Source organism: Accipiter gentilis, chromosome 25, assembly GCF_929443795.1.
Source record: "Accipiter gentilis chromosome 25, bAccGen1.1, whole genome shotgun sequence".
NCBI classification, from domain to species: domain Eukaryota; kingdom Metazoa; phylum Chordata; class Aves; order Accipitriformes; family Accipitridae; genus Astur; species Astur gentilis.
Window position 1 is genome coordinate 13,696,926 of NC_064904.1, and position 136,851 is coordinate 13,833,776.

The following is a 136,851-nucleotide window of genomic DNA, read 5'->3' on the forward strand; positions in this document are numbered from 1 at the left end:
CAATGGTAGTTAAATCCAGCCTGGATATGATCATTCCTCAGCAGGTATGTGTTTATAGAAAAACATTATTAGAGTCACTCTCTTGCTCTCACCTTATGTGTATACATATGAGTTTATGTGTCTGTGAAATTCTTTTGATTTTTCCCTTCATTCCATCACTGTCGTCCTTCCCTCCTGCAGTTCTGTCTGACCTTTGCATCCTTCCTGGCGCTTTTGAAATGACATTATTTCCTCCTTCCCCCCTGCACAGCCTTCAGGTGCCTGCAGCCTCCCCCACCCTGCTCAGTGCTGCATGGGACTCTGCCTCCACGTCCTCTGCGCTAGCACAGCTTCTGTAGCAAGTAGAACATCTGTAGCTTATAAAAACATTGCCGTGTTTGCCAGCAGTAACTAAAACACAAGGGGGAAAAAATAATAATATTAGTACCTAACCAGGATCAGTGGGAGACTTCCCTTGCATTAGATAGATGAACATGAGACCTTTTCTGCTTCAAGTCTTAGGGAGGGATTTTGTGTTTAAAAGAAAAAAATCTTCTGCCTCTCTTAAAAAGCTTTCTCAAGCTTAGTTTGTGTGTGCTGTGTCTGCAGAGAAAGCTCTCTGTCTACTCTAAAATACAGGGCTGGGTTACACACTAACTATATTGCTTCTCAGTGGGCTTCCCCAGCAGTACTGAGAGTGGTATTTGGGTTGGGATGCTATGTGAAGTGCCCTTTTGAAATCAACAGTGCATCCACTTCATTAATTTTTAGAAGTCCGACTGAATAAACAGAAGAGGTAGTGAAACTGTGGCCAAAACTATTTGCAATGTAATTAAAGCTGCTATCTGGCAGAATTTAAAAATAAAGGAGAGATGGCAAAAGTAACAATCTTCAATCTAACAATCTGTGCATCTTCCTGCTGAGCGTTCAGCTGTAATCCTGCCTGGCTCTTCGATGTCCTCATCTGCTTTGGGAAATGGAGCCTGGTTTTCCACACGTGTATAGAAGGGAACACCAGGAAGTGTTGCCTTGAGCAGGGTTTGCAGGATCCTTCCTTGGAGCAAAACTTTAAGTCATCGGAGACAGGTTCTCATTTTTCGACATTGTGTGAAGACCTACCAACGGACCCTCGTCTGCCGGGTCCTGCCCACGCGATGGTGTGGGAGGACCGTGCCTTTTGCAACGTGGGCATTTGTGGACTGTTGAAAGCCCTGCAGGTGTCAGCTTCTTCTGGTGAGATGGGGTTGGTGTGGGGCAGCAGTTGGCGGTTGGGCTGGGGGGTGAGTTGCTTTCCTTAGGAGGGGTACAACCAGTCGGCTGCAGCCCTGCGGAGGGAGCACACCTGCGCACAGGAGCACACCTGATGTGGTTATCCAGAAAGAGTGTTTTAATGGATTGGCTGCTTAGGTCTCTGAATGATGTGGGCTGAGCAGGGGAAGCCAAGAAAAGTGAACGTAAGAAAATAGTACTCATGAGGACTCTACTGTGGTGCTTAAGCTTTTTTTTTTCCTCTTCTGAACAGAAATTAATGAAAATGCTGTGCTTGCCAAAAGAATCGGTGCCAGAAAAGGCTTGTTCAACAGTAATGCTTCTGCCTCTGTCAACATCCAACTCATAGGAACCATAGGAAGGGAAAAAAAACCAAACCCGAAATGTGGCATCCAGCTGGCACCTGGGGGCACTTTGTGGACAAGGAAATACCCAGAGACACAGGTGAAATTTGGTTTCAGCAAGAGGACCTGGGGCTTTAGCACAGCAGTAACCTTAGTAGGTCACTTTTGGGTGGTACATTTCTCCCAGGGAATGGATCTCCCTCCTAGCTGCTGGTAGCCTGTGGGCTCAAAGAGGATGGATTATAACACAGCCCGTAATACGCCTTCACTACAGGCAAAGCAACCTCTGTGTAAGCAAGAAAAATGTTGGTTTATCTTCAGGTAGACGCGAGGATGACATTTGCATCAGGCCAGTGGTTTCCCACCTTGCCAGGTACTTGGCGAATCGAAGAGGAGGAGTGTAATTGTCGTAATACGAAGCCAGATGTAGTCAAGGCAGACAGCACAAGCTGAAGCTTTTCCTAATACTTGTAGGTCATCTTTCCTATGTGCAGCTGGAAGGTGAGTGCCACACGAGAGGAGTGACAAGACTGAGACAGCAAAAGTGACTCTGCAGTCACTTGAGCTATGCAAATCACTGATTTTTTTTTTTTTAATTGAAATATTTTTCCAATTAAAATACAGCTGACAGCATTTTATTTTAGGTTGAACAAAATGGTTCCAAACAAGTTAAGTATTTCAAGTTAAATGTTTGAAATCATGGTTAGACATTTTAGTGAATCTATTGAATTTTTTAAAAAGTGGAAATTGAGTAAATCTTTAAAAATATTTCCAAACAAAAGAATCACAATTTTATTTAGACTTTGAAATTTTCTCTAGGCTTGTTGGCTGAATCACTTCCTAATTCTTGGCCTGAAATGACTTCTCCCCCCCCCCCCCCCCAACTCATTTGAGTATACAATCTTTTGGCACAAAGTATAAATAGAGCATTTTTCTTTTCAAGTGAAAGGACCCTGGTTGTTCCTGCCTCCCATCCTTCTGTCAACTGTTAGTGTTCGGAGCCCAACCGCCTAGTCCTCGTGAAACGGAAAGTGTAGTTTTGTAGTAATCTCTGCAGTGGTAGCGACGTTTTTATCTATTATTAGTTCTCGGCGATGAGAACGTGTTAAACTGGCAGTTTCTTCTTAGCACACCTCCCACATAGACATTAAAAGATCTTTCACTGTATCTTTTAATGCACCCTTCTAACAAACTGGAGTCCAAGTCTGCTTTTTAGAGGGAGTACGTTAACCAAAGAGTGGTATCCAACTGTACAGTGACAGATATATTTACTCTATGTGTGGGATGGTGGCAAGTCAACCAGAGCAACTGGTAGAAGGGGCCTTGTCTGAGACATGCGGAAGGGGAGGAATAAAAAAGATTGCTTGTTTGCCCTGAAACTTGCCAGTCTTTTTTTCTTTTCTCCATCCAATTGCATGAGTTGATCAAATAATTCATATTCTCCCCACAAACCCACTTCCATCCTTAAACCCTCAAAGCTACAACACTGCTAGTAAGATCAGAAATGTGTAATTGCTGTTGGGCTGGTACGTGAGATCGGATAAGCAGAAGGAAGCCAGGCTTTTGCAAGCTGGAGAGGAGGAGGACAATGAGATTAATCAGTGCTGTAAGTGGTTAGAGAGCTGCCACGGAGAAGAAATACGGGTCCTTTTTCTAGAAGCTGTTCTTCCCAGCCTCTCCCAGTTTGAACTAAACTGGTGGTACTGGAGCAATAAATGATAAGTTCTGAACTTCATACAAATGTGCTGCTGCCTGTGTGGTACAATCCTGAACTCGCCGCAGTCAGTGGGAGCTTTTGTGATTTATGTCGGCATAGTTCGTGCCAGGATTTCAGTCCCGCACACAAACAGAGCAAGGCGGCTCGTTGCTAAGCGTGCTGACGTGTACAGCACACCCGCTGACCTGAACTCATGAGCCGCTTAGCCGAAATATTTGGTTTGGATGCTCAGCCTCTGAAGTCAGCGGAGGGACAGGGACACTTCCCGGGGGTGATTTGGACCTTTAGCATGATGGCTCGCTGGAGTTGCCTCTTTTCCTGCCTGCAGCTTTCTGGAAACCTGAGTCTAAAGGGGTGGCAGTAGCCTCTGCCTTGTTTTTAAGCCCTGCTTTAATAGAGATTTGGGATGGTGTCAGTGACAGGTGATCTGTGTACAGCAGAGGGCTGCCTGGTCAGACGATCATTGTATCTGCTCCACTATCTTCTTTTCTCTCACTTTTGGCCTTCTTTGAGTTACTGCTTGTGTTTTGGTCCCAGGGGAAGCAGTCGGTTCGTGACACTTCAGCTTCCCAGAGAAAGGCCTCTCTCTGCCGTACCTGACCTATCCTCTGGCTCCTTTTAGCTTTTCCATCTTCAGCAGCTTAATACAAGGTATGATAAAGCCTCGTGATCCTTGTTAGTCCTCAGCTGTCTCTCCATTGCCTCCCCCCTGCAGCAGCCTTCCTCAGGTACTGAGCTAGGGAGCTGCATCCTTCAGTTCAATAGGATCGAGAGTAACAGCAGCATTGCTAGACTGCCTTGCGTCGACTGGGGTGCAGCCTTTGGGTTTTTACAGAAGGCGTAATTTCTTAGAAACTGCCTCAAACTCAACGTTGCCTGTAACCTTCTCCCTCAACACCATCACTGCAAATTCAAAGTACCATTTGTTTAAGACCGAAGCTGCTCCCTTATGTTTGTCCAAGGATGACTGGGCAGGAGAGCGCTTGCAAGAACTGGGTAGAGAGGCAGTTTTGGAGGGTTTGCTCCTTGGTTTAAAACGAAGCTTCTGGTGGGTTAAGAATGAAGCAGTGAGAACGCTGCCGTGCCTGGGATGCAAACTGCGCTGAAGCCGAGCAGTCCTTTCAACCAGTGTCTCCTAGAGCTGATCTAGGCTCTGATCTTACACCGCTGAAGGCAGTGGGAACTCAGCCATTCAACAGAGTTTGAGCCAGGTCAGGCACTGCAGAAAGTTATGTCAAACAGGTGGAAATCGGGACCTGGAATCTAAGAACTGGATAGTAACAACTAGATGATAACTTGGGACTCTAACTGCCAGTGCGTGTTGTGAAACTCGGTGTTTAAGAGGAAGTAATCTGCAGCAGAAGGAGGAAAAAACCAGAAGAACCCGAAACAAATCTGCTGGCGAAAAGCATGTATACTGCCTCTTTTAAGTAGAGTTGGGAGTAACACCAGACTATAGTAGGACATCCACACAGGAGGAGGTCTTCCAGGATGGTAAGTACATTTGTCATCATCTTGAGAGCGCTGGGGGGTGGTCTTGGAGAGATGAATGCACTTTGTTCATCTGAGGAACTTCAAACAGCTTCCGGGGAGGATTGTGTATACTGAAAAATCTCATCCTTATGTTTGAAATCCAAAATCTGAAACAGTTTGATGCTGATGGAAAAAAGAAGTACCAAAAGTTATTTTGGGGGCAGGGAGAAAGCAGCCTAATGTTATAAACAACAGTGTCCTCTGTGTACTCAGCAGATTGTGGTATTAACTGATGTTCCAGTCTGTGAAGCAACACTAAGTAGCGCTTGTATTTATTGCTCTTGGATGAACTTTAGTCATTGAAACTGGCAGCTAGTAAAGCCCTGAAAGCTTAGAGGGAGCCATAGTTAATTACTGACCAGCTACAATATTATTAGTAAGAATTCTGGTTGAGTCTGTGATGTTTTCTTTTTTGAAAATTAAGCTGCATATTTTAGTGCAGTTCTCATGACTTCTGTATAGCAGCTGGGAATCTAACCCAACACCGGTCAAAGATACTAAGAAAGACTTCGTTTGAATCAAATGGAAGGTGACTCTATTATGGCACATATGAGATCTGTTCGCTTGCATATTTTAAGAGAAATGCTGCTTTTTGAAGCCATTTTGTAACTGTTGCTGAAAAAGAGAACTGAAACAAGTTGTTTCTCAGAAGCTCCATCCCTCTGAAGCCATCACAGGGCTGGCAGTGCACCTGCAGCTGCAGGTTCTTACCAAGACACTGCTTGGTCACCAAGTGTATCGTGGGGAGCGCTTTAGTTTTGGGGTCCAGAGGGACAAGACGACACCTCTCAGGCTCTGTTTCTGTAGTGAGATCCACCCGGGGCAGCCGGGGGAGCTGTTTCTTACCAGGTAGCCCAGCTGGTTGTGACAGCTACGGACAAAGCCGTGAGCTGCGGAGTGTGACCTGCAACCTCCCTGGGCCCTCCTGGCCTAGGCTGAAGGGCTGCTGCTGTTGTTTTTCAGCTGCCTTTCTCCTCCTCCTTCAAAATCCCTTCGCCTCAGTTTCCTACCAGATTCCTTAGCCTCTTCTCTCTTGCTCTCTCTTCCCTTTGTTCCCACTAAGTTTTCTGGGTTGGTATTTGACCACTTTCTCTCAAGGTGGGGGAATGCCGTGTGTTGCTGTCACACAGCCTTCTCTGCGTGGTGTGTTATACCTCCCCTCTCCGCTTGGGCTGCAAGCTCTTTGGGGTAAGACACCGTGTCTTTGTACTGTGCTTAAAATGTGAACTAGGATTTCAGCGGCACGGGGACCTGACATTCACCAGGGAACGGCCAACTGTCCTTCCCTGCTGGCAGCGGCTCGGTTTCTCCAGGGCTGGGAGAATGGGTGTTTTCCTGCCAGCATTTATAACTGTTTCTAGTGTAAAAGCTTGCATCTGAATCTGAGGGCAGCAAAAGAAAGTGCCAGTGAAAAGTGTGAGTAAAACTGCCTTGGAAAGTAGGCACTGCTGTAGAGATTACAGCTGATAATAACAAGTGGACCCTGAAACGGAAACTTAGCTTTCATCTCTGCAGCTCTAGCCTGCTTTTAAGCGTGGCTGTTCATGCCTTTTCTTCCCTCTCCACCTTTCTCATTCTCCCTTGTCTGCTCTTTTACCTTGGGTCCTCTCTTTTTGCATTCCCCTCCACATTCCCCAAGTCACTGTTTCAGACCCACCTCCCTTGTCTCCCAAGACATCCTCCACCTCTTTGGTTCAGCCCCACTAGTTCTTGGGAGTTGGGTCCCACAAGAAGCCTTTGGGGTTATGTCTGTGCTGTGTACAGCTCCTGCCTGTTCCATGCGGTCACAGCGTCCGTACAGAAAGGTGGAGTGGGCAGAAGTTGGACACAGCACGGCCATGCATGGCCACGCTGCCTTACTGGTGTGGGAGGGCAGACACAATGAGCCCACCCAGTTCAGGTGACAGTAGCTGTGAACGTATGGCAAGATGGATGGGACAAGCCTGGCAGGATCCTTCCTGCCTAAAACTTGTTCGAGTGTGGCCGCCCACAGAGCAACTGCATATCTGACACCATTAAACATGTTCATCCTCCAGGCCACAAACGCCCGATGGCTCAGGGGTAGGAAGCGGTAGTTTGGGGACTGGACAGGTGGCGATATCATCTGGTAGCACTTTTTGAAATCTACTAAACCCCAGGATGTACTACTTCTTGCTTCTGAGCATGAAAAATGACAGCTGACTTCTATGGGGTAAATTCACCTCTGCCAATGCAGGGATGATTCATGATTCATGACCCGTTGGGCATGTGTGAAGTTTTTGGTTTGACCTTTTCAGAGGGCAAAATAAGCAAGCAGCCAACTACCCCCGCCCTACCATCTGCTTTGAGTTTTGGCATATTTTGTTATTTGCCTGTGTGGTTGCCACTGCTAGTGATAACACAAGATTGGAGCAGTACTGCCTGAGGAGGAAAAGAAGTTAACTTACTTTCTAGGGTCATGGTTACAACAGGGGAGAAGAGGAGTTTATATTTCAGCCTGGTCCCTGTCCCATTAACAGAGTCCCTTCTGGAAAAGACACCATCGTTGAAGACAACTCACAGGCATAGAAAGAGAGCAGGAGGCTAACAGAGTCACACAGAGGATGACATTGATGCTGTATGCTACCACCCACACCTTCTGCATTTAATTATTACTTGCTAGCAAACGTGTTAGCTTGCAACAGGACAAAAGTGGGTGTTGAAGTATAACTTGAAGAGGCAGCGATGCAGTTGTTTACACAATAATTACTGGAGTGATTTTTGTGTGTAGACAGCGCCAGGGAAAACCTGCAGGGACCTGTCCCTCCCTCTCACTTTGCAATCCATTAATGTCACTCAAGACCCATCATACAGTGAGGATGTTGCACAGATCCGTACTTAAATCTCAGAGCACTATATGAAGCAATAGCAGTAACCTGCATTTTTAGTCTGTAACTGGCTTTATACAAATGTTGCCATAAAGTTTTATTTTTCCCCTTGCATACATTTCTGTTTTTCAGATTGTGAAAAAAGCATTAAAAACATCCCTGATGTTTAATGAGTCTTCCAACATGAAATTAAGCGTGAACAATCAAAAAGACGTCAAAACGGTAATTATTGGGATACACTACATTTGCTTAGAAGAGCTGAGATTACACTGACATTTCCGAAAAGAAATAACAGATTAAGAAGAATTATTTTATTGCCCGGTTTAGAAATCCGTATAGGTTTCGATCCTATTTGTAAACAAGTGAGTGACAAAACCCTCATTGATTTATCCAGTAGGCTGATCAAACCTTGCCGAGAGGGAGTAGTGTGGAGCCTAATCCTGCAGCCCTGGCTCAGGATAGTAAACCTTGCTCATACAAATACCCTCACTTTCACCATTAGCACAGCATTTATTTGTTTTTTCAGCATGCCTAGAGCACCTGGACATCACAGCATGGTGACAGCCAAGATGTGACTTCAAAATAGGCCTCTTACCTTAGAAATCTCTTCTAAAACCTGTGTGATGTTTAAGTCTTGCCAATGTGTTCACGGGATGAAACGCAGAACTGTTAAAAATTGGTGGGATTTTTTTGCCCTCAGTGGGAGGGAGAACAAACCAGAGGGCAAAAATTTAAGTAGATAGTAAGTTTAAAAATGTTTTTCTGATTCAAATCACTGCCTGAAATTGATGGCAACACTGTAGATCTTGAGAAAAGCAGAGAAAATGAAAAGTAAGAAACTTTATCCACACAGAAACTGAAATAGATGCTTTCAGAGGCAACTGGTTTCTGTGTAATTTTCATATGTACCCTTTCAGGAGCTCGCATTTATAGCTATAGCCTCACGACCACTCCCAGACTCGCTTCTCCTGCCCAGAGGTTCAAAAGCTCAACCCTGAAGTGCACATTGCTTATCACAGGGTGATGGATGGTCCCAGCTCCCAAGAATTGCCATCAGGAACCAGACATGATAATTGTTGGGGGGAAATGGATCTGCACTACTGGCTGTCTTTTCCTCCTCAATATAGGGCAACATATAGAGCCTGGTGCTATACGTTTCAGCATGTGAGTGGCTGGACTCCAGATCTGGATATACCAGGTGGCCAGGCTATTTTTTTTTTTCATCTACGTTCAGGAAAAAAAAGGAAGTACAGAAAAAGGGAAATGAAGCTAACTCACCACACTAGAACGACAAGGAAATACTGTTCACTCACCACATGGATAAATGAGATTTGCGTAATTTCACTTAAGTGAGGCTTAATTTAGAAGACAAAACCAGAACGTGTTCAGAAACCACAAAATGCCCCTCTGCTTCTGACATTTTCAGGCATGTTCTTTCTCCTCTGACTTCATGAACTTTCTCTTTGTGGTAGTGCTGGTCTTGATCCCACAGCTAATCTTGTGCTATGGATTTACTTGTTTTGATTTTGGAAGAAAATTTGTTGAACACCTCTTTGTCTTGTGCAAAAATAAAGCTAATCAACTTCAAACTAATCATAAGGTTGGGGAAAAAACAGATTTTTGATATGTTGGCGCAGGAGAAATTAAACCAAAACTAAAATCATGGTTCTCACATAAAACAACCCCTATGTAGCTTGTGGTCTTCACTTTCAGTGGTGTATCCAAGAATACTGTCTGCCAGTAGCTGAAAGCAGAACTACTATTCAAAGATTGTGATTTACTCAACTGCAACAAGTAATCATCTGTGAGTTGGTGTATCCATGACTTGGTGATCACTTAAATCTTCTCCTACTTGGATTCTGTTCTAGTTTCAAATCTTAGGGGCAATTTTGATACTTGGTGTTGTCCTGATCGCTGTTTACTTCATGAGAGTGGACAGCATAGTTGATTCTAATGGAGAAGAAGCAGCTGTCAGCATTTACAAAGAGATGGAGGAGGAAGAAGCACTCTATGGAGAACTCCCGGGAGCCACAATAATTGAGGAGGACACCAACAGACCCAATGACTCTTGCAGGTAAGCTAGGCCTGATGTGGCATATGGAGAAGTAATCACCAGGTGGAGAAATTTTTACGATGCTGACAATATCAGCATGGCTTTGGTTCTCTTCCCATTGTATAACAAGCGATAAAACACCACTAATTTGGGAAGAATGGGGGTGTTGTTTAGGCATTGGGTCGTTAGTAGTTGTCCATTATGAGGGGCAGTAGGGGCAGTATCACAGCTCCACTACCTGTCCTGCACAGCTCTGTTGCTACTCCACCACCTCCAGCCATCCTCCCTTTGTGGCAGTGGTGGAAGGCAGCAGAGTGACTGGTGGGCAAAGCAGCCTCTGCTGAGCTCACCTTCTTTCAGAGGCTGGAGGGGGCAGTGGATGTTTGTCCTGGCAGAGGGTGGAGGGGGTATCAAAGTGACATCCAGCCCCAGGTGGCTATTTTTCTCCTCGTCTTTAGGTTGGTAAAATAAAACACTCAGAACAGCTTCTGAGAATTCACTCTGCTGGATTTGGGAGGACGACGTATGATATATGCTTGGCTATAAAAACTGGGTATAGAGAGTACTCCCATCTTGTTTGTCCAGCTCAGGTTGTTTGCTGTTGAGGTTGATGTCCAAAACGGCTAACTCTATGGCCTGGCAGGTGCTTGGTTTTCTGCTTGGGTCACAGTCACTTGCTTCACAATATAAAATTGCCATTGCAGCTTTGAACTTGTGGAAAATGTTCCTTATGACTTAGCTTTTGAGATAAATAGCACTGCAGCCAAACCCTTGTACCAAGCCTGGATGAGACTCCTTGATGTAGCCCAAGAAAAAATTCACGTGGCGTCTTACTATTGGTCTCTTACTGGGAAGGATATCAATGTCAATGATTCATCTTCCAAGCAGGTAGGAGAAAATCAATAACAAGCACTTCTGTTGTTTGTCTCATACATGTGGCAGATTGACTGCGTGGTCTGTCTCCCAGAGACATTGCTTGACTCTTCCTGCAAACCCAGAAAGGTTTTCCATGCTGGTCTGAAAGAGCACACCAACTTTCCTCCTCCAGTCAAGTTAGACTCCATTTGGGCTCTGTCCATGTCTCCAAATATTTCTATGCTGTGTTTTAAGAGCAACCAGAGGTCAGCCTCCAAATCACACTCGCTTACCTTGCAGATGGTCAACCTGTGGTAGGGGCAGCCCAGTAGCATGGCTGAAGAGCCTACAGGATCCCATATACACAAGGGAATGTGCCAGTTCCCACTGGCTAGCTGGAAGAGTCAGAAAGCAAAGTCTGCTGGACTTCTGACTGCTTCAGAGTCTCCTTCTCCCCCGTGTACAGAGGTAGCATCTGCATTGACCCATTTTGCAGGTGTCCCTGAACCATGCCATTGGACAGCAGCTTAGGACATTCATTCTCCTTTGCAGGGTTGTCCTCCTGGGCACCTGTGCAGCCAGGCTTCCTGAGGGGCCTCTCTGGCTCCACCACCAAAAGTAAATGACAGAGGCCACGGCATAGGCTCACCTTGTGACCGTCCATCGTGTTTAATTGTCCCTTGGCTCTCTTTTGGCCTGTGGCAGCTGGCGACCTCGCGGGCAATCCTGAGCAGGGTCTGGGGGACTGTTCTGAAAAGCAGAAGGGACAAGGCCACCCTGTTTCAGGCAGGTACGGAGTTTAGCCACGTGTCAGGATTCGTGCTGTTTGCCGGCCTGTTTATTTCTGTGGGCCGAGCCTCTGCCTCCCTCCTGGAACACCTTCCTCCTTGTCCTCACGGGGTCTCTGGGACTGCTCTCCTTGTCTTCCTCCCCAGGTGGTTCTGGTGTTGTAAGGTGACTCATTTCCTCCACATAAGAAGAAGTAAAAGTGAGAGATGTAAGGCTGAGCCCCATCTCTGCTAAAGGGACAGCTCAGTGTAGGACAGTCTCCGTTACTTTTATCCTCAGGGAGAAATGACACAGCGTATCTGTTAGGCATCAGCATCCAGCAGTTGATCTTCGTTGGGGCATTCACCTGGGAAGTTTGGAATGTTTGTGGTCGTGCTTTTAAACCTTGTATCTAATAGTATTAAACAACAGAAAATAAACTTGGATGCATACATTGGATCAGAATCTTTGTTCCCTTTTTTCTCTACTTGAAACACTCCTGAAACAGGTGACGTTTCTGACCTTCCTTGTGTTGGGGTTCTTCAAAGGAAACATCCATTAGTAACACTGTACTTGCATAGATCTTGCTAAATGTTCTATAACAAAATATAAAACATAACAAACAATGTACCGCACAGGGTGAAGATATTCTGAAGAGGTTTGAGAAATTACTCGCAGAGAATATCTCTGTGTATGTTGCAGCAAGTATGCCAACTTTGGCTACAAATTCAACTGACCTTGAGCTTTTAGAGGAAAAAGGTAACTATCTCACTTCAGTGATGCACTCGGAACTTTAGTATTGCAAAAAGGCATCTGAGAGAAACTGGTTTCCAAGGCCTATTCTGACATGGTGCTTACATGGGTTCACAGGACAAGCACTATGTGTTCACTAGTTTATGATTTCCGGGTATGTTGTCATGCCCTTAAGGATTTTTCCAAAATCCTTTTTGGAAGTTACTGTATTCCCAGGAATAAGTGCTTGTGAAGTTTGGTGGTTATTACTGGCTGCAAGTATTAGACATCCAGACGTGTTCTGGCTGTCAGGGGAGCAGTATAGATTACCATCTCCATGCTCTATCTAAACTTTTTTTTCCCCCTCCCCATCTTTCTTCAGGAGCTCATGTAAAAAAGATTGATTTTGGACATTTGGCAGGAGGAGTGCTGCATAGCAAATTCTGGATTGTAGACATGAAACACATATATATTGGTAGTGCAAATATGGACTGGAGATCTTTATCTCAGGTAAGTTCTGCTGCTGCATATTCAAAAATCTGGGAGAAAATTCATGTTCTAGCACATAACAGAGAAGAATCATAATGATGTAAAATATTGACTGAGTGGGAGAAACAGCAAAGAAATCCCTGAGGGTGGAGGTGGCTCTTTCTGGAGCTGTGACATAGCTTGCTCTCTTTGCAGGTGAAAGAGTTTGGTGCTGTGATATACAACTGCAGCTGCTTGGCCAAAGACCTCTGGAAAACATTTAGTACTTACTGGGATCTTGGACATGCTAATGCTACCATTCCATTCCCTTGGCCTCTTAATTATTCTACCCACATTAACAAGCATCGGCCTCTGGAAGTAGAATTTAATGGAGTCTTGACAAAAGCCTATTTTTCTGTAAGTATGTTTCAAAATAACAAGATAAACTGTAAACTATGTTTAAGCATTGGCCAGAAAAGTTTCTTCAGCAGTTACTTGTGTTCCAGTTGGATAATAATTCATTCCACAGGTATCTCTGGAACTACTCAAGGAATAAGGGTGCAGGTCTCCTTTAATCACTTGTAGGCTCAATACATCAACAAGAATCTGACCTGTCAGGACATGGAAGGTGTGAGGAATGATAGTGGTCCACCACAAGTGCTTTGTGCTATTGTAATGAAAACTGAACAGATCTGAATATAAATGAATCACAGTCTGACAGAAAAAAGGATGAAATCACTGACCTGTATGTTTTCTTCTTTACAGGCTTCTCCTCCAGTGTTTTGTCCAGAAGGTCGCACCCATGACCTCTTTGCTATAATCAGTATTATCAGTGAGGCACAGAAATTTGTCTATGTTTCTGTTATGGAATATTTCCCTACCAGCCGTTTTGTTCATCCAGAAAGGTACAATTTTAATCCTGAGCATATCAGTTAACTGCACTATTTAAAGGAAAAATATACTATCCCCCCCTTTCTGCAATGAAAATATTCAGAGTGGAGAGGACTGAGGCTTTGCTTTGCATTCATGACCACCTTGTGGACTGTCAAATACTGATGCTCCAGGAAGGGTGGTATCCAATACTGCCCATGTGCTTCACTAGCATTTTAAAAAGCCTCCTGTGCTGTTCACACAGCAAGAAAACCATGAAGTGCCAGTCTAGGGACAGTCAGGTACAGCTCCATTCAAAATACAACAGACCAGCATTATGAACAGAGAGAGGAATGGGAACAGCAGAAGTATACCTGACATCAGACTTTTCAGAGAAAATATTGCTTTGCTTCTCTCTTCTGTTCCTGTTTCTCTCTTTCTGTCCTTTACTTCTGAAGACTCTTGACTTCTGGCTCTGCTGCCTGTTTGACATACTTGACCCATAGTTTAGAGGGTGATTCTTAACTGTCCTTGCTGACCTCTGCAATGATAGCTGAAGCAGTCTCTAAAAGAAACTTCAGGGCTTTTATATACCTTTTTTTTTTTAATAATTCCATCTAAGGACATCCAAGTTCTTGAAGCATGCTGGATGCAGGCAACAGCAGCTCTCAAAGAGAAGGTGGTAGTGGTGATCTGGAGTGATCAAATTGTGTGTGGTGGACCACTGCCACAGTCCCAGTGGGCTGCCCAAGGTCACAGCAGAATTATGCAGACTCTACACATCAACTCAAATCTGAGTAACACAGAAAGTTAGTCAGTCATGGGGCAACCACTAAGACACCAAATCCTCTTAGATATGCTTGAATTAGGATGTTTACATGCAACCAAGAGCTCTGAGTATTATCTGCTTATAACATTTCTGAGTCTTCCAATCATCTAAATAATCTGACTGAGAAAGAAGTTCAAGCAAAATAATTATGTACAACATGGCTTATAAAGTATAGGGTGAGCTCTAGGTTGCCATTTAGCCAGAATTATACCATGTATCATGTCCTGTGGCATGACTATGTAAAGCCTCTCTTGTTCAGCTGGGCGTGTGTGTGTTAGCAGGAAGAGTGTAGGATAATAGACAGACACAGATAATTCCACTGTCCTTGAAACAAAATCTCAAAGACTAGCTTCCACTTGGAAGATATTTTTTATAAATCTAACAGCTTAGAGAATTTTTGGTTTCTGTGTTGTATGGTTGAATCTCTGGGTTTCTCATCTCCTGCTTTTAGCTAAGAATAGGTTCACAGAAAGTCTCTTTTCCCCCTTAGGAATGAGTATGTTAATACTCCTCATTCTTCATCGGAAACCTTAATCTACCATTTGTGACATCTAGGGCCTGATCAGATGCAAACAAGAGTTTCAAAGGCCTAGGGAAAGCGGCGCAGGCTATCTCCACAGCAACCAGCTGTAGTGCAATGAATTGAGGCTGATTAGTTCAGGTTAGGTTCCTCCAGCAGCTGAGGCAGAGGGAACAAAGCTGCTGTCTTAACGCCTGAGTGTTAATCAACTAGAAACTGATATATTTAAAAAATGGAAACTGTTCAAAAATAGCATTTCTAAATAGCATGTTTTTCTGAGTTTTTCAGGATCTACACGTCAGCCTGAGCCTCAAAGCACATGGCTGGTCTGTTGATCACAACAGGATGATGTGTGAGGGAGGATTAGATAATTCAGGCCTTTGTACATAAGACCAAAAGGAATAAGTTAGGCAAATTAATTCATCATTGCTCATGGGACTGTGAGCGAGTGCCGGACCTGTCTCTGTATCAGTCCTCTAATCTATACTAAAAATGCTTGTCTTCCTCTGAGCATAGCCCTTGTTAGGATCTATAGAAAGAAAATGCAACAGGGGCATTTGGAGTTACTAGTTCGGGGTTGCACATTGTCCAGCTCTTAGTGTTGTGTAGTTGGGTGAAGGATGTTAAAAATTTGCTATTGCCAACACGAGTGCCAGGAAAATGGACAGCCCCGTGTTCCCGAGAGCACAGCTGTGTTTGTTACCTTGGGGGCACACAGCATACTAAAGAGGGCCAGGAGGGATGGGGAGGGATAGAGTCTGTCTGCGCTGGCTGATGGCACAGGACCATGGCAGACACTAGAAACAGTCTCCAGGATCCTGAAATGGCCATATCCTGCAAAATGGCTCTTAGGCTTTCCTCTGGGCTCTGCACTGTCCTTTTACTTTGTGCTGTATGATCTGGCTTTACATGGGAGTTGCTATTATTATTTTTAGTTTCCCAAGGAAATGAACATGATGGCACCACGCTGTGTGTGTATCTGTGTACACGTACTTTACTAAGCTTTAAACTTTTTGATCTACTTCAACCCAATTTGGCAGAGACTGGAGGTCTCAAAACACACTGTGAAAGGAACTGGCTGGGTAGAAGGCAGAAATCTTATTTATACCTCCAGTGAAGGCACAAGTGCTCCTCTTACTAGACATCAGAGATCCCATCTGTGCATGGCGTCACTTGTATTCTCAGTTTATTGTCACAGCTTTCTGCTGAACTGTTTCAAAAATATCCCTTTTTCCACCCACTTTCCTCTAGATACTGGCCAGCCATTGACAATGCTCTGAGACGTGCAGCTTTCAACTACAGAGTACAAATCCGACTTCTGGTCAGCTGCTGGACCCACTCTGACCCAGCCATGCTCTACTACCTGAGGTCCCTGCGTGCTCTCAACAACCCACAGGCCCATATCAGTGTTGACGTGGTATGATAAGAAACCTGATTTTGGAAACACAGCTTGAGGATATGGGCCCCACACTCATTTTTGAGTCTAAGCTGCCAGTCGCATGTACAAGTATCAGGTTTTAGAGAAGCAGATTGTTGTTGCTGTGACTGTTTCAGGTCATTGAGAAAATAATGCCCAAGAGATAATCTTTGAGGAAGCAGCTATTGCAAGCTACTAGTGATGTCAAGGGAAGTGCCTAGCTGCAGCACTTGAGATGTTATTTGTCAGGCATTGGAACAGGCTGCCCAGGGAAATGGTGGAGTCACCATCCCTGGAGGTGTTCAAAAAAACGCATAGATGTGGCACTTCAGGACATGGTTTAGTGGGCATGGTGGTGTTGGGTTGATGGTTGAACTTGATGATCTTAAAGGTCTTTTCCAACATAAACGATTCTATGATTATCCACGCAGTCGCTTTTGCTGAGCACCATGACAGTAGTAACAGTTTATATGACAACTTAGTGCTCTTCTAATAGACCTTTTCCTGTATGGAGTATCTTAAACGGGTCTAATTACTATCAGTTTTTTACAGTTAAGAGCTCTGCTGACTGCCTATACAAATGGACCCATTTCTGAACACTAAACATTACACACAGGCCATAGGCACTAGGCTGGAATGCATCAAGTGGAGTGGGGATGGTGTGGAAGCTCCCAACATGTTGCGGTTACCACAACAGAGAGAAGTCACAGAAGTAAGGAGGAATGGTTTTACGAAAAAAACCCACCAAACCCCCCAAAACCCAACAGAAATGTAGGTTTTAGTAAGAGTTTACACAAGAAGTTTGGCATTATTGTTGTCTGCAGTACCCCTCGTGTCTGTGATCAGCCCATTCTAGCACAAAATAAGAGCAGCAATCAGTGCTAAATGCGTATCTATTAAACAGCTGCCTAAAACTGCATTTAATTGTCTGCCCTGTAATGATAATAGCTGTGCCACTAATTGAACATTGTGAAGGAAACATTATCCTTATCTGATCTCAATTGCTTATCCAATTTTATGTACAGTGGAAGTACTATTTGTTAGTTTTCTTGGATAAGAGTAAAATCTCCTTTATGGTACATTTAATAACAGTGTGTGGAATATTCTCTTCTCTTCTTTCTGTACTATGCTAGTCTTTGAAAACATAGAAAATCTGCATTGTCCAATTATCCAGTCTGTTCCTCACTCTGGTATTTCTATTTATGTTCTTAATTTCTTTCCCTCCAGAAACTCTTCATTGTTCCAGTTCTGAATCACACAAATATTCCTCATGGGAGAGTGAATCACAACAAATATATGGTCACTGATAAAGTAGCCTATATTGGTACGTATTCCATTATTCCAAATACTTACAGTATCTTCAGATCTATAGGACTGAGGCTGAGATAGGACGGGCTGCAGTATCAAAATAATACCTCATTTTGCCATGTAGAGCAGATAAACATATCAAAGTATATGGCTTTATCAGAATGTCTGCCCTGGGTGAAGAAGTAGAGATGTGAAGGGGAGACAATAATGTAGGTCAAGTTCAGCAAGAGATTATTTCATATGGTTGTGAACCATTAACAACAGAACATGACAAGTCTGAGCTCACAGCCTGTGAGAAACACAGTAGGAATTTCACAGACTGTGTGCTCGGAATGATGCAGTGATAGCTGATGCTCTAGTATAGAACGTTATCGTGCTTTAATAAAAAGAAATTGCTGGGAGGAATTAATTCCACGCACTGTTTGTTGAACAGAACTCTAGGAACGGAAATGAGAAAACAGTAATGTCAATTGCTGCTCAATTCCTGAAAGTCGGGATGGTGTTTATTTTTCACTGTTTTATTAGGATCCCTCAAAAAAGGGAACATGAAAGGGTTCTGTCATTTCAGTCAGCTCATCCTCCAAGCAATGCAAACCAGCAAATAGCCTGATCTTCCAGCGGGCTGAGAACTTGCAGCTCCATTTGCCTTTAATAGAACTTGTTTCTTACTAAGTTGTCTTTTGAAGACAGATATGCAGGTAATTTGTTTTCATGCCTAAGCACCTTCTGGAACTGACAGTAGATTTTTCTGGCTAAGGCAAACACCAGAAGTGCTAAGTGATAAAATGTGGGTTTTTTCACAGTGTTTGATTTTCTGAATTGTCGTAGCTTTGGAGAGAGCCCTTGACAATGTCTACAGCTGGATTCCCAGCTTTGCCTGGCTTAAAAGCGGGCTTTGCATGCTGAGCTCAGAACAGCCCCTGAGGATTTATTGATCAAGGGTCCAGTTTCTCCTCTTGTTTTCCTTTAACAAGTAAAGCGAATTCAGTCCATTAAGGATTTTTTTTCTTTAAACAGAGAAACCCATATCAAACACTAATACCCAAATGTTGCACTCTGCTCCCATATTTATAACGAGTAGATTCATCCACCTCTGTCACAGGCTGTAAGGAATCAGAAGGTTATGAAGCTTCAGGGTTGCAGTTAATACTGACTTTCTGAAACCTGAGGCCTGGAATAAGAAGGAGGTGACCTGATTTTTGCTGCTCCATTGGTCCTAATGAGATTTGCAGTTGTACAGCAAATCAGCAAAGCCAGGCAATGTGGACTTAACAAGTATGGAGATCAAACAGAACACTGGGAAATGAATGTTTTCTAATTAGCTACTTTTCCATTGCATAGGGACTTCCAATTGGTCAGAAGATTATTTCGTTAATACAGCTGGCGTGGGACTAATTATCAAACAGAATTTGACCAACCTGCAAAGAAAGCAACTGCCTATCCAGGAACAATTAAAAAACCTTTTTGAGCGAGACTGGAATTCCGAATATGCAGTAAATCTGGAAGATGTGCAGGGACAGAAAGACTGTAACTGGAGAGGCAGGCTCTGAAGTGAATTGAAATATAAATTTAAAATAAAAACAAAAAATATATTTGAATCTTGTTCCCTGTGCAAAACAAGGAGCTTTCTTCTTTATGTCTTTGTGAGAGAAATTGCTTTCTCGTGGTGTCCACACTGTTTGATGACACGAGAACTTCTTATAGTTGACTCTACCTGCAAAACCATTAGTCAGTGTGTGACATTTCCTTTTTTGCATGATTACCTCATCCCAGAGTTAATGAAATGCATACAGTGTTATATGACAAGCTGTCTGATACCAAAGCAAACATGGAAGATACAACCAGATATTAATACATCAGAGATGCAGATTGCTATTGCTGTGCTATTTTGTCTGAGGAAGCTACGTATTTCAACCTTAATGTTCCATTAACAGTGTTTGTTTATATGTGTTTAAGCATATTTTTAATAAACTCCTGGCCACTTTAAGATTTGAGCCATCTAAGTAATCACCTACAATAGTGAGAGCAGATTTTTTAAAGCATTTAGGGATTAGAGGTGCTGGGAAATACCTGTATTGAAGTGTTGAGGCTAGTCGCCAGAATTAAATAACCGGGATTTAAATCTTGGGGCCAGCTTCCAGCTCAGCTGCCCTGGACCCCTTCGTGCCTGGGGGTGTTTGGATGTCTGTGTTGGCCTCCTGCAGCAAACAGGGTGGGGGGAGCGGGGCGAAGCCGCTGCATGAGTGCTGGTGTAGGAAAGGCATCCCACCTGCACTGTGGGCAGTGCTTGGAGAGCCTCCTTGCTCTTTTAGGGCTGTCCTGGTGCTGGCTCTGACCAGCGTTGCGTCTCTGGGCTGCCTTCTCTTCTGCAGTCACACAGGGACCATAAACCTGAACCATCTGGTGCCTTACATCCATATCCCCCGCTGCGTGGCGGCTCTGCCCTGGGTGACTCTCGGAAGGGATAGGAAAGGAAAGCGGGGCGTGTGCTCCAGCCGTGAAGCGGTGCAAGTGACGCTGGGCTGGGGATCCGAGAACCTCGCCAGGGCTGTGCACCTTTGCCTGACACTGGAAGCGGAGTTGCAAAGTGAACTTTTTTTGCTTTGGGACTGATGTACGGCAGAGGTGGGAGAGCTCAAGGTGAAAGCCCAGAGCACGGCTCCATAGAAGGGTCGGGCACACGTCTTGTCCCAGCACTGGGTCTCTCAGCTGTGAAAGCGCAGTGGACCTCTCCAGCCCCAAAAAGGCATGTGGCAGCTCGTGGCTTCAGTCCCATCCTGACAGGGCCTTGTTCAGTTGGATTTTGGCTCTGAGGCCATCCTCTCTTGCCGCAGACACAGCACTGGGTAGCAGGAGTACAGGCTTCCCCTTCATGGTGCAACCTCCCCTCTCCGGAGGAAGTGTTTTGGTGCTTTTGAATCCCTGCCCTGTGCAGGGAATGACAAAGGGACCTGCTGTGATCGTGCATGTGTGGACTGATTTATATCTTTGTGAATACACACAAATCCCCATACAAATAAGACCCCTTCCCCATGAGGTCTTTTGGAGATGATCCCAACCAATTTTCCATGTTTTGCTTTCCAGGCTGCTCCTTAGTTATCTCTTCCAGACACTTCCAAGATTCCTTGGATTGTTTTATCCATCATGACAAATCAATGCTAGTTGTTATTAAGGCAGATTTTTAAGACATGTAGTTACATTTACAGATAACACTGAAATGTCGTGAGTATTCACGTATGTGCAAACATATTGAGGAAGATGCAGGTGCTTTTAGTGCTCTCCTCCCCAATTTTCTTTCTAGAGGCTGCTCAATATTTTGAGATTTCCATTCACTAATTAACATTTCTGGCAAAGTAGAACCTCCCCAGCTGGTTTTCACTAGCTCCATTTCATGGGTTTATTATCCTGTACCAACAAATATATCCGACCATGGGCTGTATTAATACTTGCATGCAAGAACGACATCGGACAGACTTTTCCCCGTGCAATGAGCACATGTGAAAGGTGGGTCAGTTTGAAAATCTTTTTGAGAAATTGAATCTTTAACCAACAGAACCGTCTTCTGTAGAGGAGCGCACTCCTCTAGATGGCACTCGAAGCTACGTTTTCACTGGTTTGGGTGGGAGACATATTGCAGGAGTAAGAAGAAAAGTTCTTTCTCCTCTGCTGGCTCAAATCTGACCATGCTGGGTAAGTTGTTCAGCGGGACAGAGTTCCTGGGCAAGCTGGGAGACTTGTCTTCTGGTAATATAAGAATCGTGTGGAGTAAGGTTCACCTTGTAAAGGAAAAATTGATGCTTATGAGAGTGCTCTTTTATTTTCATCACTGGTACGATGTGTGTTGTTTTTCCTCCACATATGAAGGAGGGGTTTAGGATTAAGACAATGAACTGGACCTAAGAGGAACTTGAGTTTATTTCCCTGGTTTCTTGTGAGACTTTTTAGGCCCCTTCATGACCTGATTCTAATTTACTTGCTCTCTATTACAAAGGTAGAATATGGTATAAATTATAGCCAGGCTTTGAGTCTCTTAGTACTTTTCCATTTATGAAACGTGGTTAATAATAGTTCTTATCCACCCACCTGTTGCTTGCCTCTTTCATTTAGATTGTGATACACGTACTAAATGTAAGCTGGGGCTTCCAGTAGTATACATTAGCATCTATTTATTATTCTTGGATGGCTTTTCTAGTTTGGTTGCAGGCAGTTCAGTTTTTTCTCAGTATTGGTTTATTCATGTCTGAAAAAGTTGCTGGGTAGGATCTTCAGCATGGATACTGTCCTCCGATCAGCTCATGTCAGGTACCCGTGTTACGATGGAGTACAACTTAAGTGAACTGGCCCTGCTTTACCTGAGCGGCTTTCATGCAGATCTGCTGCACTGCTCTCCCAGCAGTCTCATTTCTGAGGGCACTTGGTTTGGTGCAGTGCCTTGTGGCTACAGCACTGCTGACACCAATGCAGATGACGGCAAGACAGAACCTAGCTGGCTCCATAGGTTTATGAGTTCTGACGGGACTACAAAGTCACTGGGTTTCACACATTAGACACCAGCTTGTTCCAAAAGCTTTAGTATTATCTGTTTTCAATTTTTTCCCCCATTACCCAGGATTTTCCTTTCCCAGTTGTTCCAGATAAATCATACCTTTGTTGCTTTCATCCAGGTACTGAAGAAAACTTTTCATCTACCATTTATGCTATATCAAAGTACACTTAATTTTTTGACAGTCATAAGTATCTCCATAATCCCTGGAATATACCTCTTCTGTCATAGGCACTGCCTCATGGACCTCTGCTCTCTGCAGCTTCCCAAGGAGGAGAAGTGGAGAGGGAGGTGCTGAGCTCTTCTCCCTGGTATCCCATGATGGGATGAGTGAAAGTGGTTCAAAGCTGCATCAGGTGAGGTTCAGACTTGACATTAAGAAACATTTATTTACCAAGAGGGTGGTCAGACGCTGGAACAGCCTTTATACAGAGGTGGTCGATGCCCCATGCCTATCAGTGTTTAAGAAGCATATGGACAATGCTGTTAATAACATGCTTTAACTTTTGGTCAGCCCCGAAGTGGTCAGGCAGTTGCATTTGACGATGGTTGTAGGTCCCTTCCAACTGAACTGTTCTGCTCTGTTCTGTTCTATTCTATTCTATTTCTATTCCATTCCATCCCATTCCATTCTTCTTCATATGTATTATCTCATTCAGGATTAGTTTTGGCTATCTTGCCTTTGGAATTCCTCGAGAGGAAATGGCCTCAAGTTGAGGCAAGGGAGATTTAGGTTAGATATTAGGAAAATTTTTTTTACTGAGAGGGTTGTCACACATTGGAATAGGCTGCCCAGGGAAGTGGTTGAGTCACCATTCCTGGAGGTATTAAAAAAGCGAGTAGACGGGGTACTTCAGGACATGGTTTAGTGGGCATGGTTGATGCTTGGACTCGATGATCTTGAAGGTCTTTTCCAACCTAAATGATTCTATGATTCTATGAATTTATGAGAGGTCCTGCTTCAAATGTAACAATAAAATAGCCAAACAATAGAGATGTATTCATGTCTTAACTATGCGAGATATTACTGAGGTGGGAATGTCTTTCTTTTTAATGCATGTATACCTTCTTTTGCATGTCAAATCACAGTTGTAGGCTTGTTTGGCTGGAGACTGTACATGTTTAGCTGAACAGCCCACTCTTTCAGATGTTAAAAAGTAAGTAGCAGTAACCAAGGAAACCTACCACAGTTAAAAAGAACAACCGGAGCATCTCAAACTAAGTATGCAGGTGGGGTCAGAATCAGCCTGTTCACAAAATGCCTATGTTCTGCAGGTTTGTGTCTGTGGGCATCTTAGCTATTCCTGCAGTCAGACCCTTGGGTAATACCTTGTTGACCTGGTTGCTTTTCTGCTAACCTTCACCTTTCCCAAAGCTGACAGTAGCCTATTTGGAGGAAGATTTTATTGCTGCTTCTTTTCTCTACTGCTCTTCCCTTAACTATTTCATTCATCTTTTAAAAATATCATAGTGATTATTGCTCTGTGGTCATTGCTTTCTCAGAGCTCGATTTTAATTGACTTGATTCTGTCATCTTTGCAACAGACTCCTACATTCAGTACTGTCTAGGTGGATTCCTACCTGTGGGCCTAAGTAAATGGACACTGCTTGAGAAACATTTTATGTGAAGGCTGCTTTGCAGGCAGATGTGAGCTGCTGTTAGAATGGGATGTCCTTTATTACATATATTACCTTTTTCTGGACTCCAATTTTTCCATCTTTTTCCTCAGTCCTGGTATATGCCATTGTTGTCTGATGTGATGATTTTAGGTCTATTGAACAATGACTTTTATACTTAGGGGAACTTCAGGAAAATGCTGCAAAATCCAAATAAATGATACGTGCCTAACACTTACGTGAACAGTCTCTTCAGAGATAATTAGCATTCTCTTTAGAATAACTGCCAGCAGTTCTCTTTAGAATATTTAAGCCTACTGCAAAGATATAGAAATGAAGAACATCTCAAGCTACAGATGGTTAGACAACCAAGTACACTTCCTTTACAACCCAGTTTCTAAATGTTTTTCTGTGTCTGCTTTCCCTGTACCAAGCAGAATACGGAGAAGGAAAATATAGGATGAGAAAACTACTATAACAAATCATGTCTGCACAGGCAAATCTATAAAACTCAGGGCTGTAATGAGTGAAATGTCTCCATTACCACTGTATTTAGAAACTGTGCTGTCATTAAGCAGCCACTTCAGCAAATAGTGGGGTATACTCAAACCTTTTACAAATTTAAGCAGGGATTTTCAGAATAAGAACATGCTAACAGCACTATCAGTAACTCGCAGTACTCGAGTTATTATTCATATGGTGAGTTTATTGTGGTTTAAGAATACAGACAGTGTTTTAATAATACATGTGAAGGCTGTCACATATGCACTCTAGTTTTTGTTATGCTCTTGAGAGAAGCATTAATGTAAACAGAGAAGCAAATAATTATATACATCTTCTTTCCCAGAAAATCTTCGAAGCAATTCCACCAGTGTGGCAGATCATTCTGTGCATTTAACTATCCAGTAAATATATACATTAAAATTTATTTATCCACATTTTAATAATTATTCTTTGTCAGCATGTTTTATTTTGGTATCTTAAAAATGAGAGTTAGTTGTATGGTTTTTGGTCTTGAATTTATTCTGTTGGTTTTTTAAAAATTCTTTTAAGGCTAAATATGACCCACCACAATAATCAAAAAATGAGAAGAGAGGAAGAGGTAAAGTGTTAGTCTCTCTACACTAGTATTTTGTTTTTATTTGGCATTTTAAAATGTTTGTGGAATATACATATCACCTTAGCTGAAATAAGAAAAATATTTTAATAAGAAAGCAAAAGTAGATCAGAAAGGTCCAAAATCTAAACAGGTAAGTATAGTTCTCATAGTACTAGTTTATACTCCATTCTGGAAATAATCTATAATCTAAACATAACTGGTGTGGTTTTGAGAAGCCTATTTAACAAGTCTTTTTGCTGTCATTGAGCCTTTCAATGGTTTACTTTCATGGTTCAGGTATCTTTTCAGACTTTGCTAAAACCATGGGCTCCTCTGTACGTGTAGTAATTGTTGCCTTTGGGGCAGATTTGAAGAAACTGGTATTTTTGTTAGTGCACAATATAGCACATCCATGTACCTGAAAATTAATGTGGTAAATTCTGTTCAACTGTTTTAATGAATATCAGCTTTGGGTTTTGTTTAATTTTCAGTTACTAGAAAATTAAGAAAACATTTTTTTCTGTACATGTAGATGATTTTATTTTCACTGAGGGTTGAGAAAAGACAATCTTCATTTGGTTGTCTCTCCAGGAATATTAGATTGACTATCTTTTTCCTCCTCCAACAAGATTAGTTCAGTTCTTGCTGAAGATGTCACGATAGTTCGAGAAACTGGAACATTAGATGAGGCCCCATCAATTTCAACTTTTTCACTCTCTGTTGTTTCTTTAGGTGATAAGCTTTCTTGTGCATCAAAAAATACATCAGGTTTATCTGATGGGCTATCTTCATCTGAGATTCTTCCCTCTTTATGAGTCATCTCTTCTTTGTCAACAGCCTTAGCCTTTTTGGAAGGAGATGTGAAACCAAGCTTGGGAAATCTAAACCATCCAGTTTTTTCAGTTTGCTTAGAAGAATCATTATCTGATGTGTCAGCAGGTTTCACATCTTCTGGAACTGATTTTTTTACTTCTGTTTTTGAATCTGTGCTTGTTTCATCACCAGAAGATGAAAAGCCAATACTTGGAAGCCAAAATTTGAATCTTCCAGGAGATCTTTTACTATCAGTCTTTTCTTTTTCACTGGTTATGTCTTTTTCTTCATCTTCTAGTGCTTCAGCTACATCCTCATCTTTAGAGAGAGGACCTGCAGTTTTTCCCTCTGGTGACTTATCAGGAAGACTTTCTTCAAGTTTACTGGAAGGCTTTACTTCAACAGCATATGGTTTTAACTTTGGCAAAGTTACTCCTCCACTAGATTCTTCAGTCTCGCTGTGTGGTTTGTCAGATAGTTTAAGCTCAGCACTGCCAGTTCTCTGTGCTGCTACTCCGAAGCTTTCATCAGCACATTTAGGTTTGCTCACTGATACACCTTCTGTGGAAGATGGCTGCTCGACTAGCACTTCTAAGTTGCTGTGTGATTCAGGCAACTTCACCTTGAGCAATGAGAATCCCAAAGTTGCAGTTTTGACTTCTGATGAGAGAATCTCTGATTCTTTCAGGATTTCAGTAGTGTAAATCTCACACCTTTCAATAGCAACATGTTCAGGTTCTACTTTCTCACTCACTTCTTGGCCCTCTACATACGACCAATGAATGTCTTGCCCTGCATTTGAAAAGGAGGACTCTACGGTAGTAGTCATCTGTGCTGTTTTAATGTCAGGTTCAGTCAGTGTTAGAATTTTGCTTTTTGCTTTTTGAATACCACCCTCTGGAGCCTCTGGTGTTTCTTCAGGGATAGCAGAGCTTGCTTGCAGTTGCACTACTTCAATATCAGTACTAGAGCCCTTTGGATCTGTTACCACTTTTGACACTGAAACATCAGCTTCAATTGGGAGAGCTCTGAAAGTGAATCTTGGTATTTTTAGTTTGGGAATTTTTATATTTACTTCTGGGCCACCTTGTGATTTGTCCACTGTTTCCACTGCTATTCTGGCAGGTGCTTCCATATGATCTGGAGCTGGACTTTTCAGGCCAATAGATTCTTCTGATTTTTGAAACTGCATTTCTGCTGTGCCTATTTCAGTTTTACATACTGAATCACCTTCTGACTTTGGCAAATTGATATCATCTTCAAAATCCTTCACTTCTGAATGCAAAACTCCAAACTTTGGAATCTTAAACTTGTATGTTTTAATTTTACTTGTTTCTGCTCTATCTTCTACTTGCACTTCCACCCCTGCAGACATGTCCTTTTCAACACTTTTCACTTGAAATTTCATTTCAGGATCTACTCTAGCAATTTTAACATCCATCTTCACTCTTGGAACTTCTACCTTTAGATCTTCCAGCTTAGCTGTAACATAAGCACCATCTTCTGATCTCTTTGTTGTTGACGATTCACATGTAGGCCTTTTAAATTGGCTTCCTTCAATGTCTTTTCCTATAGTTTTCATCTCATCTTTTTTCTTTCCTTTTTTAATTACTGCCTCTTGATTTTGGATATCTAGCTGTTCCTTTGGAAGACTAACATCTATTTTGTCCTGTGTTGCATCCAGAGTAATTTCAGCTAATGATGGTTTACATCCTACTCCTGAAGTCTCTAACTTAGTGGAACTTTCTACCTTTTGGACCTCTATATCCTGTGATTTGACTTTACACTCTTGAAGGGTCAGAGTAGGAAACCTCTTCATTAAACTGTTGTCTTGGTCAATTTCTGAAGCGCTTAGGAATTCTGTTGAAGATACTGTGAATTCTGAAGTATGCATTTTTTGTCCTTCAGCACCGCGCTTAACTATGTCTGCATAAGTTTCAGGTTTTGGAATATTCACTCTACTATCTGTTATTTCTGTGGATAATGAAATATCTCCTTCCATCTTTGACAAGCTAACATCAGAAGTCTTCACAGAATCTCCTAATTTTGGAATCCCTTCTTTTCCAATAGTAATCTCAGCAACTGCATGTGGTAATGAGAAGGTAGTTTCAGGAATACTTGTTTCAGTTTGTACTTTGACGGAGGGAATGCCTGCCTGAGCTTTTTCTGTACTTCTTTCAGTATCAGCATCACCTTTTTTTTCCTTTAAGGATGTACTGCCAAATGCAGGTATTCTGAATTTTGGCATTTTAAACCATCCCTGATGTTCTTCAGTCTGAATGTCTTCAGCTTTTATTTCATGTTCTTCTTTTAATTTGATTTCTTTCTCCTCAAGGCTCTCAATAGCTCCCTCTGTCATTGGTTTAGACACTGCCTGGGGGCTTATGTCTACCTTTGGAGCTTCAATGCCAGCTATCAGAACTTGGGGTGTTTTTATCTTACAAACACCTACTCCAGAATCCGACATATCAGATGTAAGTTCTGATGTTGGAACTCTCACAGCAATGTCAGCAATTTCATTTGTCATTTTTATCTGGGGTAGCTCAGCTTCTATTTTTGGAGAGCTGATCTCTGTCTCTGGGCCCTTCCCTTTTGTTAGGGAGATTCCGAACTTCGGCTTTTGGAATTTGGGCATTTTAATTTTCCCTTCAGGACCTTCCAATTTAATCTTTCTTCCATCCACCACTGAAGATCTTTCTATTACTGTTTCAGGGCTCCTCAGTTCAGTTGAAGCTTCTCCTCTGGGGAACTTAATACTTGTTTTCTGCATGGTATCTTCACTGATTGAACTCGATTTTAGGACAGCCTGTTGAAAACTCCCCTCTGAGGGAGGCAGAGCAGCATCGATCTTTGCTGAGCTGACTCCCATTTCAGTCTGGGAGGCTCCAGTTTCTGTTTTTGAAAACTCCAGAGCAGGGATCTTGACATCAGCCAGTTTTATGCTTATTTGTGCCCCCTCTTCTGTCCTTTTGGAATGACTTCTTTCTATGTCAGGTATCTGTATTGAATCATCACCCTCTCTTTCTGTGTTAGGAATAGTAGCATCAGCTTCAACTTTTGGTGAGTGAATCTGAGATTTGGGAACCTTTATCTTGGAGAGTGAAATTTTAGGCATGACAAATTGAGGCTTTTTAATTGGACTTTTTTGTTCAACTTTTCCCGCAGATATTTCCAGATCAAGGTCTGGCCCAGGACCTTGATCATCAGCTTCCGTTCCTCTCACTTCTGTGTCTATTCTGCTTGACACTACAGCAAGTTTATGATCTTCCAAATTGGCTCCAGAATCCGGCTTAACACTTGCTTCCTTCTTCGGTGACCAGCTGAAGGATGGAAGTTTGAATTTTGGCATTTTGAAATGACCTTCTTTCCCTTCGCCATCTCCATCTTGTTTTATTTCCCCTTTGATTTTTAGTGCTGCATCTGAATCCTGAATATCGCTGTCTGTTTTTGGAACAGAAATGTCAGCTGGTGGGAGATGAACATCAGCCTCTGATGCCTTATTGTCAGCTTTGGTCATTTTGACTTTAGGGCTGTAAGTTTCTGTTCCTGTACCACATTCTACCTCCAAATTTGGTGCTTCAACCGCAATGTCATCTATTTCTACCATTGCTTTTAGTTGGGGAACCTTGACTTCTGATTTGGTATGACTGACCTCCTTTTCTGACCCTTTCCCTTTAGAATGTGTAATTCCAAACTTTGGCATTTGGAATTTAGACATTTTTGTTTTCCCTTCAGGACCTTCAATTTTTATTTCTACATCACCCGCAACAATTTCACTTGATGTTCTTTCAACACTTGTGTCAGGACTCTTCATGTCAAGTGAGCCATCAGTTTTCATCTTAATATCTGAGGTGGAGAGGCTGGCATTAGCAGCAGCTGATTTCAATGTCAGGTCACCTTCTTCACCTGTAGGAAGTACGACCTCACCTGTAGGCATGCTAATATCCATCTCTATTTTGGGAGCTTTGACTTCTGGTTTGGAAAATTCCAAACTTGGGACTGTAACTTTGGGCATTTTTATACCCATTCCTGCCCCTTCTCCACTACTCCCTTTCTCAGATTTCTGGACAGAAACACCTTTTTCTTGTTTGGGACCACAAACATCAGTTTCCATTATGGGCAGAGAGACCTGGACTTTTTGACCCTTAATTTTAGGGAATGAGATCTTTGGCATGATAAATTGGGACTTCTTGTTTCTGCCCTTTTCACCATCTTTTTCTGTTGATGTATCAAAGTCCGCATGAAGGTATTGATTCTCAGGGGTAGGAAATGTTAATTCAGATGCTGTGTCTCCAGATAAAGTAGACAGAGTGGGTTCTTCCAGTTGTCCCTCAACATCAGAAGGAATAATAGCTTCCTTCTTTGGTGACCAACTAAATGAAGGCAGTTTGAATTTTGACGTTTTAAATTTGTTTTCTTTCTCCTCAGTGTCCCTCTCTCCTGAAACTACTTCCTGTTCTGCCTTGCACTCTGAATCTAGGCCATGGATTTCCACTTCTAATTTTGGCTTGGTAACTTCCATTGATGGGAGACTGACATCCAACATTGGTGCATCCAAAACAACTTCAGGTGAGGGCTTGTACAGCTTTACACCTAATTCGGCATCAGAGATCTGAGTTAGTTTTTCAATATCAATATCTGTCATATCAGATGTTATCCTTCCCCTGTAAATTTCAGGTTCCACTTTAGAACCAACATCACTTTCTGATGGTTTTCCCTTAGACCAAGATATTCCGAATTTTGGTTTTCGTAGTTTAGGAATTTTAACTGTAACCTCTGTGTCACACATAGATATTTCAGCAGCTGCTGTTTTCCCACCTGCCTTCAGACTTCTTTGCTCCAAAGAACCATCTTCATTTAACATTTCAAAATCTGTTACTAAAAGATTGTCATCAGCAAGTGATGATATTTTTGATTGGGGGTCTGAAATATTCATTTGATATTTAGTAAGAGTAATATCCGCTTTTGGTAATGGGGAATCCTGTTCAATTTTAGAAGACCCAATATCAATGCTGGAGAAACCCAAGCTAGGAATTCTGAATTTACTAATTTTAGAGCCAATATCTCCCTTGCTGTCAGGAAGATTAGATCCGACACTGCCTGAAAGAACAGCAGGAGGTTCCTCTGTTACAGAATGGGAAAGAGATTCTGACACAGAAATGTCACCTCTGGACTTACTCTGTGCCTGAGGTAGTGAACTTTTGGAAAGGGAAACCTTAGGCATTCTAAACAGAGAACTTCTAGCTTTACCCATATCATCTCCTTTTGCAGAGGAGGAATCTATGACAACATCAAAAGTGGGCGCTTGGATCTCGGCCCCGGGCAGGGTCACGTCGACTTCGGCGGTTGCCGAGGGCACCGTCACCTGGGGCTCCTTGAGGCTGACGTCCACATCAGCGGCCACGGTGCCCTTGGCTTCTCTGCTGCTGGACCAGCCAAAGGAAGGCATGCCGAACTTGGGCATCTTGAACTTGCCGTCCTTGGTCTTTGCGGCCTCCTTCTCTGGGCCTTTTGCTTCCCCTTCGAGGGCGAGGGCCGCCTCGGGCGCCTGCAGGTCGACGCTGGCCTTTGGAAGGGTGACGTCGACGGACGGCAGGCTGATGTCCACCTTGGGAGCTTTGATGTCGGCTTTGGGCATTTTGAGGGAGGGCTTCTCCAGCTTCCAGCCGGCCCCTTCGGTTTTGGCGCCGGGGACGTCGGCTTTGAGGCCCAGCGCGGGGCCCTCCCCTGTGGCCGTCACGGTGGCGGAGGGGAGGTCGACCTCTGCGGTGGGCAGGCTGACCTCGCCTTCCAGCCCTTCCGCCTTGGGGGGCGACACTCCGAATTTGGGCTTGTCGAACTTGGGCATCTTAAGCTTCCCTTTCAGGCCCGCGGCTTCCAGGTCGGCCCCGCCGAGCGAGGCTTCGGCAGAGGGCACTTTGAGGTCTACCTCGGGCGCCTGGATCTCGAGGGAGCCTTCGACGGAGGGCAGCTTGATGTCGGGGGCGGCGATGCTGACGTCGCCGGCGCCGGCCTTGAGGTCTGCCTCTGGGAGGCTGGCGTCGACTTTGTGCAGGCTGACGTCTGCGTCCAGTTTGGGGGCCTTGACGGTCGGCTTGGAGAAGACCACGCTGGGCACCTTGACTTTCGGCATGTGTATTTTCATGCCGCCGCCCTCGACTTTGCCGGCAGCCACCTCCAGGCCGCCTTCGGCGTCGGGGCCCTGCAGGGCGAGTTCGCCCTCCTGGACTTCAGCCTGGGCTTTGGGCAGCGAGACCTCGGCCTTTGGCAGGCCGACCTGCACGTGGGGAGCTTTGACTTTGGGCAGCTTGACGCTGGGCATCTTGACGTCGGGCATCCTGAAGCGAGCTTTCTCGCCGTCTCCTCCGGCGGCCGTCTCGACGGTCACCTCCACGCCGGGCGCTTGGATCTCGGCCCCGGGCAGGGTCACGTCGACTTCGGCGGTTGCCGAGGGCACCGTCACCTGGGGCTCCTTGAGGCTGACGTCCACATCAGCGGCCACGGTGCCCTTGGCTTCTCTGCTGCTGGACCAGCCAAAGGAAGGCATGCCGAACTTGGGCATCTTGAACTTGCCGTCCTTGGTCTTTGCGGCCTCCTTCTCTGGGCCTTTTGCTTCCCCTTCGAGGGCGAGGGCCGCCTCGGGCGCCTGCAGGTCGACGCTGGCCTTTGGAAGGGTGACGTCGACGGACGGCAGGCTGATGTCCACCTTGGGAGCTTTGATGTCGGCTTTGGGCATTTTGAGGGAGGGCTTCTCCAGCTTCCAGCCGGCCCCTTCGGTTTTGGCGCCGGGGACGTCGGCTTTGAGGCCCAGCGCGGGGCCCTCCCCTGTGGCCGTCACGGTGGCGGAGGGGAGGTCGACCTCTGCGGTGGGCAGGCTGACCTCGCCTTCCAGCCCTTCCGCCTTGGGGGGCGACACTCCGAATTTGGGCTTGTCGAACTTGGGCATCTTAAGCTTCCCTTTCAGGCCCGCGGCTTCCAGGTCGGCCCCGCCGAGCGAGGCTTCGGCAGAGGGCACTTTGAGGTCTACCTCGGGCGCCTGGATCTCGAGGGAGCCTTCGACGGAGGGCAGCTTGATGTCGGGGGCGGCGATGCTGACGTCGCCGGCGCCGGCCTTGAGGTCTGCCTCTGGGAGGCTGGCGTCGACTTTGTGCAGGCTGACGTCTGCGTCCAGTTTGGGGGCCTTGACGGTCGGCTTGGAGAAGACCACGCTGGGCACCTTGACTTTCGGCATGTGTATTTTCATGCCGCCGCCCTCGACTTTGCCGGCAGCCACCTCCAGGCCGCCTTCGGCGTCGGGGCCCTGCAGGGCGAGTTCGCCCTCCTGGACTTCAGCCTGGGCTTTGGGCAGCGAGACCTCGGCCTTTGGCAGGCCGACCTGCACGTGGGGAGCTTTGACTTTGGGCAGCTTGACGCTGGGCATCTTGACGTCGGGCATCCTGAAGCGAGCTTTCTCGCCGTCTCCTCCGGCGGCCGTCTCGACGGTCACCTCCACGCCGGGCGCTTGGATCTCGGCCCCGGGCAGGGTCACGTCGACTTCGGCGGTTGCCGAGGGCACCGTCACCTGGGGCTCCTTGAGGCTGACGTCCACATCAGCGGCCACGGTGCCCTTGGCTTCTCTGCTGCTGGACCAGCCAAAGGAAGGCATGCCGAACTTGGGCATCTTGAACTTGCCGTCCTTGGTCTTTGCGGCCTCCTTCTCTGGGCCTTTTGCTTCCCCTTCGAGGGCGAGGGCCGCCTCGGGCGCCTGCAGGTCGACGCTGGCCTTTGGAAGGGTGACGTCGACGGACGGCAGGCTGATGTCCACCTTGGGAGCTTTGATGTCGGCTTTGGGCATTTTGAGGGAGGGCTTCTCCAGCTTCCAGCCGGCCCCTTCGGTTTTGGCGCCGGGGACGTCGGCTTTGAGGCCCAGCGCGGGGCCCTCCCCTGTGGCCGTCACGGTGGCGGAGGGGAGGTCGACCTCTGCGGTGGGCAGGCTGACCTCGCCTTCCAGCCCTTCCGCCTTGGGGGGCGACACTCCGAATTTGGGCTTGTCGAACTTGGGCATCTTAAGCTTCCCTTTCAGGCCCGCGGCTTCCAGGTCGGCCCCGCCGAGCGAGGCTTCGGCAGAGGGCACTTTGAGGTCTACCTCGGGCGCCTGGATCTCGAGGGAGCCTTCGACGGAGGGCAGCTTGATGTCGGGGGCGGCGATGCTGACGTCGCCGGCGCCGGCCTTGAGGTCTGCCTCTGGGAGGCTGGCGTCGACTTTGTGCAGGCTGACGTCTGCGTCCAGTTTGGGGGCCTTGACGGTCGGCTTGGAGAAGACCACGCTGGGCACCTTGACTTTCGGCATGTGTATTTTCATGCCGCCGCCCTCGACTTTGCCGGCAGCCACCTCCAGGCCGCCTTCGGCGTCGGGGCCCTGCAGGGCGAGTTCGCCCTCCTGGACTTCAGCCTGGGCTTTGGGCAGCGAGACCTCGGCCTTTGGCAGGCCGACCTGCACGTGGGGAGCTTTGACTTTGGGCAGCTTGACGCTGGGCATCTTGACGTCGGGCATCCTGAAGCGAGCTTTCTCGCCGTCTCCTCCGGCGGCCGTCTCGACGGTCACCTCCACGCCGGGCGCTTGGATCTCGGCCCCGGGCAGGGTCACGTCGACTTCGGCGGTTGCCGAGGGCACCGTCACCTGGGGCTCCTTGAGGCTGACGTCCACATCAGCGGCCACGGTGCCCTTGGCTTCTCTGCTGCTGGACCAGCCAAAGGAAGGCATGCCGAACTTGGGCATCTTGAACTTGCCGTCCTTGGTCTTTGCGGCCTCCTTCTCTGGGCCTTTTGCTTCCCCTTCGAGGGCGAGGGCCGCCTCGGGCGCCTGCAGGTCGACGCTGGCCTTTGGAAGGGTGACGTCGACGGACGGCAGGCTGATGTCCACCTTGGGAGCTTTGATGTCGGCTTTGGGCATTTTGAGGGAGGGCTTCTCCAGCTTCCAGCCGGCCCCTTCGGTTTTGGCGCCGGGGACGTCGGCTTTGAGGCCCAGCGCGGGGCCCTCCCCTGTGGCCGTCACGGTGGCGGAGGGGAGGTCGACCTCTGCGGTGGGCAGGCTGACCTCGCCTTCCAGCCCTTCCGCCTTGGGGGGCGACACTCCGAATTTGGGCTTGTCGAACTTGGGCATCTTAAGCTTCCCTTTCAGGCCCGCGGCTTCCAGGTCGGCCCCGCCGAGCGAGGCTTCGGCAGAGGGCACTTTGAGGTCTACCTCGGGCGCCTGGATCTCGAGGGAGCCTTCGACGGAGGGCAGCTTGATGTCGGGGGCGGCGATGCTGACGTCGCCGGCGCCGGCCTTGAGGTCTGCCTCTGGGAGGCTGGCGTCGACTTTGTGCAGGCTGACGTCTGCGTCCAGTTTGGGGGCCTTGACGGTCGGCTTGGAGAAGACCACGCTGGGCACCTTGACTTTCGGCATGTGTATTTTCATGCCGCCGCCCTCGACTTTGCCGGCAGCCACCTCCAGGCCGCCTTCGGCGTCGGGGCCCTGCAGGGCGAGTTCGCCCTCCTGGACTTCAGCCTGGGCTTTGGGCAGCGAGACCTCGGCCTTTGGCAGGCCGACCTGCACGTGGGGAGCTTTGACTTTGGGCAGCTTGACGCTGGGCATCTTGACGTCGGGCATCCTGAAGCGAGCTTTCTCGCCGTCTCCTCCGGCGGCCGTCTCGACGGTCACCTCCACGCCGGGCGCTTGGATCTCGGCCCCGGGCAGGGTCACGTCGACTTCGGCGGTTGCCGAGGGCACCGTCACCTGGGGCTCCTTGAGGCTGACGTCCACATCAGCGGCCACGGTGCCCTTGGCTTCTCTGCTGCTGGACCAGCCAAAGGAAGGCATGCCGAACTTGGGCATCTTGAACTTGCCGTCCTTGGTCTTTGCGGCCTCCTTCTCTGGGCCTTTTGCTTCCCCTTCGAGGGCGAGGGCCGCCTCGGGCGCCTGCAGGTCGACGCTGGCCTTTGGAAGGGTGACGTCGACGGACGGCAGGCTGATGTCCACCTTGGGAGCTTTGATGTCGGCTTTGGGCATTTTGAGGGAGGGCTTCTCCAGCTTCCAGCCGGCCCCTTCGGTTTTGGCGCCGGGGACGTCGGCTTTGAGGCCCAGCGCGGGGCCCTCCCCTGTGGCCGTCACGGTGGCGGAGGGGAGGTCGACCTCTGCGGTGGGCAGGCTGACCTCGCCTTCCAGCCCTTCCGCCTTGGGGGGCGACACTCCGAATTTGGGCTTGTCGAACTTGGGCATCTTAAGCTTCCCTTTCAGGCCCGCGGCTTCCAGGTCGGCCCCGCCGAGCGAGGCTTCGGCAGAGGGCACTTTGAGGTCTACCTCGGGCGCCTGGATCTCGAGGGAGCCTTCGACGGAGGGCAGCTTGATGTCGGGGGCGGCGATGCTGACGTCGCCGGCGCCGGCCTTGAGGTCTGCCTCTGGGAGGCTGGCGTCGACTTTGTGCAGGCTGACGTCTGCGTCCAGTTTGGGGGCCTTGACGGTCGGCTTGGAGAAGACCACGCTGGGCACCTTGACTTTCGGCATGTGTATTTTCATGCCGCCGCCCTCGACTTTGCCGGCAGCCACCTCCAGGCCGCCTTCGGCGTCGGGGCCCTGCAGGGCGAGTTCGCCCTCCTGGACTTCAGCCTGGGCTTTGGGCAGCGAGACCTCGGCCTTTGGCAGGCCGACCTGCACGTGGGGAGCTTTGACTTTGGGCAGCTTGACGCTGGGCATCTTGACGTCGGGCATCCTGAAGCGAGCTTTCTCGCCGTCTCCTCCGGCGGCCGTCTCGACGGTCACCTCCACGCCGGGCGCTTGGATCTCGGCCCCGGGCAGGGTCACGTCGACTTCGGCGGTTGCCGAGGGCACCGTCACCTGGGGCTCCTTGAGGCTGACGTCCACATCAGCGGCCACGGTGCCCTTGGCTTCTCTGCTGCTGGACCAGCCAAAGGAAGGCATGCCGAACTTGGGCATCTTGAACTTGCCGTCCTTGGTCTTTGCGGCCTCCTTCTCTGGGCCTTTTGCTTCCCCTTCGAGGGCGAGGGCCGCCTCGGGCGCCTGCAGGTCGACGCTGGCCTTTGGAAGGGTGACGTCGACGGACGGCAGGCTGATGTCCACCTTGGGAGCTTTGATGTCGGCTTTGGGCATTTTGAGGGAGGGCTTCTCCAGCTTCCAGCCGGCCCCTTCGGTTTTGGCGCCGGGGACGTCGGCTTTGAGGCCCAGCGCGGGGCCCTCCCCTGTGGCCGTCACGGTGGCGGAGGGGAGGTCGACCTCTGCGGTGGGCAGGCTGACCTCGCCTTCCAGCCCTTCCGCCTTGGGGGGCGACACTCCGAATTTGGGCTTGTCGAACTTGGGCATCTTAAGCTTCCCTTTCAGGCCCGCGGCTTCCAGGTCGGCCCCGCCGAGCGAGGCTTCGGCAGAGGGCACTTTGAGGTCTACCTCGGGCGCCTGGATCTCGAGGGAGCCTTCGACGGAGGGCAGCTTGATGTCGGGGGCGGCGATGCTGACGTCGCCGGCGCCGGCCTTGAGGTCTGCCTCTGGGAGGCTGGCGTCGACTTTGTGCAGGCGGACGTCTGCGTCCAGTTTGGGGGCCTTGACGGTCGGCTTGGAGAAGACCACGCTGGGCACCTTGACTTTCGGCATGTGTATTTTCATGCCGCCGCCCTCGACTTTGCCGGCAGCCACCTCCAGGCCGCCTTCGGCGTCGGGGCCCTGCAGGGCGAGTTCGCCCTCCTGGACTTCAGCCTGGGCTTTGGGCAGCGAGACCTCGGCCTTTGGCAGGCCGACCTGCACGTGGGGAGCTTTGACTTTGGGCAGCTTGACGCTGGGCATCTTGACGTCGGGCATCTTGAAGCGAGCTTTCTCGCCGTCTCCTCCGGCGGCCGTCTCGACGGTCACCTCCACGCCGGGCGCTTGGATCTCGGCCCCGGGCAGGGTCACGTCGACTTCGGCGGTTGCCGAGGGCACCGTCACCTGGGGCTCCTTGAGGCTGACGTCCACATCAGCGGCCACGGTGCCCTTGGCTTCTCTGCTGCTGGACCAGCCAAAGGAAGGCATGCCGAACTTGGGCATCTTGAACTTGCCGTCCTTGGTCTTTGCGGCCTCCTTCTCTGGGCCTTTTGCTTCCCCTTCGAGGGCGAGGGCCGCCTCGGGCGCCTGCAGGTCGACGCTGGCCTTTGGAAGGGTGACGTCGACGGACGGCAGGCTGATGTCCACCTTGGGAGCTTTGATGTCGGCTTTGGGCATTTTGAGGGAGGGCTTCTCCAGCTTCCAGCCGGCCCCTTCGGTTTTGGCGCCGGGGACGTCGGCTTTGAGGCCCAGCGCGGGGCCCTCCCCTGTGGCCGTCACGGTGGCGGAGGGGAGGTCGACCTCTGCGGTGGGCAGGCTGACCTCGCCTTCCAGCCCTTCCGCCTTGGGGGGCGACACTCCGAATTTGGGCTTGTCGAACTTGGGCATCTTAAGCTTCCCTTTCAGGCCCGCGGCTTCCAGGTCGGCCCCGCCGAGCGAGGCTTCGGCAGAGGGCACTTTGAGGTCTACCTCGGGCGCCTGGATCTCGAGGGAGCCTTCGACGGAGGGCAGCTTGATGTCGGGGGCGGCGATGCTGACGTCGCCGGCGCCGGCCTTGAGGTCTGCCTCTGGGAGGCTGGCGTCGACTTTGTGCAGGCTGACGTCTGCGTCCAGTTTGGGGGCCTTGACGGTCGGCTTGGAGAAGACCACGCTGGGCACCTTGACTTTCGGCATGTGTATTTTCATGCCGCCGCCCTCGACTTTGCCGGCAGCCACCTCCAGGCCGCCTTCGGCGTCGGGGCCCTGCAGGGCGAGTTCGCCCTCCTGGACTTCAGCCTGGGCTTTGGGCAGCGAGACCTCGGCCTTTGGCAGGCCGACCTGCACGTGGGGAGCTTTGACTTTGGGCAGCTTGACGCTGGGCATCTTGACGTCGGGCATCCTGAAGCGAGCTTTCTCGCCGTCTCCTCCGGCGGCCGTCTCGACGGTCACCTCCACGCCGGGCGCTTGGATCTCGGCCCCGGGCAGGGTCACGTCGACTTCGGCGGTTGCCGAGGGCACCGTCACCTGGGGCTCCTTGAGGCTGACGTCCACATCAGCGGCCACGGTGCCCTTGGCTTCTCTGCTGCTGGACCAGCCAAAGGAAGGCATGCCGAACTTGGGCATCTTGAACTTGCCGTCCTTGGTCTTTGCGGCCTCCTTCTCTGGGCCTTTTGCTTCCCCTTCGAGGGCGAGGGCCGCCTCGGGCGCCTGCAGGTCGACGCTGGCCTTTGGAAGGGTGACGTCGACGGACGGCAGGCTGATGTCCACCTTGGGAGCTTTGATGTCGGCTTTGGGCATTTTGAGGGAGGGCTTCTCCAGCTTCCAGCCGGCCCCTTCGGTTTTGGCGCCGGGGACGTCGGCTTTGAGGCCCAGCGCGGGGCCCTCCCCTGTGGCCGTCACGGTGGCGGAGGGGAGGTCGACCTCTGCGGTGGGCAGGCTGACCTCGCCTTCCAGCCCTTCCGCCTTGGGGGGCGACACTCCGAATTTGGGCTTGTCGAACTTGGGCATCTTAAGCTTCCCTTTCAGGCCCGCGGCTTCCAGGTCGGCCCCGCCGAGCGAGGCTTCGGCAGAGGGCACTTTGAGGTCTACCTCGGGCGCCTGGATCTCGAGGGAGCCTTCGACGGAGGGCAGCTTGATGTCGGGGGCGGCGATGCTGACGTCGCCGGCGCCGGCCTTGAGGTCTGCCTCTGGGAGGCTGGCATCGACTTTGTGCAGGCTGACGTCTGCGTCCAGTTTGGGGGCCTTGACGGTCGGCTTGGAGAAGACCACGCTGGGCACCTTGACTTTCGGCATGTGTATTTTCATGCCGCCGCCCTCGACTTTGCCGGCAGCCACCTCCAGGCCGCCTTCGGCGTCGGGGCCCTGCAGGGCGAGTTCGCCCTCCTGGACTTCAGCCTGGGCTTTGGGCAGCGAGACCTCGGCCTTTGGCAGGCCGACCTGCACGTGGGGAGCTTTGACTTTGGGCAGCTTGACGCTGGGCATCTTGACGTCGGGCATCTTGAAGCGAGCTTTCTCGCCGTCTCCTCCGGCGGCCGTCTCGACGGTCACCTCCACGCCGGGCGCTTGGATCTCGGCCCCGGGCAGGGTCACGTCGACTTCGGCGGTTGCCGAGGGCACCGTCACCTGGGGCTCCTTGAGGCTGACGTCCACATCAGCGGCCACGGTGCCCTTGGCTTCTCTGCTGCTGGACCAGCCAAAGGAAGGCATGCCGAACTTGGGCATCTTGAACTTGCCGTCCTTGGTCTTTGCGGCCTCCTTCTCTGGGCCTTTTGCTTCCCCTTCGAGGGCGAGGGCCGCCTCGGGCGCCTGCAGGTCGACGCTGGCCTTTGGAAGGGTGACGTCGACGGACGGCAGGCTGATGTCCACCTTGGGAGCTTTGATGTCGGCTTTGGGCATTTTGAGGGAGGGCTTCTCCAGCTTCCAGCCGGCCCCTTCGGTTTTGGCGCCGGGGACGTCGGCTTTGAGGCCCAGCGCGGGGCCCTCCCCTGTGGCCGTCACGGTGGCGGAGGGGAGGTCGACCTCTGCGGTGGGCAGGCTGACCTCGCCTTCCAGCCCTTCCGCCTTGGGGGGCGACACTCCGAATTTGGGCTTGTCGAACTTGGGCATCTTAAGCTTCCCTTTCAGGCCCGCGGCTTCCAGGTCGGCCCCGCCGAGCGAGGCTTCGGCAGAGGGCACTTTGAGGTCTACCTCGGGCGCCTGGATCTCGAGGGAGCCTTCGACGGAGGGCAGCTTGATGTCGGGGGCGGCGATGCTGACGTCGCCGGCGCCGGCCTTGAGGTCTGCCTCTGGGAGGCTGGCGTCGACTTTGTGCAGGCGGACGTCTGCGTCCAGTTTGGGGGCCTTGACGGTCGGCTTGGAGAAGACCACGCTGGGCACCTTGACTTTCGGCATGTGTATTTTCATGCCGCCGCCCTCGACTTTGCCGGCAGCCACCTCCAGGCCGCCTTCGGCGTCGGGGCCCTGCAGGGCGAGTTCGCCCTCCTGGACTTCAGCCTGGGCTTTGGGCAGCGAGACCTCGGCCTTTGGCAGGCCGACCTGCACGTGGGGAGCTTTGACTTTGGGCAGCTTGACGCTGGGCATCTTGACGTCGGGCATCCTGAAGCGAGCTTTCTCGCCGTCTCCTCCGGCGGCCGTCTCGACGGTCACCTCCACGCCGGGCGCTTGGATCTCGGCCCCGGGCAGGGTCACGTCGACTTCGGCGGTTGCCGAGGGCACCGTCACCTGGGGCTCCTTGAGGCTGACGTCCACATCAGCGGCCACGGTGCCCTTGGCTTCTCTGCTGCTGGACCAGCCAAAGGAAGGCATGCCGAACTTGGGCATCTTGAACTTGCCGTCCTTGGTCTTTGCGGCCTCCTTCTCTGGGCCTTTTGCTTCCCCTTCGAGGGCGAGGGCCGCCTCGGGCGCCTGCAGGTCGACGCTGGCCTTTGGAAGGGTGACGTCGACGGACGGCAGGCTGATGTCCACCTTGGGAGCTTTGATGTCGGCTTTGGGCATTTTGAGGGAGGGCTTCTCCAGCTTCCAGCCGGCCCCTTCGGTTTTGGCGCCGGGGACGTCGGCTTTGAGGCCCAGCGCGGGGCCCTCCCCTGTGGCCGTCACGGTGGCGGAGGGGAGGTCGACCTCTGCGGTGGGCAGGCTGACCTCGCCTTCCAGCCCTTCCGCCTTGGGGGGCGACACTCCGAATTTGGGCTTGTCGAACTTGGGCATCTTAAGCTTCCCTTTCAGGCCCGCGGCTTCCAGGTCGGCCCCGCCGAGCGAGGCTTCGGCAGAGGGCACTTTGAGGTCTACCTCGGGCGCCTGGATCTCGAGGGAGCCTTCGACGGAGGGCAGCTTGATGTCGGGGGCGGCGATGCTGACGTCGCCGGCGCCGGCCTTGAGGTCTGCCTCTGGGAGGCTGGCGTCGACTTTGTGCAGGCTGACGTCTGCGTCCAGTTTGGGGGCCTTGACGGTCGGCTTGGAGAAGACCACGCTGGGCACCTTGACTTTCGGCATGTGTATTTTCATGCCGCCGCCCTCGACTTTGCCGGCAGCCACCTCCAGGCCGCCTTCGGCGTCGGGGCCCTGCAGGGCGAGTTCGCCCTCCTGGACTTCAGCCTGGGCTTTGGGCAGCGAGACCTCGGCCTTTGGCAGGCCGACCTGCACGTGGGGAGCTTTGACTTTGGGCAGCTTGACGCTGGGCATCTTGACGTCGGGCATCCTGAAGCGAGCTTTCTCGCCGTCTCCTCCGGCGGCCGTCTCGACGGTCACCTCCACGCCGGGCGCTTGGATCTCGGCCCCGGGCAGGGTCACGTCGACTTCGGCGGTTGCCGAGGGCACCGTCACCTGGGGCTCCTTGAGGCTGACGTCCACATCAGCGGCCACGGTGCCCTTGGCTTCTCTGCTGCTGGACCAGCCAAAGGAAGGCATGCCGAACTTGGGCATCTTGAACTTGCCGTCCTTGGTCTTTGCGGCCTCCTTCTCTGGGCCTTTTGCTTCCCCTTCGAGGGCGAGGGCCGCCTCGGGCGCCTGCAGGTCGACGCTGGCCTTTGGAAGGGTGACGTCGACGGACGGCAGGCTGATGTCCACCTTGGGAGCTTTGATGTCGGCTTTGGGCATTTTGAGGGAGGGCTTCTCCAGCTTCCAGCCGGCCCCTTCGGTTTTGGCGCCGGGGACGTCGGCTTTGAGGCCCAGCGCGGGGCCCTCCCCTGTGGCCGTCACGGTGGCGGAGGGGAGGTCGACCTCTGCGGTGGGCAGGCTGACCTCGCCTTCCAGCCCTTCCGCCTTGGGGGGCGACACTCCGAATTTGGGCTTGTCGAACTTGGGCATCTTAAGCTTCCCTTTCAGGCCCGCGGCTTCCAGGTCGGCCCCGCCGAGCGAGGCTTCGGCAGAGGGCACTTTGAGGTCTACCTCGGGCGCCTGGATCTCGAGGGAGCCTTCGACGGAGGGCAGCTTGATGTCGGGGGCGGCGATGCTGACGTCGCCGGCGCCGGCCTTGAGGTCTGCCTCTGGGAGGCTGGCGTCGACTTTGTGCAGGCTGACGTCTGCGTCCAGTTTGGGGGCCTTGACGGTCGGCTTGGAGAAGACCACGCTGGGCACCTTGACTTTCGGCATGTGTATTTTCATGCCGCCGCCCTCGACTTTGCCGGCAGCCACCTCCAGGCCGCCTTCGGCGTCGGGGCCCTGCAGGGCGAGTTCGCCCTCCTGGACTTCAGCCTGGGCTTTGGGCAGCGAGACCTCGGCCTTTGGCAGGCCGACCTGCACGTGGGGAGCTTTGACTTTGGGCAGCTTGACGCTGGGCATCTTGACGTCGGGCATCCTGAAGCGAGCTTTCTCGCCGTCTCCTCCGGCGGCCGTCTCGACGGTCACCTCCACGCCGGGCGCTTGGATCTCGGCCCCGGGCAGGGTCACGTCGACTTCGGCGGTTGCCGAGGGCACCGTCACCTGGGGCTCCTTGAGGCTGACGTCCACATCAGCGGCCACGGTGCCCTTGGCTTCTCTGCTGCTGGACCAGCCAAAGGAAGGCATGCCGAACTTGGGCATCTTGAACTTGCCGTCCTTGGTCTTTGCGGCCTCCTTCTCTGGGCCTTTTGCTTCCCCTTCGAGGGCGAGGGCCGCCTCGGGCGCCTGCAGGTCGACGCTGGCCTTTGGAAGGGTGACGTCGACGGACGGCAGGCTGATGTCCACCTTGGGAGCTTTGATGTCGGCTTTGGGCATTTTGAGGGAGGGCTTCTCCAGCTTCCAGCCGGCCCCTTCGGTTTTGGCGCCGGGGACGTCGGCTTTGAGGCCCAGCGCGGGGCCCTCCCCTGTGGCCGTCACGGTGGCGGAGGGGAGGTCGACCTCTGCGGTGGGCAGGCTGACCTCGCCTTCCAGCCCTTCCGCCTTGGGGGGCGACACTCCGAATTTGGGCTTGTCGAACTTGGGCATCTTAAGCTTCCCTTTCAGGCCCGCGGCTTCCAGGTCGGCCCCGCCGAGCGAGGCTTCGGCAGAGGGCACTTTGAGGTCTACCTCGGGCGCCTGGATCTCGAGGGAGCCTTCGACGGAGGGCAGCTTGATGTCGGGGGCGGCGATGCTGACGTCGCCGGCGCCGGCCTTGAGGTCTGCCTCTGGGAGGCTGGCGTCGACTTTGTGCAGGCTGACGTCTGCGTCCAGTTTGGGGGCCTTGACGGTCGGCTTGGAGAAGACCACGCTGGGCACCTTGACTTTCGGCATGTGTATTTTCATGCCGCCGCCCTCGACTTTGCCGGCAGCCACCTCCAGGCCGCCTTCGGCGTCGGGGCCCTGCAGGGCGAGTTCGCCCTCCTGGACTTCAGCCTGGGCTTTGGGCAGCGAGACCTCGGCCTTTGGCAGGCCGACCTGCACGTGGGGAGCTTTGACTTTGGGCAGCTTGACGCTGGGCATCTTGACGTCGGGCATCCTGAAGCGAGCTTTCTCGCCGTCTCCTCCGGCGGCCGTCTCGACGGTCACCTCCACGCCGGGCGCTTGGATCTCGGCCCCGGGCAGGGTCACGTCGACTTCGGCGGTTGCCGAGGGCACCGTCACCTGGGGCTCCTTGAGGCTGACGTCCACATCAGCGGCCACGGTGCCCTTGGCTTCTCTGCTGCTGGACCAGCCAAAGGAAGGCATGCCGAACTTGGGCATCTTGAACTTGCCGTCCTTGGTCTTTGCGGCCTCCTTCTCTGGGCCTTTTGCTTCCCCTTCGAGGGCGAGGGCCGCCTCGGGCGCCTGCAGGTCGACGCTGGCCTTTGGAAGGGTGACGTCGACGGACGGCAGGCTGATGTCCACCTTGGGAGCTTTGATGTCGGCTTTGGGCATTTTGAGGGAGGGCTTCTCCAGCTTCCAGCCGGCCCCTTCGGTTTTGGCGCTGGGGACGTCGGCTTTGAGGCCCAGCGCGGGGCCCTCCCCTGTGGCCGTCACGGTGGCGGAGGGGAGGTCGACCTCTGCGGTGGGCAGGCTGACCTCGCCTTCCAGCCCTTCCGCCTTGGGGGGCGACACTCCGAATTTGGGCTTGTCGAACTTGGGCATCTTAAGCTTCCCTTTCAGGCCCGCGGCTTCCAGGTCGGCCCCGCCGAGCGAGGCTTCGGCAGAGGGCACTTTGAGGTCTACCTCGGGCGCCTGGATCTCGAGGGAGCCTTCGACGGAGGGCAGCTTGATGTCGGGGGCGGCGATGCTGACGTCGCCGGCGCCGGCCTTGAGGTCTGCCTCTGGGAGGCTGGCGTCGACTTTGTGCAGGCTGACGTCTGCGTCCAGTTTGGGGGCCTTGACGGTCGGCTTGGAGAAGACCACGCTGGGCACCTTGACTTTCGGCATGTGTATTTTCATGCCGCCGCCCTCGACTTTGCCGGCAGCCACCTCCAGGCCGCCTTCGGCGTCGGGGCCCTGCAGGGCGAGTTCGCCCTCCTGGACTTCAGCCTGGGCTTTGGGCAGCGAGACCTCGGCCTTTGGCAGGCCGACCTGCACGTGGGGAGCTTTGACTTTGGGCAGCTTGACGCTGGGCATCTTGACGTCGGGCATCCTGAAGCGAGCTTTCTCGCCGTCTCCTCCGGCGGCCGTCTCGACGGTCACCTCCACGCCGGGCGCTTGGATCTCGGCCCCGGGCAGGGTCACGTCGACTTCGGCGGTTGCCGAGGGCACCGTCACCTGGGGCTCCTTGAGGCTGACGTCCACATCAGCGGCCACGGTGCCCTTGGCTTCTCTGCTGCTGGACCAGCCAAAGGAAGGCATGCCGAACTTGGGCATCTTGAACTTGCCGTCCTTGGTCTTTGCGGCCTCCTTCTCTGGGCCTTTTGCTTCCCCTTCGAGGGCGAGGGCCGCCTCGGGCGCCTGCAGGTCGACGCTGGCCTTTGGAAGGGTGACGTCGACGGACGGCAGGCTGATGTCCACCTTGGGAGCTTTGATGTCGGCTTTGGGCATTTTGAGGGAGGGCTTCTCCAGCTTCCAGCCGGCCCCTTCGGTTTTGGCGCCGGGGACGTCGGCTTTGAGGCCCAGCGCGGGGCCCTCCCCTGTGGCCGTCACGGTGGCGGAGGGGAGGTCGACCTCTGCGGTGGGCAGGCTGACCTCGCCTTCCAGCCCTTCCGCCTTGGGGGGCGACACTCCGAATTTGGGCTTGTCGAACTTGGGCATCTTAAGCTTCCCTTTCAGGCCCGCGGCTTCCAGGTCGGCCCCGCCGAGCGAGGCTTCGGCAGAGGGCACTTTGAGGTCTACCTCGGGCGCCTGGATCTCGAGGGAGCCTTCGACGGAGGGCAGCTTGATGTCGGGGGCGGCGATGCTGACGTCGCCGGCGCCGGCCTTGAGGTCTGCCTCTGGGAGGCTGGCGTCGACTTTGTGCAGGCGGACGTCTGCGTCCAGTTTGGGGGCCTTGACGGTCGGCTTGGAGAAGACCACGCTGGGCACCTTGACTTTCAGCATGTGTATTTTCATGCCGCCGCCCTCGACTTTGCCGGCAGCCACCTCCAGGCCGCCTTCGGCGTCGGGGCCCTGCAGGGCGAGTTCGCCCTCCTGGACTTCAGCCTGGGCTTTGGGCAGCGAGACCTCGGCCTTTGGCAGGCCGACCTGCACGTGGGGAGCTTTGACTTTGGGCAGCTTGACGCTGGGCATCTTGACGTCGGGCATCCTGAAGCGAGCTTTCTCGCCGTCTCCTCCGGCGGCCGTCTCGACGGTCACCTCCACGCCGGGCGCTTGGATCTCGGCCCCGGGCAGGGTCACGTCGACTTCGGCGGTTGCCGAGGGCACCGTCACCTGGGGCTCCTTGAGGCTGACGTCCACATCAGCGGCCACGGTGCCCTTGGCTTCTCTGCTGCTGGACCAGCCAAAGGAAGGCATGCCGAACTTGGGCATCTTGAACTTGCCGTCCTTGGTCTTTGCGGCCTCCTTCTCTGGGCCTTTTGCTTCCCCTTCGAGGGCGAGGGCCGCCTCGGGCGCCTGCAGGTCGACGCTGGCCTTTGGAAGGGTGACGTCGACGGACGGCAGGCTGATGTCCACCTTGGGAGCTTTGATGTCGGCTTTGGGCATTTTGAGGGAGGGCTTCTCCAGCTTCCAGCCGGCCCCTTCGGTTTTGGCGCCGGGGACGTCGGCTTTGAGGCCCAGCGCGGGGCCCTCCCCTGTGGCCGTCACGGTGGCGGAGGGGAGGTCGACCTCTGCGGTGGGCAGGCTGACCTCGCCTTCCAGCCCTTCCGCCTTGGGGGGCGACACTCCGAATTTGGGCTTGTCGAACTTGGGCATCTTAAGCTTCCCTTTCAGGCCCGCGGCTTCCAGGTCGGCCCCGCCGAGCGAGGCTTCGGCAGAGGGCACTTTGAGGTCTACCTCGGGCGCCTGGATCTCGAGGGAGCCTTCGACGGAGGGCAGCTTGATGTCGGGGGCGGCGATGCTGACGTCGCCGGCGCCGGCCTTGAGGTCTGCCTCTGGGAGGCTGGCATCGACTTTGTGCAGGCTGACGTCTGCGTCCAGTTTGGGGGCCTTGACGGTCGGCTTGGAGAAGACCACGCTGGGCACCTTGACTTTCGGCATGTGTATTTTCATGCCGCCGCCCTCGACTTTGCCGGCAGCCACCTCCAGGCCGCCTTCGGCGTCGGGGCCCTGCAGGGCGAGTTCGCCCTCCTGGACTTCAGCCTGGGCTTTGGGCAGCGAGACCTCGGCCTTTGGCAGGCCGACCTGCACGTGGGGAGCTTTGACTTTGGGCAGCTTGACGCTGGGCATCTTGACGTCGGGCATCTTGAAGCGAGCTTTCTCGCCGTCTCCTCCGGCGGCCGTCTCGACAGTCACCTCCACGCCGGGCGCTTGGATCTCGGCCCCGGGCAGGGTCACGTCGACTTCGGCGGTTGCCGAGGGCACCGTCACCTGGGGCTCCTTGAGGCTGACGTCCACATCAGCGGCCACGGTGCCCTTGGCTTCTCTGCTGCTGGACCAGCCAAAGGAAGGCATGCCGAACTTGGGCATCTTGAACTTGCCGTCCTTGGTCTTTGCGGCCTCCTTCTCTGGGCCTTTTGCTTCCCCTTCGAGGGCGAGGGCCGCCTCGGGCGCCTGCAGGTCGACGCTGGCCTTTGGAAGGGTGACGTCGACGGACGGCAGGCTGATGTCCACCTTGGGAGCTTTGATGTCGGCTTTGGGCATTTTGAGGGAGGGCTTCTCCAGCTTCCAGCCGGCCCCTTCGGTTTTGGCGCCGGGGACGTCGGCTTTGAGGCCCAGCGCGGGGCCCTCCCCTGTGGCCGTCACGGTGGCGGAGGGGAGGTCGACCTCTGCGGTGGGCAGGCTGACCTCGCCTTCCAGCCCTTCCGCCTTGGGGGGCGACACTCCGAATTTGGGCTTGTCGAACTTGGGCATCTTAAGCTTCCCTTTCAGGCCCGCGGCTTCCAGGTCGGCCCCGCCGAGCGAGGCTTCGGCAGAGGGCACTTTGAGGTCTACCTCGGGCGCCTGGATCTCGAGGGAGCCTTCGACGGAGGGCAGCTTGATGTCGGGGGCGGCGATGCTGACGTCGCCGGCGCCGGCCTTGAGGTCTGCCTCTGGGAGGCTGGCGTCGACTTTGTGCAGGCTGACGTCTGCGTCCAGTTTGGGGGCCTTGACGGTCGGCTTGGAGAAGACCACGCTGGGCACCTTGACTTTCGGCATGTGTATTTTCATGCCGCCGCCCTCGACTTTGCCGGCAGCCACCTCCAGGCCGCCTTCGGCGTCGGGGCCCTGCAGGGCGAGTTCGCCCTCCTGGACTTTAGCCTGGGCTTTGGGCAGCGAGACCTCGGCCTTTGGCAGGCCGACCTGCACGTGGGGAGCTTTGACTTTGGGCAGCTTGACGCTGGGCATCTTGACGTCAGGCATCTTGAAGCGAGCTTTCTCGCCGTCTCCTCCGGCAGCCGTCTCGACGGTCACCTCCACGCCGGGCGCTTGGATCTCGGCCCCGGGCAGGGTCACGTCGACTTCGGCGGTTGCCGAGGGCACCGTCACCTGGGGCTCCTTGAGGCTGATGTCCACATCAGCGGCCACGGTGCCCTTGGCTTCTCTGCTGCTGGACCAGCCAAAGGAAGGCATGCCGAACTTGGGCATCTTGAACTTGCCGTCCTTGGTCTTTGCGGCCTCCTTCTCTGGGCCTTTTGCTTCCCCTTCGAGGGCGAGGGCCGCCTCGGGCGCCTGCAGGTCGACGCTGGCCTTTGGAAGGGTGATGTCGACGGACGGCAGGCTGATGTCCACCTTGGGAGCTTTGATGTCGGCTTTGGGCATTTTGAGGGAGGGCTTCTCCAGCTTCCAGCCGGCCCCTTCGGTTTTGGCGCCGGGGACGTCGGCTTTGAGGCCCAGCGCGGGGCCCTCCCCTGTGGCCGTCACGGTGGCGGAGGGGAGGTCGACCTCTGCGGTGGGCAGGCTGACCTCGCCTTCCACACCTTCCACGTTTTTTGTACTTGCTTCTAAATTTGGCAGTTTTCCTTCCATTTCTCTTACCTGATCTTCAGTTTGCCCTGTTTCATCCCTTGTAGTTGCCCAGGTAAATGTAGGCAATTTAAACTTTGGGAGTCTGAATTTGCTTTCTTTTCCCTCTGTCTCTTTTTCTCCTGTCTTCATGCCAATGTCCATCTTTAAGGTTTTACCACTTGTCGACATGCCATCTTCTTCTATCTGTCCTTTTTTTACACTATCTACTGATTCAGCTGTGATTTCTTCTTTTGATATTTTCATGTCAGCTTTAGGTGTCTTGGCCATTTTGAATGTTGGCATTTGTATTTTCCAAGTAGATACTTCTGATTCTGCATCAGCCATGTGAGGTTTCACATCCAAATGCCTGCTGTCCTCTGAACTTGTATCAGCTGTTTTTTCTCGTACTGAATATGGAACATCACTTCCCATTTTGCTGTTTTCAGTCTCTGTCTCTTTTATTTTGGGCACTGACATCTCAAATTTTGTTTTCTGAATTGTTCGTATTTGTGTGTCATCTTCTGCTTGTTTTTCTCCTGTTTGCAGCGTGTCAGATGTTGTGTGTAATTCTGCTTTAGCAGTGCCTATTTCTAGACCTTTTACTTCTATAGATCCTTGTGCTTTGTGACCCATCATGTCTATGTTAATTCCACTTTCTCGTTCCTTTTTATCTGCTGTTCCTTTCTGTTTCTTTTTTCGGGATTTTGATGAGGCTTGCGGTGATTGTTTAGTTGGGCTTTCTTTCAGAACAGGTGTTTCTAAACTGGGCTTTGGTATCTGTGTTGTTATAGCTGGTACTTCAGGTACAATAAATTTTGATGTTGATTCCTTGTCTTTTTCTTTTTTAATGTTTATTTCAACTTCAGGGCTTTTTTTTGCATGAGATGGAATGCCATTTTTCATATCTTTTAAGTCTTTCGTTAAAGTTTCAGTTACCTCTCCTGTTTTAATTTCATAAGCAGGAGATGTGGTATATTCAACAGTTAGGATTTCGGGATTTTCCAGGCTGATATCTTCTTTATGTATTTTTTCTCTTTCAGATAACAGTGTAGTTTTTATTTCTTTTTTTTGCTTGTCTGCTGGTTCTGGTTTGGATCTGTGCATTTTGAATCCAATGCTAGGGAACTTCAGTTTCTTTTGGCTTCCTTTTTTTTCTTTGATATGGACTTCTTGTTGAAATTGAGACTCTGTGTCTGTGCTTGTAGGGGAAATATCCTGTATAGCAGGCTCATATGCATCTGATGTACTATGAGATCTTCTGTGCCCCAGTATCTTCTTATTTTTAATCGACTGGAATTTTGGCCACGACAGTCTATCTTTTTTAGGTCTCTTGCTCCTTCCTACCCTTTGGCTTACAATTAATGTTTCCCTGTCTTCTTCTGAAATGGCTTTTCCTGAAACATGCAGTGTTTCTTCAGGAATGCTCTCACTGAGTTCTTTTTCCTGAAAGAACAAATAGTAGTCAGAAGACTAAAAGTAAACTAAATACAGATGCAACACAAAATAAAATACATACTATAAAACATGTAGAAAAATGTGCTTTTTATTCAGACTATCTACTTGTTATATAAAAAATTCCTAAAAATGTTGTATATAATTCAGGCAGAAATTACATAAAACAAATGGATTATATGACTGTAATAAGTAGATTTCTGGAGATTTACATTCTTGGCAAAATACTGCAGTAAGTAGAGGTTTGTATCTGTATATCTCTACACATGTCTGTACAAATTTAAATATTTTTATATTCGTATATGAAAAGAAAAATAATTTTGAATGTGATGGAGACCTATGAGCAGATCATGTCTATGGAAATATCAGTGATTAAACACATATTTTTATGAGAAAATTTCATTGGTGATCTTTTGAGAAAAATATTTACTGATATTTTAATATATTACAGAGCTTATCTGGGCCTGCTCTATCAGTGGATACTTAACAACAACAAAAAAATGCTGACTCGCTAGAGTATGTTTTTCTACCCTAACGCAAGATTGTGACTTTATCCGAAACCTATAGTCTTGCCCAGGGTATTTAAAAAGCTGCAAATATTGTGTGGGGTTTTTTTGTTCTCATGAATATTCATGTTAGTAAGTTTAAACACATGCCTAAGTCTTAAGAAGAGACTAGTGTGTATTTTCTGGTCTATTTCCACACAGCACAATACTACAGTGTTATCCAAACTTTGTAAACAAATCAAATATCTACCTGGCTTATTCTTTCCTTTTTGTAGTGGGCTGTAGAGTGAATGTGTTCTAGCTCTTCTTTCCCAGCAATTTTTCTTTTGAGGCTGAATTGGACTCTGTATGGCTCGGAATATTGGAGAATCTTGAGTGCATCTTCATATTTGATATTATCGAAAAATATTGTAGCACTTAGAAGCTGATCACCTGCAAGTGGAATCAGACATCATTTTAATTAGTTTGTGTTTTCTTGCACTTTTTCAAATGCTGTTGAATTAATACCCACAAAAAAAATTTACCACATCCTATTTATTTAAAATATGAAATTCTGTTCACGTAACAGAATCATAGAATAGTTAAGGCTGGAAAGGACCTCTGGTGATCATCCAGTCTAAGTACCCTGCTCAGGGAAGGATCAGCTACAGCCAGTTGTTCAGGTCTATGTGCAGTCAGGTTTTGAATATCTCCAAGGATGGTGACTCCACAACCTCTCTGGAAAACCTGTTGCAGTGTCTGACCACCCTGACAGTAACAAAGGTTTTTTTCTTATATTTTTCAGTATTTAGACTCTGGACTTTTGTTCTTGTTTAAATCATTATTTATTGTAGTTTTGCAGCATAATCTTTTGTGAAAGAATCAAAGGCAGGTTCTTCATGAATGTTATGAGTTGGGTTTTGGTTATTTTTCATTTTATTTGTGTATACACTATTTTCTATGTATCTTTTTCACTGTTGCAGTGAAAATTAGAAATGTTTTTTATGGTATTAAAAAAAAATCAAATTTTGTTATTTTTAAAGAAACTGATCTTTGAAATTATTAATATGGAAAAGTTAAGCTCACACATAATATTAGTTGGTTTGGGATCTACTATTTCTGTTACCTAAAGAGATGACAGATCAGGTAGGTATCTATATGCACACACAGCTACATACCTGATTGTTTTATGATATATTAAAAAAAAACCCTAAACAACAAAACAACAGAAAATCAGACTGTACCTTCTCTCAGACTAAATATTTTTGAAGCAGGAGATTCCTTAAGTACTTTTTTAATAAATATTCCTTCATTTCCTCCACCCGTCACACTAAAACCACTAGCACCAGCTTCCACTTCTGTTTTCAGGGTCACTTCCATGGTCTCCTAGATATAGAAAAAAGTGTGAATTTACAATTTTTATTCAATTGTATCAAAGTGTTCTACATTATTCTACAATAAAAAGTTGAGTCTCCTCAGGTATATTTTCAGTAGCTCAAGAAAGATTATCTAAAATAGAGAATGTACTTGTTCAGTGGGGGTTTGATTCTGCTCTAAATAAGAATTAAGCACATGCATTAGGGTTATGTTGGATCAGGGCCATAGAGAAAATAGGTTATAATTTTAAAACATGAAGCATATGGAAACTTTTAGGGCTGAAATGTATTTTCTGTGAAGATGTTAAACACCTGAATTAGAGTCAATGGTCTGGAAAAGTCAAAGACCTATTGTTGTACTGTACTCAAACTGGAGAAGGCTAAAGAATGCTAAAAAAAATATGGAAGGACCCCAAATAGGACAGGTAAGTGTTCATGCCTGTGCCACAGCTAGGCAATTTGTGAAGTTTCTGGTCAAAACAAGTCTAAAGTGACTGTCTATTTGTCCTTCCCTCTGTCCACCCATCCATGTCTGTGTGTTGTAACAAACTTTACTATTTTGCAAACCTCATGCCTAAAACCACTGAGTGCTTTTAGACTGACCTGTGGATGACTCTGTTTTGATCTGTCTGTAGAATGTTTTTTGTTTTCTTCTTGAAGCTGAAAAATAATTTGCAATTATTTAGTGTTCAGAAGTCATGCTGTTGTAAAGTACAACAGAAGTCCTACACCAGTTAAAATGCCTGGTTTAGACTAAGAACTGAGGCTGTCTTTAATGGCAACAGAGCAAAATTGGGATCTACAAGTGCAATGTACAATGTGAATGATTTAACTATATTATTGCCAGTAGTAAATTAGATGCGAAGGCCTCCCTGCATTGTACCAAAATTTGCATGAAATGAACTCCAGAGACCAATTGTATTAAGACATTGGGAGCTTTTCTGTGTTACTTATGCAGCACATTTCTCATGCTTTCATCTTTGTGAATGTACCCTTTTTTCATTTATTTGACTTCAGCATGAATTTCAAACTATTGCCTGATTATCTTAACATGACTCTACTAATTAAATCTTTACCTTTGAATAACCAAGACGTACAGGCAATTTTGAAACATATATTAGTTAGATTCAAGCCAGCTAAATATTCTAACAGAAAATAATTGTGATTTCTTGACACTCTCTGCCCCAAGTCCTTTAAGGAATAAAGTCAAATGCATTTTTTGTGAAGAAACAAGAACATGGCCAACAACAAGTCCAGAACAATATAAAACCATCAGTGAATATGGCCTTGATTTTGGTGGGGACAGGAAGACAATATTGCTGCAACAACATCCTGTTATGTGACATATAAGTCTTGGCTAGTTGTAGGAGCTAAAGCCTCTTGAATGAACTTGCTAAAGCCATGCCTGCATCAAAACTCAGTGATGAAAACTCAGTGTCTTGCCTTTAAATATTCTTCTTCTATGGAATATTCATAAACTGGAGAGGATCCTTGTGGCCTTGGACGGATGTCTTCTACTGCCACTTCATTAACCTGTGGAAAAAAAATGAGTGGTGGAAAGGAACATCCACCATTAAACAATGACGCATATTTTTTAGGAGAGTTTTTCTACTTAGGCATAATCTTCTGTGTACAAATCTTTCATTAGTAATGGTGGATGTAGAATAACCAATAACTCTTTCCTTAAGTCAAGAACAAATGCAATTGTCATTTAAGGATATTACTCAAGAACACAAGGGACAGACTCCTGAGAGACAAAACCAATGGTATGCTGATTTTGGTTTTCTTTATATGTATTGTATGCATCTATGGGCTAAACAGACTGAGAATACTGACAGATCAATTAGTAATAATTGAAAAAGGCAATAAAAATTCATTCCCCTGCTTTATTTGCACACTTAACCTTTGCATCCTGCAGCTTCAAACTTTATTGCCCTCTCTAACCAAGCAAACCGTGGAAGAGTCCCAGCAGGAATTTCTGCTGACAAGTGCTTGGCATGCTTCCTTCTGGAGTCAAATGATAGGGAACCTAAACCGGCTAAAGCTTTAAGGGAAAGTTACTGTAGTCAACAGCCATGTAATAGTTTGCTAAGTCTTGGTATTAAACTTATGCTGGTGAATCGTGGCAAAGAGCAGATCACTTTATATTGAAGCATCATACCAGCTTTTCAGCTGGCAGGAGAATCCCAAGCAGAAATACAACATTTTTGATGGGGAAAAAAAGTTGCCAGCAAGACCCAGCTGTAAATGAAATATTTAGGATCCCATTTGAACAAGGTAACTGCCAAAACCCCATTCCAAAAAAAAATCCCACTCTAAAAAATACTCACAGAATCTTCGTCCTCTGCATCCACATCAGCATCAGCATCTCCTGGAGGCTCAGCCGGTCTCAGCTGTCGTCCAGAACCTGAAAGCAGCATACAGGTTGTTGATGTCTGTGGGAGCCACGCAGAGCACAGAGCAGTCAGCTTGCAAGCTGAAGCCCTCCAGAGCAGCACGCCTGGGGGACACGCACGGGCTGGCTGTAGAAAGGCTTGCTTTTGTTTAGATTCCTTATCTTGGATCTCATCAGGCCAATCTTTCCAAAGATACCAGAAATACTCATATCCAGAAATGTAAAGGCTTTTGTGAAGGAAAAAATCCCCAGATTGGAGAAAATGTACAACTAGAAGTTAGCCAGAGTTGGGTTGGTTGGTGGGGGTTTTTTTGATTACCAAGCGGGGCTTGAGGTGTGTATTGGGCAGGATTGCCAGGGTTTCGGCAGCGGTGTGGCTGTGGGGTGGTCTCTGTGGGAGGAGGCCATGAACCACCCTGTGCTGGACGCAGCCACTTGCAGCCAGCTCCACCTGCAATGCTGAACCGATCAGAGGAGTTTCTGTGAAAACGTGTTTAAGAAAGAGTGGTAAACACTGAGAAAAAGAGGCAACACCACTACAGGAGGAGGAGAAAGACAGAGAAGACCACACCAGAGCAGGAGGAGAGAGGAGAGATGTCAGAGCAGGAGAAATGCTGGAGCAACTTAGGATCTCAAGCTGGGGCTGGAGGAAGAAAAGCTGCCTGAGCAAGGGCAGAGAGGAGGAGGCTGGACTCTGATGAGTCGGAGGCTGGTGGAGGAACTTGTCCTGGGGCAACTGAGCATGAAGCAAGGAGTGGAAAAATAAAAGCACCCACCCATCTGCTGACCCCCCAGCTCCTGCACCAACCCTTACCTCCTCAAAGGGACTGAGTGTAGCCCACAGTGAGGGGATTGGAGACCAGAAAGAGGGGAGGTGTATGGAGGAGAACTGAGGTGTTTTTCCCTGAGTGGTTTCATTTTTTAAAAAATATCAGAATCAGTAATTAGAAGTTCACTGATTGGCAATAAATTAAATTGATTGAAATTCCCCATCTTGAAACTTTTCCTTGCTTCTGACAGAGGTCTTAAGAGCCAGAGAGTAAACATGAACATTTGATAGTCATAAAAACACTGTTTTCTTGGGTTTTTAATAGTATTGAGGGCAGAGAGAGATGAGTTGAAGGAGATGGGCTGTATGAAGGTATGATTCTGTTGGAATGCCTTAAATTGGGCACTGAAGAATGAAAACAGCATGAATACATCATCATTTTCAGAGAACCAGGCTTATCCAGTAGAGGACAGTGTGGCTGAATTACACATTCCCTGATACACAGGCTATTCTAATACATGCCCAAGTCCTTGTCCCGGTTAACTGTCTCTTTTCTGTCTCCATGCTCCATTTTTTTCAAGCCATCAGGCCGTCTGGCTCTCCCACAGCCAGTTCTGCAGCTGCCACTAGTATACATAGTTTTGGCTCTGCTAAACAGATCCTCTGGCTTAAAAATATGCTTGAACACTAGAGAAGACAACTACAAGCAGAACTGTGCAACTCATTAATTGTCGACATTAAGTGAAGAATCCATGGGATGGAACACAACATTTCTGGATGTGTATATTACATGCTGTGTGTGCAGACAAGCTGGCACGACTGATGCATGTGTGAAATCACTCTAACTTACACAAGTTACCAAGCTCTTGTTAAAATGGCTGTGATTTTGCTAGCCTTTCTTCATAGTTTTCTGATCTCTTACATTTATTTTTTGTTGACTTTTTTGAAGATGAAATTACTTAGTACAGGCAGGGTTTTGAAAGAGTTATGCCACATGATCAGTGATGGACCACTTCGTTAAGATGAATGGAAATAGCGTACTTCCAGTGGGAATATCCCATGTCAGTCTGTGGGCCAGGTTTCCAAACTTGATTGATAGACTAGAAGGCATCCTCATTAGTCATATGTACATCATCTTAATCAGCTCTCTTGTGGTATTTTAGCTCTAGAGAACTAGGATCAACTCAGAACACATCAGGGCTGCCAGACCATGCCTCCTTTAGCCTTCACAGGACTAGTCCCAATGCCTATGATGGACAATTCTAGAAAATGATCTCAATGCAGACCCTAATTCAGACTAAAGACCTGCATAAATTGGCTTGACTATTTTTAAAAAACTCTAGTATATGCAATTTTCAGAAGCTCAAGAAATGAGCATAACCTTGTTAAAAAATTTAGATGTGGATTTATGAATCTGATTTTAGGCATTTCTGCTTGAAAATTCTGGAATTCATTCATGAATCTCTTTACCACATATATTTTAATAAGCATCATATGAGGAGAAGAGCTGCAGGACTGAGACTTGATTGTTTAATTTGCTTAGTGCTTCTAAAAATTCAGGTGCCAACAGTGAATTTTATGGCTGTTACTAAATTTCCAAGAAATAGTAAGGACTTAGTCTTGTGGCATTGCTGTGTTTTTCACTTGGGAGAATCCCACCCACAAGCCCTGCAGTCCAGCAGAATGACTTAACAGAATACTGCTTGGATCGCTAGAGTATTTGCTCTTCAGTGCAGCACTTCAAGGCTAATGACAGCATTGATCCCTAGTGGCTGCCAATAATTTTACTACTGGAAAAGAAAAAGGAAAGAATTATCTGGGAGAATTCTTGGGCTGGCTCACTGCTGTTTCTCTTGTTTTACTCTGGTGTAACTTCACTGACATTTTAGTTGTCTAGAACAGAAGCAATGCAAGTATGGGGTGCTCCGTTCTCAGGAACTGAATGGTCCTGTATAGTCTGTGCTGTTGATTTTTCACCATCCAGTGGGGCATATCCTTTGAGTCTAGGGTACTGCAGCTATCCTACGGGTTCTAACAGAGGTGAAACTTTTAAGCCCAGATGTTTTAAACAAAGGATTCTTTGAATGGTTAGGTGACCAACACCTTCAAAAATCTTCCCGTTGCTAAGACCGGGCTACTCACAAAATCCAAGAGAATTAGATCACTTCCTGCAGTGAGTCCCAAACACCTATTTCCCATCGGGATGCCATTTTAAAGCAACAAGTGACCCAGTCAATTCTTGTTCAGCATGGACGTAGAGAGATAGACCTGGCCTGGATGACACCTCATCTGGGCCTGGGCCAGAAGTTTCGTATTTTTCACCAGCTGTTGATCAAGCAAAGCAGTGGTGTATGAGGCACAAGGGTGGCTTCACATCCTTGGCCAAGTATTGGCAGGCAATTGCTCTCCTTGTCCTTGCTAGAGGGGCTGCGGATCAAGGTTTGCCAAAATGTCACCAGAAAAATCCCCTGCTGTTAAAAGGAAAAACTGTCAGCATAAAAGGCCTCTTTCACCCACCTCCTGATGGGTAGGAAGGGACAGAGTCCTCCTGTGAAAGCCTTTAGTAAACTGTTACCTCTCCTAAATAGTGATAGTTGGACTCTTTCCTACAAAATGGAGCAACAGATTACTGTTCCCAGGGCTAACAGAGATGTGGCTGAGATTGCGTGAAGGGACGTCAGCTACACAAATGACCTTCCCTCCCAAAGCTCCACACCGAGACCTTTCCATCCGCCCTGATTTCCCCAAACTCTGCCTACTCTGCCCCTCTACCATAGCTAACCCATGTCATAAAAGCCTTCTTGTGCCCCTGATTCCTACTGTAGACTAAGATTTGCTTCAGATTTTTTCCCGATTCAGAGTACTTTAAAAGCAAATCTATAAGAGGGGAATTACAGTACATTGATGATTTCCATTTTCAGCAAAGCCTTCTTTCTGTGTATAAAAGACTGTGCCAATAAACTATGATTTATATGCATGTCATTCTCATGCCCCAAATAGCAGTGATGCCAACATTTTATAGGTTTTAACTTTTTTTATGAACCCTGGACAATCAATGCTTTGTTCAAAATGTTTTCATAAACAAGATGGAATTTACATCAGTGGCTACTTCTAATAGCCACTGAACTGACTTCAGAACAAGGGAATTTTTTGAAAGTACGCAGTAGGAGTTATATAGTCTGGAACATTTTCATATCATATGACTGAAAAGTGTATTTGCTTTTTTAAATGCAATTTTAAAAAAAATATTTTATCTTTAATCTAACAACTCAGCTGGACTGCTTTGGGTAAAACCACAAAAACATAAAACCAGGTTATTTTTTGGTATTCACATTTGGTGGGTAACAGTCTCCAAAACCACATTTGAGACATTATAATAAATTTCAGGTGTGGCAGTGTCATTGAATGCAAGTCAATTGTGCTTTAATTTGTTGTATAAACTGAAGATAAACCTAACTTTAATTGGGACACTGACTTATAAAATTACCATAATCTGTACACTTTAAAATCAAATAAAACAGCAAATGAGAATTCCAGAGATGCTGTTAAAAAAGAGACAATAACATCCTTTGCCAATCATCCTAGCTTCCTTGCTTACAAATTATATCACTTTCTCTACAATTCTTAGGTTTGGCCTTTCTGCTTTTTAAGATTTTATAGTAAAGTTATGTTTGCATATGGATGTAGTGAATTTAAGTAATCTGCTCTTATCTTTAAGCATATAACTTTTCCTTGCATCAACTTCTTAGGCATTATCTTTCCTGCTAGAAGTGGCTTTGTTCTGTTTGATTTTATTTAATTTTGTTCTGTTTTGTCAGAGAGAACTAAAATGCTGTTGTTGTGTTGTTTTCCCTGGGATTTTAACGTAGATCAGTTAAAACTGACAAGAGTAGCAATGGTTGCAATGCACATATTTCTTACAAAGATGCAGGTTAAATATTGCTCATTCTCAAGTAAAATCTTCACCAGGAGAAGAGGTTCCTACTTGCCATGTACTGACTGGTATGAATTATCTAACTTCACTTCAACAACTAGTTTCTCTTAACAGACAGAAACCTGATCTCTGGTAAACATCTGTCCACAGGTGAAAACATGCATGCTTTGCTCACTCATTTGTTATTATTTGTTAATATACGAAGGTCACAACCTGTGCCTTTTCTGTACTAGGATTTTGATGCTTCCTAGTTACCATTTCTTAGCTATGATAAGAAACAAGCAGTCCTGTTTGTGCAGTATTGTGGAAATAATAGCTTTGAGCCCATAGCCAGTTAGAAGACTCGTGCCTTGACGTGTGGGCAAGGCTGGGCCATCATTAGATCAGGTCTTGTCTGACAGCGCAAAGCACGCTCTGGGCACATAACCTGATTTGTATTATTAATAAGGAGAAGGAGGAGTGAATAGGTGCAAGGCAAACAACAACAATAATAATTTAGTACCGTTGTCATTGTTGGCACTGTGTTTGACCCAGCAAAGTATTCATACATGTAGGTCAGCAGTTTTCACAGTGCTCCCTCATGTGCTTATGCCTTGTTGCAAACAAGGATGTGCATCGCTGCTGTCACGGACAGCTTTAGCTGCCTTCTGTATCAGACCTCTCTTCTTGCAACCCTCAGTCCCTGTACCTGCCGATCTGTCTGTCCCTGTGCCCTCTGGCACCCTGTCCTCGGTCTGTTACTTCTCATGCGTGCATGGCTAGTCACTGCTAATGCACTGTCCCAGAATTCCTCCTGCTTTTTAAATTAAATCCCTTTCTCAAAACAGGTAGCGTGCCTGATATTTTTCCCACAGCTTGTTCTCCCTCTCTTGCAGGTATTGCAATTACTGGGATTCCTTTTCTTCCCTCAGAGCTCTCACAGCCTCCCGAGCAGTGCTGCTGCGAAGCCCCGCAGCCCCTTCTGATTCACTTCTTATATTTGAAATAGGGAATATTTAGAATAGTTAGAATATTTAAAATCGTGGGTCCCAGTTCAGGAAAGCACTTGATAATAGGAACGCTATGCATATGCTTGGCATTCATCTTGGCCTCTCAAGAGCACTTTTTCAGATAGGTAAGTTCACCTGACTTTAGTTTACTAAGAGAAATTTTTCACTTTGAGGTTATGGGCAAAAAGGCAGCAATTCAAACACTGTACTTTTTCTTTGGCAACCTCAGTGCTTCAGTTTCCATGTCTGCGTCTTTTTTATACCCATCCCAATCCACTGTCTCTATTGTTTTGATGAGTTATTAAATTAATGCACCTTGCAATGGGTTCTTTGGGTTTCCCAGGATATCCCAGAAGACTGGTGACTGACAAATAAATGCAGATCAACCAGCTAATTAAAACATCACTTCAGCTAGGCAGTGTCATCAAGCATATAAGCTATTGCATTCTTGGTTTGGTTTTCTTAAAGGTCCCATGACTGAAAAATGACCTAAATCAGATATTTTTTTTAAAAGCCGTTACAGACAAAGTTACAATGACAGCAAAAGGACCACCTTTTCTGTCTCAGCTACCATTTTCTGAATACGAACATGAATTTTTGGCACTTAATAGAACTATTTTCACCAGTTTCCAAAATCAGCTGTGCTACAGATCTCTCAATCCACAAGGAGATGTTTGTGTTCTGTTAACTGCATCAGTTAGCTTGACAGGACAGAATTTGCCGATCCCACTAAAAATGTTGTGCAAATGATATGTACAAGCACAAAAATAGCTACTTAGTATCAGCAGCGGCCGGAAATATTTCACTGTTTCTCTTTGTTTCCCCCCCCGAGTTTTTTTTCCTAGGCTCAAGTTACAAATGGAAGTGGTGACCTAATGCTACATTAAAGAGGACTAAAAGCCTAGCGATACCGCAATGCTTCAAGGTCTACTGTTAAAAAGAAACAAACCATGGCAGATTTGTTGTCCAGGACTGCTGTCTGGAGGCTACACAGCAAAGAGCATCTGTTCTAACACTGCACCTTGGGTTCCGCTGTGAATTTCCTTAAGTGTAAATGCCAGGTAACCAAGTGTAAAGGCCGTGAACAAGAACAACTAGGAACACACGAGCGTAGCAGGGTGAGGGGCTTGGCTGTGGCAGTTCTGAGCAATCGTCCTCACCACCCAAATCCTCCTGGGCAGTCTGGTGGAGGAGTCACGTCCTTCCAAACAAGCAATGCTGGAGGAAAACGATCTTGTGAGCATCAGTTGGCAAAATAAGAATCCGAAAGTGTCTGCAAGTACACTTTTTCACGCACGCGCTGTGTTCCTTGAGGAAGCTGCCACGAGGTTTAAAGCACAGCTCATGGCACAGACTCTTGCACAGTCTGTGTAGGCTTGACCATGAACTCCAGCACACCCGTGGCATTCCCAGTAAGCGGCTCCAACAATGCTGGGGAAAACCATCAGCGAAAAAATCAAGAGGTTCATCTTCTACAGAGATCTCCCTGCACATTCCAGAGACCTGGATTCATTCCATTGTCCTGCAAGATCCCACGGACTGAGTTACAACAACTGCTGGGCAGGGCTCTGGGGCACGGCAGGACCGCAGCGGGAATGCTGTGCCTGTCACTCTATCCGGGCAGGATCCACGGCAATGGGGAGATGCGGGTGGGATGACACACAGAAGGCTGCCTCTCCCAGCCCTCCATCTCAGGAATGTAATGTTACTTCACTTGAACCACTGCCAGCGGGACACTGGGGGCACCCAGTAGCTCCACCTAGACGAACCAGCTTGTCAGCTCCGAAATGAACGGCTGCCACAGCAGAAAAAGGAGCCTTTCTGCCTCAGAAAAAAAAGTGATAAAGTGAGGAATAGCACCTCTCCTTTAGCGTTTACACTCTGCCCTGTGCTGGGAGTAGGACCCTCCCCACCAAGCCCTGAAATTCTGGTCTCCCTAACTGTTTCTCTGGGATGAAGGCAAAGGGCTAGTCTGTGGCATGAAGATAAAGATTTCGCTGCTAAAGGGGTTTAACAGGCCTTGTTATCTGCAGGATGCTATCAGAACCAGCTAGGCCTGCGTTTAAGCCGTCCTCCCGCCTTTGTTTTGCGTTGGGTTTGGCAATGCCCCCTGGCTGCACTCTGTCCCTGAGCTGCATACTTGTACTGCCATGAATGTAGCTCAGGCTCCGGAGCCAAAAGCAGGGGCTTGTAGCACAGCAGAGCTCAAGGAGCAGCTACTCCCAAATAACCAATGCGTGAATAGTTTCCTTCCATTCAAGGCATGAACAAGATGTTTTGATTCAATGCCTTGGTATGTTAAGCTGCCCTTGTCAGCAGTTAGAGTACTCATTAACAGCCTTCAAATCATCTCTTCTCAAAACCTCCCGAAAAGAGAAAATATACGTAAGTTACAATCATCAGTCTCCTTGCCTGGCAGGAGACCTGTTTGTGAAGTTAGCTCCTACTTTTATCAAAAGGAACCGTACTCCGCTCTGCAGAGTACATCCAAGTGGAGAAATGTCTCGGGAATTTAGGTTTCTTGCAGACCATACTGAGCTCCATAGGATTTTATAGAGCATTTTCTACAGGTTGACTAATATCAAGGAGGATGTGGAAGAGCGCTAGCAACTAAGAACAGATATAAACACTACCATAAAAAGAGAAACTAACAGCCCCCAGATGCAAACAAGAGTGAATGGCTTTCCAGTGAGTGTGTATTTATTGATAAGCTCTGCCCACAGATTTAAAACCCTTAAAAGCATGCCTGCTCACACTTCACAATAGGAGCAAAACCTTTAGTGAGACTGATCAGAAAGGAGCTCTTTATTCTTACAGCAGTCCGTCTTTCCTCTGATGGTAAAGATAAACTTAATAGAATCCATAGGACCTTTCAGAGCATGAGCATAAATCACTCTGGTGGGGCTCTGCACAGACTTTCTCGGCTTGAGTCATATTTAAACATGAAAAGCACAGGGGACTATTTTTTTTTTTTTGCAATTGTCAAATTGAAATTTCCCAGATCCTGGGTTAATGAGTTTCATCCAGCTATCACCATTTTTTGGTTGCTTAGCTATATAGGAAATGTAGTTTGGCCAGATCCACATAACTCTTCTGGTACAAGAATAAAATATTTACTAAAATATTTTATTAGTCCAATATTTCACCTGTTGCTAAAAAAAGAATAATGTCTCATAGGAGTAACACAGTGTTTGAAAATAAGCTCTCGACCAAAGTTTGTTGCGAGAACATGATTAGAATGATGTCCAAAAGAGACAGCAAAAGCAGGCGGCAGTGGTTGATACCTGAATTTCTCTCTCCTGGTCCCTCCCCCCCTCTCACTAGTTAAAATACAGCTGCAAGTGGCAGGGTGGAAAAGGCGGCTGGAGAAATGCTCATGGCACCCACCAGAAGTTCAGTGCTGTTTCCCCTACTGAATGGTTCTCTCAGAAGCACAAGTTCTGCATTATCAATTGCCTGGGGGGTAGGTATAATGTCCTGCCCTGTGTCTGTGTGTTTGCTTGTCTTAGGCAGGAATTTTCCTCTCTGAGGTTTTACGTGACAGAATGGGTTTCCAATGTGTGTTTTACTTCCTGCATGAATTCCCATGGTGTTCTGGTGTATAATTATTGCGATGATGATGTGACCTTAAGACCCTCTCTGATAATTATCAATTACGATTTTTTCAGGACTGCAGGTCCTCTATTCTCACAAAGTCAGTAAGGGAAGGGAACCACTTTTAAGCAATTGTTGTTATGTATGTCCTAGCTCCCAGTCTGACCAAAAATCGCTTACCACCCTTTTGGATGGGGCAAAAGTGATTTAAAGATTCATAGCCAAATAAAGCCATAAAGACTGCTCTAATCTACTGTGGTCCTCAACAGTTTTATCTCCTGAGATACACTGTTTTTACTTGCAATCGAGTCTCTACCAGTGCTGTAAATAGTTGCATGGATACCCAGCTAAAATGTCGTAGGGTGTCACTGTCCGTCTGGATAGTCTGGATTTCAAGAAGGCCTTCAGGGGCATGTTGCAATTGAAGTGCTCTCACTTGCCTACCAGCTTCAGAAACCCCAGTAGAAACTACTCTGCGGTTATTTGGTTATCCAATACATTGATTAGGCACGTTGTAGCTTTTTTCCCTCTGAAAGAAATCCCTTCACCTACATAACAAACTAGACTCGGAAAGTGAATGCAAAGCTGCCTTCGTCTCAGAGCCAGGGGCAGTTGATTCCTGCTATCCTCCCTGTTAGATAGCTGTGAACTCAGCTCTTATCATGACTTGCCTAGAAGCAGAGGCAGGTGGGTGCCTATTGCAGATAAGGCCCACAAAGCTCATGAAAATTAACTTTCCCACATTCCTTCTCCTTGCTGATTCACCCCCGCAAGAATCCAGGCTTCTCCCAGAGCAGATTGCTTGTTCCACTGCCAAAGCACAGCCCTGCTCAGATTTAGAAATTAATCAAATGAATACATTTATTAAAAATGATTGTTCTGCCCATGTAAGCTTGATTGGCAGCCCTGGAAACTCAATTTCTCTGGCCGCAGAGTCTGTATTGCTTGAGAAGCAGTGGCCATAACCCCAAACTGTCTCTTAAGGGAGCCCAGTGCTGACCCGGAGAGGCAGCAAGGGAACCTGACTACTCTTTGTCCTCTCTCTGACACATTAAAGGAAGATGCTAATTCTTGGTGCTTTTAGTAGAGAGCACGTTTGTCCCCTAAGAGTAGGTCTTAAGATAAGAATAGAGGATCTACTAACATGATACAAAAAGCCCAAAGCAACTGATACAGGCTTTATAGAAATGGCACTTACCACTCCAAATCACAAACAGACTTTTCAGCCCAAACTGCTCTTCAAAACCACTGCTTAAAAATATCCCCATCAGAATCAATGCGCAGTAAAAATTTTTGTAATTATATATAAATACAAACATATACATATGTACATAGAGAGAGAGAGAGAGTTCACATTAAAGATCCTTATGGTCTAGGAAGACTTTCATTTCTCTTTACTCCATTGATAAAATTTAGTGCAAAATTAAATGCCCAGATGCAGCAATATTACTGGAGTGATGTTACTTTGGCCCTCTCTCTGGTATACTGGGCATAGCCCCTCTCAAAAGAGGAATGCAGCAAAAACCTTGTATTTTTTCCACAACCTTTTATGGGGGCTTTTATATAAACATCTGCCCTTGGAAACAGGTTTTCAGCTTGAGAGAAAATTCCCTGGGCAACTTGTTTGGATGTAAATCACCATAGAAGAAAATATCTTTTAAGCTTTTAAATTCCTTTATGTATACGTAATACAAGAGATATGGGAAAAAGGTGACAGAAAATTATTATGGGAAAATATTTTATGTCAAAGATAAAGTTAGCAGTTCCCTCACTTTGTTAAGATAAAAATATTTTCTGTCAATAAACAGTGGTGGTAGCAAAATAGTATTTGGCACAGCTCATTTTCTCTTTTGTTTGTGTGGTGTAAGAGAGTCCCTTTAAAATTAGAGAGAATTTCTGGATGCAGACTGAGTTTACAAAAGCATAAAAGCTCATTTACAGATAAATTAAGCCATTGAGTCAGATAAATAATTTAATTAGTACAGTTCTGTTCATAGCAATGTAATTCAAATCTGAATAAGTGGACTATAAACTTGGGTTTCAGTCCAAAAAAAGTCAGATTTCTAAAGAATTCAACAGATGACCTACCAAATTCTTTTCAAAAATGATGTCTCCTTAATTCGGTTCATTGGTTCTCACCTTTTTTGAACGTCTTTCCCTAGCAGATGTATACCTCATCCCAGCATTTTCTAAACTTGCCATTTGATAACTATCTTCTTTTACAAATGAAATCTGTGAACTTAATCTTTACTGTTTGAAATTAGAAATAATTAGATGTGTAAGACTGAAAAGCATTGGAATTTTAAGTGCATATTAAGTTATAGAAGGAAAAACTGAAGATGACAAAATTCTGTTGCATTATATTTTTGAAAACAAGAATATTTGAATCTTTGCATGTGGTTTTTAAATGTTTCAGTGCTCATTTTCCCTCTCTGCATCTTCTAGCCAGTTCTGAGGCACCCAAAAATAACAAACCAGCATGCTTGCCTAATAGATTAGAGGAAAACACAGTTTAGTTAAGGAAATATTTTTCAGTTTTATGTTTCACAGAGGCTAGCACAAATGATAGGGAGAAACCATTTTTCTGAAGACTCGTTACTGCAGTTCTGGATTTCTTTCTGATTAAACACTCAAGTGGGGAGAAAGTAACTACACTGCAGTTCGTCCATGTGGTAACTGGTGAATGAATTGATCTGGGTGGAGTTGTTTGAAAGCCCTAAGATGACTATTTCTTGGATTTGATTATCAACCCTAAGGCTGATTCATAACATTTCCAAACATTCAGAGCATCTCTGTAATAAGAAAATAATGATATCTTATGGAGATGAGTAACTGTTTCTTTATCATAATGGTCTATTCACACACAAGTTCAATATTCTTTAACTCAGTTAAAAGAGGATGCATTCTTTTTGAACGCACATGGTAATGTTTTTCTCGATGAACAGCTGCACTAGATTCAGGCTAATGTATAAGGGAGAGTAAATTACATTTTGACCTTTAGCTAGATCAAGGGCTCTACTGAAATCAACAGACTTGTACCACTACAAAGCTAGCATAAGGAAAAGGAAGAGCCCGGGGCTCCAGTTACAGTCTTTGAGATCCACTGCAAGTAGGTCAATCTGATTCTTCTCTCAGGTGGCTTCTTTAGAGTAATTTAAATCTGTGCAACAGGACGACAATCCAGTGGCTTGTCCCCACTTTGCAGAATGGCAACAACCACCTGATTTGCAGAGCTGTGGAGAGTTTAAGTGGAAGTGGATAGAATGGGAGGTACCTGGAGATGCCCCTCAGTCCATCTGTAGGTTCTTCTGCACATCCTTGCAAAGAGTATTTTAAAACCAACAGTGTTTTACTACTTATGCTCTCTTGTACCCTGCCTCATCCAACAGCCCCAGTGAGGACTCTGCTTTCTGTCTGTGCGCTGCAGTTCATCATGTGCAGCAGAGAGACTATTGCTCTCTGCTAAGGAAGGTGTGTTTGCGTTCCTTGCCCCACCACCACACACAGCTTACAGTCAATAAAGCCAGAAAAGGAGAACGATTGCTACCGTGAAATTATCCTGTCTGCTGTTTACGAGGTTGAATAATTTTCACTTTACCATCAACAAACAAAAAGCTCCACCACCACCTAACTGTGACATTTTAAATACTGAAGTCCCAAAGTCCTCCATGAACTGAGATGACAACAACGTTTTAGCAATGACTGAAATATTTGCTTTATATTGTGCTGTTGGGGTCAGCTTTGACAGCATTCTGCAACTACACTGGTTTTTCTTCATTGCAAATACTTTGAACACTACTTAATCACACTTTGAACACTTTTATGGGGAAGGTCTGTCCCCATTTGACCAACAGGGAGTAAAGGAAACAGAAAAGCACTGGGCCGATCTTTGAAAAAGACAAACAGCCAGAGCTCTGTTTTCAGAGACATTAAGTGTTTGACATGTTTCAATGCAGGGCTTGATGCAACTGGGCCCAGATAGGAAAAGGGCAAAGATAACCCACATGTAGCCAGAGTAAGTCCTACTTGAGCAGCTACTAACTGAAAACCAGGCCCTTTTACGCTTCCACACCAGGTAAACCTACCATGTTAAGGTTATCTCAAAAGGTTTTGAAAAGACTCCAGGGTCTCAAATACGTAGGACCCAGAACCAACAACACTAAGCAAAGCACAGTGAACAGAGCCAGAGCTAAAGCGTAGGATCTCCTGAGGCATGTTCTTCTGCTTACAGGTTCAGTTCGGGAAAAGAACTCTTTGGTTTTGGAACACAGCTTGGCCAATGCTTGGTGCTAGGACTTGGTTTTGATCCCTGGACTTCAAAAGCCCATTCTCAGAAGGCCTCTGCCCACATGTGCAAACTTCATGTTGCTGCGGGATTATCCTCTGCAGCTGGAACCACTGGCCCAGTTAAAAACTTCTGGACTGGTAGGTACAAGAAGGCTCTGAGGGTTTTGTTACTCTTATCACTTGGGCACATGTGTATATGACTTACACGTTACTCTGCACACCTCTGCAGCAGGGAAGGTCACAAACACTTCACAGCTATACATCTGAAGAGAGGGGGCTGAAAATGTATCTGAACAATTTCTAGGGAAGTTTAAGTTCTCCTCACTGAGCAGTGCCAGCTCAGGGATACTGGAAAACACATTTTTCATGTATGTGTTTTTTATTAAATGCAGCTGTCAAAAAAAAGGACGGCTCATGTTCCTGAAAAGGTGCAGTGAAGAGAAGACAAATGATTGGAATAAAACATTAACAGAAATGTGCCTACTCTGCCTAGGCAAAAATCACCGCTTCTGTAGCGCCTTCACAGCAACCTTTAAACTAGCTGGCTCGGGGACCAGTAGCTGTCTAGCTGTGGGATTTCAGTGAATGCTGTACAAACCCAACCAACTCCCCAGGAAAGTCAGTCCCTGCTGCACAAGCCACCCCTCCCCTTCCCCAGACAGGCTGGAAAGACACCAGCTCTGCACAAACTGCACCTTCCCAGTGCTGCACAGGCACAGCTGGAGAGAGACTATCTTTAACTAAGCCTCGCTCTCCCTGCCATGCTGCAGATAATGTTTTCCAAGTGTGTTGGCAGTGAACTTAAACCATCTACCGCAATCTGATAATGCTTACCTCTAATCATTTCGCTGCAGTAAAATTATGGAGGTGAAAACAGCAAAGGCAAAGTGAGTGTTTGTTTTCATGATGATAATTTTCCTGTTGTTCAATAGATATAGATTCAGATTTTGCCCTCTGATCTAAATGTGTATTCTGAAGGAGTTCAGCTGGATTTATACCAGTGCAATAGCAGAATTTGGCTTGTGATCTTCAGATGACAACATCAGTTAACAGACTTGCTTATTTCTCTGTAATATATTCTTCAGGTTTTCTATGAAGTTCCTATTCAACAAGCACAATAGTCCAACTACGATGCACTTTTGTGGCAACAGTGTACCACATAAATTAAGCTAACTCTGGGTAATATCACAAAAAAATATGTGTTTATAGCTTCATGCCAGTTTCTGACTAATGCTTTTGTTTGTTGCTATAGCAAACCACACATGAATCTGATAGCCAAAAGCATGTTTATGACTAACCTTAGCTCTCTGGGGATTAAAAATATGGAATAATAAAAAAAAAACTAAACCACAACATACAATGTGAGGAGAACATGATAGGAAACACCTTTTTTGGCACAAGTTACTATGAACATTAAAAGAGAAGAACATCATGAGTGGAAAACATTAGGAAATGGGAACTGTGGGAATAACCGGCTTTAACCCACGATGATTCAAGTACATCTTTTATTTCACATCTCAAAGTTGTCTGTGCAGGACTAGACTACATCGCAGGAAGTCCTGTCTGCATATTAAGGGATGGATTTAAGCCTCTGAAGTCTGAAGCTTTGGATCACACTTTAAAACATTCAGACCACTTTACTCGAGATTATTTTTACACTCTGCCTTGACACCTAGGACACTGGTATTCACTTAATTTATTTCTATTACAATTCATACTTTGGTAGTTTCCAAGAGCCTGTCCCAAGACTGACACCTCATTATGCTGTACAAATACACAATGGAGAACAATGTCGGCCCCAAAGAGCTTTCTGTCAAACTAACGGGGAGAGCCAAAGGGAGAGGAGGATGGACAGAGAGAGAGTGGGAGGCAAAGACAGAGAGGCGACGTGACTGCACCACCCACCAAATCAGAGGTTGAACCCAAGTGTCTTGCACCCAGTTCAGTTGACTGACTGAGGTTGCCAAATATGTTATGTGAGAAGAATACATTATGTACCCTGCAGAAGAGGGAAAATCAATACAGCTAAAGTGATTCCTAAACTAGGATAGCTTACAACAAAGCTACATTATGTCAGGCAAAATTTATACTGATGTTGCCCTGTTATTCTTAATAACCCCTTTCCTTCATGAGTTAAAAAAAATAAACGAGAGTATTGCTGTATAGTGTATAAATACAGATCAGTTTCCATCAATGTTTTCTATTGATATTAATTACTCCGGCTCTAGACTACATATTGCATCTTTATTCACAGATCTGTACCGTACATAAAGGCATATAATTATCACAATTCATGGCAAGTTCTTCCATCATCTATCCCAACACTCAGCAGAGAGTCTAGAGATCGTATACAGCTTTGTGGAGAGGTAGGTCTGCCCAAGCTCTAGAGTTCCAGTCATTTCCAAAGGGATGTTCATGAAAGGCATCTTGACCCATCAGTAGGATAAACAGGACAATGCCATAAATGGAAGCTTATAAAAATCTGTACGACTCAGATCTTACTTGCTGGTCATTTAGTGCCATGGGATCAAATCTTGAAGTATTGAGATTTCATTGTGTGCCTACTCAAGCAAGATATTTGTTGGCCTCAATGAAACTGATATATGGCATGCTACATTGCATTCATCTTGTAATTCAGACTGTGACATGGACTGAGATCAGCTTTGATTCCATCTTATAAAATCCAGCAGACCACACAGCACCACACACAGTAATCATGCCTGCATCCTTCTAAGAGAAAATACTTTTAGAAAAAAATGCAAGCATTTTGTAGATTAACCATGGATTCAGCTGATGTGTACTGCAAGTAGCATTATGATGTCAGTGTTGTATAAAGTGAAAAACAAAGGCAAATAAGATATAGAAAGAAGTTTTCCAGCTACAGCCTAAATATCACTTCTGAACTACAGAGCACTTGCTGGTGACACGCAGAAGGCCATATATGACTCTCTCTTTGCTTTCACATGCTTTTTCAGTTCTTCACATTTGGCAGAAAGTGCATCTTACAGAAAAGAAAAAAAAAAAGAGATGCCAGGCTTCTTTCCTCCACGTTGAGAGCCTGAAAAGAGCTCTGGGTACTGGGAGCACCATACAGAGACCATTTCAAAATAGCCACCTCATTCCCTGCGACTTAGGCCCAAAGCAACTGCTCTTTCCTGGGAGTTGTGTAGTAAATGAAATAAGAGATCGTAAGTATAGGGGAAAGAGGTTCCCAACCCAACTCCTGCTCTGAATGACTTTCTGATCTGCAGTAGCAGAAGGCACTTGTTACTGGTACTTATGGATACGTACTTATGCAGGCATAGTGCTCCTTAATGAGCATCTTTCTCTTTGGGCTCTCAAAGGGCATGGCTACCCCTTGTATCCTCTGGGGTATCTATCACTGAGACAGCACTGCTTGGAGCATATGAATATGCCAGCTTGGCAACTGCAGCATTTGGTCATGGTCACCAAGAAAGTCCCTGCACCTGCCCAGAGCACTACATGAAAGCAGGTGAGTTCTCTCTGCCTCACAGAAAGTAAGGTAGCAAAGCAAAAAAACGACTTGCTCAAAGTCACAAAGCAAGTTGGCAGCAGAGCCAGCAATAAATACAACCCAGATGTCCTGGATTCCACCTCCTCCCTGCACCACGCTGCCTCTCTTAGCTCAATGCTGGAAGGAAATGTTTTACATTTACTCATCCCTCCTTTTCCTTTGTCAATAGAAATTAAAGCAGGCATCTGACTGCCTAAGCCTTGAATACTCCGATGGTTTCCAAGGCTTGCGGTGAAGTCAGCCAACATTTCTATTGAATCCAGCCCTAATGGACAACTAAAAGCAATTTCTTTGCCAACTGGCCTATCAGTGCAAAACTCATCTAAGCACATGCTACTTTTATACAGATAGGCATTGTGTATGTATATATATATATATTTCATGAGTTTGCAAAGAACCACTAATTACAAAAATACTATTTTTGTAACTCAGCTGAGCAGAGAACAGACTGATCTACTACTATTAAAAAAAATAAATAATACTGCATCATGATTTTTCCAAGTATAGATTTAAAACAAGCCTCTATGCCTTTTTACTTTGGCAAAAGGTAGGTAGGTATGTCAGGATGGTTCTTGCTTTGAACCCACTCGGGTCTGCTTAAAGACTGATGGCTAATTAGCATTAATTTTCCCTTACTTTATTTTGTGACTACAATGTCCAAATATGTAAAATTTTCTCATTAAGCTATCTATGGTGTCTGTGTGGAGGGCCACTTCCATGTATTTTCCAAAAGCAATGTAAATCTCATTTCCATGGGAATACATCATGTCCTGTCAGCAGAATATCCTTACTGCTGTCAGCCCAAGGTCAGTCCATGTCTCTGAGTGGTTGAACACACTCTTACTTGCCTTTTTTTTTTTTTTCACCCTTGAAGTGAATGCCATTCCATTTTTCCTGCCTGTCATCATAAAAATCCAGCTGGGAGTTGTAGGTGTTGTGCTGCTGTTGCTATAACTCCACTGGCAATGTGTTTCTCTGGCTACCGAAGGGTACTTCAGGGGAGCTGGACAGAAGTTAAAAAGAAATGCAGCATTGCACATTGTACCCTTCTCTCCCCCAAACACCCGAGAGGCAAGACAGTGGGAACAAAAACTTTAGCAGCTGCAGGTTGCCTAAAATATTTATCTCCTCTTTGCAGAACTCCCTCATTTTTCTTGACTAGAAAACAAATCTACACAACATTTTGCATTCAGATCTCCAAGCAGAGGTCTCTGCCCCTCTGCAGGAGAGCAGCAGGAGATCCAACACATGGCAAGATCGCAGTGCTCATGCTCAGTCATACTATGTGCCTGCACCACGAGCGCTTTGCAGGAACCCATATGCTGGATAACTGCATCCACAGCTTTGCTCCAGGCAACAGGGATTTGTTATGACTGAGAATTTCAGAGATCTTCTAGACAATGAAATAAACCAAAATGCAGCCCCCAAAAGCCTTCCTTCTTTCTCTGTAAAACTGTTTCCACTCTTTCCTCAATACTGCCACCTCTGTTTTGCTCAACTTGCTTGATATAAAGCTTGTAAGTCCTCCAAGGCACGTCCGGGTATGTATATATATGGCTATATATCACTTAACGTGGTGGGAACCTTAATCTGCCATCAGACTGCAGCAGCAATAAACGACAAGAGTTAAGTCTTGACAAACGTGGCTGGGCTGTGCCATTTTTGTGCAACAATAGTAAGTTTGACAGATTCGAGTCTGCCTGCATGCCAGAGACATTGCCTTCTGCAGAGTCTCTGCAGAGCAGGAAATTCTCACTCCTTCTCCTCAAAGCTATTGCAGCCAGGTCAAGGACTTTGCTCCTTGCTGAAATTTTCAGTGCCAACTTAGCAAGTCCCAGCTCCCTTCCCCTGAGCTCGGAGGCTCTGGCTAGCCTTGCACGTAGTTCCAAGTGTGTCCAAGAGCCAAAACCTTATCACAGTCCATCTCTGTCTCCTCACAAGAACCGAGTTAGTGGAGGAGTTAGCATGGTCTGTTTGTGCTGATGTGACAGCCAGCTCCTGTTCTGGATTAGAGGATGATGATTTTCCCTCCCTCTCCACCCCTTACTGGGCATTTAAAAGAGAAGGATTTGTGGGAAAGAGAAAATGCTCATGGCTTCTTATACCTCTTTTGCCCTCCCTTTGCTCTGGTGCAAATGAAAGCCCCAGGCTCATGGGCTATCTCTGTGCGTGCTGCCCAGCGGCTTGACTTCTGTCAGCCCCGGCCATGAAATAACAGTGCGATAGTGGAGAGGTGTTCGTGCAGCACCTGAATTTACCTGCAGTTCCCCACACAGAGGACTGCTGGCAGAAGACCAGTTTTCAATGCATGTCAGAACTCGGCAGAGCATTGCAAAAGCGCTGCTTCCCTATCACGCGGCAGGGTGGAGATCTGCTGACTCCAATCCCCATTTTTCAAAGCAGGGCAGAGACTGGTCATGAAGCAGCAATGAGCCCCAAACACAAAGGAATGCAAATAAATTAATAAAACACAGCTGAGAATGGCTGGGGCAGCGGTCACCAGAAACACCCCGGACACCCTGACCGCTGTGAGGACTGCTTGCGCGTCTCGCTGCTTACGTGCCAATACAGCTCCGCAGCACCTGGGTCTGATGCAACACCTACAAGGTGTTTCCCCTGGGCTGGAAAGGCTGTGGTTGCCCACGATGGCAAGGAGGGGGTCTTGCTGCACGGGGTTGTCTCACCCACTCTGATTTTCGCTGTTTTGTGGCTGGACGCGTGCGTGTGTGGCCCTGCTGGTTGCTTTCTCAGTGCCCTCGGGAAATAATCCAAAATCATTGGTTTTCTTTCCCTGTCACTTGCTTCTGTCCGTGCTCTGGGGTCATCTTTGACCCCACCACTGCATCACGAGGGTTTGCAGGCACCTTTAGGCAGCCTTGCTGAGGCAGTGGGCTGTGGCAGCAGGGCGTGCTGTGGGGTCCCCTGCTCCCAAACCTGTCTTTATGCCAGGGTATCTTCTGTCAACGCTGCCTCTGCCAGCTGGACTGACCCCACAGATTCCAGCCTGTGAAAGGGCTTCAAGGTGGGCTTGTCACAAGCTTCTTTCATAGGTGCTATATGAATTTAAACTTTTCTTCAGAAAAATACCTCTAGAAACTGAAAATAGGAAATCAATTTTTTTTCCACGGGTTTTCCTACGCAAGCCTTGCCATCAGCTATGGTCCACATCCAACAAGTTAATCCGACTCAGCTACTTCAGCCCCTCTGTTTCAGAACACCTTGCGTCCCTCCAGCGATGAGTGCCCTGAATGCCCCTGGCATCACGCTGCTGGGCTGAGCACCATTTGCCTGCATGCAGACACCCCACCTGCTGAACCATCAACCCATCTGCTCTTCCATCTGCCTGCCACAGCCTTCCGGGCTGCTGCACTGCGCAGTTGTCTCCTGGGCAAGCCATGGTCTTATGCTGAAAGAGAGGGATTGCATCATTTCTTAACTCAAGAGAGAAAGACATTTCTGCATTTGTACGGCAACCTGCTCCAGAACCCATAGGTTGACTGGGATGTCGTCTTGCCAGGTACTGACTGGATATACAGTAAATGCTTGCTGACACATGCAGTTATGCGTGCTGGCCCCAAAACGACAAAACACTGCTGCCCTCCAAACAACATTTGTGCTACCAAATTCCCCCTGCCTACAGCTGCTGAGATCCTGCCGCTCTGGGACGTTGTATTTTCCAATACTCGCTGAGCAGCCTGGTCTCTGAATAGCCATACCCCATGCATCCAAGTACCAGCCCATGCTCTCAGTCCTGCTGTGCTCAGCAGCAGCAGAAGGGGAGCAATGGTCCAGGTCTCCAGGAGGACCCCCATGGACTAGGGCTGGCCACATGGTCGGGATGGGAGCGGTTCTGCAGGGGTGGGACTGTTCATCCACAGCAGCAAAGCAGAAAAAAGGGAGACAGGGAGAGAAGGAGGGGGAAGCACGGGGCAGAGCTCCCAGGAGAATGTGCTGTGGACAGTTTGCTTGGGCTCCTCGGAGACTCCTGACAGCTGCTCTGATCTCCTCACCATGAGACCCAGGGATGATTTGTTGTCACATGCACCGAGTACCCTGTTTTCTTTCTAAGAAACAAGCTGGTATATTTAGGAGAGATTGCGTTCATTCTTGAGCTTATCTGCAAGTGCTAGGCTTATTCTCTGGGCTTTAGGGTTTATTTAGAATAAATAAGGTTTATATACTTGGTTGGTGAAGCATGCAATGTATACATTATAATTAGGTAATTAATGCCCTAATCTCTGTGATGAGCTTTCCTGGCATAACACAGTGCAGTTTTCCAAAAGCTTCTTTTTAACCTCGGAGGAAGGATAATTTTAAAAAGAAAAATATTGTTTCTCCTGCTATCTCTATCCAAACCATTTCATTCACAGATTCCTCCTAGACTGACTGAAGCAGTTGTTAAATCCACTGTGGACATATAATCCAAATATAGATGTAAGATCACAGTGCCATTAATAAATGTATTCCTTTCATAAGAGTTCTGTGGGGGTCCTGCCTCCATCCAGCTCTGTAAATCACTGAAATGTCCCCTTATAAATACCTGGGTGTGAAATAACTTTCAAAAGTCTGTTTTACACCACTTTACACAGTCAATAATTCTCTAGTCCAACACATGCCCCAAGAGAAGAGAGTGATAGCAGAGCCTAAAACCGTATTACCCTTCATGACGGCTCTAGCACTGTCTGTTCATAGGAAGCCTGGTTAATAAGTTAGCATCACAACTGCACGCATCACTCGTTGTCTTTGTAGCCATCCATGACCACAAGTACAAATGCCACTTGTAGTCATCATTCTTATGTAAAAATGCCCAGTTTGCCTCCAAAATGGGCTCTGACTAACTGGTTACTTTAATTAGGCACTGAGTCGTCTGAGCTATTCATTGCACAAATCATTTTTTTCTCACAATCAAGCCCATTATGTGAAAAAGTCAACCTTAAGGAGTGCGAGGACACAGTTCATATAAAAATCAATGCAACCTTTCACTAAATCATAAATCTGATCAGCTCTGACACATAGGAAAATATTTGGGGAATGCTTAATGACATTTTTGTGTTCTTGTAAATTATTTGCTTTCAGCTGATTTTACAAGCAGGAATAGAGAAAGCTCGGCTCACACTAGGAAATATCAGCAATCGAAACCACTAGCTTTCTCATGATAGTTTCACAGATCTTTGGCTCATATACCTTCCAACAAACCCGCACACATTTCAAACAAAAAAAGCAGCCCAACCTTTTGGATGCTTATTCGATCTGAGGGAGAGCTGCTAACTTCTCTGAGGTTCACCAAAAGCTGATTTCTATCTATTTTTCAAAATAAAGATGCCTAGTCCCACTTAGACATTTTTTTTCCTTCAGAATATAATGCAAACATCAGTTAAAGCAGTTTTTGCTGTGTAGAAAAGTTATTATCCCATTTGCCACTACACTCTAATTTTTGCCCTGCCTGCATGTCCTTTGAGTTTCTTCTTCATGCCAAAATTTCCACTTTGGAATTCACTCCTCCAAGTAATTCTGCTAAGACTGGATCTTTGGATTAAAATAAGAATGACATGGAAATGACAAGGAAAACAAAAGCTCCTGCATGTACGTATTTTGAGGGAAAAGTAGAGTGTTTTGCCTGGCTGACAGTCAAAGGGCTGGGTGCTGGGGCAAACCACACAGCAAGTAAAGGAAGAGGTGACCTGTGGAAAGCTGAATGACATTAGCTTTCTACAGCTGGTACAGAGTATGGGATACTTAGGAAAAATAGGGACGGTTGGACTAATAAAACGTGAGCTTTCAGGAATCACTGCAAGGTGGAAGATTTTATATCTACAGTAGTTTATTAGACTATTTAGCTAGGACTTGTAGAAATGGGAAGAAATACATGCAGCTTGAAACCTCTGCTTTTCAGTGCTGGTTGGCTGAGGCTGCAAACACATTGCTCTTCAAGGAGGGAGAGCTGAGAGGTCAGTGGGCAGGTAGAAAGGTATTTAAAATCAGATGGCTGCATAGATAACAGCTGCTCCCCTGACTCGGCGAATGTCAGGCACGGTGCACTGCTATCAAAAGCAAGTGGTGTTTGTTCTCTTAACTACAGAGAAGAAATAACATTTGCCCAACAGTGAAGAACAGTTACTGTGTCTTTGGAGTCTCGAGCATTTATCAGCAGGCTTGGAAATCACATAAACCTTATCTCCTTGTTTGTGTTTTTTGAAAAACAGATAACTTTGCCCTCTGAAGACACTGCTATCTTTATTAGGCAGATGAAGTGGGCTCGGTGCCTGCTCTTCTTCAGGCACTTGCATTCCTGCTCCATGGAATTTCGCTGGGATTTGGGCTGTTTCCGTGGCCTGGGACTCGCTCCCTGCAGAGCTGCCGTCCCTATGCCATGGGAGCAGATGGGTCCCCTATCAGTTACCTTGGCTTATTTTTTACTCACATGCCATAATAACTGTAACATACTCTGGCTTGCTCCAGCCACTCTGGACTACGTGTTCGGTCAGATTTGAATGGTGAACCCACGGGTTCCCCTTCTCTGATAGAAAACTGTAGACCCATTCTCTGCAGTAAGTCAGCAGTTACTTCCAGATACTTGGCTACCTATAGCCTCCTTTCAGGAAGTAAACATGTTGGTAGGAAGTATTTAGTACATAAAAAGTCCTCTCCTAGCCTGAAGTTTTGTTTTCCAATATAAAATAATGAATTCCAGCCTTGACTTTAAAACCCGGAGTGAGACGAGGAAATGTGTGGATTTAGCAAGTTTTCCCTAGGTGCAGCTGTAATCCTCCTGCACTGGGGCTAGGCACAGCTGAGGGTCATCCAAAGGATCTTTCTTGCCACAAGAGTGTTGTCTTGATTTCTGTCGCATGTGGAGAGATGATGACCTAGTCTCGGTAGGGTTTCATCTCAGCCCCATCAGGAGCTGAATCCCCTACATCGCTCGGTGCTGCTCCACCACTTGGCTTTGGAGGGAAAGGCCTCCCGGGCAAATTGGAAGTTACAGCTAAAGGAAGCAGGAAAGGCAGTAGTTGTTAGATGATGTTGTCAGGAAAACAGTTTTTTAGCACACTAGGGCTCAGGGACGTGGCAAACTGCCTGAAAGCAAAAACTCGCCCTTGCTTGGTCTGCCTGGGTCGGTGCAGAAGGCCAGACCCCTCCTCGCTCAGAGCAGGGCTAATGTCGAGGCTTTTCAAAACCTTACTGGTTTAGATTGAACCTGCAACGTAGAGCCCAGGAACACAGTGAGATGTTTTCCCAGAGGTGGAAACCCTGATTTTTCCAGTGCATATTTTGCTGCTCCCTGATGTGAGAGACATTATGGAATGCAAAAATAGCCAGATGTAAATAATAGATTGAATCTATTTACTCAAATATTTACTCATAATGTAAGACAGTAGCTTTCACACCTTTCAAATACATTGCCTTATATTCTGATTATTTAGGTCTCCTGATGTGAGGAATCCTGGGAAAAAATCTCACTTAAAACCCTCAGTGTTTTATACTTGCATAGAATGCAACCAAAAAGCTCTATGCATCTTCAGAGGTTCAAACCATGGGAATATAAATTCCTGTGGCTACATACACGACACGACACTTCAGTAAGATCCCGATGCTGTACATCCTACTCCCTCCGCTCACAGTGACAACGTTAAATGAAGTGCCTGTGAAGTTCCTGGCATGGCTTCCCAGCGGAGGATGCCTCTGGGCACGGGGCACTGAACCCACTGAAGTCAACAGGAGGTTAACTCAGATCATAGCTATTCCCCTGACCATGTATTACAGACTGTTGGATTTTGTTTCACTGATGAGCTTCAAGTACAGCCAAAAGTGAATAGAGGCACGTTGACCTCATAGTTGTGAATACGGATTGAGCGTCCAAGACAATTAAAAGCAGAAAATACGTGCCATCTCCAAACCCCTGGCAAATCAGTGCTAGAAGTTACCGCTGCCCCGTCCGACTGAAAAGACGTTAACACTCACTGTAGAGGAGGTTGGAAGGCAGCCATCCTCGATGGATTGCTTACTAGCACTGACTAGAGTCAAACCAACTTCAGTCAGAGATTTACACAAGTCTTGTAATATAATAGTAGAGTTTACTTTACGAGAGTGCCACACCAAAGATAGTAAAATGCAATTTTAGCTAACAAATCTACATACTTCTACAGAAAAGCTACAGCCATCATGGAACATGTCAGCACTGCAGAGCGCCTGGCGCAGACTTATAGTTTTCAGTTTATTGCTGAAGGGTTATTGTTAACTCCATTGTTATAGAGTTACTGCAATTAAAAGTTCCAGTCACACTTATCATTTTTAAACATAGCTAATAAAACCCAATAAATTCTGAGATGTTATACGTTTTCCTGTGCTGTTAAACATCTGAAACTTTTTCATGCTAGATTTTAGACCTATGTTAGGACAGATTTTGGAAGTAAATTGGCTGTCGTAAACTGCTTTTCCTTTAATTTGCTTGGATCTGCAAAATTCCTTATACTTTTTCTTTATTATAGTAAGAGATATAGCAAGGCAATACTGAGAAGTTTTCTCTCGTGCATGCAACAGGTGATCATAAGCTAAGTACTGTATATCTTAAGAGTCAGCTTCCAACTTTCCGTGTTTATTGTTTCATAAATTATAAAGAAGAATGGTTATTTTTGTTGTAGAGAGGCAGACTTTGGGGGGGTTTCTCTCATGTGAGTAATGTTTTTTCTCTTTTCTATCAAAGCCTTAAGGACGTGTACTTTGCGTTCTCCCTGCAGGTGGCTACAGATGCAAGTCCTACTCCCGATCATCTGTATTCACGTGTTCAGAAACATATTAAGGTACATGGATGGGGCAAAGGACCTAGACAGGGGGAGAGAATAATTTTACCCAGCATATTTCCTAGCACTTTGTGAACTAGCCTCAGCAGCCTCGCAGGGAACACGCAGAGGATCCCACTTCTACTGACAAGGTTATGGACCTGTTTTTTAAATGCTTCAAGGTTAATCTTAGTCTCAAATGCCACTAACATACAGAGATCCTAGTGCCAAGTCAGTATATTGTGATATATATGTTGCAAACGGTATGTATTGGGATATAATATCCACACAAATAGAATTCCTCCTGTGTAGAAGCACAGATACTATAAAAGTCCAAACATATCTATGGGGCAAACAAATAACAGAAAACTCATATTCATCAGAAACCAACTTCGCTGTAAGTAAATCGCAGCTTGCACCTTGCAATTCATTGCAACAACCGGGACTGGCTCTTTGTACTACAAAAGAAAGTTTCACTATCTTTGAGATCGTACGGTGGGTTAAGTATACAGACAGAGGAAGTAAGAAAAACAACGTGCATGATCTGGAATAGAGATTACTGAATGGAGGGGTGTGTATAGGACTGAGAACCAACATCCCTCTGAAAGCTTTGGGAGGCTTAGTGCACAAGCTTGAAAGCCTCGCATTTAAAAATGTGGATCAGAAACTTTTAAGCAGGCTGAACTCGTTCGTTCACCCCTGATCTCACTTCTTCCCATACACAAGAAAGAGACAAAGCTTTACGCCAGGTGGGATGCACCTTGGCTGACGTTCTGGCCATACTTTTCCCTGGCGGTATCGCTTAACGCACATCATCTTCAGGTTTCGCTTATCAAGTACAGCAGCTGGCGACATTCTGTCTTTATAAACAGAATGTCCAGTTTCTGTATCAAAGGACGAAAAACACACACGCCCACATCTCTTTGCAATTTTAAAAGCCCATCATCTGCTGCAAACTTGTGCAATCTGCATCAGAGATTAAAAAGAAAGAAAGAAAGAGAGAAAAAGAGGAGGGTTTGGGTTTTTTTAATAAGAACTTACCAAAAATAACTGAAGTTCTCTAAAGTTGCCCTGAAGTTGAAATAGCCCAGAACACCAGTGCAGAGCCTGCCTTAAACTCTCTCTCTTTCTCACTCCCCCTCTCTCTCCAGCAATTGGAAGGAGGGCTGTGCAGAAATTCAGCAAACAATTTTCCTTCTATGTCGACCGGGGCGTTCCTCTACGGGCAGAAAGGGGATGGCTAAGCCTGGGTGAGGCTTGTTGCTATCCCCAAGCCAAAGAGCGCTGTCGCAGATTACACAGCCTGTGAAATCCAATCCCTTTCTCTACTAAGGCAACAGCTGTACGGCTTCAGCTCAGGCGGGAGCAGCGGATAGACCCCGGGCTTGTTGCTGCTCAGGCGTTCCATGCTGGGGGACGTGGAGGAACGGGGATACACGGGTTTCCGTAAGCTCCGTCTCTTCTCCCAGCTTACTGCCTACAGCTACGGGCACGAGCGTACACAGGGTGGAGATACGGGGCAATTTCCTCAGGACCAAAAGTATATGGGATGTGGGCGCCCGCACAAAACAAACATCTCTTTTCCTGAAATTCATTCCCAGCCTCGCTTCAGGACATAAGTGGGTAATTAACATTATATGTATTAGTAAATTCTCATGCAGGCATGCACACACAAGAGGATGCGGTCTGTCACAACAGCGTGGTTCAAATGGGTTTCAAGGCTGTTCTAGTGTCCCCTCTAAGTTCATTTTTCCTTTTCATTTTTAGTCAGCAGCTTAATTTTTTTCTGAAAAAAACCTTGAATGCTGAGCTAACAGACCTTACGCCAAATGAAGCATTATCATGGCTTGCAGCGTGGGAGTGCCGGTGTGCTTAGTGCTGCCTTTGCAGTGTGTCCTGATACTAACACATGAAGAAAGCCGCTTAGTGCCAGCAGAAATGAATTTTAATAAATTCCCAGCCCCTCCTCTCACCTGTTTCTATTTCTCTACCCCCTGCAAAGGAAAGAAATTTGTAATACAGCTGATTCCTCCCTTTCTGAGGAACTCCACTGATCCTCTGATTCCTCCACCCTGAAGCTTTAAAAAAAAAAAATCACAGCAACAGATTTCAGTCTGGGCTTCCTTGTTTCACAGAAGTATTTGGCCATTCATTTGCATGCTGTCAAATAGGTGTGAGGTGAGAGGGTGCAAAATGCAAACAACACACAAGCAGCTCTGGGAGTGTCCTGCAATCCCTCCGACTGCTTTGCCAACACACCAGAGCAGGATGCGAACAGGTAAAAAACACACCAGCCAAAGGAAAACCCCTGTGTTTACAGAGCAGCCTCATTTCATGTTGGGGCAGATGTTGTCCTGGGGATTTTTATGCTGTTGGCTCTGAATACGTTTCAGTACCTGCAATCTGTAGATGTCAGATTTCTGGACCCAAGGTTAGAATGGGTGCACAAGGTTTCTACACAGGGCATGTGGAAATCTGACAGTGAAAACCGAGTGTATTGCTCTGATTCCATCCTGTGCGGATATTTAACACAGGCATTTTGTGAAAGCTGGGTCCTAACAGAACAATAGTACTTATATTAAAGCAAATTCTGTAATGACTGTTGTGTGAGTAATGTAGACTATTATATCTAATTATACATTATATATTAATTATATAAGATCATGTTTATAGTTTAATTTAGAAATACTATGTATAATTTTATCTAATTAATATACACAGTTTGTCTGCATATGAACTGAATAGCCCCTCATAAAATGTCTTTTTATGATATGATTATATTGTGTATATATATAAAATATATAATAAATAATGTTTTATTAGATTATCTACTATATATATAATCATATATAATTAATATAAATATTATGTGAAGCACTATGCAGTTCATATGCAACCTCTACCTTGTGAGTGTGGCATCCGTATTGAGAAAGAAAAAATATGTTGGCCGTAGCCAGTGCAGGGAAGTGTGGTAGCAAAGGAGGGAGATGAGGTGGTGGGACTGCATCAGCACAGGGGATGCGAGACTCTTCAAGGCGAGGCATTTCAAGCAAGACCTGCCACAGCTGCCTCAAGAATGAGGGTGACCAGAAGCAATAAAGGCCTCCTGAGGCGTGGTCAGCAGCAGGAAAATAAACTGTGATGGCTGGGAAAGGGAACATCACCTCTCTAATAGCTAGTTTTTGGCTTGCTCTGCTGCCGTCCCTATTTCTGTGCTCAGTCCTTGGGACTATACCGAGGTCCAGCCTTTCTGAACCATCTTTCAACATCATCCTGGCAAACAACATATATTTTTAGAAACAGACATGCAAAACAAGAAGCCCAACCCGACACTGTGGTTGGATGCAGAGACAGCTCGTTTGGATGCAGAAAATTGGCTCCTACCTCCAGAGCCAGCGGTGCAAGCAGCAGCACTTCAGCAGGGCACAGACTGTGGTGTAACAGCAGCAGTGTGCTCGATCCCCATTCAACGCTTTATTTCAGCTGTCTTTGCTGACTATATCAATGGGTGTTGTTTCGATCTTTTAAGAATTTTTAAAGCCCACATGAGACAAAACCCTGGCTAAGTTGAGAGAAGCCAACTGTTTTTCCATAAACCTGGAAGAAATGACTATATTCTTTTTCAAGGTATTGGGAAATCTATGTTCATTGTCACCGGCTTTGTTCCAGTTTCATCTTGGAACTGAATGTGTAAGTCCTAATGCCTGAGCAGTGCCCTGCTGCTGTAACTCGTGAATGCAACTCCTATGTTGGAGTGTTATCCCCACATAACTTCAAGCCTAAAATCTTCCCTCTTGTCAGCCACTATGGTGGAGTTCTATGACTATCAAATTATTTTAACATTATTTGAATGACATGAATGCATAATACTCGCTTCACTTTTTTTAAAGTATTTATCGAGTCAACTGCTTGTCTACCAAGCTATTAAAAAAATACGACCAAGCTGATAATTTCCATTTCTCCAAATGATTCCAGCACAACAGAGATCACTTATTCAGTGGGCATACTCCAAATACCCTTTGTGTTTACTTTTCTTGATAGACGTCTAAATATTAAAAGAGAAATTCTGAATTATGCTGAGGCAATATTGAATGTTCCTCTCTGCTCTTATTGCCTTGCCAGGGAGCACCATTGTATCTCACATTTCTCTATCCCACCTCTAACCTCGTTTCCCAACTCCCTATATTACAACTTTGTTTTCTTTACTCGGTACACAGGTAAGGCTGAGAACACACAATCAAATGACACAAGCTTTCTTCTATTAGTGTTATTCACACCCTGACCTGTGAATGGACTGATGTTAGGCCTGCTCATTAGGGTGTGCTGCTTTACTAGTAACTGAGAAATGAGACAAAAAACAATGGGAATTTTCTTGTGTTTTCTTTGGTCCAAAGAAGAGAGACAAAACGTTCACTGCAATTATAGTAATGCATGATCTGAAACAGAAATTCCTGTAGGTTATTGTAGAGGATGCAAGGGTGATCTTTTCTGTTCTTTTTCCTTTTTAGCAATTATGAATCTTTAGACACTTTGGGGAAAAATATGAGGCCACAAACTTCTGCATGTAGACAAGACTCCACAGCAGAGAAGAACAGCTAAAGGAGTGAACTTGTCAGCACAATTCAGAAAGGAGTTAAAAAAAAAAAAAAAAAAAAAAAAAATCGAAGACCCCAGCTTAAAGAGAAATGGTTTGCCAAGAGAAGGACCCACAGAAGAGAGAAAAAGGAAGGGAAAGCAAAGATCAGTGTGAAGAGAAGATTTAGAAGAGTAGATGGAACTGAATGTCGGACTAGCAACGAGAGGAATGAATAGATGGCTGTGGAAGGATCTGGCCACCAACTCTCAGATCAAGCCCAGAGAAAGATAAATATAACATTAATCACCAATTTACAGACATCTCATATGCTTTGTCTCCCATGACTCCACATTTTGTTAAGACATGGAAATGTATATATTTATATATTTTGCAATCATTTAGTTTGAACTAAAAAGGTATGTCAGCCAGCCACACAAACTTCTTCTGAATTTCTTCTCTTTTGCAATACAGAAGCCATTAATTTGATTGATTTGCTTCAACATTTTTTTTTTGCATAGAACTCTTCCAGATGCAGGTAGGCATATAACTTCATAAACAGAAAGAGAGCCAGGTATGGAAATGAGGTTTCATCACTGCCTCTTTTAAGAAGCCTCAGTGCTGGACTCAAAGACCTCATTCTGAAGTTAGTCAATTCAGATGAATTCTCCCCCCCAGAAGTGAATGGGTGTCATTCACGTATCTTGTAACCTAACTGGAGCCTGTCCTCCAAATAGATTAGTCTTGGGTTCTTTATAATGTTTTCATCTGAGAATTTACTCAAAAGAGGCTCCAGTGTCTACCTGCTCTTGGTAGGTTCTACTAACACTACCTGCGTGCTGCACTGACAGCAAGCTGCAACTGCTAGTATTTCATGTAGTAACAGGTTTCTCCTTTGTGAAGATAAACAAATGTCAACTCCACAGTATCCAGGGGTGGAATAGTAAAAGCCAAACTCAAGGGAAAATAGCCCAAACAAACCCAGTGAAGAGTTGTGTGTTTTCAGAAAGTCAAATATTCTCTTCCAGGATTCCTAAATACATATTTTTTCACTTTAGTGGTTAATATTCTTGCTGATGAAAAAAAAAAGGAAGCTAAAAATGCTGATCCACAACCAGCATAAATAAAAACCCCCACCAACAACAGAGAAAGCATTATTTAGAAATTAAACAAAATGAGACATTTCCAAGACCAATCCTTTCACTAACAGGAGGACAAGAAAAAGGAAACTAATTCACTCTGGACAGTTTCTTTTACTTTGTCCTAGGGCGTATGCTCCATCTCCCTTTGTCCCCCACATGCATTTCCACTGACCCTGACAGTGCTGGCATTGACCTTCTGCAGCCAAAATAGCCCGGACAGAATGAGCCAGAAAAAAGGAGCCAGCCAGACCAAGGGGCAACGCAGCCATGGCCACAGACCTGGGGGAAAACTGCTATAATTAGCAAGGCCCATACAGGAGTTGCAGAAAACCATGGTCCTCGTGGAGTTGCTGCCTTCCTGCCCCATCAGCTGCGTATTAGCTCATTCAGAGCGGAGCGGAGCAGAGCCACCGCCCGCAGAACCACTCGCACGCCCTGGCCTGAAGGTCACCTAACCAGCATCCTCCTCCTCTGCTGGCGAAGATCCATCTCCAGACTGTGTGCTGTGGAGGGCTTTAATTAAAAGTTAATATTTACTCCATGTTCCCCCCAACCATCTCATTCCCTTCTCTCTGCTGTTTTTAACTCCCCGCTCAACTGGAGTTCAGAGCTGACTGACCCTGGACCTTTATTATTTTACTATTTCAAAACCTATGGTATTGGATAGAAAGCAGAACCAGGCTACTCCCTGAAAAGTGAGTATTAGTGACAAATAGCCAACACCATGAGAACAAAAGCATCTTTTCAAGCTGGAAAAGATAGGTGTTAATTACCCATGAATAACCTGCTTGTACTAGGTAGTAATGCTCAAGTATCTGAAAAATTAATGTTTTGAACCAAATTATTTCTCTTTCTGCAATGTCGTTATGCTGCCTTAAGTCCTTTTCTTGCCACAGTTTTGGTACTTCTAGTTATCATCAAGTTGGTCCTTTTTATTTAGTTTGGAAATCCAGGAAAAACAACCCTGAAGCCTCCCAAACTGCAAATACAATGTTCACAAGCACTGTATTTTCAAGTGACTGCCTACTGACTTGGATTTTTCTGAAGAGAATAGTACTTTTAAGAATCTTTGTGGGACATTTGTTGTATTTGATCAAGACACTTTTTTTCTATCAAATTGAAAGTTAAAGGACGTTGCCACTGATGTTTCTAGATCTCATATAAAAAGCTGATAAAAGGCAAGTATAAACATTTCATGTAGTAGCTCAGAAGCCATTGGAAAAAGCAAAAGTTTTCAGTTGTTATAACAAAGCACATTTTGGTTGCTTCACTATGATTTTTTTTGGCTCTTTTCCTTTTTCCCACTCACTGTACGGAGGGGTATAAACTTGCTTTTTTCTGGGGGCTTGTATGACCAGGGCTTATGACAAAGTCTATTTCCAGCTGTGGAAATGATTCTTAGTGAACCCTCCCTTGGTTTTTTTTTTTCCCAAAGCCTTAAAAACCATTCTTAAACAAAAATCCTAAAATAAAAAAAGTACTGGCAGATGATCTCACTATGTGCCCTGGGGTTTCCATGGCATTTAGCGAACCACCAGCGATTAGTACATTGGTTGAAGCAGAGCAGATAAAGGAGTAACTGGGAACTGCACTGAAATAATCCCTTTCCTCTGGCTCCGGGGTCCCAGTGAAACCCGTCCTCGGTAGTGGAAGGGGTGTAAATATCCACCTGGGGACCTGGCTGTACCCAGGCGTCTCGCTCAGGAAAGGGCTGTTTGCCAGCAGTGGCTCTGGGCACAGGAGCACATTTCTTACAATTACTTCTTTCTGAGGCTGCTTTAACCCAGGCCCTTGCACGCATCTTGCATACCACCTGTTATTGGATTACTTGTGGCAAATATTGGCCCCTGCTCCGTGGGCAGGAGCTGGCAGATGCTGCCGTCGAGCACAAGCAAGAAGCCCAGGTGAATGGGAAAAACAGGAGGGACTCCCTGAAGCTGGGAACAAGCAAACACCAGCTCCTGTCTTGCCAATAAAATAAACTGTCTACCTCCAGATCATGAATGATCACTCTGGTTTGCCCTTCCATTGCAGGGGATTAAAGGAGGGTATTTCACGCACACAGGGGTTTGCTGTGTGCCCGTGGCTGGCACACACCACCGTGGAAAAACAAGGTCAGTGCTGCTGCTGCGCCCGTGACTCGGTGCGCATCTTCAGGGCGTGTGGGCTGGGACAGAGAAAGGACTCAGCAGATGACAATGGGGCTCACTGTTTGCCATCGAGGTCAGCAACACAGCGGGGGTTTATTTCTTAATGAAGTGAGTCACTTGATCAGTATCAAGTATCTGTTAATTCGAGTGATGGGGTGGATCCAAATGTTAGAGGACCTTGTTTTAAATATACCATTCACCGCTCTGGACTGGCTCGCACTGTGTAAACAACATCCGTGAGAGATGAAAATACATTTGGTTAATTCCGTCTGGGGCCGTGAGGTCTCCTGCTTCCTTACAGAGCTGAGACTGATTTTCCAATGACACGTAATTCAACTCAAAGCCCTACATCCCATTACACATAAGCCTTCCCTTGGAAAGGGAAAAGCCAGAAGTAGAGGGTAAATAAAATCAGATAATCTGCATAGTTATCTGACTTCTGCACTTCAGTTTACTCGGCTGAACTGGCTCGCTGGTGCCCCAGAAAGGAAGCCTGTGGGAAACAGCAGCCAAGAGGGAGTAAGAAAAAGACTGCTCCTTCCACAGCGTGCTTGTGGTGCAACGTTGGCTTCATCCTGTGCCGTTCTCAGCATCCTCAAACTTGCAATGAAATCTCGGGGCGTTAAGGTGCACCTTAGCATCTCGGTGCTTTGTAGATTCAGGCCTTTTCATCCCCTGTTTGTTGTCACTAAAATCAGCTGGAGTTTTGCCTTCGACTTTAATGGGAGCAAGGCTGAGCCCTTTAATGCTTCATTCCTGACTTTCTCCATCTAAACAGGGCGGGGGGAACATCAGGAACTGACCTCAGTCAGGGGTGAGAAATACTTCACGTTGCCTTTCAGGAGGCCAGTGCCAGAGAAGAGTAAAATATTACCGATGGTTAGTACGGAAGCTGCCTGACTCCTCAATACACATCCAGAAACTGAATCTAAACTGTATTTGATGCTGCTGACAGAGAAAATCAGCTTGATGACTATGAATAGGATTTCTTCAGGTTCTGGTGAAGTACTTGGTAGCAAGGTAGCATTTGTGTGTGAAGTAGAGGGAAGGAAGGAGCCCTGGTACCAGTGACATACTGAAAAACAAAGACTTTCCTCACCACTGCGCTAATGTCTTTGAGTTCAGCTGCCAACTGATTGGTTGAACGAACAAACCCAATGCCTAATAATTAATTCCTCCTAATTTGTTAATGATGCTAATGCTAAACAAAGTTTCTGTTCAGTCTTGCAGAGTACAGGTGCTATGTTAGTTCTGGCTGCATTTGCCCATAGATAGGAATCAATGAAACGAGAGCAAATAACTCACATTTTTTTAAGAGGAGACATTATATATACTGTGGAGTTTTGACAGCAGAAGTGCTCCTCAGTTTCTGATGCAATCTCTGTGAACACAGGCTGAGAAGAAAGTCTGCAGAGCCCGAAATGGCTGGGGGGTCAGGAGTAGAGAAGAGAGCTTTCTCTGGGAGCACAGCAAACTGAACACTGTCAGCAGTGAGTCCTATTCTTCCATAATCTGTTATCTCACATGACTGCTTGTGTTTTCAGTCTTTCTTTGCTTGTAAAGAAAGAAAAATTAATTTTCCTTTTCCTAAAAAAGGCAGTTTTGGAAGTAGTTGGGGAGTAGGAAGAGAACTGAATTTTAAAGATTTTTGCACAATGTTCATTAAAGTATTGGGAAAGCTAAATCAAGAAGTAACAATAGTTTAGCTTTTTCTTTATCTTTTTTCAAATAGGAAGTCACCAAAAATTATGTTATTAATTAAAAGAATCCCAAGAAGTACCTAGATTGGCCAGTGAAAAAATACAACAGCAAAAAAGAAGGCAGAGGGGATGTAGCTTTGCTGTTTTCTACCTCATGCTTGGTCAGCTTAGTTATATGTTAGCTTTGTTTAAACGCCTTTCTTTTTTTTAAAAAGGGGGGAAAGTGTCCTTAAAAGTTGCTTATTTGAAATAAGTATGCCTATGGATAAACGGGCAAGACAGAAGTTACCGGGGAATTTTTTAAACGTAGTTTTTAGCTGCTGCTAAGTTCTTGCTCAAGCAACTAAAATGGGTGCCTGTAGTGCTCCTTATGGCATCACTCAGGCGATCCTTCCTGCTCACACGGTCCTGAGCTCCCTCCGAGCCCCACTGGCAGGTGCAGGATCCTGCACGGACCAGGCTCCTCCCCGGGGCAGGCCCGCCTGCCGCATCCCTGGGTTTCCGAGTAATGTAAGTGACTCGGGCAACAAACACATGTGACAGCTCGCAAGCAGCTCTGCGAAGGCTTCCCATTTCACACTACACAGACACATGGTTCGTCACCTTCTGCTGACTGCATCCTATGTATAGCGCGATTCAGTTAAGCAGCACCAACACTACAGGTTTCCAAACGCAAAACCCTGGCTTCAGGAAAGTATTCCTTTTCCAAATACTCAACATATACATGACAGAGGAAAAGGTGCGATAAGGAAATAGAAGAGCAGAACTGCAATTAGCATCTGTCACATGCTGTTAGTCCTTACTGAAGGTCTTTGGATGCGTGAAGAGAAGCATGTTACCCTTAAAGCAGTATCCATGGAAGACAAGGATGCTGAAAGCGCCAGTACCCAGTACAGGTCCTGCAGCGCCGTGGGAAAAGAGCACGGGCTCAGTCCTCAGGGCTGCCTGGACTGGACCCACTGGAGTCGTCCCAGCTACGTGTTGCAGGAGCAGGCTCAGCCCCTAATGCACCAGAATAAAGTTCGATTACACAGCCTTATTTAGTTGGACTTGAAGAACGTTTACCCAGGCATTTATTTACAGCAATAGAAGGGCTCAGCGTGTCTTACGATAAACTACTGCCTGAAGCCCATTTCCATCTGAAATTGTTAGCGCAGCTGATGATTGTCCCTGGGTTAAAGGAATCGCTCGTTATTCTGGGCTGCACTTCGTGACTCAGCTCCTGAGAGCTATTTCGAGTGGCAGAGGAGAGAAGCTGCCAGGCTGGCATCCCCTTCTGTTTTCTTTGTGCAAATAGGATGTGGCTTTGCACGACAGGCGTTCGTGCTCTGCGAACTGTCTGAAGGGATTACATGGACTGAAGCCATAATCGTATGCTCTGATATTGTTGATGTATTATAAATGGTCCATTATTCATCTGCATGAAGAAAGCCAGAGGAATGGAAAATTAAAATGTGAAACTAGCGAGCACAAAAAACGAGCAAGTGATTCATGCTGTGTGGAAAATGGGCCTCACTGGATGTAGGGTTGTAGTTCCGTAGAAATAAGTACAACTACAGGGGTTAATAATTTAGCTTATCAACAACAATATTTTTCTTTCCGTCCTGAAAAATGCATGGGCAAAAATGGCACGTGCACCCTGGGTGAGACTTCGTTCACCAGATCCGTTTCCCCAGGTGCCTTTCAGCTCTCGCTGATGGCGGAGGGAGGTGCAATTGTGTTCTACCCCGTGAACGCGGGGATAAGGTGGCAGAGCAGATTTTGCCTAGCACGTAAACGCAACAACATAACAACAACAATTAACCAGATTTGATCTGTCTCGTGTTCCCTCCTCCTCTCATCTTCAGTTACGCTGTGTTCAGAGGGTTTCTCCTTCACTCTCTTCTCGGTAAGAAACACGAATGTCACCACCTTGCCTCCTACTGAGCTGCAGGAGGGAGCTGGAGGGACTGAGCACCTCGCATCGGGCGCTCAGTGTTTCCAGCATGACCTCCTCAAACACAAGCTTTCTGCTTCCCTTGCTTTCAGAATTTTCAAGACTAATTCTGGAAAAACATCTGTAGTGCTGTGGCCTAGGACTATTCTTTCCCTGTTTTAGACTATTTCTATAGCCCATTTTGCCAAGGAACCACAGCAGAAAGGCTGAAGATTGTCTTTCCTGAGTATCCTTTCACTCCTTGCTGAAAAGGTTCTCTCGTCCCTCTGCTGAAGAGCAAAATTTCAACAGGGAAAAGCAAATGAAACACGGTTTATATTCAGATATAGAATTCTCACTCAAAGAGAAATGGAATTTTTTTCTCTGGGGAAAATAATGGATGTCCTCTCCTGGATTTTGAACTTTTTTCCTTCCTTAAAGATTCTTCAGCAAGAAATGAAGGACCCCTTAACCATCCCCATTTCCAAAGTGGTCATGCGCCACAGAAAATCAGAAGCCCTTGGAGGCAATGGGAAGTCCCCAAACAACAACCTGAAAGTTTAAAACTGGCAAAGGAATGGAGTGAAAGATCCCAACTGTGCAATTAGTCAGTTTTATTATCATATCATGTGTGGTCTCTGTGAAAATCTAGCCACATCTCACAAACTCCGAGACCATCAAAAAGATGTTGTATGTGCACACCCCATAATAAAGTTATTAGAAAACCATGAGGAGGTTTCTAATGTGAGTCATGCTATCCAGGAAGAGATGAGACAGGGCAGTCAATTCACTTTTAAACAGCAGCGTGAGCCTAGTGCAAAATCAGCAAATCCAGACGACCATGGATACTGCAGACAAGTTCGAACAATGTTTTATTTACAGCCTCACCAATGCCTAAATCTCAACCAAGCTGCAAATCTAACTCCCTGCACTGATTTGGAGGAAGAAGGGAGAGTGAGGATGCCAGCACCAGCTTTGAAGATTTATTTGCACCCTGTAGCACCCACCTAACTTTATAGTAAACTTGGAGAGAGGAGGACCAAGGGTTGTGAGACAGAGAGGCAAGGGCATGGATGAATTGGTCCTGGGTAACTGCATGGCAGAGAAGCCTTAGTGAGATCTTAAAGACAACTTGGAAAAGAGATTCATTTCAGGTACAGCATTAATATTTCATTTTCTTAGTTTACACTTTTTTTAATCTGGGGGAGTTTTGACTTTTAAGAAGGGAACAAGTTATAACAGAGCAGCGCTGCAGAACAGCCCTTGGGGTGCCTACGAACCAGAACAGGTTTGAGAATCAGCAGCTCAAGGTCATCATCCAGTGATCTGCAAAAAGGAAAAAGTCATCCTACCAGACGTCACCTAGAGCCTTACCAGCAAGACTGCCTATGAATTTTAAGAAACAGTCACTTTATGAAGACCAGACTGACCAGGCAATAGGCAGAGCAGAACAGGCCAGAGCCAGCATGGTGAGACCATTGGGAATGCGTCCTGAAAAAGCCAACATGAGACAGACAGGAGCCTGAAGCAGTCCTTCCTTCCCAACCACGGCAAGATTTTCTTAGCTACCTAACTTAGTTCAGTGGCCCTGTTTGTTCTGCCTTAAAACTTCCCTGTTTCTGGACAAAACACGTCCCTACTGAGTACATCCATCTCTTGGGGCAGGAGGGGTTGGCAGCATATCAGCCCCTGCTTGGGACCAATCCCACAGATTGTAGAGCTGGAGAGAGGACACAGCAGACAAGAACTATGGCAGACATGACTGCAATACCTGCTGGAGGGATTAGGCTCAGGTACAGGTTGGACCTAGTCAAGGCTTGGCCAAGGAGAGCACATCTTCACCTAGACTGAACAAGGAGCATGGTGGAAACCTCCTGAGCTCTTCGAGACAGATACCAGTAGTGCAGAAGAAGCTGGAATTTATTGTGTGGAGCAAGGAGGAAGGGAGTCTTGGAGAGATGGGTCTGGTAGGAAATAGTCTGCTCAGGTGTGTAGCTAGGATTTGCCCCTCATGCTTTTTCTGCCCATCACAACTGCATTTCACAAATCCTCTAGCACTCAAGTTCATAGGGAAGAGCCTAGAGGAAGACTTTGAGCATGTATTAATAGTAATGTAGAAATTGGACAGTAAAATTTCTCTAGCCAAGGTGTCTCTAGTGATGGCCAGAGAACACAATTCCCATTTTAGACCCCAAATGCTCACAGCAAAAGTTAACAAAGACCAACATACAGAAGACCCACAGCTGGAAATTTCAAAACTATTGTTATTCCCCTGGAAAGCTTGGAAATCTCTGGCAGCTCAGCAAATAATTTTCAATCACGAAAGATTTAAGCTTTTAAGTGGCACTTTGCCAGCAGAAAGAAAGGTGGTGCACATCAAAAATACTGGTTTTGACTGCACCTGTTGACCCTGACCTGGTAGCAGATGAAACACGTTAAATGTTTCATAATGCATAAATAGTGCACCACTCCAAGCAGGATGGACTCAGGACTTCCCATAGCATGATGCACTCAAAGTCCGCCCTTTCTTCTATACCTACTGGCAGCTAGCAAGGCAATTAAAAGCTGATTTCAAAGCCACTGCTCCTTCCTGGGGGTTCCACAGCCTTTGTAACCTTTTGTCTTTAATTTCAATGAGTGCCATTCTCTATTTAATCTGAAAATAGGAATATCCCCCAAGTTTAGGCATGTCCATGAATCTGCACATCTCATCAGTGATCACAAGCAACGAAGGACAGGAACAGTTGGTAAGAAATAAGGTTGTAGTTACAGGCTTTTGCACCAAGTCACACCTTCCCCCTTAACCTCTAGTCTGAGAAATCTGTGCATGCTCTGAGTCTGGAGGGGTGTCAGACGGTGTTTACTCAGAGCCAGCGTGGGTAGATGCCTGGTTTAGGACTTTTCCATGATCCTTTCAAGTATCCATACAAGATAGAGCAGCAAGAATTACTAGAAAATTGACACCCTCAAGCAAAGACAGGCTTTTATTCTGAAAAAACCTACTTAAATCCAATCTGCTGCTGTGTAACGTATATGCCAAAGGGACAAAATATGGTGTAAAATAAAATCTCAACAAGCTGAGATCCAGCTTACATATTTGGCCTGTTTAATCCAAGGATGAAAATAATTACACAAAGTCAGTCTAAGCAATCCCAGAAGGATTTGAACATATGAAATATAGTCATTGCGAGAAGCGGAAGGAAGGGAGAGCTACACCAGTTTCAGTTCCCCTTGGCTTTCTTAGACTTGTGTGTGAATTTGGCCCAGAAAACTGTCTGGCATTGGGGATGGTGATCATTCATCCCTTCTATTTGCACAAGAATGTGGGAAGGGCTTAGAAACAGCTCCTCTTCTCCCATCTGGGGGCCTGGGTGGGTGCCAGTTAAGTTCAATGATTCATAACCATTTCAAGAAGCTCCTTGCCACTCTATTTTGCAGGCGTTTGTAAAGAAAGCAAACGTACACATAGATTGCTCTGTCAGGACAGGGGGTACCCTACTTTCCTCTGTTTGTCACGACAGCAGTACCAGGAGAAGGGAAATAAAACCCGTTTATCACCTTAGCACACATCCAGCAAGATTTTCAAACCTCAGCAGCCGGGGAAAAGAGAGAGAAGAGACCTAACGCACAGGTAGAAGCTCTTGATGTGGTATGTGATCAGAGAAGCAAGAAGCTGCATCTTCCCGAGGGCACCAGCCACCTCTCCTCCTGCACGTCTGCAGCAACGACTGCAAGGCAGCACGAGGCGAGGCAACGAGAGCTGCGCTGCAAGAAGCAAGCTCCTACCTGGAAGCCATGAGCAGGTCTCGGTCTCCTGGCTGACGGCTGTCCCCACCGTGATGGATGAGGTGCTTTGGGTCATTCATGGGCCCAGGTCCCAGGGTGGGGCGGATGGGGCGGTTTCGGCTCCAAACCCCGCCTCGCATCATGTGAGCCCTTCACGGCTAGGTCTTCCCAAAGGCAACTCCCTTCACCCATGTTTCTGTAAGCCTTCATGAGCTTCTCTGTGTGTTGAGCGGCAAATTGCAACCAGTCTGCCTTGCCTTTGAATGCTGGCCAAGACTTTGTTTGTTTTCTCTTCTGTTTCAAACGTTCTTTGTCTTTCTGGCTCAGTTAATTAGCTACAATACTCAGTTTCTCCAGTTTTTAAGTGCTGCCCAAATAATAGCTGATCAGATGTAAAGAGACTTTAAAGCCTAGGCTGTAGCTATGCTGAAAAATGAAGGTGCTGCTCTGCCTATAGCAGATTCATCCAGCTGATGCGCATAACAACATCAGAGAAGAGAAGGTGGCTTGGGGTTAATGACCATAATAAGGTTCGTGCCTTGGTTTCTACAGTGCTCTGTGGCCAAAAGTACCACAACTTTGCTCCCAGTCCTGGCACGGGTCACTGAATTAAGGTAATAATGAGGTAACTAATAACACCTGCAGTTGCAGGAGGGATGGCTGGGGTATAGAGGATGACACTAAAAAAACTCACTGGCTGCAAGGGAACATCTCCAGGGGGTCCTCAGCAGCTAGAAAGGGTGGAAAGCCTGAGAAAGAGGCACGTAGGGAGTGGGAGGACCTGCTCCGAGACCTCTGAGGAGATGAGGTGAGAAGAGAGACAGAAAGGCCGTGCATACCCAAGAAGATCAGGAGAAAAAGTGGCCTCAGGTGTTTGCAGCAGTTCTCTCAGATGGATCCTCAAACTGTGTTTTAGAGGTTTGTCTGAGCTGGACTAATCTTACAACCCCATGACGTTGCTTATATTTATCTATCACAAGGCAGTCTGTCCAGGGGTTAAAACTGCAGTTTTCAGCCATGTGGCAGGCTGTTGTAATCCATCTCTATTACATAACCCAGCAAACATTTTGCTAAAGTTCAGTTAAACTGCAAGATTGATGGTGGTGAGGAGCATATTCTCCTTTATGAATTTTTCCCTTTCGGAAATCAGGGTAGTGGCACGCCAATGGCAGCTTTTCCCCTGCTTGACTAATTCAGTGGCCAAGCAAAGGCACCGTGCTCCCCCTCATAGCACTCATGCTCTTCTTATTGAGGAAAAGGTTGTCGTTTCTCCTTTCCCTACTCACTCCTGCTGTGGCACAGGACAGAGATCAGAGTGTAAGAGACAAACGGGGCACAAGTTAAGCAAAGAACTGGAAACAGGGTAGGGAGGAGGTAAATTATCCTTAGACCGAATTAGATGGAGCCCAACTATTCTCGTGCTGTTTTGCTAAGGGCACTCCGGATTAAGAGAGGACACAAAGGGGAAGGGAGGGAGGGAGGCAAGAAAAGTCTTGTTATTCAGCTTCTCCCTGAGACTGTTTATAGGTTGCTTGACATATTTCATGATCATTCATGGCAAAGCTTTCCTAAGCTGTTTCCTTCCTCCTCCCTTTAATGATGCTGCTGCCTTTCTGGTGATGCAGGATCTGTGTGGCTCTCCAAGTCTCATATTTTCTCCTGCTCCTCCTCGTCCGAGTAGGGACTGGAACCCAACCCTGCTTCTCCCTTCTCATCAGGTTGCTGGCCCTTCTCTGTAATGTAGAGAACAGCTGTTGAAGGCTCAGAAACTCTGACTGTTGGGCCAGATCACCAATTACTCTATACTTCACAGTTTGAGATCCGCTCCTTCACACTTTGCTGCTGAGATTCACCTTTTTCATCTTTTTCCATACCTTCTGTTTTAATCCTTCTTGTTTTCCTAATCATTGCTTTAACCCCCATTTACTAAAGCTTTTTGTGGTCCAACTACCTCTTCCAGTTATGCTAGTGTGAATCCAGAGTAAATCTGCTGGTGTAGTTGGGTTTATAAGATACGAGATGACTGTACGTTCCATCAGCTAGAGCCAAAACCAATGTCACCATCGTCAGCATCTTTCTCGCTGTTGTTTCCAATATCAAAGAGAGACTGTAGTCTGGGAATAGGTGATACTAATCATCAGACTTGGATTTAAGTTGCATAATTTGCCTACTTCAACCTTCTCCAGATGCTTTTCAGCCATTAATTAAATATAGGAGCCCAATAAAGACAAGGGTAATCATTTTCAGGGTGAGGCACCAATAAGGCAGCAATGTTCTCAAAGGCACATACCAAGGGTCCAGCCTGGCTTTGTGGTGAAATCTCCATTGATTTTATTACCTCACAGTCAGCAATAGGAGTCAACAGAAGAGTCCCCATCTCTTGTCCCTATCCTACCAGAACGTTGAGCCCACTGGAAAAAATGGGTGCCACAGAAGTGCTGAGTCTTCCATGGCACGGTTGTATCAAATTTGGGGTTAGTGGAAGAATCCTTTCTTGTTGTTTCATTAGAGGCAGAGGGAACTTGGATATGAATGTCTGGGAGAAACCACCCCATTCACTGGGGGCTATCCCATTTTCTCTTCCAGCCCATGGCAGCAGGCTTCCCAGTCCCTCGGGAGTCTGGGGCGGGTTTACCCCTTTCACGCTACTGCTGCATCCCAAAGGGATTTACTGCTGTTGATCATCAGTCCAAGCTGAGCACTGCTTTGGTACTGCCAGACCTCAAAAACAAAAGCGTGGGGAACCTGATCCGTTCCGTACTCATCCACATTCACAGCACCTCTCCTGAACAACATGTGATGCGACAGTAGCTTAAAGCATTCTGCTTCATGCTGTGTGTCATGAACTTTAAAAATAATAGAGAGTGAGTCTGGAAAACTTCCCAGATTATGCAGTTCATCTACCTTCTCTGCTCTAAGAAAAAGGTAAAGGTGATAGGGCTATTTCTTCTTCTTTTCTTGGTGCACAGGTGTGCATCATGTTCTAACACTGGGCTAATCTGCAGGTCCATCCCAGCTGTGTGTTCCATTACAAAAAGTTTGTGTTGAGGTGAGAGGGAAAGCCCTGTGGCAGTGAAGGACAGAGGAAACAGTTTTGTTTCTTGTTTCTTATGTATTCTATGAATGCAGCATTAAATGCAGGTAAAAGAGAGCCTGCTATAATTTACAGTTAATTTACTAGCATAAATTTACTAATATTTCTCCCACAGTCATTTTAACAACTGGACAGGTTTTTTTCAGCCTGTTCTGACAGAGGAACTCACACTGATAGAAATCTAATGGTGCAATTGTACTAAAGAAAACCCTGCAAGCCCAGCCAGGACTAATTACTTTAACCTCAGACCTGGCTGCTATCCCCACGGCAAGGCTCTGTGCAGGCACATGGGCTAGCAGGAAAAAACTAATGGAGAAACAGGAATGAAAGGTTACACTTGTGCAACCCTCATGGCCCCAAAGATACTTCGACACAAAATGAAGCTGTTACACCAGTAAGTTTTGGTACATAGATACTACTATTTAGTAGCAGTAGCTACTAGTAGTAAGCACATAGGGTTAAGCCTAGAAAAATCAGGATCCTGTGGGCATTTTCAAACTCATCTGTGTCTCATAACTGAATATAATTATGTAATTGTCTGTGTTGACATAAAGGCAGGGATGTATCCTTGGGAGATGGCTATTCCTTTGGTGTTTGATAGATTGGTGCCCTTCATTTCCTAGGATGAACGGGCTCTAGCATGGGCCGGCCAAGGTGGAGGAAGCTCCCTCGTGCAGAAGACCAGCTCCACGCGCCTTTTCTTTGACAGCAATACTGGCCCTAGGAGCTCCTCATTAACCCCTCCCCGGCACCTCCTCACTGCCACATCATCCCCAAAGGTGCGCTCGAAGTCAGACCAGGGTGAAAAGAACCCTCCTGCAACCCCACGGCCAACCCAAAACCCATGGGGATATCCCACTGCTAAATAACGCAGCCCCGAGCACCCCAGGGATTCAGGTTACCCGTGGCGGCTGCGCTGGCGGACACTACAGGAAAGACGGACAGGGGACGGGATTCTGACTGGGACAGGGGTGTGTGGAGCCATGCTCCCGGGAAACGCAAGGTCCGTCCGGGTGGGACGCCGGCACTGGGTGACCGTGCGTGCTGCAGGCTCAGATCCAGGCTTATTTTGCAGCCGCTCCTCTGTATGGACGAGCCCAGCCTGGCTGTTTGTTTGACTGTTTGTCTTGGCAGCAAGTCCCCACATCGAACCGGGGGTGTCATTTATCTCTGGCAGCAGCAGCCCTCATCAGAGCGAGTAGCAATAGCAGCAGCCCCGGAGGCCCTCGCTGGCGGGGGCTCTCGCTGGCCTTTGCTTTGCATTCCTCCACCTCTCATACAGAAACAAGGGCCCTGGAAAAGAGGCTGGAGCAGCCAGAGTGCCTTGGACAGAAACAGACGGCGCACAAACTGCTGGGCAAACGCATCACAAGTGCAAATTGCTAAGGGACAAGCGCTCTACCAAAGCTGACTTGAGATCTCTATTCATTCTTCCTCCCCCTTGAAGTTTTGCAATGCAGCAGTAAAGAAAACTCAACGTTTTTCAGCTGGTTTTGGTTTGCTCCTAGGGTATGTCCCTTCCTCACATGAATCAGAAGCTGTGGCAAACACAATGTGCTATGCCTCTAACGGGTACATACCATCCTCGTGTCTTGCAGTTAGACGGAGAACAGCAATACGCTTTATTGCACAGTGGATGGACAAAGAAAGCCTTGTTGCCTGTGGGACTCTGTCACGCTGATGTTTCTTTTCCACTTGGTGCTCATATGTCACCAAAGGGCCCGTGCGTACCCATTGGAAATAGAAGTGTGAAACTAATAACCAAAAATAAAAACTCTGGAGGCAAGGAGATGACTCTGGAGGGAGGGAGAAGAGAGAGAAGCCAGAGGGATGCAATTTACTGAGCCTGATTCACGGTGCTGGCAGGGAGCTCTCTGCCAGAGCAGATGAATCAGATTCCCTTTCGGTCTGTGCTGGCACCACAGTTATTTTGGTGTCACCACGGGCAGGACGAGCGTATATTTGGGAAGCATTGCTGGACAGACAGCGAGTGTCTGCTGAAACGGCTTGTGTCATTTTAACATCATACTCACTGAAAGAAGTAAAAAGAGGGAAAATGAAATATGCTGGCATGTCAGGTCAGAGCCTCCCCTGAGAGTCAGGGAGGGTGTTCCTCACCCGAGCTGGGAGTCTGGCTCCTACAGGTTTTGTTTATCTCTGTCTTGTAATGGGGCTGGAGTAGACACTGTTGCAACTCGTAGACAAACATCTTGAGAAAATATTTCTAAGAAAAAATGCAACTCAGCTGGCATTTTGTTTTGGATCCTCAAAATTTGTGGGACATATTCCGCAGCTCGTAAGACAGAATGGACACCCAGCCCTCGTCATGCCTTTGGCATCACAGATAAGAACAGAGGAGAAGGGATATCACCGTGCTTTTAGCGTTTTTTTTGGATGTCCCAGCTTGCAATGGAGTCCTGCCCAGGAACTTTCACTGCTCTGGCTGATCTCAGGAACCCACTTGTGTGCTGTTCTCACACAGCACAAAGATGAACCTGGCAGCTGAGAAGCAGCAACGTTGCATTTCAAGTGCCCGTTTGGCAAAGTCCTAAAATACGTTCTGCTTTGACCCTGTGCTCCAACCCCGTGGCAATCAGGAGGCCATGCAAACTTGCTCAAGTGTCTTACTGAATGGGGTCCTTTAAAGACTGCCATTAATTTCTGGGCATTTAGATCACTCCCCAAGCAAGGTAAAGAATAGGTTTAAAAAATGTATGTGTTAGAAAGACCTTTATATTTTGGGATTTGGCCAACGGCCACAGTTTGCTGAGGCAGACGTTCTCTTCTCCTACTTACTTGTTGTTCTGACTCAAAAATTATCCATGGAAAACATTGTCTTGGTGTTCACCAACAACTGCAAAATGCTCCCGGCATCCTCCAGATGTCAGATCTGAGTGCGTGCTTGTGCTTGCCTGGCTAATAAAGAAAACTGGCAAATTTTTGTTTATCTGTTTCTCACCTGTGTCATTATGACAGCCAGCTAAAGCAAGGGCAGATGAATATAGCCAGCAGAGACAGCAGCTTACGAAACGAGCCTATTTTTAACAAGCCTTCCTTCCATGCTGTGGAGGAAACAAGGGATTTAATATGTGCTTCTTGATGTGGGATTCATGGTGCGGTTTTCCCCACCCTTGTTCAGCTGAGCCTGCCTCATCACCATGCTAATATTACTTCTCTCTTTCTCCTGGGCTTGGCAGGCTTTCTCAAACGCGTATCACATGCCCCAGGCAGGCGGCCAGCCTACCTGTCTGAGAAAAACAGACCTGCTCTTCCCTGCCACACCCTGACCTCTGAGGATGATAACCCGTTGCCAAGAAACATCAGCAATAACTGTTTGGAAAATAGATGCCTGTCAAGTTTCACGTGGAACCGGCTTTCCCTGCCACGTCCTTTCCCAGCACGGACCTTGCTGTCGGTGCCGTGGCCCCGCTCCCGCTCTGCACCTCCCCGGGCCGGGCGCTGGGGTCCGGTCGGTGCCGTGGCATGACCCGGTGCAGAAGATGCTCCCCTTGTGTGTGACCCACCGCGGAATCCTTTCACACCACCAGAAAGCTGGTACCGCAGAGAGAACGACCCACGTTCGTGACATGGGAGAATTTTGTTTCCTTAGCAAAAAAAACCAAACTCAAACCTTTTTGCTAAGCAGTGGAGAAAGCCTGGAGGGTGGTTATTTGGAGGGCTCTGTTAGTGTTACGTTTTTATTTGTTTCTGTTAGGTAACACCTAGAAGTCCCAACAATGTCTCTGATGTGGAAAATAGGAAGAGCCACATAACTAGTTTGTTTGCTAAACAAGTAAATCTGTGCAGGCAGACAAACATTAAGAAAATGATACTACTGAAAAAGTCATATTTATGAAAGAAAATCTTTCCTCCAAAACTAATATCAAGTACATTTTGAGTAAATCATATTAAATTACTGTCTGGGCGTAGTCCTAAAATATTTGCTATAACCTTATACCAATGTATTTACTTAATCTAAACACCAGGTAATGAGCAGAGGGTTGGACTGTATCTTTTCATTGGGTGAAGTGACTTATTCCTTGAGTTGTCTCCTCGATTTCAACAAGGCAACTTAAGCAATAAGATGCTACTTTGTACGACTGGGAGCCTGACAAGCAATTTCTGACTTTCCATTGTTGTGGAAAATATAATCCTAAACTATTTACAGAAGAAAAGCAGAAATAATCAAGCATATTTAAAAAAAAAAAAAAAAGCTCTCCACTTTTAGGCTATCGAAGTGTTTACAGACCGTGTTTTGTAGATTATAACTTCTTCTACCAGAATAAATAGTGAGGAAATTTATTGCAGAATGTAGATAAACATAGGTTTTGTATATTTTAAGGAAAAAAAAGATACTGTAGAAATTTCAGATTCTTGGCATTTTTGTAGACACAACCTTAAGACTACGAGTTGCTTATTTTAAAACTGGCTAATCTGTACATAAACTAAAGAGCAGATTTGTAATTTATTGATACGCTTCTGCCAGCTAAGAACTGGTTTTCATTACTCTTTTGAGTCATTCCTCCAATCATCACTGTTCTGCTTCAGCAATATTTTATATTAAAATGTGTGTATTTTCCCCTTTAAAAAAGAGGTTAAATTGCTAATTTCCTTCTGCTCTGCAGTAGGGAAACACAGGAAAAAAAGCCCTTCTTCCAGACTGCTGTATTGTTCAGCCAACAGATTGAATACAGAGCATAGGACACCTTGAATTTGCAAACATACACTACACGGCGCAGCTTTTAGCTATTGTAAATGCCAGGTAGATTGTATCATGCACTGTATCCTGCTCGTCGCTTCCTAATCGCTATGAGAAATGAAGGGCAAGCATGTGAATTAAGGCATGCAACCCGAAACAGTTAATTTAGACACAACTGAATTTAATTTGTACACAAAGTCAAAGGCTTCCTAAAGCTTAGCTTCAACATTATGCAGCCACCGAGGAAAGTTTAGAGGAGGTAACGACAGGCTTTTCTTAACTCTATTTTTCCTTATCTGATTCATGCAGCATCAGAGAAAGCCACACCCTAGAAGCTGCAGGGTTTGCCTCGGAGGTTGATTCGCAGCTAGCAGAGCACAGAAAAGCAGAAGCAGAATACAGAAAAGTATAGAAAACGTAAGCCCACCACTGGCTGGAGATCCTGGCCAGTTAGGAAGAACTAGATGAAAGCAGTCACACATCTTGGTAGATTATGGTGGTACAGCAATAATAAGAGAGGAAAACTTTGTCTTTTCAGAGGATCCCAGTGCAGAATCAGTCCCAATCCAGAGGAGGAGACGGAGACTTTGTGATTCTGTGCTGCAGGAAAAGTGCAGCTAGACTGAAACTAAATGCTGACACACTCCTTAGCCTCTCGGTGAATATACATCCTCGGATGCCAACCAGATTATTCCGGGCTGCTCTGCATTGCATTATGCCTGACTGATCACTGCTTGCAGAGCTGGAGCTTCAGGTCATTGCGGAGGGAGAAAAGGAGTGATGTGAATGTTCCTTGCAGAGCCCGAAGACACTTAGGGAGATTGATGAAGGATACCCAGGCTGCCCGGCTGCCCGATTGGCTGCTGCGCTCCCTCAGCTCCAGTTGAGAGGGCAAGCTGACACGGAGAGCTCAGCAGCCTCCCAGTGATGGAGAGAGCCAGGAGAGCCCCGGGGGGAGCGGGATGGAGAAATGGCGAGGAACGTTTCTGCGTGCCGCCCTGGGAGAACGCAGAGAGGCGTGCAGGAAGGGGGAGCAGACCCCGGGATTTTCCCTTCCCTGAGAGGCAGGGATGATCCAAACCCTCCCTGAAGCCAGCAGAAGGATTCCTGCTCACCTGCCAGTCCTTAAAATCACACACTTAAACCCTGGTCACCCAACAAAGCAAGCGGCTCGAGACACATCCTAGGAGTGAACTTTAGTTTGTGGCCAGCTACTTGGCACCATCAAGGGTGAAAACCACCAAAATGTAAATTATACATAGATCTTCAGCATTGTACTTACGATAACGCTCAGACATTTATGCAATGCACATCAGACAAAAAAATCCCAAAGCCCCTCTATGCCTTTCATTAGTAATTTTTACAAAACGTGGAAATCATGCTGCCTGTTCCGCATGCAACCAGCGTGGGACCAAAACCAGCTGCTGTACAAGAATGTGCATTAGGTCTGATCCAGCGCTCACTGAGATCAATGGGATGAGTTTCCCTGATCCTAGTGGGACCTGAGGAGAAAATGGGAGCAACCAGTGTGAGCCAGGAGGTGAGTGCTGCTAAAGGCAGGGAATTTGGCCATACTGTCACCTCTGCTTTCTGATTATGAGTGTTGCAGTGGTATTGGTAAGGAGCACAGAGTAGGAAGGGACTTCAAGGCTTCATGCTAGAGTTGGCTTCCTTGGAATTTATGACAAGGAAGGTAACAAGTGTGGCTGTACTGCTTCTGGCATCCAGCTTAGACCATACCTAACCCTTACTTCATCTTACTGAGCATAACCTCCATGACACCAGTTAGCTGGACCAGGACTGTGGGGATTTGGTGCCTAGAAGAGCATAGGAGAGCCGACTCCCATCAGAAGTAGGGTCTGTGGACTTCTGAGGCTAGGGTTCAACTCCCATGGCTTCAGATGTCTATGGAATAAAAGCCTACACACTTGTGTCCCGCTGTAGTCATCCAACCGTATGTGGTTGTTAAGAGACTGTGCTCTTGACTTCACTGTCTGTATGGACCATGCAACCTACAGTCTTGACTCCATGACTGTAGACCCTTGACCCCTTGAAATGCCCTGGAAGACCAGATGCCAAGCTTAGGTGTAGAGACCTACCCTTCAGTTACCCACAGTTAGGTGAGAGGAATGCCACCGCAGGTGTCTGTGGGACTGTGGATGCCTGTGATGAGGTGACCTACTGCAGAGGATCAAGAGATGAGACCAAAGTTTGTGTTAAATACACTAGCCCACATTAACCAACTGCCGCAGTGCTGGGCCAGTGCCTGTGGCAGACACAGCCTTCACTATAGGGTGACAGTGTAAGGTCACAAGTGCTCTGCTTGTGTGACTCCCTTACACCCACCTGGAACTCAAAAGGACTTAAAAAGAGGATTTTCACCATCTCAGCGTGGTCTATTGAGACACCACTTGGGTAGGAGCAGCAGTGGCAGTTGATAAACATTTTGCTAGAGTACTGTATTCTTAAGCTTTATATTCTGCTACCTATGCCTGATGGCATAAATCCTTGAACAGCAGAGCCAGTCCAAGGCCCCCAGCTTGTCGCTGCTCAAACATGAAGATGAATCAGAAGATAGAGAGGTGACTCAGGGTTTCTCTGTGCGCATAGGATGTGGTTTATCTCTATTTGCAGGATGAGCTGATCAGGAGAGAGGTGTGGCATGTGACAAGCGAATTATTCTTAGTGCAGCAGAGAAATAAAACCCCATGTGTTGTTTCCTACTGTTGACAGCCCTTTAAAAATTATGCTTTTGAACATAGTAAAATATTTAGTGAAGATGACAACAGTACGAGTAAAAATGAAGATGCAAGCACACACACACAGAGGAGAACAGCTCAGCTGGAAGCTTCCCCTTATTTACTCATTTCAGCCACGTGTTTGCATCTACAAAGCCAAAATACTTCTTGTAACAGTTCTTTTTTTTTGTTAGCTTTGCTTTTGCTTCCGATATCGGTAATGAATTCCTGTAAAACACAGAAAGTGTGCACGATAAGGAATGCACCTATATGTCACCCTCCGGCACGGGAAGTAGCAGGGCAGGACCTGGAAGAGATCCATAGCTGGGGACTAGATTCAAAGGAGGTTTCAGAGCTTGAAGCATGACGTGTGCAGAAATTAGTCCAGCACTGTGCTGCCCAGTACCCCAGCTCTCTGCTTGGGCTGCTGTCTAGTATTGAACACAAATACACTCTGGAGGTCTCTCTTCTGTGTTGCTCAGGGATTGGATCTGCTTCCACATGTGCCCACAGCTGTCCTGTAGGAGAATTTCAGTCCACCTGGAATTCTGAGCCTGCTGAGCCACTGTATCTCCAGAAATGTTTTGTTAGGTGTCCTTGGAGCATACTTTATCCACACTAGCAAGTCAGGGTTTCTCCACCTGCAGTGGTGTAGGGTGGTAACCACTTTTATCATAACACTCCAGTCCATGGAGCACTCTCCTGGCATGCTGATGGTCCAGGTTCAGTCCTCAGTTGGTTTTGCGAGGGTGAGGGTTTGGATTCACATCTTCCTTATCTCAGAAGAACCAGAAACATGAATAAACAGCAGCATTGGGTCTGGAAAGCGTTTTCTCTCGAGGCCGTTATGAAAGCTCTGTGCCTCTTGCTTGCTGAATGCACTCCATGAGACAGAGTCTTCCTGAATGTAGATGAAGGGGAAGGGACAGCCCCTTCATGAAGGAAGTGGCGAGAAATCAGCAGCTCCTTGCCTTTGGACCAGGTGTCACCACAGTGCAGTCGCTGCTGAAACATGGGCTTGTCTGAGGTGGTGATGGAGGGGACCAGGACTTGGAAATGGCACAGCACACACACAGCTGCAATTAGTGGACTCCAGCATGTTTTGTTTGCACATGCCGGCTACGTGGAGCCAGGCTGCTGGTTTGTTGTAGCTGCACAACCACACAGAGAGACCTGCCGGTCAACCTCTGCAGGGACAAAGCTCAGGCTGTCCTAGGCTCTTGCCAGCCTTCCTGCTGCTCTCTGCAAGCATTTTCAACCTGTCAATACAGTTAATGCTACAGTTTTCTGAGCATGCCCTTTCTCTGTAAAATCCAAATGTCTCATCCTCTGAAAATGTCCTCTCTGCGTTGCTCGTTATGTTTAGCCAGGTGGAGGTGTCCTCAGGGCTGGCAGCTGGGTCTGGTGGCCTCAGGGCAAGCGTGTCATGGAAACATGGACAGATGACAGAAGAATAGGGAAAAGCAATCGCAATGTGCTGACGCTCCCTCGGGGCCTGCAAACAAGAATAAGATAAAAAAGACAATATTAGACCTTTCTCGTGACATTTCGTACCCCAGAAGGGTTGTGGCGGGGGAAGAGCAGCTGCTGGTGAAAGTGCCCCGGTGGGTTGTGGTTTGGGAAAACTGCCTGTCCGGGGGCCTTTTTCCATCTGCTGTGCAGCCACGCTGCTTTGTATCCCTTCTCTGCTTGTCGTGACTTTAGTCCCCTAGACCAGGCTGAGTTGGCCATGGTGTGGCAGAGCTGCAAGGCCTGACCAGGTCACAAACTGAGCAATGTCCCGGAGAGAGGCAAAGTCATTACCTATCAAAAGGAGGTTGGTGGTGTGATATTTCTGGACCCTTTGTTTCCCACTGAGTCTACAAAGACCCAAAAGTGAGATACTGAGGAGGAGTATGTTTGCGTGACTAAGGGAATAACCGAAGTGTCTTTAGTTTTCTAAGAGGGACAGGTACAGTGTAAGTTAATTTTCAAGGATCTTTTTACAGTGCCTGGAAAGGGAAATGCACCTCTGAGGGGAGATTCCTCCCCCATCTCCAGCGCTGGGAGCTGAAGACACAGCACACAACCTCTCCATTACTGCACAGGGAGCCTGCAGGGTGGGTTCAGTCCAGCTTCTCCATTTCCCTGCGTGTGCACGGGTGCATAGTGCCCACCCAGCCACCTTAGGGCCCCTAGACATCTGCATGGGGCTGGCAGATCTGACACAGGACCGGGATAAACTGTCTTCTTCCAGAGAGGCCAGCCAAGGCAAGGCAGGATACCCTGGTCGTCTCAGAGAGCACCACTTGCCTACATTCAGACAACTGAACCTGGCCAAAGAAGTTTCAGTTTTACACTGTTAAAGCTTGGTCAGCGCACCTGTTCTGGATCTTGACAATTTGAATAATGGGTAGATTGGAATTGTTCTGAGCTGCTTATTTATTTTTCTACATTCATTCCTACTTCTTTTGTCTGATTTCCTCTTTCCCTTGCAGTTCATCTTCTCCAAACACTGAAGCACCAGTGAAGACAGCTCCTCAAGAGCGCTTGTGTTTCTGTTCTCCCTGTACGTGCTTACTGAATAGCAACACTAATTGGGCTTCTTGCTAGAAACTTCCTTCTCTGGATGTGTGACCTAGTTCGTTTCACAGGTAAGGCTCTTCCAGTAGGATTTATGGCTCTGGCCCGGCACACCTCGTTCCCCCCGTGCTGTCGGAGGAGGGCAGCCCTGTGCAGGAGCACAACGGCAGGGTGAGAGCAGGGCACGGACCGGCTGCCGGCCGGTGTTGGCTGCGGCACACCTGATCTCCTCCCCCAGCCCGTCAATTTGCACAATAACAACATAGTCTTGCCAAAAATATAAATACTACCGGAGAGTAGGGGCTAGAAATCTACTTCCTGGAGGTATCCTGAGCAATTTCTCCAAGTGTCGGCTGGGTCAGCCCTCACCACATCGCCACACACTAGTGCATTCAGATGACTTTTCTATAGGTCAGCAACAGTATGTATGGGAGGAAGAATCCCAGCTGTCCTCTCGCTTTGCAGCTTTCATACCACTGAAAGGTTAATGGGGCTGAATGCCTCCCTGATCCTCAAATGCATGGGCAAAATGTGGGGAACATAGCTAGCGCCTTTGAAACTTCGAGCTGGAGGAAGGCTGGTCAGCCACCGGCATCTGTTCTCAGGGGGGCCGGCTGTGTGAGACTTGCGGTGTCTTCTCTAGCCCTCCAGCTGCTCTGCAACAGTGCATTTCTGAAGTGGGAGAAGCTCCTTCGTTTCCACGGGACTGGATGTCAATCTGCATTTTAACTTCCCAGGTTGCACAACTATCTCCAAACCTCGATTCCTACATTCCTCTCTGCGTTTGCACTCTAGCAGCCAAATTAATATCCTTGCTCTTGTGAAGGCCCTGATCCCTCTCTCCTTCTCATCTTCCTCCCCCTCAAAGTGAGAGTCCCTCTGTTCTTTAGTGTTGATCCTCAGTTCCTGATTATTCATCAGATGGTGCTGCCACTGCATGGGCAAACATGCAAAATGGGTGGTGGGAGATTTTTCCACTGAGGTCCGTTAGGGCCAGGGGGAAGCTGCATTGTCCTGGGAAACATGTTCATGCTGCCATGTCCAACAGGTCCAGCAAGTGCTTCCCCAGCCTCCCTGCTCCCCTTCAATGGCCTCCTGAAGTGTGCCCATTCTTATTTGAAGATGTCTTCTGCTTAGATTTATGCTCTGGCCAGTTCAGCTATTTGAGATTCTGCAAGATCCTGCAACTTCTCCTGAATTACCTCTTGTCTTATCAGTCATATCTGCCTCTGTGCTTTTTTTCTAGGACGTTTTACTTAACTTTCTAGATGATCAGGTGTTCTAGTCTATGTGGCATGGACAAGTTCCAGTGACTTCTCCCACTTGGCTTTTGTGATTTGGGATCTGCTGAGTTGTACAATCTCTGCTGGTAACATCCAGATAGTCACTTCCCCGAGGTAAAAATCTGCTTAGAGAGTTGCTTTCATCGCAGATGCACAGACCTTTTCTGGCACAAATGCAATGTGTAAGTAAGGCAACACAGCTCACTGGGGCCAAATGGGTGTCACTCATTTCTGCTATCCTGTAGTCTTGCTACTTTAAACAGTACTGCAAGAACAGAATGGAGAACTTAGAAGCAAGTTTAGAAGTTGCCTGAAACTGTTCCTACAGGCAGGCAAAGCTAATAAATGTGCATGGAAAAAATAGATAGAAAAAATAAAAATATTTTGCCTGAAATAAAAAAAGACCTTCTCAATTTTCGTCTTCCTGCCCCATCCCTCCTTTTAAAGTATGTCCATGATTTGTGCAGCTGTTGGAACTGTGCACATCCAAAGTGAAGATGCGAGACACCACGTGGTTTCTGCTGCAGCCTCTCTGATGCTGAAGGAGCCCAGGTGCACTGGCCTTTAGCCTGCACAGTCCAGATGCATGAAAATGGAACTGTTCTAAGAAAATTTAGGCCAGCTGTTTACACTGCTGTTTTTTCTCTAGCCTGAGATCTTTTCCAGGGGCCTTAGTTACTTGGGGCCACACCACTTTGCTGGACTGAGCAAAGACTCCAGAATATTGGTCTTGATTTTCAAGGATCTTGTTATTTGGTTTTTTTGTTTTTCAGTGTTGGGGTTTTTTTCTGTGCATGTATTTGGTGCTTACATGTGAGTATGTATTGGCACATCCATGGGGCAAGGGAGGAGGAAAATATGCAGTGTCCAGTGAGAGTCTGTAGGGTCAGGCTTTGATGTCCTGACTCAGCCATTCCTTATGCCAAGCTCCACTGACCAGCTGTTCAAAGCCATTTAGGTACTGGACTTTTCAGTATAGTTCAGCATCTGACTCAGGCTGACAGAGTAGAGACTGTAGAGGATGACCCTCTCCATGCTTATTATTTGTAAAGACATCAGCTTTTGCTGTTGATGTAACTGAGTCCTCTGTGCCTCAACTTTTTTTTTTTTGAGAATTTCTACTATTGCTCTTTGTGCCTTTTACAACAGTCCCCTCTCTCCTTTCTGTTTTAGCCTCCTCCTGATAAGCCTTTAGGCAGAGATCAAAGCTTGGGCAGAAGAGATTTCACTGCTGTAAACCATGGAAAAGCCTTAGGCCCAGTTTAGTCTCCTGCACTATCATCAAACTATAGTAATACAAAAGTGTAGTACAGATATTCCTAGTAAAATACATTCAGTTTCAGGCCTCTTTTTTAAGACAAACAGGTGTAATGGCTTAATTTTCCGAGAAAGACTCTTTTAGTTAGTGTTCTGTGAAAAAAACCTTGAAAGGTTCATTGAAATATATCTGAATGTTTCTGAGTGAAATATATCAACCTCAACTATATCAAAGCTTTCATTTTTTTATGAAACTACTTGCACACTCTGACTTGTCCAGTTTTAAAGATAGTTCATTTTTCTCCTTCTGTCTCAGCCATTTGAGTCCCAGAAAATCAATTACAGAAACTTCTTCTCTTTCACAAGGACACATTTTTCATTGTTATTTTCATTGGGCTATGAAGAGGTACTGCGAGCTTGGAAAAAAAGCCCACTGGTTATCTAAAACCTGTTAGTTTTCTGTAGCTCTGTTTTCCAATCTTCTCTTCCCAGCTGAAGAGAAAATATCAGTGCAGAAAGACTTCTTCCACAGTGGTCAGATCAGTGCCCCTCCATTAACCAGCCAAAAAAGTAATGATCTGTTAGCTACCCGGGTGACATGCGTTACCTAGATAGATATAGAGGTAGGACTGTAGGGTTCAATTACATGGAACTTAGTTATCGGGCCTGAAAGTAGCTCACGGTCACAAGAGTGTTCCAGACGCCTTTAGAAGGCTTTGAACAGACTAAACAAGAAGATAGAAGAAGAAAGATCCCAATTAGAAAAACACAGGTGCACATTCCACGATAAAGGGAACTTGGCACAAATAACCTCAATTCAGGGGCTTATCTTGACCAATTGGACTGAGACAAGTTTCGCGTGCTCTAGTTAACACAGCCAATTATGTCCTGTGTGTATGCGCGTGTACAGAGTGAGTATAACTAACTGTATCTGACGTTTATACGCGTGGACAGTATCGATGTAACCAATCACTGCTTATGCTTGTGCGCGTGGACACCAAATGCTTGCATGCAGGAGCCAATCAAAGCTTCTAAACAACTTAGAGAATTGTATAAGAATGATCAGCTAAGCTCAATAAAGTGGCGACTTTAATCATCATATTGGTGTTCTATCGTCCGGGCCCCGCATGGAATAACCCTAAACCCTACATAAGACCATGAGAGGACTTAGCTGCCACAGGGTTGAGTATTTCAGGGTTTTACCTCACATGTTTTCCTATCCAGCTCTGATCTGAGTCTCAGGAGAGCTGGGTACGTACAGGTCGGGTTCACCAAAGCCAACAAGGAACAATCACCTAAGTTAGCCTGCAGAAAATAACAAGGAGAGTAGCAGGGACCTGCAAATATGTATAGTCACTTAGCTCTGAGCTGTAAAGGTACCTACTCACACTTTGGATTTGTAACCATGGACTCTTTCCTGGAGATCATGTCCAAGCCACACTTTTGTCACAAAACACAGCTTGGGCTGTGCCCGTCCCCCTTTGCATACAATAGCTCAGTGTTTGGAGGAGTCCTCTGGTAGGTGAGAAGCTGAAGAGCAATTCCCTCCATTTGCTGGAGAAGGGTGTCTGACGGTGACCTCTCACTGTACAAGAGCCTTTTATAAGCATTGGCTACGCCATGGAGAACAGAGGCACTGTGCCCCACATGAAAACATCCTTCGGCCCAGCAGGGAAAGTGTTTGGACCGGGCTCTTGCATCTCTGGGAAAATGCTTTGGCTGGTGGGCACCTCTTCCTCCTGGGTATTGCCAGAGACCCTGCTCCAGAGCTTGCGGGCTTGGAGGGTGCCTGATTTGTAAAGTTCATCCATGACTCATCTCTGCAAAGTAATCTCCCACATGAGAAAGGCTTCTTAACCCCAGGGTCTCCACAGTGCTGAAATCCATCCAGTCCATCTTTGCTAATAGGTCTTCTCTATCTACTGCAGATTTATGCAGCATTTGTGTAATATCTGCCATTCCGTTAGCCTTTGTTGCATCTGCTCTCTCTTTCTCTCGGCTTCATCCATGCCAAGATCATTCCCCTGATTTCCCAAGGCTGGCTTCGTAAAGAAAAACCTTTTACTTTTTACAGAGATGAGTTCGTAACAATTGGATCACCATCCTTGTGGCCATCTCCCTTCCCTATCGGTTGGATTCCCAAAGGAATTGACAATGAATTAAGGCCCTTTTGAGTGTTAGCTGACTGCCATGCTCTTGTGCCGGCTCCCTGCATGCACAGTTTGTGCAGCCACGGTAATTCCTCAGTGACCAGGTAAGGAAGGCTGATGGGTTTGTTTTGCTATGTGTGCAATTTACGCTCAGCCTGTGCCTACCAGGTGGCAAGAAGCACCCAGTAAGCCAGAAGAAAAGTGCACTAAAGAACAAAAAGCTGTTGAAAGTTAACATCTGAGTTAATCAGAAGCCATCCTCTGTGACTGAGGATTATAGAAATATCTATAACACCTCAAGTAAATCTTTGTTACAGCTTAAGACAGTAGCTTCCAGGGCAAGTGCTAATGTAGGATAAAACTGTCTGATGGTTAAGGTATCAGGAAGAAAATTCATTCCTGCTCAGGACTCCTCTGCTGAGGTGACAAGAGGTCTCAGCACGGAACCTCAACCAATACAGACCTGGGGTCAGTCCTTCCCGCTGGGGATTCCCAGACACACACCATTACGGCAGTGGTGTCCCTCTGTGACTCCATGGGGGTGGCTCATGGTGCTGATACCAAATCCCCACCGGTGGCCAGGCTGGGACGGGCTCCCCCCAGCAGGGGTGGGAGTGGCAGAGGGGCAGGGGGCTGCTCTGTCCCACGGCCAGCTCCGGGATGCTGCTACTGCTGTGGTAGCTGCCGGATCACACACGCCGCTCACCCAGCGAGACCCAATGCGTGGCACGAGATTAGGAGCTGCTTGCGATTTCCACGCTTTGCCTTTGCCTCTGGAAGGGGGTCTCACGGCTTTCCAAGTGATGCAGCTTTGTAAACAAAAGCATTCGCTCGGTTCCTTTATCAATTTCCTGAGCAGGCGCATTTGTCTCCATCCTACCTGTGGCTGACAGCCAGTCCCTGGATCTATGCAGGAAATCTGCCTTGAACAACATGTAAGTGCTGCCAAGAAGTGCATTGCTGGTCCCCACAGGCACCAGCAGACAATGTTATAATTACTTATCCTCAGGAGATCGAGTTGCACATGGTGTTCTCCAAAAACCTGAGCACTTTCCTATTGCACAGTAGCTCTGCTTGGGGAGCGAGGAGGAGGGAAAATGGCCAGGGCTGTTATTAAACCCCAATACAGAGAAGCGCTGCAGGATCATTTTGGTGTTGCAACCTCTGCAGCATGCGGCTGAGCTGTTTGCTGTTGAGCTCGCCAGGCATTATGGCAGCGGGGAGAGCCGTGACTCACACTGGATCAGATATTCAGAGCACGGCGTGCGCTCAGCTTCCCAGAGGCCAGGGTCTGGTCTGCAGCGAGCGCTGCCGCCATTCCCCGTGTGCAAGGGATTTCACCTTTCTGCTCGCTCCTGCTGTAGACCAACCTCTGGTCCTCTCTGGGGCCGACATCTGCTGATCTCTCTGGGTGGGGCTGCCACATCTTGAGTGTTTGCAAAACCCTTCTCGCCCTGGGCGATATCCCAGGGACGAGGGGAGAGCATTTTTCTTCACGCTTAAAAGCACAGAGGCCAAAGTCTGAAGCCCTGAATGAGGTTTCACGCAGCCCTTGCTCTGCTTTTGCACCTCTCCCTGGCAGTGAGAGCTGTGCCCCTCCATGCCCAGGCATCCCCTCTCCCACCAGGATGGGGGCTGGCTGTGGCCGTGGGAATTTTGCCCCTCTTTGCTTACAGATGAGAGAAGGGATACAAAGCTTGGAGGAGGGAAAAGCTCAGAAAAGCTGATCCTGCTCCCCACCAGAGCTTGCATCTGGTCGCCGGTAAGGTAGGAGCCTGTCAGCAGGGCTGCTGCTATTTATTTATTTCAGACGTGCTGTACCTCTGCGAAGGGAAAGCATGAGAGTGACTCAGCTGCTGCTGCTGCTGCTGCTGCAAGGGATTTATGGCTTCAGCCAGGCACACAGGGAGGGACGGCCGTGCCACCAGCACACGACACGCCATCAGCTGCAGCCACTGCTTACTGCCTGCCATAAAAATTGGCATTCCTGCGCTGCCAGTAACAGGAGCCATCACCATGCACAGCACCGTCTCCGGCCGGGAGGACTCGCAGAGATGGCTTTTCTCCTCCTTGGTTCGCCTGATGCTGCCGGGAAGGCTGCGCTGTTTTCTGGAGAATAGGGATGAAAATCAAACTTGTGATGCTTTTGTACTGATCTCCCTAGGAAAATACTCTGCTTGTGAGCAAAAAGATGATCCCAAACACAAAAGTGGTCGCATAACTGAAATATGTATGTGGCTGGAAGAGGGATAAGCAGTTGGTGAGAGGGAAGGTACTCCTGTACCATCAGAAGTAATTGGACTCCCTAATAACGCCCCCCTACTCTGTAGAAAGTGAGGGCATCTCAGCACAGCACTGTGCCTTGCAGAGATTCGGAGCGTTCCAGCAGAGGCTCTGTAACTGTGTGCTTGAACAGAGCCCTCTCCAGCAGCTCGCGAGGTTCTGCTGGCCACCTGGCCTCTGCCCTTCTCCTGTTTTCCACCTGCAGTGGCCCATTAAACACACTGGTTTCTTCAGAGTGATTGTCAGTGGCTGACATCGTTGCCACAGGGGTGTTACCACCCAGCACAGGGTATACCTGAAAATCTGTCCCTCTGTGAGACCAGCATCTTTTTCAGGACTGTGAGGAGACACCTACACTGAGCTGGAATCCACCACCCAGGACCCTCTCCGGCAGGCAGGTGTAGACACAACACCTTTCACGGACCTCAGCAGAGCTGCTTCTTTTCTTTCCAAATGAATTGTTATTCCTCCTTTTCAGTGGTTATGCAGAGGCTGGAGCTGTGCTCCAAGAAGTGGGGGAGCCAGGTTTGGTGAGGGAAGGGATTCAAATCCATGCTTGATAACCAGTTAGTCCAATGGGGGCTGGTGGGACTTCCCATCACTCTTGCTGAAAACGGGTCTGCTGTGCAGCAAGGAACTTAGACTCTGATGAGATAGAGCGGGCACCACTGCAAATATGACTGTGACTTAATGGTCAGGGTATGTAGGTGGCTGCCAAAACTTGTTGTGCATTTTACATTAAATGTTTAGCAGATAAAATAAGGAAATGGTTTTCTGGAGTAGAGTGCCCCTTCTTCTAGGTGAGTGGCTTGACTACTAAACCATCAAAGTCATCATTTTTCCCCTGCTGCAGATGCACTGAGGTTTCTTTGCCTTCTGCAATCCAAAGGAAAAACTGAAAGTGAAGAGTGTCCTGTCAGAGGCAACTTGCAAAATATTTCACCAGAGAATACCAGAATAACATTATCCAAACACTGGGTTTTTTGTGAGGTTCCTCCTAGCTTCAGCTTGCAGGCTTTTGAGTTATTTTATGGTGCAAGACTACTCTAAGACAAATGGAGTGAAAAGCTCTTTCTTCTAAGGTGCCCCACCCCTATGAAAAAGGAAGGTGATAATATGGCTGGTTTCCCCTCCTTGCATCTACATGTCTACGTGCTTTAGCTGTGAACTCTGAGCAGCCAAAGGCACAAAGAGATCCCACAGCTCCATGGGAGAAGTGGGTACATCCAACTGCAGCACAGGGCAGTATTTAGCAGCGACTATAATTATCCAAAGGGGTTGCTGAGAGAGGTTGCTACTGCATTAAGCCCTCAAATGAAGATTGTTACCTTCAGGAAGTCTAAAGGTTGCCTAGCATCTATCACAGAGTGAGAGTCAGCACATGGGTATGAGGACAAGGAGACAGAGGGCACAGGGCTGGGGACCACTCAGGTGGCACGAAGGTGCAGAAGATGAGGGACCGCAGGGATGAAGCCATAGCTCAGCGAGGGAAGAGTACAGCCAACAGGCAGGGTCAGGGACAGGCTGTTAAGAGGGAGCCCTGCCTTGGAAAATAACATAATTTGGCTTTGTTTTAAAGAAAAATACAGTGTCCTCTGTGTAAGTCCATGCTGGGACACCCTGTCTGACCCTGCTCTGAACCTGGGTGTGTGACCAGCCATTATCCGGGGCCTTGTAGCGGTCTGTCATGTATAGTGTTTACGGGAGATATTCCTACCAGAGGAAGAAGAGTTGTGCCAGGAGCCAAGGTGGGGGCAAAGCCCCATCGACAGTGGATGGGGTAAGGGCAGCCAGCTCCTGTGCCTCGGGCCCACCCATGCAGCATGAACGCACCTTCCCAGTGCGCAGCCCGGTGCCGGCTGTTTCATCTGTAATTCGTTTTGCATGGTTAACTTCACATGATGTAACCCCTGTCCTTATGACTCAGCATGCCAAATATAAGCATCAAATGACTACAGAGTCATCTGATTTACAGGAGTCTCACTTACAACAGCTCATTACCGAGCCAGCAAAGTATCTGTGAGCCAGCCAGTGGAGGGCAGATTGCAGAGCTTATGAAAGCAGATTTTGGGAAGACTTTTCTAGTCAGGCCTGTGAAACCATCTACTTGCTGCTGATAAGCAAAACCATCCTGTCTTACTTTTTGGGTTTTCCCTTCTCATTTCACTTTCAGTCCCTGAGCGGGTGGCTCAGGAAGCCAAGCTGCACCAACCAAAGTCACCTTAAGGAATGGTCTAATGAGGCTGTTTAGAACCAAGTTGAAAAGAAACCTGCCTGAGAGCTAGGCACTGAAAGTAAAATTTTCCACCAACACAGTATGAGGGCAAAGAAAGCTTTAGGACCTGCGTCTCTGCCGATGGCAGAATTTGTATGCAGCATCTCTGCTGGCATGCCCTTTCATGAGTCAATCCGTGGTCACAAGCTCCTGTTGGGTGTGAAGTGTATTGTTCACACACAGGCTGTCTGTATTTATTTTATTACATAAGGAGAGCCAGACCCCCTACCGTTTTTCTTAAATCACCCTGGTGTGCTTTACAGCTCACTCTTAAAAATACTAGGTATGGTCAGTGCCTTGGGTAGGTAGTTCAAGCTAAGATGTTTTCTGAATTACTACAGCTAAAACTACTACCATGGGAATACCCCAGGCACTAAGCTCGTCTTATTTGACTGCAAAGCGCCTGTTTGACATCACCTGTCTTTAAGCTAGGTTGAAGGAAATGGAGACTCTTACATTCGAAAGTGTAATGCCACTGACATTCAGCTCTTGCCCAACCTGATCCCCACTGTCACATACATTTCTCTTTCTGGGTTTGTGCAGGACTGCCTGTGCCCTGAAAACAAGAACTTATTGGGATGGGGCTCCAGCTGCTCTCAGAGAGCTTGTACTTATGGATATAGAAGACACATGCCCAAGGCCCTTCTCCACATGGTACAATGCAAACATCCCTCTAGCAGGGTAGTTCCCTAACGTCCAGGCTATAGGATACTTGGGAGAAGGGTTTTCCAGGAGCAGAGATGGGCTTCCAGGTCTCCCCACAGCTAGATGCGTGTAACTCCAGTCCCTCACAGCCACAGAAGAAACAAAATGGTTTTATTTTAGATCTCTGGGCTATGCCCAGACTTACTTGCTTTGCTTGAATCACAGCTGCATCCATGTAATGGCCATGCACCCTACCTGCACACCTCTTGCTAGTCAACAGCACACAGCCATGATTTAGGAAATGCAAGTAAGGGACTCAGTTTTTAAGGAAAATCCAGAACGTTTGGGTGTATGGTAATCCACGGGCATTTTTCATATGCTCTCACCCTTTTTATGCAAAGCTGTCATGAGAGATGTGACAGTCAGAACGTCTCAGGTGTTGTCCATGTATGACCATTGTTTGTATTTAAAAAAATAATCCCGGAAATGCTGGGCCCAGTTCACATGATTTATTGCTTCAGGATCAGATTTTCCTGGAACTCTGTAAGATCCTCCAGGATCAAAGCAGCCTAGCAAAGGTAAGGTACTGTTATCATTATGTCTTCAGTCGCCTTATTTTTCCCATAGGGAGAAGTAATTGTGAATGCAGTTTGTGTCTAGAGGCAGTATATTCTCAGAAATGCCGCTTATTACTGTGTTGCTTTTCATCTGCAGAGGGGAAAAGCAATGTGAAAATGCCTGGAGGAGCAGAAAGGTGGTAATATGAATCTCATTTTACTATGCCTAGAAGAACCTCGTGCAGACAAGGACTTGATAAAAGAGAGTCAATGCTGAATAAAAACTCCTAATTAGAGCCCTATCAAAAGCAGCACTTACACAGTGAGATGTATTAGCTCTCACCGCTTTTACACAAGGCTGTGCTAGTGTGTGCTTGCTTTGCTTTTTTATAATCTGTCTATACATCTCCTGAATTGAAGTCGTTGATTTCTTTCCAGCTAGCTGCATACTGCTTCGAACAGTTGGATGGCCAAAGTGCCGGGTGTGCTGCTGGGTAATTGGGCAGAGGCCCTGCAAAGTCATTGCTCCAAGACAGACAGGGGACTGGAAATTCCCAATCCTAAAATGAAGAGTTTTTACCTGTGACCAGTGGATTACCATCATTCTAAATGGAAACACCCAGTTAGCCCTGAACCCAATAGAAACCAAGAGTGCTCAGCAGCTCAGCCCCCGCTTGTGTCAATCTGGGGACAGAAGTCTACTTTTCAGAGCTGGGTTTGGAAAGCAGCCTGTGGATGAAAGGAGGGCATGTGGCTGCTGTTGTGGGGCCCAGATTTTTGGGGGGGGTTGGAAGACCCCCATTTGTGAGGGTTGTCTGCACCCCATGGGTTGGGGCACAGCCCTGGTTTGCACCAACCAACAAAACCCTTGTACAGGGGCAGGTTTTTGAAGATGATCCTCAGCTGAGCAAGGGGCTCATCCCGGCATCTGGCAGCACTCCATTTGTACCAGCCACCGCTGGCACTTTGGTTGTTTTTCTCACTCCTTGCACCACTTAAGCCTGTGCGGCATTTGCTCAGGTAGGGACGTGATGTCGCAGGCTCACTTTCACCCTTTCTGCCCTGGATTTTGTCCCTGCAGCACTTTGCAGTGGGCTTCAAATTTATTTGCTTTGCTTTTTCCATCCCATAACATTTTGAGGGGGTAAAGCACAAACACCTTTTGCAAAGCCTTGCTCTGTGCATGTATCCCCCCGGATCAGGTGAATCTGTCCTCATTGCCTCCTTGAGACTGCCCCACACTGGGCTGCACCTTGCTCTCGTACCTCCCACGTGCTGCGAGTTCTCGAGGCGGCAGATATGCCCACGGTGCTCCTTGCAGCAATGACCATCTGTGTGGTGGGTCCCTGTTCACTCCCTGCCTGCCGTGATCACTGATGCTGCAAAACCTGGGTGCAGGAAAATCCTCTTGAAGCATGTTGCTGGCTAGAGGGATGCTGCCGAGCACCGTCAGCACTCTTGTCTGCTCTCAGCACTGAGCCTTATCAGTGGTAAGGCTAACTGATAAACCAGGGCAACGCCGTTCGTGCATCTTGGCCACGCACAGAGAAACACATGCGTGTGCACACACGCACACATTCCTGCCAAGCAGGAGGCAGCAGGGAAGCTGACAGCGAGTTGGGAGGGACCTGGAGGGCTCTCAGGGAAGAATTGGGCTTTTAGGAACTCCTTTGCATTCAGCCTCTTCCTCCAGGTAGGGGCTCTCTGCATTTAGCCTCTACCTCCACGCAGCAGCATGTTTCTAGCATCTGATTTTCCCCTCAGCAAAGCCACGTCACCTGCTCTGACTGAATTATTTCTGATTTCACCCAGCGTAAAACAGATTCTTCTGCTGGGCCATTTATAACTGACCTGTCACAGGGTGCCATATATCCTGCTGTCGGAGTGAGCACTCTTGATTTATTGGGTATGCCTCTGTTAAGAAATTACTCATTTTTATTTAAGGGAAAAAAAGTTATACTTTTCCTTCATTCTCTCAAATTTTATCAGAGCATCATCGAATATAAGGGCTGAAAGGGACTTCTGAAAGTCATCCAGCCCTGGGGCAGAGCCAGGACAGACCAAGCATCTAAATCCATTTGGGCTCGACTTGGCCCCGGTGTAAAGGCACAGCCTCACAGTCACAACATTGCAGCATAACAATTGCTCTTAGTAGGCAATTTGCAGGTTTTGCCTCACCTAGCATTTCAGGAGCTCCAGGGCAGACGTCTATCCTTTTGTACCAGCAAAAGTTTCCTTTTACTGTGCATCTGAGAGCAAACATGTCTCCCTCAAATATATTCTGATGGGGAGGTTTTCACTGGAAATGAGTATGTTGGCATGAGACAACACAAAAGAACCATCCATTTAAAGCACATGAGAGTCCTGGTGGTCACAGTGGTGCGGGAGCAGCAGGCGTAGCCAGTGTTTGGCCAACGGAGGTTGCTGGATGAGTGGACGCGGCACGAGGGAGGTCTCACTGGTGTGAAGGATGCTCCCAACCCTTCATCTCAATCAGCCCAGCGGGACCACTGTAATTACTGTTGATTACTGATTTTCAGTAATCGACGTGCTGCCGCATGGTTATACCACCAGCAAGATGTACCAAGTGAGTCCGTCAGGCATCCAGCAAACCTGCTGTGAGCAGCCGGGTGGTGGTTTCCCCCGTGGGAGCCTGTGTGGAGGGTTTGGTGCCCTTGATGCCGCTGCCTCCGATGCCAAAACATAAATCCATTTCTTCCCACAGTAGGATGAAGGTGTTTAAAGCAGGCCACTGTGCTCCTGGTCAGCTGCCCATCTTCTTTACAGTCACCAGGGTTCCAAGCAGATGTGTTTTGTAGTTTCTAAAACAGCCGGGTGGGAAGCCACGTGTTGCCAGAATTACTGCTATGCGAATTCCTTTTTCAGATGTTTATTTGTTTTGCCAGTGCCCTTAATGCATCCTTGCTATGGGTGTAGCGTAGTGCCAACAAAAACCTCCAGAAATTTCAGCAAGAGCATCTGATCCTATATTAGTTTGCAAGACCAGCGAGCGTTTTTCAGCTGGTACTTGAACTTAAAACCTAGCCATGATTTACAGACCCAGAGACCTCCTTCGCTAGCCCTGTACCTTTCCTCCTTCCCTGGGAGGGGTGGCACGGCTCTGCTGCGGCACTGCCGGCCCCCGGCTACAGTCGGCAGCATGGGGGGCATTAGGGGAGCGCGTCCAGGTGGTGCGTGTGTTGGTGATCCCAGGAATCTTTCCCGGGAATCCGTCCAGGGACAAGTCCTTTCCGAGCAGGGATTCACTCTTTTCCAAAGTCATGTCTCGCAAGAAGTGGAATCATGGGGAAGTTTGTGACATGTGGACAGGGGGCAAAGTTAAGGGGGGACAGTTGTTTGAGTCTTTTCACTCTTCATTAAATCCATGGAAACAAACAGTTCAGCCTCAGCCAAAAGGTGCTGTTGCTTTGCCTTGCTTCTGCAGTTTCAGGATCAAGAACACTTTTTTATTTGCAATTTAATACCTACACAGACTGCTCAGATCACACCGGTTGTTGTATTTAATGCTGGTAATGTGCTGCTGAGAGAGGAGGCTTTGCAATGTGAAGCACATTTAGCAAAGTATATAAATGTGAGGGGAGGGGGAGGGGAATCCCTAAAGACATCATTTGTGTAACTATGTACATAAAAATTTAAGCCACATCAATAAAGTACACACAAATAGTTTGCAGTCTGTCTTGAACGCTAGCTGTTCTACTGTGATTTCTAAATAGAATATGATTAATGTTAAAAATAATCCAATAGATGAATTCTGTCTTTTGGATTGTTTTTACCAGGTCAAAGGCCATTATTGCAGTAATTGAATAATCCCACAGACCTTTGCTCCAGACATTCACTATGGAAACTAAGCAATGAGGACTGGCTATTCTATTTTCCAATCATCCAGACAGCATTTTAATGGGAAAGAAAAGTCTGATGCAGTTAAAAGCCCCTCTAAAAGCAGATTATGGGGAAAAAATAGATGCTCAGATGAGATGCAGGCTGGTGATTCACTTCAAAATGCTGTAAATGTTAAAGACTTTGATAATCACTTTGGCAGGAACGCAAAGACATATAAATGTTTTTTCCCCCTTCATTCTCTAGACTGAGAGACGGGGCGGGGGGCTGTTTTCTTTCCATGAGATCAGTGAAAGGCACAGATTTTTAAAGTAGAAATCAGACTATTGTTTTGAAAGTGTTTTGAGACTATCAAAAGAAAATTATTCTGCTGTTAGAAGTTTTGCATGTCATATTTAAACAACAGTGAGCGCGGCCATGTTTATTAATTATCAGATAGGATCATCTCATGACTCCAGCTGAGATTGTGACATAGTGTGCCAAGTATTATATACACATCGTGCAGTGAGGTGTAAACACAGCCAGGGACACCTTAACTCTAAGCAGACTTGTAACCGATCACTATTATTTTACCTGTTTTTACATCCTTGCAAATCCATTGACTCCAGTTGAGATGCTCTTGACTTACCTCAACTTTGGATGGAGACAAATCATAGGCAAATTTTGTTATTATTTTATCTGTGAATGGGGCAAGGAAAAGATAAATTACTTGTCTGAAGTCACAGGAGTAATCTATGGAAAAGGTGGCATTGATTCCAGATAGTGTCTTAGATGCATAAGCCTTTTTTACTCCTATAAGAAACTGGCTAAGCTCATTTCAAGATGAGTGACAGTTTGCCAGAAACACTCAGGTATTGTTTGGTGGTGAGTCTCCAACACTTTTCCTCCACCCCCTTGGAGTTTTTGCTAGCATCCCTGCGGGTTCGCGTCCTCTGTGGTCCTTTCACAACCACCAAGAAAGATTCTGTACATCCTGGGAGACCCAGGGCAAGCAACTGCAAACTGAAATGCAGACATGAGGCATGACCCAAACCTTTGACCATGTGGGGCTGCCAATGCAGCACTCATCAGGCCGGTAACTGAGCCAGCCAGACGCGGATGATGTTGCTAAAAACATAATGGAATTTGGTTGCAGACTTTAATCTTTAGAAGTCCAGCAGCTGCTCTGCAGGTCCTCTGAGAGGCTAAGCAGTCAGCATTTAAGATCCCAGATTTGAAGCATTGCAGATTCATTTTTTTTGTGCATCTTCAATAACCTAAAAAAAGCTAGGTCTGCTGAATAGGTACAGCTGCATTACAGGGAGAGAACCATTTAAGATCTGGCACAGTGAAGAGCAAATGTTTAAAAGACAAGCCTATCAGTCTTTAATGAGGTTATATGGGGACTGAGTGGTCATCTCATTATTGAGTAATCCTTAATGCAATGTGCACTGAATCTATAATTAAAGCAGCTTCCACCTCTATCTCACATGCTAAATCTTGATTTCTCCTAGTTCTTGCAAGACCTCTCTCCACTTTAAAGGTACACCTGATGTATCCATGAGCCTTGAAAGCATTCATCTTGACTAACCTAGTGGCACTGTGAAGGGCTCACTTGGAGTTGTACAGGAGAATGAGAAACTGAGATCCAGAGTGGTGTGTCCAACTGACCGGGTTTCAGCAAGATAAACCAGGTTTCAACAGAATGAAGCCCCTTTATCAACTGTTGTTACCCACAGTCTCTTGCTGCAGTATGGCTCCTGCCTGCTCACACTCTTTCGCCATAGAGAAAGTCTTCTCTGCTCCTTCTTCAAAAACTCCTCTCTCAGCCCAGAGGCCCTTTAGATGTCCCAGGAGTCTCTTTGCCTTCTCCCCTATTGAAACCTCTCCCACCTGAGCCGTTGTCAGCACCTGTTGCTGACAAAAGCAACTCAAGGCAAAAATAATTACCTATATTTCTAGAAATTACAGCTTGGAAGCTCTTACTCAGGCTTAATGGCTGCCAAGATACCCACAGAGATAAGGGAAAGGAGGAACCCATAGGTCCCAAAGGGTAAATACTCAGGGCAAAACTGGCAGGAGCTGAGTTATGCCAGACCAAGCCCTCTGCCTGTCTTTCTTGGGCAACTGCATGATTGTTCTAAAAGCACAATAAAGAACATTATCAGATAATTTCCTTGTGGTCCAGGTGCTGACCAACAATTTGGCATTTTCCTTCAGTTCCTAACTGTATTCCAGGTTCCTTATGTGACCTTCTGCAAGTCCCTTAGACTAAACTTCCTCTCGAATATCCAGGTTCCTAATTCCCACTGAGGTAGGTCAGTATGCCCTAAGGACCTCTGCCTCAAGGCCCAGCCTGTACAGTCCTCCCTTTCTCCTGATGACTTTCTTGCTTATTTAGATATGTTGGGACTGGGTGGCAGAGCCTGTCTCCTCTGCAGCTTCCACCAAAGGAGAGTTCCAGTTTTGATTCGGGGCTCTAACATATCTTCAGTCACAACACAGTAGTCATAAACCACAGATGATGGCAAAGCTTTCATGTCTAAGCGAGAAGCGCACGGAGCACTTTATCTCCTTGCAGCAGATAGCCTAAATAAAGCCTTAGTTTTCCTCCAGATATTGAACTAGAAGTGTGCACCAGGCGTAGTTTCCTCAAAACAGCAATTTATCGAATCATGTAGCTGTAGAGCAGAGCCACGGTGATAGTGTCTCAGCACAAAGAGACAAACATGTCAAGAGTTTCTCCTGAAGTAGGAGCAACGCTTGGGCTGTGACTATGGGAACCATGTTGCCATCACTGAGAATTCAGGAGAACTGGCATGATTTCACAGCACCACTTGTATGCAAAATGAGAGGCTTTTGAAGGCAGGCGAGCTGAGGGCATCTTTCTAAACACGCCAAGTGTGTTACAAATAGCTCCTGAGAGCTGCGGCCAACTCCAGCTGAGCTCTCTCTGCTGCCTGCTGTTGGAGGCTTCATGTGCCCAGATCATTTAGGTAACATCCACCAGACGGGAAGGGCTCAGCCCTGGGGCCTGGGCGGTCCATGGTACAAACTAGAGACCCCAGATGTCAAAGCAAGATCACAACACGGTCATCCTCCTCCCATTCACTCTGCCCAATTTCTGCACAAATCCCTGGCTTGCAAGCTGGAGGTACGTCTTGGGACGGTCTGGGTGGGGAGGAGGAAGAAGGGCCACTGCTGAGGGGGTGTTTAGATGGTGACCTCGGAAGGGGAGTCCCACGATCTACCGACTGTGGTCCTCAGCCCTGTCCTTCACAGGCTTGGTGGGGAGCTGGGGAGCCCAGGGGGTCTGGAGGGCAGTCACCCACTCAGGGGGACTGCTGGGATGGGATTTGGTAGTTTTGCCACAGCAACGCAACAAAAGAGGTGTTGAACACTTTAAGCGAACGATTGCATTTTGTTCCTCATTCCTCTTAACATATAGAGCCATCACAGCTAAATGCAAAGGGACCCCACAGCGGTATTTTTGCACCCCACTCTTACTGAAATTAATGGGAATTGGGCATTAAGCAGCTAAATGCATTTCTGGCTCTAACCCTAATTCTATAATGCATCCAGTGCCCCATTAAGAAGACAAACTCATTAAATGTCACAGAGCCTCTGAAACAAAGGTGACTGATGTGTTGGTAAATTGGAAATGTAATTCACTCCATCTTCGGTTAGAGAACTCTGTCCTGCATCTGACATTGGTTGCATTATATTAATGTTTTTCTTTTTTGGAGATCATGCTCCCAGGGAATTTAAGTCATATATAAATCAACCTGGCTTACATTTCAATTTTTTTTTTATTAAATTGAACAACTACTGGAAGTTGGAGTTCTAGGAGAGAGCTTTCAAATTAATGCAAAGCTTGAAATATTCTTATACTGCAAACCAGTGGGAAGGAGTAAAGTTGCCTCTGACTGGCAGCCAACAGCCACTTAAATTAAGGAAGAGTCAAACCTTTTGCCAGTTTCAAAAAAGTCAACATGTCTGTCTGAATTACAAATTAGGGATGCTGAGCTTAGAACAAAAATATGGACAAAACCAGATCTGGATCTTCACTTTTGATGCAGAGGACTGAACTCTGTTACTCCTACTTTTATGTGTTTATCAAAACAATGTTGAAAAGCACCTCTGTTTAAATAACTTAACTGCTCATTAGAATACTAACAATCCTGGAATCCCTTGATACTTTTCTTTAATTTAGGTTTTCCTTTGTTGGTTTGCTTGCACTAAAACTCCAGCTTCAAGTTAATGGTAGTTTTGCTCTATACCAAAAGAAACTGTGACCTTCTGGCTTACTGGGAACTGTTGTGTATGTTGTCTCAAGTCATGAAAAAACTAAATTTTAATAGCAGTTTTAATTATAATTTAATTATGATGTATATACAAATTATATATATGATTTTATTATAATTTCATTATAATAGCCATTACCAGCCCTGTAGGTAACATTTGCTATGAGTAGGCTTCCAAGCATTTCACAAAGGGAGTAAACATATAATTGGCACTGTTTTACAAATGGGGAAACTGAGTCAGGAGCTGGCTTGGCCAGAAGGCGGCGAAAGGTTAGCACCAGGTACCGCACCTCAGTCCTCTGAGTCCAGCTCCATGCACGGGCCCCAGGGTCAGTTGGATGCTCTGGCATCTTTCTGACAGCGTAAGCTAAGCTGTGTATTTGGGAGCTGTAACTTCTTTTTCCAAACCCTCTTCTCCCTGTTTCTCCCTTCCAAAGTCCTAGACATTATCCACCTCCAAAAAAACCCATTAGGCAATACATGGTAATTATTATTGTGGCAAAACTTTCTGTCTTCGGCAATCAGTCAAACGAGACGTTGTCATGGAAGGCTTCTACACCTTTAGTCACCTCTCTGGCTGTTAAAAAAATACCTTTGAAGTGACTAACCCTGTTTAGACCTCTTGAGGCTTTACTTGTCCAAACCAATGTCCCACTTGCAAGCCTTTCGCTGTTGGGCCACCTCCCGTAATCCTTCCTGGCCATTTTGCTACAGCTGCTGCTTAGCCATACAGACAAACACACCAAGAGCTCATTGTATTTTTTGCCAGATCATCATACTAAACAGATATTGGATTGCTGCAAGAAATGTGTGGGCGAAGAATTAATCCTTGCTTAATTTGTTGCTAATAACCCCCTAGCTGTCGCTTAACTCCATACCAAGCATTAGACCGTACACAGTTTCAAACCCCAAGAAGGCAGAAATACATACCTACACCACAACATGATCCAGAAGGTATAGAAAAGGTGTGTTTATAAAGAACAGAAGGCTGTAAAAGGAAGGATTTATAAAAATAAATGAGGATATAAAAAAGAAACAGAAAAATAAGAGGTAAAGGGCTTGACTGTGGCAGTAACTGATCTTCCTGACTTGTGGGTTGTTGATGATGATTTCTGTCATCATAATACTCAAAAAAGAGATTGAAATATGATTTTTTTTCTTTACTTTTAAAAAATTCACATTTTTTCTCTGCAGTGGTGAAATGACAGTGCATTCTCTGGAAAAGGGGAGAGAGAGACACAATTCAAATAAAATAAATGAATAAATTGAAAAGGAATGGGAAAAGTATGCAGTAAAGATATGCCTGAATGAATAACGCATATACTTCCAGGAGAAATGAAGTTACACAGGAAAATTGGCATGTTTGTAAAATTTCCTGCCCAGATTGTGCCAGCAGAACTCACACATGGCTTTTGAACCTGCAATAACCCTTGTGTGTCCATGCCAGAGGCTTTTGTCCGTGGAGTAGTCTCTTGTGCTGCTTTGAACATCCTCCTGGTCCCAGTCCGGAGGGGAGGGTGGATGCAGACACATAGCAGGCAATGTGTGAAACGTGACCTGGGACTTCAAAGTAATTTTCCTTAGTCCAGAAAGGTGAGAATTGAGGGAGAGGTGTTTTGTGCCAGTTTGTTTAAAGACCTACGACACAGAGCATTGCGCTGAAGTGTAGCATCCCTAGATTTGAATCCTGGCTTGCCGGGTGACTTTGGACAAGACCCTTAACAGCCTCAGCTTCCTCTCATGCAAAGGAGACTGTCCAGGCATCTTTCATGGAGCACCCCAAGATCCACTGATGGAAAAGGCATATATGTTTTTATTACCTTTTTTTAGCACTTATGAGTATGTGCAATGGGTGGGTCATGTCCAGCAGACAGCAGGCTCTGATCCAAGAGGAGTATATTTAAGTTGTAAGTGTGGCAACATGACATGACATGACATGACTAGACTAGAATAGAACAGAACATTATCACAACTACTTATAGCCAAAGATGCCAGTGCCTGGAAGTGGGAGGATGAGTAAAGCGCACTATGCAGTCAAGTGAAATGCAGTAAGCCCCCCTGTTACACCACTCAGCCCCACTCTGACAAGGAACTGCTCTGTGGGTCCCTCAGCTTTTCCGGTACTCCTGCCCACGGGCACCCTGGCTCTCACCAAAGAGGTCCAGAGCTTTCTTCTCCCTGGAGCTCTGTTGTTGCCTAATTGTGGTGAAGAGTTCAAAGGAGTTGGCTTGTGCACTGACCTCATCCAAGGGCACAGGAAGGGAAATGGAGGGGGAAAAGTACAGGAGAAACACGGCACAAACCCGCGAGAGGAGTGAGGAATGGCATGGGGGTCTGTTGTGATGATGTTGCATGGAAGAACTACCAGCCCACCTTGGAGATGATGTTCCTGGTGGAGGGGATGGTGTGGAAGATGGCACAAAGCAAGGTCAGGGTGAAGGAGATAGGCAGTACACTTGTGCTCATATGAGAGAGTGTGGGACTAAAGGGAAAACATGACCTAGGGACAAGAGAAGAATCCAGAGAGAGGGTAAAGAACCATGGCAGGATAAGAGCAAGAGTGTTCAAGGGTCGATGGAAGAGAAAATCTCCCTGTGATAATATTAAATAGTAAAATAATTCTGAACATTACATCGCATTATAGCTGGTTTGCTTTCACTGTAGCAATTACTGAACGAATTCAACTTACTAAACACACACAGATACACAAATGAGCAGCCTATAAAGACTATGTCAGCTTGCAGCCCTGGGGCAACTCTCACTTGCCGTCATCCCTGGGTTAACGGGCTCTGGGGAGCCTTTCCTCCAAGCACGATTTTATCGTCACCCCTGGGACCAAGTGAACAGGTAACAGTGCTGTCCCACTCCCATCGCTGCTGTTAGATGCTGCTTTCATCCCAGGCTCCCAGTCTGAGTCACGGCAAAAGGCAAGAGAAGAAATAACACGGAAAACAAAGAGAACAAGTATGGGAGGGGTATTAGGAGCTGTTTAGGTCTCCTTCAGTATTTAGACAAAGCCTGTGACAGGAGTGGTGTTACCAGCTTGCCCACCCTAAGCAAATCCATAGCAAGACCAGAGAGGCCCAGGAGCTCTAAGGCATAACCCGGGGGCCACACAACTCCCATGAAAGTCAAAGAGCTAAATTCTCACCCAGGACAAACGAGAAAGCACTGTTAAAAGCAATGGAGAGACCCTGTTTTCCAGTGGCTGGAGGGCTGGCCAGGAAGCGCATCCAGGAGCTGGGCTGTGCCCTAAGGAAAGGGCTGAGTCCCGTGAAACTGGATGAGGGAAGACAGAGGCATCCCTGGGGTGTGGGGGGAGGCTCGGAGGCACCTTGTGGACACCTATTTGCTTGGTGCTGGGAAAAAGTAAGAAGAAAAAAAAAAAGAGAGAGAGAGAGAAACAAAATTAACACTTAGTTTTTCTTACACTAGGTGCAACTTTCAGGGTCAGGACAGGAGGTCAGAAACTCTTTGCTGTTGCCCAGCCCTTCCTCCACCCTCCCTGAGATCAACCCGCAGATCTCCTGAGGAAGACTCCACAGGTGTGAATGCCTTAACTCCCCTGGCTTTGGGTGGTGACGGGGATAGTGCTGATTTGAACCAGTTGAGGCTCTAGCTTCTCCAAGCCCAGAACGGTTTGACCTGAGAATAAAATACCATCCCAAACAGGAGTGTTCCTCGGTGGACTGGAAGGAGATGACCAGCCTAACAGGTGAATGCTGTCTTAAAAAATCTGATTTTCTGCAGTAGTTACGTCACTTACATTTGTTATTCTTTATCCATTCCTAAAATCTAGGTTCCAGGATGTCTCTGTGCTACTGCTAGCTAATGGGAAGCCTGTGTATCTCACTCAGATGTTATTAATTCCAAGCGAATACACTTGTTAGCTTTCCCTACTTACTGTCCTTGTGTTCTCACATAAAAATGACTCAAAAAAAAAATTATTTCCTGGAACAGCCCTTGACAGCCTGTTTACCATCTTAAATTGATCACTCATCACAGACCCTTTCTCTGCCATCACCACTCAATATTTCCGGGCCAGGCCAAGAACTCACATTAAGTAGAGAAGATTTGCACGGTGTGTCTCCGAGACAGAGGAGCCCTTTGAGAGGTTAAATGCTGGGGTCTGCAGCACTCTCCGTCTTGGCTGGAGGCTGAAATGCTGCAGGCAGGAGTGTAAGACAAGTGCTCTGCAGCAGCCCCCAGCAGGCACAGGGACTGCCTGCTCAGCAAGAGCTTTGGGAACTGGAAGCTGGTGGACATGGGAGCAGTCCTAGTCAGTAGATGATTAGAACAATTCATGTTTCTCTTTTTTTCTTTTCCCTATGGAATTTTTCCAATTTGCAGTAAAACTGTGTTTCTCATTTTGGCTCAATGTGATTTAACACACAAAAAAGGGAATGGTTTTCTTTTTTTCTTCCCCTCCTTTTCTCCAAGTTCTGTTATTGCCAGATAGGAGGATTCAGGATGGAAAAGCAGGGAAGGAGAAACAGCCACACAAAACCTAAATGAGTGAAAAATGTGACAGATCCTGAAACACCAGGAAATGTTTCATTCTACACCAAAACTAAATAAAGTTTTTCTTAAAATTGAGAGTGCTGAACAAGTAAATAAATAGCCAGAGCTCTTGTGCTATTTAAAAAGTAATCTCCTATCTCAAAAGCGCTGCTTACTGACAATATTTCAGGTTCTTACCAAAATTTGCTATCCAGATTTCTATAACACATGAGGTCCCTGGGGATGGGCTGAGTCACAGTCAGGGAGATGGGATATTTGGAGACACAAGACGTTCCCTGCTTTGCACTGCTGAAGCATTACCCATGGCTCCAGCCCCAGTCTGGACAGTGACCCCTCGGTGGCAATGGCTGGGCAGCAGGATGGCCTGGCTGAGGGTGTACATCCCAGAAACAAAGGGTCTGTGAACTGGATCCCCAGCCAGAGGCAAGGATGTGTCACTGCCATGTCCAGCCACGCAGGGCAGAGAGAGCCCTGGGAATTGTGCGAAGTCAGTCTGGAGCCGGAATGCGGTTGTTCGTGGCACGATATTTCATTAGCGTCGTTTACTTTCATTAAAACAGGTCAGTGAGCAGCAGGACTCTCTGATCAGTCCATTTCTGGGTAGGCTTGTGAAGTCCTTTGTTTCCATCGGCATTAATTATCCATGGCTAGCTGTGCGGGGGTGTTATCAAAGCAAACCTTTGGAGGTGGAGACCTGCACTGAGCCACTTTTGAAGAGGAGATTCAGGGCATTTTTGTACAGTGAAATGTGAGTGAGCCTGGCAGGCTGGTAGCATGATACAGCACAGCACGTACTGAGCAGAGAGAGGAGCAGGGAGACGTGAGACCCACGCATCCATCCTTTGGCCGGGAGCCCACCTTCGCTGGGAGATGCTCCCCTCGGGTACAGCAGTGCTACAACCCAGCTGTACGGCGTCTGATCCTATAGCCTGCAAAGCCTGTGCTCATTCAGGGTCTCTGCACAGTGTCTGTCACACAGATGGGTCCGCTCTTGGTCACCAGCATCATGCAGGTCTTGCAACGTTTTGCTGGGCAGCATACTTGGACGTTTAATACTTTTGTTTAATTTGATTCAGGCCTTGTCCAATCATGACATTGTTTTCAGAGAAAAGTCAGTGTAATGTAAAACATTTCCTAGCAAGGACAAGCTCCTACTGCTGATCCTGTGTACCCTGCTCCTGAGGACTGGTGTGTTCCAGATGTACAAGCAATATGAACATTTCACTGTGGGGTTAGCAGATCCCACCTGAAATCCCTATGGATCCATTGTAAAAGTGGAAGGGGATATCCTTTGATCCCTGTCTGAAGTTCCTTGCCATTCCCCTGCTTCCCTGGTTGCTAACCTGTCCCTCACCTGGCAGTCAAATGACCCCTTTATCAAAATTCCCGGGTGAGTTCATGAATGATTTAAATCCCCCTTACGCTGGGAACAAAGCGCACAACTGTCTGATCCAGCTCCTACTGGATTTAGCCTTAGTTTTGCCCATGGTTTCTCACGGAGCAGTCAGGCCATTCTGAGCATCAGACTAGTCACCCCAGCACTGCCCCTTAATCATCACCCAACAAAGCAAATTAATGACTCTCTCCCTTTCTCCCTCATCCACTCCGTACCTCCCCACATTAATAGCTTCTGAACAGCTGACTTTAGCATAATGCAGTGATCCAAACATAAGCAGACACAGCGGGATTTACTGGAAGACATCGTCTCTCACAATTCATTATTTATAACAGTGCTTTATGATTAAACCTGAAGCCATTAGGATGGCAAAAGCTCAGGCTGGGAAAATGTCAGCCTACTCAGATGCACGTGGGCATGGCCATACCAGAAAAAAACACGTTTCCCTGCACTGTCTGTGCAATATACAGGGAAAGGCTAAGCAAGCAAACAAGATGACAGTGCAAGGCTGAAGGGACTGATTCTGATCTTGTGGGAAAGCACCACAATTTGTGTGAGTAGCACCGGGGCTGCTTGCTGGGGCCAGCTTGTCTGCACAGACCTGGCCGGAGGTGCGGCAGCATCCTACTTCTCCGTGGCCTGGCCTGGATGCAGGTGCTGTCTGGGGAGGTGTACCAAGTCCCTCTGCCGCATCCACACCCTGGTGTCCCCCACAAACCTCAGTCCCAGCGGTGAGCTCTGCGACCCTCCATCCCTCCGACACTGCCAGTTACATATGGAGGGGTGCAAAATCCTAATGCTTAATTCTTCTGCTGCTCATGCATCTACAGAGAGCTCCTCACCACACGTGGGTCTGAGGAAGCCCCCCCATGAAGCTGTCAGTCATAGGTGGCAACTACAGCAAATATTCAGGTAGCACTGTTGGTAATATCCAGGAGGCATCTAAGTCCTGGCCAACACAACCCCGTGATGGTTTGGGTATAGCTGCCACTGAAAGGGAGTACAATGGGAACCCCTGGTCCCCTGGGAGATGCTGCCCGAGTGTGACCACAAAGCAAAACGTCCCTCTCGGAGCACCTATGCTTGGTCATCACCCTACCACCCCTCCATGCCACTGTCCAGATTACAGATAGGTCTGTGTACTTGTGGGGGTCTAAAAACCCTACTGGGCTGCTCTTCAGCTGAACAGCCGCCTGTGCTGACTGTTCAGGGCCCGTTTGTCAGAGCTTCCTCCTCCTGGAGAGCTGCTCTTCCCAGAGCACCATCAATAGGATTGCGCGGGTCATTGACTTTTCACGAGCGAAGAAAATACTCTTAGTGTAGACTGATGGAGGCTTTTCCATCCCATCTAGCACAGGGTCTCAGCTCCCAGGTGGAGCAGGGCTCTCAGCCAGCATTTGCTTTATTTAGGTGAGAGCAGTGAAGGTCCCAGAGGAGACTTAAAATTAAGCATCTCAAAGCCTTCTTCGTGTACGGCTGCTCTCAGCCCCAGCGAGTCGGAGGCGTGAGGTGCTTTATCCCACCCCACAGTGCTGCCAGGGGGACCTTCCTCCAGCAGCGAGATGGAGATGTCGGGACCTCCTGGAGGAGCTGGAAGGTGTGTGGGAGTGCAGGGGGAGGCAAAAGGAACTGCTGCTTTTCCCTCCGTCACCGTTTAACCCTGGCAGGCAGCAAGCATACCATCTACTATGAAGAATATTAACACTACGCCAGCCAAACCCAGTACGGCCTCTCTCTCCTCTCTCCAGCACACAATCTTGGTGAATGAGGACAGAGAGCCAAGGAGAGCAGAAAGGAGGAATAAAGGGAAAGGCCCTTTTTTCTTTGAGAGTAGAAGGGCTCACAGTTGTAGAGCAGCGTTATCTGACAGCTCCCTGCCGTACCCTTGGCTCTAACAGCAGACCTCATCTTCTTTGGCTCCGATGGCTCCACACCAGACATAACAAGAACAATTTTTCAGTGTCCTTCAAAAATGTTTGGAATGATGCTCTCCAGAGCCATCCTCCTGATATCCCTTGCTTTGACCCCTTCCTCACCTGGGAGCTGACCCTGAACTGCTCCATGTGCAGACAGGGGTCAAAGGCCAGAAACTTCCAAACTCAGAAAGGAGAAAAATTATTTTCCCCACCAAAGAAAGCAGAGAGGAGATAAAAACAACACACAAACCCAACAAAACCCCTTGCTGGCAGCAGTTTGCCAGAGCAGTGAAACAAGGGATCTCTCTATGGCAAGCATACAAGCATAACACCAACATGGCATCTTTCTCCATTGCTAAAGAGTAGGCGTTTTAAGTCCATCACAGATTTCTCATTGCCAGCCTCACAGCTCAAGCTGTGGAGCTGCAATTTATATCTCTGCCAGTTCTAGCTCAGTCCAGAGTAGGTGCTATTTCAGTCATCCTCGCTTCTGTTGGATATACCTTTACTTTATGGGCCTTAACTCTGCTCCATCTTCACCAGGAACAGGATCAGGGTCAATATGCTCAGTTCCCAGCACTGGGCAGAGTCTGTTCTTGCTTTTTGGAAAATCAAAGAAGTTCCTCTCCCTCTGCCCAGAGCCACAGGTTAACAGTGCATAGAAAGGCACAGAAAACCTGAGAAGGCTGGAGAGCAAAAAGTGTAGAAATAAATGCACTTCTGGGGACAGTCTCACCATCTTACAGAAGAAATCATCTGAGCTCTGCTTCTAGGTGCCTTTTCTGTCCCCACTCACTCTGTTTCCCTGAGTGAAGCAAGACAATGTGTTTTAATGTATTTTTTGCTGAGAATCTCCAGCTGACCCATCACTGCAGCAGCTGAACTCAGTTGGTTCCTTCCAGGAAGCCACAGGGGAAATCCCACCCTTGCCCAAGCACCCAGTCCATCATGAATGGGATCATTGCGTGCCTGCCTGGCCGCAGGTGCCAGGAACAGCTCTCCAGTGAGGATTTCATCCATGGCTTGCCAGGCAGGTAAAAAACCATCAGCAGGTTGTAGTTGTGGTATGGTGGTTGGCTCCTCAGAGACCAGGACGGAGCTCTGGGACCGGGGCTGTGCCCGGGCTGTGCTGTGGGTCGGTCTGTGGCTCATCACCATTTAAAACCCACGTTGTTTGGAGCAGGAGACCTATTTGGGCACCACAGATCCCTTCTGATCTTGTGCCTGACCTTCCCCGTGGGGAATCCCCAAGCTGACAGAAGAGATGCTCAGTGTTGGCATAGCTGGTGAAACACGTCACATTTTATTTACACAAGCACTCGCACAGCGGTGAACCCCTTCAGCTCACCTTTGCGATGATGCAAATTAGGAGTAGCAACAATGCGGGCCAGTGAGATAAACCTATGATGAGTAACAGATTCCTTTGTATTTCCTTATCTTACTGCTGTGACCTTGCTGCTGAAATGTAACCTCAATCCGTCACTTCTGGAGAATAAATTC

General features: G+C 47.0%; 2 protein-coding genes across 7 annotated transcripts; one reads left to right on the forward strand and one right to left on the reverse strand.

Moving 5' to 3' along the window:
• Positions 1–4,670: 4,670 nt before the first annotated feature.
• On the forward strand, positions 4,671–19,493 carry PLD4 (phospholipase D family member 4). 6 transcript variants are annotated; one of them, XR_007509572.1, is made up of 12 exons: positions 4,671–4,803; positions 7,821–7,910; positions 9,557–9,762; positions 10,446–10,629; positions 12,003–12,123; positions 12,479–12,606; positions 12,781–12,981; positions 13,330–13,469; positions 16,035–16,200; positions 16,817–16,971; positions 17,428–17,524; positions 18,850–18,989. XR_007509572.1 is itself a non-coding variant. In XM_049828464.1 (12 exons), exons 1-12 carry the CDS (start codon positions 4,801–4,803, stop codon positions 19,056–19,058), a joined length of 1,641 nt encoding a protein of 546 aa, XP_049684421.1. In that variant the 5' UTR covers positions 4,673–4,800; the 3' UTR covers positions 19,059–19,493. The 6 variants fall into 6 exon arrangements, 5 of the variants coding, with proteins under 5 accessions (XP_049684424.1, XP_049684425.1, XP_049684421.1 ...); XM_049828464.1 differs by having other exon boundaries at positions 4,673–4,803; positions 16,817–16,912; positions 18,850–19,493; XM_049828466.1 differs by lacking the exon at positions 16,817–16,971 and having other exon boundaries at positions 4,675–4,803; positions 18,850–19,493.
• A 4,807-nt stretch (positions 19,494–24,300) lies between these two features.
• Positions 24,301–95,974, reverse strand: AHNAK2 (AHNAK nucleoprotein 2). The gene is made up of 9 exons (XM_049828309.1): positions 95,835–95,974; positions 93,329–93,374; positions 54,616–54,720; positions 53,729–53,818; positions 52,889–52,945; positions 52,154–52,295; positions 51,181–51,362; positions 49,003–50,415; positions 24,301–44,874 (listed from the first exon to the last, which is right to left on the reverse strand). Exons 1-9 carry the CDS (start codon positions 95,972–95,974, stop codon positions 25,339–25,341), a joined length of 21,711 nt encoding a protein of 7,236 aa, XP_049684266.1. The 3' UTR covers positions 24,301–25,338.
• Between the last annotated feature and the right edge of the window lie 40,877 nt (positions 95,975–136,851).

What these genes read in the sequence shown, in the direction of transcription:
- AHNAK2 (XM_049828309.1), bottom strand. Translation starts at nt 95,974, where the DNA reads ATGCGAGGCGGGGTTTGGAGCCGAAACCGCCCCATCCGCCCCACCCTG. An exon ending in ATGCAGAGGACGAAGATTCT is followed by an intron (nt 53,819 to 54,615) that starts GTGAGTATTTTT and finishes TTTTTTCCACAG; the next exon opens with GTTAATGAAGTGGCAGTAGA. An exon ending in CAGGGCAAACTGAAGATCAG is followed by an intron (nt 44,875 to 49,002) that starts GTAAGAGAAATG and finishes CCGAAAGTCAAG; the next exon opens with GTGCCCAGCGTGGTCTTCTC.
- PLD4 (XM_049828464.1), top strand. An exon ending in ATGATTCATCTTCCAAGCAG is followed by an intron (nt 10,630 to 12,002) that starts GTAGGAGAAAAT and finishes TGTACCGCACAG; the next exon opens with GGTGAAGATATTCTGAAGAG. An exon ending in TGACAAAAGCCTATTTTTCT is followed by an intron (nt 12,982 to 13,329) that starts GTAAGTATGTTT and finishes TCTTCTTTACAG; the next exon opens with GCTTCTCCTCCAGTGTTTTG.